Raw genomic sequence first — 144,179 nt, forward strand, 5'->3', positions numbered from 1 at the left:
CTCCTTCTTTGTTATCCATGACTCACTCTTCTATCAATAATCAGGGTCCTTCGCTCCAACTTTTCACTCCATCACACCAGCCCCAAACATGCTAAATCACTTTTCCATAACTGAAACATCTGCCAATTCTCCCTCTAACTTCTTTAAATGAAAATGTAGCCCCTTCTCCCTAAACCTGCAGATAGAACTAACTCCTCACTACTTACACTTAAACAATCTATGCTCTGTTGTTACTGGGAAGAGAAGAAGTTTGGGCAAAGAAGTCTCAACTAACAATTGTGTATCGGAGCAAGAAAAGATGTTCTATTGTAGTACTGAACTGGCCTGGTGAATGCAAGTCCCCACAGAAACATTCTTACAAATGACATTTCATCATGCTCTTTCAGGAAAACTAGAGGCTGAACGGGCATCTGTGGGCTTCCATGGGAAATTAACCACATTTGTTATGAGATGTATTAAGGTTTACCACCAATATAAAATACAAACTAATTCCTCAAAGGAGTGTAATCTAGGTTCCTAAATCAGGTCTTCTCTCCATTTGCATGTCTCCTGGGCGCCAAAAACCTAACTTTTGACCCACAAAACCTGCTCTTCTGCTCTTCCCTATTTAGTTAATAGCACACTTACCCAGGGATTGCCCAAACCTAGAAACCTGAGACAGCCTGGATGTCTCCTTGTCCTCACTGCCCACATCCATCTGGGCTCAAATCTTTCTAGTGCTTCTCCCAAATCCTCTCAGACCTCATTTGTTGCCACGACTTGAGTTCAGACCCACCTGCGTTCACTGAGACCATGGCAATGATTTCTTCACTTATTTCCTTCCTTTGGTTTCTTTCCATCCCCTTCCGATCTATCTTTCACACTGCCTCTCAAGTTTTCTTCTCAAGTCACAGATAGGATTATGATAGGCCCCTGTGCCAAGAGGAGTAGGGAGGTGGATTGTTATTTGTACTAAACCCAAGAGCCTGACTTCAGAAGAAAAGGGATTCTTGCCCATTCTGTCACACTTGAGCACCCAGACAGTATGACTAAGGTATCTGCTGACTGTAGATCTCCAGGAGTCTCAGATGTGAACCATTCAATAAGGCCCAAGAGTAGACGGCTCTGATGTATTCAGTCTTCTCACCTCAAGTGCCCTAAAACAAACAAAAAAAATCTACAGAGGAGCTAAAGGAATGTGAGAGAGGAGTCCACCTCATGGATTCATGTAGGGCCTCCTGTTACAGAAACAGTCTAGTAGCTTTCTTGTCTAATCTCTTATTTCTAAGGACCAGAGATAATTTTCCCATTAGTTATGGCATCTCTCCTCAATCTCAGTTTTTCTGAACTCTCCTGCTTTCACCACAATTCTAATTTGTTTCAACTTACTCCAGTTTGAATGGTTTTATTTGAAAGTAAATTGCTACATATATTCTACACATTCTTTTTATTAAAATATGTTAAAGTGATAATTTAGAGCGTCAATTTCAAGTTGAAGTTCCAGGATTTGGATTCAAATTCTGAAAAAAAAAATTTTTCCCTAAGAATACAAATTAATTCAGTAATAAATCTGTGTAAATTCCATATTTAGCACAGAGTGTTAAACTAATGGTGGGGTTACGATGGTAAGGAAAAAACAGACATGCTCCTTGTCTTCATGGAGTCTACAGTTGGGGGAATGATGTAGGCCTTCATAAAACAATCCAACAATGAATACATTCAAATATGAATTGCAATTGTGGCAAGTGTTCTGACTGGGAAATACCCTAAAACTAAAATACCAGTTCCACCCATAGAATCTACAACTGACCTTTGTACAATCCATGTTCCGTCATCCATCTATGCTTTAGAAACAATAATGCTAGAATTTGAATTAATTGGAAGTACACTTGCCCAAGTGCCCCTTTGGGAAGGGACAATGAACTGAAAGGCGAAGGGATCCACTAGGAGATATCCACTTGATAAGTGGTAGGTATCCAGGCAGAGGGAACAGCATCTGCAAAGGGGCTATGTTACGTAGCAGATGAACTTAGAGAGGCAGGTAAGCACTGCACTCTTCAGAGTTAAGAATTATTATCTTTCTTGTAAACGTAATTGAAGCCCTTGAAGACCTTTATAGGGAGGGAATGTGTGCTATTGGTTACAGTATAATCAAAGAAAGGGGGATTTATTCTGAATTCCATCTCTGACTCCTGAAGTGCCTAGTCAATACTTACACCACCTCCAGTTTTGTAGAGATAATTTAAAGAACAATGAGTCATAATTACTGAGTTCTTTGAACTCCTTGGATGAAAGATGCTTTACTGCCTATAAATGTAAAGCATTGTTATTATCAGACAGAAAGCTGTCTCCAGCCAAAAAGAGACCAGTGAAATGTAAAGTACACAAGACTCTATACACTTCTGTAATATAAAAGTTTATAATCTGGGTATAAATTAAATAGGTGTAGTGCTGAGTAAACCAAGTATCTTTGATCTCTAATGCCCAGAGTGCTATGCAAACATTAAATCATCTAGTCTCCAAATGCCCTATGGGTGTGCAGGTCACCAACATCAGGCGTTATGACTTTTTCGTTAAGCTTTCTTTATGAAGTTCACTACCAACTTTAGTAGAAAATCTCTGAAAGTGGGTTTGAGGAATGTAGCTCAGTGGTAGAGCACTTGCTTAGCATGCATGAAGTCCTGGGTTCAATCCTCAGTACCATAAAAAAATTTTTAAAAAATGAGGGTGAGGAACCTCATTTGAGAATTTTTTATAAGTAGAAGCCCTTCCTCAGGCTCATTTCTGATACAAACTGAGAAATGTACTTTGGTCAGCAGTGCCCTAGGATCCTGGCAAAAGCCAAATCAAATCCTCTTTCAAAGAGAATTTCAAACCTTCAAATAATGCACACAGATAAAGTTCCATAAACATGAGCTCACAATAAAAAGAATCATAAAACACACGAAAAGAGGAACAAGGATCTGTGTGAACAACAAAAAACAAAGTGAGACACTGAAAGCTTTCAGACGATCTAATTATTGTATGTAATATATGTAAAATATATATTTATATTAAAGTATGTTATATAGAAAGTACAGTTGCTGTGTTTTAAGAAGTAGAAGAGAAATTGGTAGTATGAGCAGAAAATAAGAAATCAATGGATATGAAAATAAGAATAAATATCTATGAAAATATAATTTCAATTAAAACCCATGCTATGGTTTGACTATGGACTACTTGTTCCTCCCAAGCATTCATGTGATTATAAAGTATTGACTCCTAGGGTGGCACTCTTGGAAGGCGATGGACTCCTTTAAGAAGTGGGGCCAGTGGGAGGTTCTTAGGTCCTGAGGGTGCTGCTTTTGGAAGGGAATACCAGTCTTCTGTAGTGAGCTATGGAGAGTGACTTGAGCAAGCAGCACTCGGAGAGGAAGAGAACTCCAAACTTTATTTTATACCAACAGGCCCAGAGGAAAACAAGAACTCCAATTCTGACCCCTGATCCATAATTTCTCACAATATGTATAGGTTATTTGACATCATCTGAGACCCATCCTATCATTGGGGCTTTTTCTTCTTAAAAAACCAAAAAAAAAAAATTCCTAATCTATGCGGCAGAAGGCCTTGTGCAGGGTTTCTAATATAAAGCATGCTTACAGATAGATAAGAAGAAAGCGCCCTTTTCGCAGGCATCTGTTACATTTCAAGAGGGAGTAGTCAGACTCCCAGGGCAGTTATTTACAATCCAAAATGTAGGGAACCATGGTTCATTAGGCTTCCTGGAGAAAGACTGAGAGAGGGGAACAGAACTGATCCCTTAACCAGGCATTAGTTTCTTACCATAATGTTTTTGTAATTTCATTTCATAGCTAGGTCTGCTTTTGCCATCACACTAAAAGTCTAAGCCTGTTCTAAAGTCCACCCAGAGTTCTTTGCTTTCTGGTTTGAGATGTAACTTCCTATCCCAGATATGTGCTCTTTCCATTGCTCCCCACCATACACCATGTTCCACAGGGCTCTCCTCAGAACCAAGCAGGTACTAATGACGTTGAACCTCCAAAACTGTGAACTCAATCTATCTCTATCTATCTATCTATCTATCTCTCTCTCTCTCTCTCTCTCTCTCTCTCTCTCTCTTCCCCCAAAGTAGGCTGTGTCAGGTATTTTCTTAAGTAATGAAAGCTAATACAACCCATAAAAAGTAGTGTATAGATTCAATATTCAGTACAATTTAAGGGCAAGGTTGTTAACTAGTAGATAAAACTGCAATTATTACCCAGAATTCAGCTCAGAATATAAAATACATGCAAAGTAAAAGAAAATAAGATATACTGAGAAGGTGTAACATATACCTAAGTGGCATCCCAGAGGATGAAATTAGAGAATATGGGAAAAGCAACATTCAACAAGAACTTGAATATTGAAATTTCTCCAGAATTCAGGGATAACACAGATACTTTTAGACCAACATAAGCAACACAGATCTTTTACTTTAAAGAGATTGTCTGTAAAGAGGTTTGGAAAGTACATACTTCTGAAAGAAGGAAAACGATCAAGAAGTGTTTTGAGATGACAATAAAACAGTGAAAAAAGACACATAGTAAAATCTAACTGAATGTTGACTATATGAAAAACATGACAATGTATTATTCACAAGGAAGACAGAAAACACATTAAATTATAATATAAATCAGGAGAGGAATATGAGATTCAGAAGAATGAAGATGCTTTTTAGACTTTAAAATTTTAAATATGCATGGGGACATTTCACTGCATTTGAGGGCAAATTTCTGTGGAGAGGTAAAGATTCTAACACATACATTCACCTCCACTTCTCATAAAAACTTCATTATAATTACAGTAAATACAGCTGGGGATATGGCTCAGTGGTTGAGTGCTTGCCTTGTAGGCATGCGGCTTCAGGTTTGATCCTCAACACTAAAAACAAAACTATAGTAAATGGAGTTTTCAAAAGACCTGTAGGCAAAGGACAAAGAAAACAGGACAAAAGATAATATCAAAATTTGGGACTAGGATGCAGAAAGATGATTATTTTCTGACTACATACTCAAGAAAACGGATTCTAAGCCAGCAGTAGTCAAAGTGAACATTCTAAGAGATTCAGAAATTGGTAGTATCAGGATATTTGAGAGTGGATGGAGATAAGGCTGAACAGAAGGAGATTGACTCACAGTTAATTTAAAAATAGTTTTAAACACCGAGATCTCATCTCTATCCCTTGTGCACTATGACTTAAGACTGGATGTTTATTCTGTGAAGTGAGAAAAAGAGAGATTAGGGGATAGGGATATAGCTCAATGGTAGAGTATTTACCTAGCACGTTCAATCTCCAGTGCCACAAAGAAAGTCTTCAGAGAAGGAGTCATCAAACCAGTCAGTTGGGGGAATACCCTATGGAATACATAGGGATTAAATAAAAGTTCATAAATGGGTACTTAAATTGATGCTCCCATCCTTTTCCAGTCTTCTTTCCAGAACACTGGACACCCTGTGTTTATAACTGTGTTTATACTTGAGGCTTGGAAATTAGCGGAGTTTTTTTTTAAAGCAATTACCAAGGGGTCCTCCTTCAAAAGACCTTATCTGAGGCCACATTGAAAATGTAATACCTACAAGCCCAGAATTTCCATATTTCTTTTTTTTTTATACACTATTTTAACTGTTTGACAGAAATCCATGAATTACCAGAAATCAGACGAAGAAAACTAGTATGAAATGACAAGAGACAGAGAGGGAAGCAATATGAAGAAATAGATTTATCTTTTTTCATTTTTTAAATTTTAATTTGTTATATAGGACAGCAGAATGCGTCACAATTCATATTACACACATAGAGCACAATTTTTATATCTCTGGTTATATACAAAGTAGAAGAAACAGATTTTTCTTGGATAAGATATATAAAATAAAAGCTCAATTTTGGTCTGTATAAATTTATCACTTTTGTGTATTCATTTTTGCAGTCTGTATTACAGGAATCTAAAAGACTTTTGGTCACTGGTTAAAGGTTAATTTGTAAATATTATATACATGGCATAAAACTAAAATTGTATATATTTACAAAATCATTGCTTAGGGGTAAATACTACCTTCTTGATGGATCAAGAATCACCTTTCTGTTGGTTTAGAGGCTATACAACATGGGGTACTTGGTACTTTACATAGCTTTTGGATGGTATTACCAATGTCCTTAGTAATGTAAATACTAGTAAAGTGAGAAACTTTGGTTCCTTATTAAAACAACACTATGGTTTCTCCCCAAAACATAAAAATCAACAGTGTCATGTGTGATAGAAAATTTCTGGGGATATATCAGTAAAGTGCTTGCCTTGCATGCACAAGGCCCTGGGTTCAATTCCCAGCACTACACACACACACACACACACACACACACACACACACACACAAAATAAATATATAAAAATTCTGACTTCAGAGTCAGAAGTGGGGACACATCCATGTAATTTCAGTGATTCAGCATTGGGCATGGATGGAGGGGAACTGAGACTAGAGGATCACAAGTTCAAGGCCAGCCTCAGCAAGTTGGCTAGACCTTCATCAAGTTAGCAAGAATTTGTCTCAAAGTAAGAAATAAAAAGGACTAGGGGGTGTAGTTCAGTGGTAAAGCGCCCTTGGATCTGGATTCACTCCCAGTACCTCCCCCCCAAAAAAAGTTTCTGACTCAATATGCCTTCATAGTCTAGGCTGGGGACAGGTGATAATTCTTTAATTCTTAAGTATAAATTAACCTTTGAATGTACTTATAGAATTTTAATTACCTGTGGTGTGGGTGTGTTCAGAGATCCATTACTGCTGACAAATTTGTATAAGGATGGATGTTTTATTAACCACAGAGTTATTTATGTCTCTCTAATTAGTACTGTCTTGATGGACCAGGAATCACCTTTCTGTTGGTTTAGAGGCTATACAACGTGGAGTGCTTGGTACTTTACTAAGAAAGGATAATTCATTTAATGATTGTGCACTATTTTCTAGCTTGGTTTAAGCACACAAAACAGTGAATAATTTGACTGTTCCAGGGTTAATGAGATAATCTCATTACAGCTTCCAGAAGACATATTTTCCAAGCTGACAACAGCACAAAACCTTTTTAAGGTGTCATTAATAGGTCTCACCTAACTGCATAATTTTAGCAACTATTTACATGAAATGTTAGTCACAATCCAAGAACTAAAGACAATTTCTTATAACTTCTTCAAAGAACAATACATCTCTAAAAGACAAAGTGTTGCTTTTATGATTACTTATATCAGAATGATACAACTGTAAAATTTTGCATTCAGCAAGAGGCAGAAAACAGTAAGTTTATAAAATTTACATTGTTAAGAAGTACATTCTCAAAAGATACATCAAATGTAATGATTTGCAATTGCATAAATACTTAAACATGATATTATATTAACATATAAAAATGTTTTAATATATGAAAATATGTAATTCAACAAACACTTGAGAACCTAAGATGCTCTGTGCTTCCATTTCAATTTCCAATTGAAATGAATAATATGCCTAATATGCCTTTTCTTGCTTTCTAGAAATATTTAGAGTAAGAGAAATGAGTAATAGATATGCAAATTCCTACCACAGAAGGAGGCAAAATGTGAGGATTACAAGAAAAAGTGCCAGGAAGAGAAGTAAAACGAAAATTCTTTTGGATAATTTCTAAGATTTATTCTAGTAAGTAGTTGAAATGACTCCTGAAGAGTGGGTTTGATTTCTTCTGGAGACCTAAGGTTAGCAACATTATGACAAATGTGTGCTTCTACGGAGCAGTGCATATTAAGGAAAGTTTTCAGAAAACTGTGGCGAGAAACAACTTTAATGCTTGATCTTTTCTATTCATAAAGTATAATGTGGTGTGTCAGCCTTCCACTACTATGACAAAATACCTGATTTAAACAGTTTTGCAGAGTTGTCAAGGCAGAGGTCAGGAGGGAGAGATGGCAATTTTAGTTTCAGAGTGTCAATTAAAGTGTCAGTTTGGAGTGGCAGCTTGTAGTGGACCTGTGTGTCACGGGAGGAAAGATTTATTTTGACTCAAAGTTTTAGAGGTTTCAGTCCATGGTTGCTTGGCCCCCATCATTTTAGCTTTTGGTGGTGTAGAATAAAATGATTGGGAGCAAAGGGCAAGGTGGCTGGTAGGCAAAGAGAGAGGGGAGAGGGAGAAGAAGAAGGAGGAGAGGACAAAGATGAAGAGAAGGAGAAGGAATAGAAGAAGAAGATGAAGAGAACGAGGAAGAAGTGAAGGAGGAGAGAGTGGGAGAGAGTAAGAGAGAAAGGACCAGGGAACAAAACATAACTATCATGAGCAAGCTATGCCATTAATGTAGACCAAACATGTTTTTGTCTTCCCACAATGTCAGGATATAATAACAATAGATTCACAAGTTATACCATTTTCAGTGGTTGTGATTTACTGAATACTTATGTATCACCTGATAGTCATAAATCAGGCAATGACAAATTCTTTTATTCCATTTCATTCTTAATTTCAGGTATCTGCAGCACTTAATTTACACATCATGCTTTACACAATCATATAAGAGCAAAGAAAGGGTTAACCCTTTCTGGTGTATGGTTAGGGAATGCTGTGTCAAGAGCACAGGTAGATATGAATGCAAAGAGTCAAGAGTGAAGGTAGGTGGTCAGATAAGGATTTTAAGAAACCAGTTTTGCAGAGTTGTCAAGGCAGAGGTCAGGAGGGAGGGATGGCAATTTTAGTTTCAGAGTGTCAATTTGAAGTGTCAGTTTGGAGTGGCAGCTTGTAGTGGACCTATGTGTTACCAGCAGGAGAGACTGGGCTGTGCGGAAGCCTGGAGGGACAGAACCAGGTCTCATTGCTGTGGCAATTGTCCTGAGCAAGTCGCATGATAAGTGACTAGAGGATGGAGTCAGGGTGCTGCCATGTCTAGTCTTGGGGGACTCCTGATTTTATGGGTCTTAAGTGAGGGGGTTACAACAGGTAAGGCTGATAAACTCCTGTGTTTCTGATGATTTAGAATCACTGTCCAGATGCTTCTCATTTAGTTTGATAGTTGACATGAATAAGTTATTTATTAATTTGTGCTTCATGGTTGTGGTAGGCAAATAGGCGTTGTTCACTTGGACAAGCAAGGTGTAGAGTCATTCTATCTTGAATTCATGGCAAACTAATGCTTTCACAAAACAGAATTGCTCAGAGTTAGGCACAGTTTGAAAGCTACTGTTCTACATCATGGGTAACTCAGAGCAGGGCCCAGTCTACTTTCCACAACACCCTTCAAAGTCCCCATTGATCTACTAGACCCCCACTTCCAGAGCCCCTCCCCTCCCCCATAGCACCACCTGCTGAGGAGGCAAGGCTTCAACGTGAGCATTTGAAGGACATTACAGATCCAAACTATAATATGTGATTAGTAAAAATTTGAATTTCAAATATTATATATCTGCAATTATTTCCAGTAGAAATCCTGTTTCCTCAGTTAATAGTAAGTCCCTGTTATTGATGTTCTCTCACATCTACACTTGGATTTATTTTAAGATAAGCCGGATTCCACTCAAATCATAGTAAACTCTAGTGTGAGGCTTAGGCATTGTAGAATACTTTTGAAAATTTCTACACATAATTTTATTGTGCACCCATGATTGCAACCCACTGGGATAAACTGAAGCTGAGCAATTTTGGTCTTCTAGATAACTAATTTATTTACTTTGCCGTTTCTCCTTTCTGATTCAATAAATAAAAAGAATGTTCCACTATTATTTTTATTAGCTTCCATTTACAGAGAATACTTAACTAGGTGCAGTGCCAGATAGGGCACGCCCATTTTTATGCATTAGCTCATTTAATGTTCCCTTCAATCCCCAGGTGGGTGCCACTTCTGGATAACTTGCCCACAAGGAGTGCAAGCTTCTTCTAACCATGGTGCAACACTGCAGCTTTTTTTCTACTTCACTTCTGATATGGGACCATTGTGCAATCCAGTCTCTCAGCAGTTATAAATAAACGTTATCTGGGAAAAGCAACCAAGAACAAGCCACAAAATAGCACAAGAACGAGTCCGTGGAGCACACTAGGAGGCGGGAGCGACACTGCAGGGTTGAGGAGACTTTGAAGATCCCTAATTCTCCAGATCCCCCTATACCCCACCCTACCTAAAGCCTTTACCTGCCCCCACTTAGTCCCACTTTTAAAGGTCCCTGTTGGCCAATTTCAGGGCTAGGATAACTATCCTACACATGCAATGAGGAAAAAACTGAGCGTTTCCCAAATCGTAGCCGCAGTTGATAGGTTCAGTCATTACTAGAGAAGGAAAAAAAGCCTTTTCTCGCGCCTTTTACATCAGCCCACCGAGTCAGTAAGAAGACAGTTAAGGCTTAGGGCTGCCCAGCTCGCTTTTTCGCAACACCTCGCGGAAGGTGGGACCGGCGGCTGGAGTCCTGCGCCCCTTACCACCCCGAGGGTGCCGGCGGACCGACAGGCCTGGGGAGAGGCAAGCAACCATTGTCCATCGCCGCGCCCCAAGGGAGGGCGTGACTGCAGTTTCAGCAGCCCGGCCCGATCCTAGGGCACAAACACCGATTTAACTGAGATGAAGGCTGGGTCCCCGGATTATGTTTGGGGGCGTGGGAGGAGGCTACCAGGCGACTCCCGACAGCCCGCAATGCAGTCGGAGGAGTACTGGACCTGAAGTGTCCCCCGTGCGGCGGCGCGCTGCACCCGGTTGCCATGGCAACCCCACGCGGTTGGTGCTGCAGGCACTTACTGTCCAGCTCCGACTGCTGCCGGAAGTGACGCTAGTTCACCTGCCGAGAGGGGGCGGGGAAGGCGGGGGTGCAGAGGTGCCGCCGCCGCCTGCCAGTCGGGAGCGCGCGAGGCGCCGAGAGACCCAGAACCGGAGCTAGAGCCGCCTACCTGCAGCCGCCGCCCACGGCCGGGCAGCCACCATGGCGCTTCTGCTGCGCTTCGTGCTCCTGTGCGGAGTCGCGGGTGAGTGGGCGCTGTTTGGTTTCCAGCACGCTCCCAGCCCGGGGGCGCTCGCTGCCCGCGGCCACCCGGGAACAATGGGTGTGGGGGAGGGGGCGAGATTTGGGGGTCGCTGCGGCACTGGCGGGTGGGCACAATTGCACCTGAGTGATTTTGCAATACCGAGCGCGCGAGCCGGGTGGGTGGGACGGCCCTGAAGGGAGCAGCTCCGGGGGAGTGGGGTGCCTGAGGTGCCATGGCAGGGCTGAGGACCGAGCGAGGTGGTGAGGGGTGGGCGCGGCGCACCGCGCGCGCCTGGTCTGTCTCCCAGAGCGTTCTCTGCCTCGGGTACTGCTTTGGGTTCTTTGCTCCTGCCTATTCCGGTGTTAACCCTGATCCAGCGTTACCCGATTTCCAAGCCTTGGGCGGCGAGTTTCAGGTGTCGAGTAGCCCAAGCCGGGAGGCTGAGTTACGAACGCCATTATTCAAAGGACACTGAGCTGTTCCAAGCCTCGAGTCTTCCAAGCTACCTCTAGGAAAGAGGCGCTGGACGAACACTAGCCTGGACATTCGTACTCTCCTAGAAGAGGCTGCTACCTAGAGGGGAAATTGGGAGTAGACCGTGGGAAATCAAACGTAGGTGCCTGCAAAAATGTGGTATCGATTTGTGCGGTCCTGGGCAAAGTGCAAGGGAAAATCTAATAACCTTGGTTTGAGTTTGTGATGAGTTGGTTCATGTTAAAGATAAGATATGGCAACTTGTACGGGGTAATTCCTAGAGGACTCGCCTAGTACATTTTTTGACTGCACCTTTTTTTTTTTTTTTTTTCTGGGAGGAGAAAAGGCATTTAAAATATGCGTGGACCATTAGACAGCGTAAATATTTTGACACTTGCAAAAACTGATCTGTTTCCACATGTCTGTTTTAACCACCTGATCTTAGCCCAAGCACTTGCGGCCTTTTGTAACTGAATGATTCTTTAAAAAATAAAATCCATAGGTGGGACTCTAAGAGGCGTACTTTATGTAGCCTACGGAAGAATTTTTTTTTTCTTTCAAAGTGCTCTGCAGCAATATCGGGTGGCCTTGTCTGCTGGGATGGCTCTCAGCTTCCTGTTGAAATGTTAATTTCATTGTTGGATGCCACAGCTGTGAGCATTACTCATGGGATCAACATTCTATTAACAAGTCTAATCTTCGATCTGAGTCTATAGCACTACCTCCCCCCCCTTTTTTTTTTTTAATACATATCAGTTAGGCTGGGCTGAAATTTCGAAAGAAATCTCCTGGGGGAAAAAATAAAAAGGTCAAATAACCAGTTTACTTTCCCACCTTTGTTTTGTCAAGGCCTAAACTGAAGTTAAAGTTGAGAACATAAGATTTGTGTTGTCAGGAAAAAAAAGAAAAAAAGTCCTAGACTGTATCTCCAGCAGAATATAAACCACCACGTAGAGATACCCCCACCCCCGCCCCGGGGGTGGGGGTGGGGGGGTCTTCAGGTAATTAGACTTAATTTTTTTTCCCCCAGAATACTTCACTTTGGTAGGCACAATCCCAGTTGAGGATTTATTAATACTATGTAGTCATTCTGTTCATGACGTACGTGTACATTAGGGTACAGTGAATAACTATATTATTAAAAGATAAACGTCTTCTGCCAAACAGGACAACTCTTTTCCCCCCAGTGTTGCGACTTAAGAAACAACTCAGAAACTGTGTAATTGATAAATGCTCAAGCATTTCTTCAGATATTTCAGACCACTGTAGAAATGCATTGCTGTGAACTCAAGTTCATTGTTAACATTATTGAATCCTATATTGGCAAAACAAGGCTTGCATATTAAAATTACAGTGCTATATGACAGCTACTCATCTAGATTTGTCTCTTGAGTTTTGTGGTATACTGTAGCTGGTGAGGGGACTCTCTGGTGCATTTTTTTTTTTTTTTTTTTTGCAAAGGTGCCTCTTTATTTTTTAATATCTTTATTTTTATTTATTTATTTCTTTAATGTGGTGCTGAGGATCGAACCCAGGGCCTCACGCATGGGAGGCAAGTGCACTCTACCTCTGAGCTACAACCCCAGCTCCTCTCTGGTGCATTTTTAAAAATTTTTTAATATTTAATATTTATTTTTCAGTTTTCGGCATATACAACATCTTTGTTTGTATGTGGTGCTGAGAATCGAACCTGGGCCGCACGCATGCCAGGCGAGCGCGCTACCGCTTGAGCCACATCCCCAGCCCTCTGGTGCATTTTTAAGGCCTGTGTGGCAGCAAGTCTGACTGTCATGAATAGTAGCAACAGTAGAGCAGCAGCGGCAGTAGCAATTGTAGTATTAAACCCTTGATTCAGCAGTTATTAAGTGCCAAACTCTTTTCCAAGGACTTTACATGCACTCAATCTATTAAATAACCCTTGAGGGTATTTCTTATAATTATTCCTGTTGTGTAAGCAGAGAAACTGAGGCATGGAATAGTTATGTAACTAAACTTGTCAGGGCATAAATTTGCATTCCAGTCTGTGCTCTTATCACTATGCTATTATGTGTCTGAAACAGCCACTTTTCTCTTTGGTTACCTCTAATTGAAATCCTAATTTCTGCCATTGGCCACCTGTCATTTATTAAGAACCTGTTGTTGGGTTGATTGGATACCAGTTATTAACGACTTTTCTTATTCACTTTTAAACTTCATGATCTTAGGTGAATACTTTCAGGCACTGTGAGTGCTCTAGGATATTCTCCAGAGCTTAGACTGGTGTTGGAAACTGTGGCCCATGCCTAAGGCATCATTATTAGACTTGGCTAAAGTAATAGGGTGATGCTGGTTTTCACAGCACCAATGAGTGGGAGCTAAAAAATGTTCAACCAATAGCTAAAAAATGTTAGCTATTTGATGGTGACCAGGCCACTATCCTCTCTTTGTGCTCCATTTGCTTTATGTGTCAAGAATGGAAATACTGCAGAAGGTGTTTGGGAGGTTTGGTCAAAGGATAAAATATTTCATGGAGATGGGAGGAATAAGTTCAAGAGATTTGTTGTTCAACATGCTGGTATAGTTAATTGCAACATATTATTTTTTTGAAAATTGCTGAGAGTAGATTGGAAGCACCACAAAAAATAAGTATGAGATAATGCACAAGTTAGCTACATCATAGTTATTCCCCAGAGCTTTATCTCTGACCTTACTGTTGTATCTTATGCCCCCCACTCCCCAGTTGTCATAGATAATAACTCATGTACCAAATGCACTTATCTCTTTGGAGCTTCATGACACCTATTTTGGTTCTTTTCAACCTTGTTAACCTGCCCTTAATTGCCTTCTGTAACAGGTCCTTTAAATGTCATCTTTCCTATGGTTTGGCCCATAACCCTCTTCTCAATTTCAATCTTAACCCTGGATGACCTTCTCTGTCATCACTGTAACCACCAAGTAGTTGCAACTATGTGAAAATATTTCCAGCCAAGTCTACTTTGACTTCTGGGCTACTATTTTCAACTAATAGTCAGTTTTTGAGGTACTTGAGTACCTTAGACTTTCCAAGTTTCCCAAAATGAATTCATCTGTTAATTGATTTATTAAATGATTCAGTCACCCAGCACTTTATGGTCTATTATGTACTAGGCCCTGTGCTAGGTGCCTCTAAAATAGTATATGGCATTGCAAATTGCATGTGGTGTGGTTTTCCAGGTAGATGGTAGTTTTTTTGCAGAGACATGAAGATGTGAAGGGTATGATGTATGTTGAGAGTTGAGAAGTTCAGTGTATATAAAGCATCTAAAGAACACTGCTCAGACATTTAATATGCATCTGAGTCATTCTTATGAGGAGGACTCGGGTGGGGCCTGGGATTTTTTTTATTTTAACAGGTTTCACGTGATGTCACTGCTGACCTCATTTCATGTGGGCAAAGAGCTAAAAGTTGTGCTTGAGAGCTCCATAGGAAATGATAGGTCAGTCACACTATGTCCCATACCCCTATGCACCAAGAAGCCTATGGAGGTAATGAAGAAATAAGATTATTCTCTTGAGTGGTAATACCATGCAGCAGTTCTGGAAGCAAGTAGAACCAATGGATCTAACACAGGAGTTCCTCTGGGATGATCTGGATGGACATAAGCAGTCCCTGTAGAAACACAGTCGAGCAAAGTTAGGCTTTCTTTTGATTTGGAAAGCTTGTCTGAGGAAGTAGAACTTGGTAGTTGCTTGAATGAGTGGCAAGAAAAAGCTGAAGAAAAGCAATCAGATTTCTGACTTGAGTGTATGGTAATGTCACTGACCTACAGGAGGAATACATAAAAGAGGAGCAGGTATTAGGGAGGGAGCAATGAACTTAGCATTTGAGGTGCCTGAGAATGTTGGAAGTTAAAAAAAAATAAATAAAACCAGTAGAAAGATTTAAACAAAGGACTGGATCTTAAAAGAGAGGCAATGATTGGTGTTGCAGAATTGAGAAATCCCTGCTGTTACGATTCACCTGTGTGAGGCTAACCCGGAAATGCAGGTAGGACTAGTAGATAAGGTGAAAATGAGGCAGGAGAAACACCAACCTCTAAGAAGTAGACACAAAATGAGGAATGTAGGAGCAAGAAGATAGGAGAACCAGAAGGTGACAGTGTCTTAGAGACTGATGGAGAAATGAGGGTGGTCTTACCATCTGGTGACTATTGAGAAATTCAGGAAGTTATTGATTCCACAGGAGGGACAGTTTTTGTACTGGTGAGAGCAAAAGCTGGATTTCAGTAGGTTGACTGCATATCAGGTTAATGGAAGATGTGCTGTACTTTGCACTTGCATGTAGTGTGATGGTGAGGCACCACCCATTGGCCTTAATCCCAGAGGGCAGTGCATACCCCAAGAAAGAAGGTGGAAGCTAGCTAATAAGGACTCTCTTAACTTTCCTCCTTTTAGACCTATAATCTTATTCACCTCATAATTTTCCCCTAGAACACTGTATTTCTCCTTCAGATTAGTTCCTGAACCCTTCAGCTTCTCAGTGATGTCATTCTCTCTCCTCTCTTAAATTTCCATCTCATCAACTTTCAGCAAGCTTATTTATTCCTCTTTATAGCCCTTCTCCTTTCAACACTGCTCATCCTTCCCCTGTCTTAACCAGGCTTCTTGAAGGAGTTGCCTGCATTTACTGACTCCATTATCTCCTTTCTTGTTGCTAATTCTTCCATTCTTTGAAATAGAATTTTCATCCCCTTTGCTGTAGACTGCAGTTTTCTAATGGGCACCTCATGCCTTCAGCCTCCTAAAACCCTCTCAGCACGAATAGGTCTGCTGAACACTTTCCCCTTTGACCTATTCTTCATCTTCTTTTATCGTTGTCCCTTTATAAATGCAGAGGCTCCTCAATTTATGGTTTCATTCACCATTTTTGTGCGGATAGTCTGCAGTCTATTTCTAGTTTCTGTCTCCCAGGCTTTACCCATAATATCAAACCACCTTCCTGGCATCTCTGCTTAGACTTATCATGGGCATCTCCAACTAAACCTGTTTACACATTATTCCCACTCACATTAAGTGGCTTTTTCAGCTACAAAAAATGCCCAGGCAGAAAAACAGGTCTTAGATTTGACTCTTCTTATACTCCCACCTGCTCCCATCCAATTTTGAAGACCCTTGTGTCCCTCCATCCACTACCTGTAATCCAGGTTAAACCACCATCTCTTGTTGAAGTATTTTCATAATTGGCCTCAGATCAAGTGAGCTCTTCCCTGCTCCAGGCATATCCTGTTACAGCAGCATGTCCTAGCACTTATCAAACATGCCTTTATTGTAATTGTTTTCTCTCTCCATATGCTACATTTCATTAGGTCTGGGACTGTTTACATTTTGTTTCCAGCATATGGCACAGTGATGTTCATTGAGTGTATGGGAAAAGGTGTGCTAGACAGGAATCTATGCTTGTGGCTTGGAAAGGATCTACAGGGGAAAGAACATTTGTAGATCAAGAATAGGTACATCTTGGAAGAGATGGGCAAGGCTGGGCTCTGTATCATGCACAGTCAGCTTTGTGTACATTGGCTTTGTCAGGGGTTCAGGAATGGAGTGAATGTGCATTTCAACGCCAGTCTCAAATTTTAATCTCCTGTTTGCAATCTGTTCTCTTCCCTCCCCTTCTCAGCATTTCTTCTTTCATACATAAGTCATTATTGGGTGAAAATTGATCCTTAAAGAAAATAATAGGGGCTGGGTGTTTTGGATTGGATTGATTTGGTGGCTAGCAAGTAGTAGATGTGAACTTTAAAGTAATTACTAAAGTTATACAGAAAGTAATTAAATATTATCTAACCAAAATGACCTTAGGGCTTTATCTGACTTTCATCTAACTTGTATTTTTTAAGTAAACAAATTTCATACTCTAGAATAATAACTGTTGGATTGGTTTGGATTTAGATTATTTTCTATGGATTGTGGTGCTACATAAGAGAAGAAAGTAAAGAGGAATAACCTTTTTGAGTTCTGGTTTCTTAACCTTTTCTACTTGATTTCTCCAGTGGGGTTGGAAGTAGAGATGGCAGTATGTGAGGGATATGCAAGAAGGTCACCTTGGCATGGGGAAGATCCATTCAAGAAGCTGGCACCCAGGTCATGGTTTGCGTTGGTAGTCTGTATAGGGCTCTGTTATTTGTATTGCTTTGTAAATGTTCAGAATTTAAACATGGAGGGTTTTTTTGGGTTTTGTTTTGTTTTTGCTTGATGTGGTACACAAACCGTAACCCCAGCAGCTTAGGAGGCTGAGGTAGGGGCATCACAAGTTCAGAGCCAGCATCAGCAATTTCGTGAGGCCCTAGGTAAGTTAATGAGACCCTGTCTGAAGACTGGAGATACATTTCCTCTCTCTCTCTCTCTCTCTCCTTCCTGATCACCTTGTGAGCCATTTCCCTCCATTACACTCTTCTACCATGAGGTTCTGCTTCACTTAGAGCCCTGAGGAATGGGGCTAGCCTTCTGTGGACTAAGACCTCTGAAATCATGAATCCTCAAAAAAACTTTTCCTCCTCTACGATTGTTCTTGTTGGGTTCTTTAGTCACAGCAGCATAAAAGCTGACTGAAACAAAATTGGTACCAAGTTGGGGTCATTGATGTTTCTAACCTGATGGTGGGGTTGAGAAGCTTTTTGAGCTTTTTGGAATTGGTGGTAGGAGTTTTGAGATGCTTAGCAATGAAAAAGCAGGAAATATTTTAGATTGTTGTAAGCAGAGCTTAATGGATGATTCCGATGGGCACTCAGAAGATAAGAATGCCAATTGGACTGTGGACATTGAAGAAAGGGCTCAAGAGGGTTCACTGGAGGACTCTGTTGGAATTTGGACTAGAGGCCATTCGCGTTATGTTCTGGCTGAGGGGTTGCCTGCATTATACCTGTGTCCTGGGACCTTCTGTGAGGCCGATTTTAAAAGCAATGGACTTCTTGAAAGAAATATCTAGGCAGCACAGAATTCAGGCAGTGGCATGAATATTGGCTGGAAGCTTTTAGCCAAATTTATTGTGATAACCAGGAGCAGAAAGCAGAGCAGAAAGATTTGAAAAAGACTTTAAAGGTGTGAGTAAAACTGGGGCTAAAGTAGTTGCATTTGTTAAAGACTGGTCTGTCACTAAAGAAATGCTAAAGACTTTGCCTGGAGATTATGAGAAAGATTGGCTTGAGGGGATCTCTGAAGCTAGCAAGATCACACCCATCTCAAGCTGGAGGGAGCAAGAGTGAAAATCCTCTTGAGAAGTGACCAGTGGGGAATCCTTCTTGCACTGAGGGCCTGGGGAGTTTTTTCAGAGTGCTCAGACACCTAGACACTCAGAGGCTGGTGCAGCCAGGGTCCCTGGAGGCTTGACTTCTGTTCAAGATGGTGGCAGACCTTGGCATCAACCACATAGTGCTGGTTCTGCTGGAATACAGGATGCCGGAGTTAGGAGGTCTTGGAGGCGTCTACCAAGATTTCAAAGGAAGGCCTGGGAGGCCAGACAAAGTGCAGCAGGATTGAAATCCCTGCAGGCAGCCCACTAGAGGGTGAAGCAGGGAGGTGTGAGGAGGAAGCCAAAGCTGCAGTGGAGACCCCCAAGATCAATGCCAGTAGTAATGTGGGACGTCATCCTAGGAAAGGTGCAGGAATTGATCAGAGAAAAGCCAATAGAAAGGCCACTTGGGCTGCAGCCAGCAAGGCAACAGGGGTTGAGCTACAGAAGCCCCTTTAACAGAACATGACCATGCCAGGTGCCGGATATGGAGCTACAGGACTTGTTTGCCCAGCTGGATTTCAGTCTTGCTTTGGTCCTATCACTTCTTTCTATACCCCTATTTTTTGGAATGGAAATATTTACTCTGTACTATTATATATTGTATACTTGTAAATTGCTTTCAATTTCATAGGCGCTCACAATGTAAGATTGCCTTGAATTTCAGAGAAGACTTTGGACTTGAACTTTGAGCAAATTCTTGGAACTTTTGAGACTGTGGAGACTCTTGGGAATGGACTAAATGTATTTTGCATTGTCAGATGAGTGTGAGCTTTTGGGGACCAGGGGTGGAATGTTATGGTTTGGATGTGAGGTGTCCCCAAAAACCTCATGTGCGAGACAATACGACAGGGTTCAGAAAGATAATGATTGGATTATTAGAGCCTTAAACAAATCAGTGAATTAATCACCTGGCGGGATTAATTTAGTGGTAACTGAAGGCAGGTGGGGTGTGGCTGGAGGAGGCGGGCATTGGGGGCATGGTTTTGGGTATGTATTTGTATCTGGCAAGTGGAGATCTTGCTCTCTGTTGCCTAATTGCCATTGTGAATCATCTCCCTCTGCCCCACTCTTATGCTAAGATGTCCTGCCTTACCTCGAGCCCCAAGGAATGGAGCCTGCTGCCTGAGGATTGAGACCTCTGAAACTGTGAGCCCCTCGATAAACCTTTCCTCCTCTACAGTTGTTCTGGTTGGGTCATTTAGTCACAGCAGCAAAAAGGCTGACTTTAAAAAGGGCTGGGGATGTGGCTCAGTGGTTAAATTATCCTGGGTTTAATCCCTTGTACTGCAAAAGAAAAAGTTAAGCATGTTTCTGTAATCAATGGCAAAATGGTAATGGAATAATATTTTAGCTCTTCTGTGAATTTCCATTTGTCTTTTTAAATACCCTTCTCCACCTCACAGCCTCACCCATTCTGATGTAGAATAAGGAATTAGGCAATTAAAGTCTTACAGGTAACTTAAGTCAGCAGTTTTTGCAGTTTAGTTGGCAGAGTGCTTATAGGAGAAAAAGACTGTTTCCTGCTCTGTGGGCAAAGTGAAGATAGGAGAAGAGAGGGAGATAATAACAACAGTCTGTTTTTAGGGTAGGTATGAAATCAGTGGCAGGGTTTGGTTTGTTGTTTGGTATTTGGTGAGAAGAAGGATTAACAGTTAAGTGAACAACATGTTTATATACTGAGCAAAGGCAAATTTCTTCGGAAACCATTAAATCATTTTGATGCCTTCAAAGGTAGTTTACAAATTGGATTGGGAATGATTTTTACTTCATTTACTTCTAAGAAATAAAAATATGTTTGAATTTCTCAAAGAAACAAAAAGTTGTGGTTACTTTTGTATCATCCTGTGGTATAGACATGTTTTCTACGTGAGCTTTACAGACTTATTCAAAGAAAGATGGTCAGTCTGCATAGACAAAGTTCTCTTGAGGAATCCCATGGGACATCCAGATACAGGGAACCACCTTTGTTGAGCCATGTCTTTGTTAAATCCAAAGTGTGACTATCACTGACCCACCTCGGTCTTTACAAGTAAGTGTCTTGAACTGTTGAATACCAGAACATTCTCAAATAGGATTTCTCTAATGGACTAGACAAAAACTTTTGACTTTGTGCCAGAGTAATTCTTCAGTAAGAATATAGAAGACTCTAACTTAAGTCATTTGTACAATATGAAATCTGATATTTCTAGAATGAACTGTTAAGTCTGGGCTCAGAAGTTAACATACCTTATTTATTTATTTTTTTAACATGATTTCACACACATCATGTTTGAATCCACTCAACAACCTCAGGGCAAGAACGACACAGTCTAATGTTCTTATTGAACATTCTGAAGCCAGGTTCTGAAGCCAAGACCTAAGTCCAACATGATGTGGCAATAGTGTAAAGCAACGTTGTCTAACCCAATTTATACAAAAGATATATATATTTACATAAGTAGTCAAATTAAAAACACTGAGCTGTTCCTGGTTTTCATGCTATCTTTGAAATCTGGTCAGTGTTTTACTTGGCTAAAACCGCTCATTTTATTGTTTGACAGCCCTCTTTACAGTGTTGGGCAGCTGCCTTAATGGTCAGCATTGGGCTAGAACTTGGAGCTTTACTTCTGTTTAGTCCTAGAATGTCTAACCTGAAAAGGCATGGGTGCACAGTGCCTTCAGAACAGCTTTGTCCGATGGAACATGCCTTTGGAATTGTTCTAGTGAGGGTTCTCTAAAATGATTATTCATGTCATATAGTATTTCCTTGTTGGCAGTGAGCTCAAAGTCTATCATTTCTTAGTTTCTTGTAATCATGAGAGAATTTGTTACATGCACACAAAATTATATCAGCTGTCCTTATCAATAGTTAGGAACATTCACGTTTTAAGTATAAGGCAGAAAAAAAAATAAGTCTGTGCACAGAAATCATATTTTTAACTTGACCATAGTGGGGAAAATGCATTTCTGTAGGGGTGCAAAATAAACAGGATAGAATGGCCCTCCTAATGGTTGCTGAGGAGATTTGAATTCACTATAGTATGTTAAAAAGGAATTTATACCAAGATTGAAGCAATGAATTGAGATATGCTCCCAGTGGGCATGATTTTCTTATTGTAAGTAACCATTTCTGTGTTGACTTCAGGCTTTTTTATAAGGAGACACATTATTTACTCATTTTACTATTTCTGAGGTTTCTTATTTTCTATGATTTATAAGATACTTATTTCATCTGAATGCATTTTTCCTTGGGGGCAGGGAGCGCAAAAAGTCACTTTTTCTCTTATGTTAATTAAAAAAGAAGAGAAGTAAGCTGAGGTTTTTATGAGCAAGGAAGCAAAGGAAGATTTCCTAAAATGGAGTGATACATATTCTATGAAGGTGATGAAAATATTCACCATGGCAACTGGTTTGCTTTACCCATAATGCAAAGCACCATATTTGCATTTCTCTTTTTTCTTTTTTGTGAGAGAATTCTGAAATTAGCATCTGTGTATGAGAGGCCAAGGGAGAGGTAATATTACTGTTTAGATTGAAATGAAGGACTAGGATAATTTGGATTGGAATTGAGAGTTGAATGCTTCCCTCAGATTTGTGTCTGCTCCGGGGAAATAGGGAAGGGGTGGATCTCCATTTCAGGAGATGCTTGTGGAAAATCTGTCTGCTTGTGTACTTTAACTCCCTCTCTGGCTTTCCATTAGGGTTTACATTTCCACTAGTCCTGCTTTCTAAGAAATACTAAATATTTCTCAGAAGCCACCTCAGTCCCTGTGGAAGTTCCAGGGTAAATATGTACTATAACACAAACATATAGCCAAGATGTTGTGATGGTGCCTCGGAAGACAGAATTAAGACACCATTCCAGTACTCTTGGCAAGCTTAAGTCCTGAGGCTGGAGTTTTTGCTCTCTTTATTCTAAGTTAATATAGTTTGCCTCCTTTGTCACAGAGAAAATAGAGCTTTGCAGGTATAAATTCCCTTAATTTCTTGAACCCCAATATGTGAACTTAATCATAACTGTACCAATCCTTAGGTCCTTCTCTTCCTCTAGTATTTTTCATTTATTTGGTTTTAGAGTGCTGGGGGTGGAGCCCAAGGGCATCTGAGCATGTTAGGCAAGCACCCTACCACTGAGCCATGCCCCCAGCCTCTTCCCTCCAGTCTTAATTAAAGGTGTCTTGTCTTTTAAGTTGTCCAGGCTGGTTTTGAACTTGTGATCCTTCTGTTGGTATTCATTTTACAGAAGAAAACACCTGGTCATAATGAGACTAGAAATTGCCGGTGGCCAAACGTTTAATTTGAATTTGAACTCGGATCTGACTTAGAAATCTATACTGTTTCTTTCTTTTAAGTTTCATTTATTTATTTGTTTTTGGTACCAGGGATTTAACCCAGGGGTACTTAACCACTGAGCAACCATCCCCAGCCCTTTTGTATATTTTATTAGAGACAGGGTCTCACTGAGTTGCTTAGGGCCTCGCAGTTGCTGAGGATAGCTTTGAACTCTCAATCCTCCTGCCTCAGCCTCCTGAGTTGTTGGGATTACAGGCATGCACAGCCAGTCAAACCCACACTCCTAATGGGCTGAACTGCTCTCATAATTCAGGATGCCAGTATTTAAGAAAAGTTCTCATTTGGGGGGAAGGGGACTCAGAGGGCTGTTAATGCCATTGAGATGTGTGGAGGGCAGGGGAAGAGACAGTGTCAGAAAGACTTCTTATTAGTTGACTGACTGATGGCCTAGAATTAGAACATATTTAGATCTGAAATATGTAGTTTAGCTTAAGACCCTTAATTTATGTTTGAGCCCTAGAGAAGCAGCTTGTCCAAAATGATTCAGAGCTTGTTTGTTTGTTTGTGATCGATTTGACAATAGATTTCTAGTCTGATATTTAGTTCTGTTAAGAAAAAAGAAAAGAAGAAAAGAATTATTACCCCAACTCTACCTAAATTGCTACCTAGAAATCTAGTATGGAAGAAAAATACTGTAAACTCTAGACCTTCCTCCACTCTGGTGATTGGAATGGGGTTTCTAATGGTATACTCATTGAGTGTTACAGTGATTTCAGAAATGAAATCTCTGTGGGGTGTTCACCGATTGACTCTTACACCCAGGATGAATGTGGCTGAGGAGTCATCTGCCTGGGTTTGTAATATTGTTCCATTAGTTCACTGTCTCTTTTTCCACCCCCTAAAATGGGAATAATACCAGTAGTACATCTTTCAGGGAGTCATTATGAGAATGGAAAGAAGTGTGAACAAGGTATTTTGAAAAATGCTTTACTATTTGTTGTTGAAGTGATGGTTTCCCCACTTTCATCTCAGCTTATTTCTAGTGCACTTGCTTTTTTATTTTCAATATTTTTATTTTTGGGTTTTAGGTGGACACAGAATCTCTATTTTACATTTATGTGGTTCCGAGGTTTGAATCCAGTCCCCCACTCATGCTAGACAAGCACTCCATCACTGAACCACAATCCTGGCCCCGTTGCACTTGCTTTTTGATTCTCATTGTGGATAGGGAGCCAGGAGTTGACATTTTTAAAAAGTACATAGAAAAGCAAAAACTATCCTTGTGGCATTTCACTCGTTGTTAGTAATTTATTTGTTAATTTTCTTAGTTCTGAGCACATATTAGTATTGTACATATGGGAATTAAACCACTAAAACTCCTAGACAGCAGAGGGCCTAATTTCTACCTACCCTTGTTTTCTTATCTCCCTTAAAAATATTTAGAGGCCACGTTGGAGTAGTTAATTATATTAACATGTTTAAAGTGTCTTTCTTTTTTATTAATAGAAATAGGAGCATTTGCCATTTAGGTAACTTTCACAAATATCTAATCCCAAAGCAAATTTGGTAAGGAGCAAGTTGACACAGATGGTTGAGGGGGAAAGGACATAGTACTGCTGTGCTTTTTTTGGCATAGGTTTGGAATGTCTGCAACTTGCCAACCTAGACATCTATAGTATTTGTAGTCAAACGCACACAAAATTGTCCTTGTCCTTATCAGTCCCTTAAAAATACTAGTTCCTGGTTTTTCTAATTTATTTCTTAAAGTTTCCCTGGTGAATCATTTTTCACTATTATGGTTTGATATTAAGGTTGATGAGTTCTGGGATCTGAACTCAGCAATATTACTGAATGTGTCCTCTCTAAAATAGTGACACTGATGACATGCTCTGACATGTCTCAAAAAGCTTAATATAACACATAAAACTTGACATTGAAGTCATTCTAACATCCTTTTGAAAAAAAATATGCAAGACTTTTGGAATGTGAATGTAAAGTTCTCTTATTATTATTTCTAGTTTTTTTTCCCTTTTGCTAGTATTTTTGGGATAACTAGATACTTTGCATAAATGTGAAAATTTTTTTCTTTGTGCTTCATTTTGTGTTAGAGATAGTTGAAAGAGAGTCACACAAATTTTCTTTATCTGTAGTTGTGCTTTTAGAATAACTTCATGCAAACGTTTTTCTTAACACATTTCTCCTGTTAAAAATAGCTATTGGTAAAAATAGTAAGTATTCTATTCCATGTATAGCAGGCAGCAGTGACCAGGATTGTTCAGCTCTTTCTGAGCCATACTTCATGACTGATTTCTTTTCTTTCCCTGCAAGGTCTGATGGTCCTCTCTGCCATCCCCATTCCTCTTTCAAATAGCTCCTTCACTTCACCTTCCCTTTGCTCTGAGTTCCTTCCCTCCATTTGCAATTTAGTTAGAAGTTTTATCCACTTGCATGGCCCACAGGCCCATTGAATGAGGCTTAGGACATGCCCCCTCGAGAGGTGAACTCGGCAATATTAACAATATTACCAAGACCTTGTTAAATATGTGCTTCCTGAGAGGTATATGAAACAATTACCTGTAATGGAGAAATTTGATAATGCAGAGGAGAAAGCAGTTAACACTGCTTTTGGGAACCAGGGAAACTTCAAAGAGGAGAAGACAAGTTAGATGTACTTTAGTGAATGGCTGGAGGTGCTCTTGATTGGAGAAGACAGAGCAAGGAAAAAATAGACCTTTCAGACCTAAAAGAGAGAGCATATACCAACATGGGTGTTCCACAACTATAGACTTAGTTATTTTTGTTCCCTTAATGCTTTCTCTGATTTATTCCCTCAAAGATTGGACCTAGACCAGGACATTTTTACTATTGTGCTAGAGAAGGGACTTAACTTATTCTTGTCTACTTTTAGTTGCATTTCATCTTGTTAATTTCCTCCCCACCATTTTGGAATATTTCATCTTTCATCTCTATAGTGTATCTTCTGTTTTTTTTTTTTATGAAGGTACTTAAGCTTTGCTTTCTCTTCCCTCAACATATTTCAAACATGTTATCTGCTTACCTCTAGACATTCAAAATTGTTTGGTTGCTGTTTTATTCTGTTGTAATAAGCACTTTGTCTTGATTGCTTAGCTCTCGAGACAGGTTATATAGCTGCTTATCTCAAAATTCATAGCCCCTTTCTGCACCCAGGTGAAAAGATGTCACCTGTCACTGCTTGAATTCTACATGATATACTCTTTAAAATCCTTGTACATAAGCCATCACTGTCCAGATTTCCCATTTAGTATCTTGATTAGATAGGTAAAAACATAGAAAATGTTTCCAAACATTCCTTTGTTTGTTTCCTTATGATAAAACAAAGAAAACTTTCATTCAGCAAGTATTTGGTGACTTCTAGCTGAGTACTTGAAATTTTTCTGTACCAAAGGAAAACAGTGATGATCAAGACCATCATGGTCTCTGATTTCAAAGTCAGACGTGAAATGGTCACTAGAGGTGGACAGAGTAAAGCAGTTTTTGGAGATCTCTATTTGTAATGGTGGCATTATCATTGGCCTGAGGAGTACATGGAACACCTAGTTCAGTCACATATGGCACAAGGGATGCTTTCTGAGAAAAGACTGAACTGAGGCTGTGGTGGTAGGAGTTATCCTCAAAGATAGGATGGAACAGAGGAGGTATCTTAAAAATGTGCACATGCACAGTGGGGAATGAAATGTAGCATATTGTGAGAGTGGGGGTAGGAAGAAACGAAGGGTGGAGAGTTTCAGATCACACAGGGCATTGGAGGAGAAGTCAAGTACCTGAAGCAGTGTGGAGCCATTGGAAGTTTTCAGACATGACAGTGACATCTCTTAAAAAACAAACATACAAAGCACTCTATAGAGAACACTTTGTAGTATGGAGCATAGGTTTGAACGAGAAGCAATGGATACAGGGAAGCCAATAGCAGGCTCTGTTGAGGCTGTGGGAGAGGTGATAGTGGGCTGCATGTGGATAAAAGTGGTTGGATTTGGAATATATTAAGAAGGCAGAATTAACAGGATGTAATATTTGGTAGAGTGAAAAAGGAAGTGAATGTTGCTGCCCCTTTAATTTTATTTCCAGGTTGATGCAAATCAATTGGTAATGCAGATGTTTCTTGTATCCATGATCTTACACAGGGCTTGATTGCCACTGGTGATGGTGGTAGGTCTCATCACCAAGATTGGGCATGAAGGAGATTCAGTGTTTTGCTGGGGGAACAAACTTGATGTCACTGGGCCCCTTTCCCCCAAGTCAGGCATGTGGGTTGAGTTCTGAAATTAACCTCATTTTCTTACACCATAAAGGGTCTTCCAGCCCATTTTTTTTAAGAGAGGGAGAGAGAATTTTTTAATATTTATTTTTCAGTTTTTGGCGGACACAATGTCTTTATTTTATTTTTATGTGGTGCTGGGGATCTAACCCAGCGCCCCGCGCATGCCAGGCGAGCGCGTTACCACTTGAGCCACATCCCCAGCCCCTTCTAGCCCATTTTTAAAACTGTTGGTGGTGTTGCACTTTGCTCATTCTAGATCCTTAGGGGATCTACAAAGATCACTCTTGCCTAATCAGTTTTTTTTCCTGCTTATGAATTTTCTTGCCTTGTTTTCTCATTTTTCTTATACCAGTGACTTTTTATTATCTGTTACGCCCCTTTTCTCCTTCTTATGGGTCTGGAATAAGTAACTGGTGTTATTCAACATTTACCCAGATTTCACATGAACAGTTCCTTGGTGTCGTTGTCTGTAATACCTATTTTATATATTTTGTAAAGACTAAATGAAAGTGTGGGGGGCCGAGGGCAGAAGTTAATTGGATAGACAAAGGGTAATAAAGGGAATGGGAATAGGAAAGATAGTAGAATGAGTCAGACATAACTTTTCTGTGTTCATGTATCAATACACAGACAGTGAAACTCCACATCATGTACAACCACAAGAATGGGATCCTAATTAGTATTTAAGTTATATTCCATGTATGTATAATATGTCAAAATATATGCGACTGTCATGTGTATCTTTAAAAAGCACAAATAAAAAAAGATTAAATGAAATAATAAATGTAAGGCTCCTTGATAGTGCCTACTTACAGATAAGCGGTAAATTTAAATTTTCATATACTCTATACCTTAATAATTATCAATTATTTTTACTTCCTTGCCTGGAAGGGTTATTTAAGGAATTCTCTCACAGTCATCTTTACTGGCTGTGGATTGATTTGACTATGGATTGATAAGTACATTTCCCCATTGTTTTGTGAATTTCCAATGTTTAAATCCTCTTGAGAATTTTTGTCCTGTTGAACAGTATACCTCTTTCAAGGAACTAATACACAAGGTAGTGTATATTAGGCTATTCAAGTGGCCATAACAAAATACCATACACTGGATGGTATTGGTTTTTGTAATAAAAAAAGTACGTAATTAAAAAATAAAAAACTTGGTTTTTATAATACTGGAGGCTGGGAAGACTAAGATCAAGATATGAGCAAGTTTGGTTTCTTTATTGTTTTTAAGCAGCTGCCTTCTCATTTTGGTCCTCTCCAGGTGGGGAAAGAGTTCTGGTGCCTTCTTTTCCACCAGTTCTGTCAGTACAGAGCTCCACCATTATAATTTCGTTTAACCTTAATCACTTGAAAACCATATATATATTTTTTTAATTTTAATTTTTTGTGGTACTGGGGATTGAACCCAGGAATGCTTTAACACTGAGCTATACCCCCACCCTTTTTAATTTTTTAGTTTGAGATAGGGTCTCACTAAATTCTTCAAACAGGCCTCTAACATGCAATTCTCCTGTGAAAGGCCATATCTTTAATTCAGTCATAAAGGGGATTGGGGCTTCCATATATGAATCTGGCATTCGGCCCATAACACAGTTCTCTCCCATAAGTATTTTTATTATATTAGTGTGTTTATTATCACACATTATTATATATTTAAGGCCATGTGGTTTTTTTTGTTTGTTTGTTTGAAAGATATAATTTAATTAGATGATTCATCTTGTTGTCAGGTGAATGGAAGTAAATCATAAGTGGCAGTGTTTTGTCTTACTTCCATTAATATGAAGGAAGTAGATTGTATGGCTTAAGCCAAAAGCCAATTTTTTTTTTTTTTAAAGAGAGAGTGAGAGAGGAGAGAGAGTGAGAGAGAATTTTTAATATTTATTTTTTAGTTCTCGGCGGACACAACATCTTTGTTGGTATGTGGTGCTGAGGATCGAACCCGGGCCGCACGCATGCCAGGCGAGCGCGCTACCGCTTGAGCCACATCCCCAGCCCCCAAAAGCCAAATTTTTGCTGGAAGAGAGGAGTTCTACCCTGATATAGTTATTCTAGGTTTTTATCACAGGGAGATGAGCTTGGATTATTTTTACCCTAACTTTCCTGCCTGTTATTTGAAATTTAGATTGTTTTTTTGTTTGTTTGTTTGTTTCAGAATATATCAGGAAATAAGACTGTGTTGGTAAATGATGTCCTCACTCATGTGAACTCTTCATCATGGGAGTTCAGTCCACAGTTGTCAAGTTGTGCTAAAACTGTCAACATTCCCCAGGCTTTCTGTTGATAGTGGGTTGTACTGATTGACTTTCCATGTTGCCACAGTTTCCAACAGAGTTGCCAAGGTTGCCTTTCTTCTTCTTCTTCATCATTATCATCATCATCATTGAGCCAAACACTGGGCTTTTTATTTTATTATTTTGAGATAGGATCTCACTAGAAAACTTTTCTGCTTTAGCCTTTCAAGTAGCTGAGATTACAGGACAATGCCATCATGCCTGACTTATTAAAATTTTTAAACACTGTGAGTTTTATATGAGAAATAAAGTATTACATGGTTTGAATTTATATTTCTTCAATTATGAATGTGGTTGCATATTCTCTCATTGTCTTTTTTAATATAAAATTTGTATAGCAGTTTTAGGTTTACAAAATTGTGTAGATAGTCTAGGGTATTCTCTTATAACCCCTTATAACCACCTCTACACATAGCCTCCCTCATTGACATTTCCTCTCAAGGGGTACATTTGTTAGAACTGATGAACCTGTATCCACACATTATTATCACCCATGGCCCATAGTTTACACTAAGGTTCACTCTTATTGCAGGTTCTTATAGATTTGGATGAATCATAATGACATGTAGCCACTGTTGCAGTGTCATATAGAAGAATTTTGTTGCCCTAAAAATCATTGACTCCACCTTTCATCCACTCTCCTCTCTAGCCCCTGTCAACCAGTGATCTTTTTACTGTGTCTATAAGTTTTGCCTTTTCTAGAATGTTGTATAGTTGTAATTGAACAGAATGTAGGATTTTCCCATTTTTTTTTTTTTTTTCACTTAGTAACATACACCTTAGGATTCTTCCATGTCGTCATGGCTAGATTATGCACTTTTTTGTTTGGTGTGCATTCCCACGAAAGTATACGTTTGAATTAGAAGGCACATGATGTTCATTTGTTCTGAAGGTAACTTTGATCATTTGGTTAAGGTGGTGATTATGTGAATTTCATGTTGTGAAGTTTTTACTTTTCTCTCTGTAAGATAAATATTTTGTGAGACATTGTGTAAAACATCCTTTTTCTGATACTCTTACACACTAATTTTCAGCATCTTGCTTGAAGCAGTTATAACTATGATTTTGCTAAATGGTGATTTTCTAATTGAAAGTGTTTATCATAGTCAGATTGTTGGTTTTCCTTCATAGGTTCCTTTTGTCTTTTTCTTTTCTACTTTTCTCAAAACGCTTAAAAATTCTCACATGAGATATATCACAAAGAGGTCTCTTTTTTAAGAAGCAACCACAAAATTTCCTGAAATTATAATTATTCCTAAAATTATAACCCATAATTGCCAAACTTACTTTGATTTTAAGGCTGGAAGGAAAAGATCCTTTAAATCATCTAGGTTAACAAGTAACTTAAACTTGGAAAATCAAGTTAAAGAAATCAAGGCTTGTCGTCTGTTCAGAATATTGCCTGCCTTTCAGAGGACTGGCTCCTTTCATTGTCCCAGGTTATACTCTGTTCTTAGTTTAGAAACCAAGCTTCTAAGGTCTTAGTAGGAGGTGACTTTAAGGGCTTAAAAATACTCTTTGATGGACTCATGTCACTTTGATGCTCAGATAGAAGTCAGACTAGACAGCAGAGTAGTTCTAGAGAGCCAAATGATTTGGTATTTTGAGATTTTTTAAAAAGCAAGTAGAAAACCAGTAGATGTTATTTTAACCATTGCCAATGTGGGATGTGGTTCACTTTGTTTATATACTCCAATATGAACCACTTATTAACTGGACTCTAAAATACACATAGCTTATGTATGTGCTACATATTTCATCACATTCTGAATGTGAGGTTGAATAATAATATAAGATTTGATAATTGATTTAGTTTTCAAGTCATGTTTGAACCTGCAAGTGGCTTGCAAATTAAATTATCACTGAATTTGCTGCACAAATAAAATTGGGCAGTATTTGGAAAGAAGCCTCAGAACACTACATGAGACCAAGTGTCTGCCCTTTGTCTCATACAACTAGTGACTGTTGGAAAAAAAAACTATGTGTCTGTGAGAAGAGACCTTTCATTGTTGCTAGGAAACCCAACTGTTTTGCACGATCTTGAGATTTCAATTCATTTTTAGTTCAACACAAGAGCAGTAGAATGTTTTAAACATTGAAAAAAAAAAAAAAAACCCTGACAATCATCTAAAAATCTGTTTACAATTTCATAAGCAGTATAGTTATCTCTCGATATCTGTGGGGGGTTTGGTCCAATGGACCCCTCACAGATTTTCAAACCCACACATGCTCATATTTCTTATATAAATGGCATAGTATTTCCATGTAACTGAAGCATGTCCTCTGGTAGACTCTAATCATCTCTGGATTACTTATAATAACTAATACACTGCAAATACTATGTAAATAGTTTTTAAACTGTTTCGGTGATAAGGATAAGAAAAAAGTCTGCACATATTCAGTATAGATGTAATTTTAAAAAAATATATATTTTCAATCCAAGAATAGTTGAATCTGTGGATGCAAAACCCACAGGTGGAGGGTCATCTATATATAAATAAAATTTCACAAAAAAGTAGAAATGGACATTTCCCTTTCTCAAAATCTCAGCTCTCAAAACTAATTGCTGTAATCAGTTCAGCCTATATTTTTACAGATTTGTATCCAGATACTGTTATAGTTTGGATCTGGAGTGTTCCCCGTAATTTCACAAATTGAAAGCTTTTTGGCTAGACTCTGTTGCTGTTTGGAAGTGGTAGAAATATTAGGAGGCAGAGCCTAGTGGAAGGAAGTTATGTAACTGGGGGCGTCCCCTTGAAGGGTATGTTGTGACCTTAGCTGCTTCCTCTCTTTTTCGCCACCATGAAGTCAGCAGCTTTGCTCTACCATGTGTTTCTCACCATGATGATTTGCCACACCACAGGCCCAAAGCAACCATGGAAAACCATAAGAATAAATCTTTCCTCCTTGTAAGTATTTATCTCAGGTATTTTATTACAGCAATGGGAAATTCACACATGCACATAATATTTTTTTAAGGTGGTTGTACAAAATAAAAGTATTTTCTCTACGTTAAACAAGAAAGAATGAAAGATAATGTCAAACTAGGTTGCATTTTATTCTGATGACTTTGTATAGTGTTAAGTACTGAGAGCATGAATTAGACTTTGAACGGTTATACATTTAGATGTCTAATTGATGTCATTTAAATTTTTTATTTGATTTCTATAAAATGAAAACTCCAAAAACATTGTGACCATGAAGTTTTAATTGTTATTTATAGTAATTTGGCATTCTCACTTATGTGTATTTTTCCCCTTCATATTTTTGGACTATGTCTTGATTCATTTTGAAAGGGAATTTTTATTCTGGAGTGTACTTATGGTATTCTTATCTTACTTGATACATATTAATACTAGACAAATGCAGACAGTAAATTCTAGTAGCTATTAAAAGGACTTTGAAGTAGCGGGAATTTCTTATGGTATATTAATGCTTTTAGAACACATTTTTAAAATTTATCAAACTTATATAATCTAGTTACCAGTTATTTTCCACTGAATGCAGGGAACCACCTTACTAGGTAGATGTATCCATGATTTCTCCCAGCCTTAATGGAGCTAATGATTTAATGGCAAACCAATTCCTAAGAAGACAAGGTAGGAAGATAATGGGAAGAAGATAAGCTCATCAACATCTAGGAGATGTGACAAAACCCTGGATGCAATCAAAGTCAACTTCACCATAAAATTGATAAATGTGGGGGAGGGGAGAAGAATCCAAGTAACCATATGCTAAGTGCCAAATAGGTGACCCAGATGTTGTAAAGTACTGTGAGCATTCATAGAAGGAAAGACAGAAAATCATTGTCAGGTGGAGAGTGACGAATGCCTAGAGAATATGGTAGGAATGGAGCTAAGTTTATTAGAAGTGATAAAAAGAATTAATTCAGAGGTTTAAATATTGGTTCAGAAACATTTGCAATTGCACACATAAGTATAAAGTAACATAATTTTAAATAAGATATGTGGGTATGAAGAGGAGACGAGTAATTTGGACTTTTGGTAGTGATTTGGTCTGAACCAGTGGGTTTGGATGGTGTATCATCAATCTTTGCTGTATAACAAACCCGCCCCATCTTAAGAGGCTTTACATGAAAGTCATGTATTCGTGATCTTGCACAATGCTTGGCGAGATTAGGCTGGAATTGGAAGTACTGGGCTCATGCGTGGGACCTGCAGATAGTGAACTGAACTGGGGCTGCGTGTTCTAGGGTGGCTACATTTGGGTGGGGGAAGCTGTTGGTCAGACTGCAGTTCTTTCCCATGTGGTTTGATACATAGTGGCTGGGGTCCGAGGAGGGGAAGATGAGCACAGAAATTGCTCTTGAGAACTGAAGTCTCAGTTCACACAGCACTCTGGCCACAATCTATTTATTGATTAAAGCAAGGTTAGACTCTTTATTTTATTTCATTTTGGTATTGAAAATTGAGCCCAGAGGCGCTTTACACTGAGCTATATCCCCAGCACTTTTTAGTTTTTATTTTGAGACAGGGTCTCAGTAAGTTATTTAGGACTTCAATAAGTTGCCCACACTGCCTCGAACTAGCAATGCCTCTGCCTTAGCCTCCCAAGTCACTGGGATTATAGGAGTGCACCTCCGTGCCCAGCAGATGTGTTTATTTTTATGGGTGGAAGCAGGGGGACAGGAAGGAAAGAGAGGCAGGGAACCATACATACCATCAGCTTATCCCTTAGGGCCTCTCCCAGCTCATCATCCAGCCATGAATGTCGGTGTCAGGCTACAAGGTGGTCCAAGTGGTAGTGCTACTTAATAACAGAAAATGGTGGAACTTTGGGTTCTGTACACATTAGATGCTTGAGTTTATACTTAAGAAGATGTTAGGTTATGACAAGGAACCATAGATGTGACAGTTCGTGCTGTGCATACTTTCATATTGTAAAGAGTAAAAAATACATGTTTTATATGATTTCATGGATAGACTAAATTTGTATTTCAAATCAAGTATCGCTTGCTCAAATGTTTGATCTTGTTTGAAGATAGGTATTGAGCACACCTGTTTTTAAGTGCAAATTGATATGAATTGAATTACTTTTCTTTTGTAAAACAGAACTGAATTTATTGAACTATTTTTCTCTTATAGATGAAAAACTAGAATAATTTTGTTTATAGTTTATTTCTACACTTTATGCATCTAAGATATACTAGTATTATAATAAACTATTACATACAGTAGTTATATATAATAATATATTACACATGTAACAAACTATCATATAGTTTATATAATAATTTATATATATACATATATATGTATATATATATATGTATATAAAATAAACTACTAGCAAGGAGGAGACTGTGAGATCTTGCCTAATTGCAAGTTAAGCCCTCTTTAACGAAGCTAACTGGAAAAACCTTTATGGTAATTTTTTTTGTAGCTTAGGATATCTTATTTTACATATTTTTCAAATGTTGCCATCTAGCATTGATTTTTCTCTTAATTAGGATGTAAATGGAATTTTTGTAGAATACAAATTTCAGAATACGTTATGGGATTTGAAGATGTCTTTTTAAATATGATTGGTAGCTTTTCTAGAAGGAAATAGTAAGGGGTGAACAGTACAAAATGTCTTAAAGATAATATTGAAGTTAATTATTTGGCAAATTAAAAAAAATTCAGTGATGGGTCATTTAATGATGGAGGTATGTTATGAGAAAATGCATTCTTAGTTGATTTTGTCATTGTATGAAGAGTGCATTTACATAAATCTGAAAGGTACAGTCCATTATGGACCCATGCTGTATGTTGTACCCACTGTTCCTAGGCTATAAACCTGTATAGCATAGTGCTGTGCTGAATACTGTAGGTAATTATAACAAAATGGTGTTTGTGTAGCTAAACATAGAATGGGTACAGTAAAAATACTTTAGGTAATGGGAATTTTTCAGCTGCATTATAATCTTATAGCTCCACTGTCAGATATGCAGCCCACCTGACTAAAATAGTTATGCAGTGCATAACTGTGTATAAATCAAGTGTTTCCTTTCATTTTGAATTGTCCTCATTGGAATTTCTTGCTTGTAAATATTTAAGCATTTAATAGAAACTGGATAATCAAGTTTAATAAAATTTTAGAATTAAATAACGCAGAAAATGTGTCAAAATTTATCAGCTTGTGCCTCATGAACAATGAGTTCTCAGTGCTTCACGGCAGTTTGGCAAACATGAATTAATGTAGCCTTGAACCTGGATGACATAACTGACCTTTCGGATACTCTGCCTAAATACATTTTAAACATCTGCTGGTGTGTAGAGACCCTCTGTTAGTAGAGACTTTGATTTTTACATAATGCTGCAAAGTTCACAGTGCTGTTTCAAGGAATTGTATGGTGTCAGATAATATTAATAGTGTCATTCCATTTTTCTGATGGCACTGCTGAATTTGAGCTCCATCCTTCTGGACCCAAACCGTGTCCTGTGTCCCTCACATCACTGTGCTCCCTTCAGTGGCTGCAAGGCCATATGTCAGAATCATCACAGATGCTCAGTTCTGTGTGTGTTTCTTTATACAGATTTCACCAGAAGTCTGAGTATCACCACTCCTGAACAGACGATTGAAAAAGCCAAAGGGGAAACTGCATATTTGCCATGCAAATTTACCCTTAGTCCAGAAGACCACGGACCACTGGATATTGAATGGCTGCTCTCCCCATCCGATAATCAGAAGGTGGATCAAGTGGTGAGTCTGATATGTGCTTATTTGCTACTGGATGTCTGTGCCTCTGTCTCCTGTGTCCATCACTGCTTATCACATAGATGAGGTGTAGGCAGCTGGGAAGAGAGCCCCCTAACTGCCCAAAAAACTGGGTGCAGATGAGGAAGGCGGTCACACTGGTGGATACTGAGGACTTCTGAAATGGAGTGGAATGGATAAGTGTCCTAAGATTACAGAAGGGGACAGTCACTAGATTTCTTTAAGAAGGCTTCAGAGAGGAAGAGGAACTTGTGAAAACTCTAGAGATTTAGGTTTGAGGCAGGGCATAGTGAGAGGTGCCTGGGGTAGGCAGACCACTGCTCTGATGGTGTGGGCAAGACAGGAGAGTGTGGGCTTCAGGGCTTCTGTCTGAGGCACACAGCACGTGGGAAGCCTGTGACAAGTGTGTGCAGAGACTAAAGCACAGCGTCACCTGAGCCTGGAGTGTCCTCATGGAAGGAAGACCCAGCTCTTCCTGGCTGAGTGACAGACACAGCCTTGTTCTCCACAGGAGTTGTGAGATGGGTGTGAAACTGGGTGCTCGGCCTTTAGTGTGTCCATTTCTGGGTTAAAAACCTAGCCTCAAACCTAAAACACAGTAAGATCTGACTAAAAGAAAAGTGGAAGGATTAGAGAGCGATTGCAAGAGAAGAGGCTTAATAATTTAAGAATTATTAAGAATTTCAGGTATGTATTATGTTAGCTGAATGTGTATCTCAGTTTATTTAAGCTAGTAGACAATGGTTACAGATGAGAATTTGGAGGATTGGGCTGGAGAAATTTTCATCCTTACTCCTGTGCAGTTACTTCAGTTAGCAGTTAGCATGAGCTGCATGCAAGGCAGGGTTTGATATGCTCTGTCCAGTCCTTCATGGCTGCCCATCTAGAATATATTCCGAGAAACTTGAGATGGCTGTGAAATAATCTGATGATACCACCTTTGTGTATATGCACTTCTGGTGGACCGAAATATTGTTATGTAGTTTGTGACTTTATATTGTTTAAGCCTTAAAACAATGCCCTGTCGTGTTGGTTTTTTTCCCCCTTTTTTCACCGTGCTGGGTTTGAACCCAGGGCCTCATGCATGAGCTCTGCCATGCAGCTACATCCCCAGCCCTAAAGTGAGAATTATTGTACATATGAAAAGGAGGAAAAAGGCCCGGAAATTTGAAGAAACCTGCGCAGAGTCACATAAGTGACCATAGATACGGTAGAGATTTTAATCTAGGTCTCTGTTATTCTCACACCTGCTCTTATTTCAAAAATCTATTGCACTGGCCTTTCCTGCCTCCCATATTACATAAACCTCTGTTTCTTCATATGTGCAACAGGGACAGATATACCTACCATTTCAAGGTTGTTTTGAGATACTGTATGCACAGGCATGTTGTGGGCTGATACACAAATGTCAGTTGTGTACTGTGCCACATCAAATAGTTCAGGCTTACATCTTAGCTGTGTTACCGGGTAGAAGTTGGTGTGTGCGAGCCACTAGCTCTCCTTAGGCTAATACATGAGGACATGTAAAATTGCCTGGTAAATAAATATTAATTCCTCACTTTGTGACCCCTTCTTGGGAAGATACTAAGGTAGTTTACAAGATAACTACCAGTGAGGACACATCTTGTTTGCCAGGCCCTTCTACTAAAGTGTGCATGTAGCAAAATGAGCTACTGAAAGTAGAATAGATTGAACTTTTTGGCCTTTCACAGCAAATAAGCCAGTAGTTTAATTCAAAGGATGCTAGAGCAGTCCATTTGTGGGATTCACAGTGTTGCTCCTGACAACTGGGTGTGGCAGGAGGATGGAGTGAATCAAGTAATCGTGTGTGTTTACAGCATGAGCCAGCTGGGGGCCATTCACCTGATTTTTATATTTACTTAGCAAACTGGTTTGAGTTCATCCTAGTTGCAGATACTTGGTGTATAAGTAAAAGATCTTTAAGGGATTAAGGATGGGATCATTGTGGAGGTGAAAATACAGAAAAGAATCCAAATTCCTCCATTCAAGAGGTTCCTAAAGAATAAACAAGGTATTTTTAAATGGCATTTATTCTGATTATACTGCCTATAATCAGCATCTCAGATTAAAAAAAAATTACTTGCAGGGTAGTTGTACTTGTTTTCTTGATTATTATTTGAGTTTGGCACTCACTGCTCTCTGGCCCTTGAGTCTCACGTGACCAAAAGAAGGAATTCATTAGTTCCTCCAAGTGATAATGTGAAAAATTATGAAATGTTTTAAACTAATTTTAGAGATTATTTGAGTTGGTTACCACAGTTTGCTTCTGAACCAAATTTAACACAGATTTTCTTTCTAAATCTAGCTTTTGGTGATTCCCGTTAAAACCTATAAGAGTGTTGCTCTGAAAATGCAACGTAATAGGAAATGGTCTTTGTTTTTAGTCACAGAAGATTCATTGCCAGGTCCTGTTAACCTGGGCCTACTAATCTCAGCCTTCTTTTGTGATTTTTGTATATTAGAGTCTAGAGCCCTCAAGTGCTTTTAACTATTAAGATTAAAAGCAGTTTTCTTTTTTTGTTAGATTCTACAGGTAAATTATGATAAATCTTTTGGGGAAGGGGCAGTATATGTTTGATTTGTACCCTAAACTGATGCACTGTAACCTTTGAGGCAGTGGAAAAATAGAGTACATAGGAAGGAACAAATTTGCACCCTTGTGCAGTTTCACTAAATCTCTTTCTTGCATAGGAGTATGTTATATAGTAATGTTGAGTCTGCTTTCCTCCATTTAAAATGGGAGCATGGGACTATATTCAAGGATCCCATTGCTCTCTTTCCATTTCCTCATTCTGTGATTTGGATGGCGGTTAAGTTTTGTCTTAATGCAGTGTTTTTCTTCTTTTTCTGTCCTTGGATCCTACAATGTCATAGTGTATGCAGAGATCCTTTAATGATTCAGGTGTTTGTCCCACTGTTTTTATTTTGGCTTTTTTTTTAGATTATTTTATATTCTGGAGACAAAATATATGATAACTACTATCAAGATCTGAAAGGACGAGTACATTTTACAAGTAGTGACCTCAAATCTGGTGATGCATCAATAAATGTAACAAATTTACAGTTGTCGGATATCGGCACATACCAGTGCAAAGTGAAGAAAGCTCCTGGTGTTGCAAATAAGAAATTTCTGCTGACAGTTCTTGGTAAGTTGCTTTATTTGTGTTAACGGGTCACTTAGTTTTAGAGTCAGTGGTTATAGTATTGTAGTCGCAGCATTTATGTGAGACAAAGCTTAAGTTTCATAGAGTAACAATTTTAAACATTTGAACTACTTCTCAAAGAACCTAAGACAGAAAACCCAGTATTGGTTTTTTTGGTTTGTTCATTTTTTTTTCTTTGTTTAGGATAAGGAAAATAAGAAGTGTCCCACTGACTTGTGAAATTCTTAAGAGTTTAAAAATAAGGGGCTGGGGATGTAGCTCAGTGGGAGATTACTTGCCTAGCACATGTGAGGCCCTGCGTTTGATCCTCAGTACTGCAAGTCAGTCAGTCGATCGATCAATCAATGGAAGTATCTTGTGGCCAGGAGCTAGAACTCTTCTATGGTTTGAATATGGTTAGTCCCATCAAAACTCACAGACTTAATTTCCTAGTGTAACAGTATGTGAGAGCTGAGTAGACCTTTAAGAGTTAATTAGGTCATGGAGGCTCCCCAGGTAGTCCCTGTGGTAGTGGATTAGTTCTCATGACAGTGGGTTGTTAAATGGGTCATCTTCATTTCCCTATTCCTTTTTTCCTCTGATGCCCATTTTCCTTCTGCCATGAGGCCTTCTGTAGAAGCCAAGCAGATACTGATGCCATACTCTTGAACTTTCAGAAATGTGTGTGCTAAATAAACCTCCTTTCTTTATAAATTATCCAGCCTCAAGTATTTTGTTGCAGCAACAGAAAACAGACTAAGACAAACTCTAAGCCAGGAGTTAAAGAGATCTAAGTTTTTTGCCTTGTCCTCATAGTTAAATAGAACCTGCACATTTCCTTAAGTTTTAATTATTAAGTCTGTCAGATCTCATTCAGTTCAAAGTCATTTCTGTGTGCTTTAAAGTTTTTACCTTTGTTATTCAAAGAATAAATGAGGTTTCTATGATGAATAATTGGAGAATAATGCAGTATGGTAGCAGGAGTACTGAATTAGAGCAGGGCCATTAAACATCAGGTAGTTTTTTGAACCCCCTGTATCAATGTCTTTCATCCTTCAGGTGGAGGAGTTAGACAGTTGCTAGAATGTCTTGAGGTTCGTTTGGTAAGGAGGTGAATGTAAGTTACTTTCTAAACTGTCCAAGACTCCAGATTCTGTGATAATGTATGTAAGCATTTTTAATCTCTTCAGATTGAGAAACTCTGAAATTTCAGATTATAGCGCATAAATAAACTTGTAAAATTTTGTTTACACAAAATGTATGATGGCTACCATGTAGAAAAATACAGCTGTCTGAGCCTGTCAGTCCTCCTGTTCTGTGACCTCTAATTTTGTTCTGGATGTCATTTGGATATCTACTTTTTGTAAGAAATGGTGACTGCTAGAATTGTTTAGCATACCCAGAAAATAAAAAATCAGGGAGTGTCTTCCCATGTCAAATGTTACCATATTCTTTTGTTTTAAAGATCTGGTTAGGGGGGCTGGGGTTGTGGCTCAGTGGTGGAGCACTTACCTAGCATGCATGAGGCACTGGGTTTGATTGTTGGCACCACATACTAATAAATAAAATAAAGGTCCATCAAAACTAAAAAATATTTAAAAAAAAAAAGATCTGGTTAGGGGTAGGATAGAGAAGTAAATAGTTGTGTTTGGGGCCAAACTCCTTTTGAACACCAGCTCTTTTCTTAAGAATGAGTATCAGAACAGGGATTGTCTTGGTCAGTAAGGTGGGCTTCTGCTGGCAGCCTCATTGAGTGGGCATCTAAGGGGTTCCTGGTAAAAAGGATTCTATACTAAATGGCACTAGTTAAAATGTTTCCTGTGGTATGAAAGCAGATGAACTGAACAAGAAACCCAAGGAAGGTCCGGGGTAACATTGGAAATCCTAGCTTTCTCGGTCTGTATTTTGTACACATGTAGTAACCTTATTTTTTTTCTTTTGTTTTTAAAATAAATGTGTAAGCAGGTGAATGTTTCTTTAGCCGTGGTCTGAACTCTTATCCTAGGCCTAGAGGTATCTGAGATTATAACTCTGACCACACCTTCTTTCACTGCTATTCTCTTGGAAACATGAAGGTGAATATGGTCTTTTAATTGGTTCACGATATACAAGCAGATCATACCTGGTTATGGAATCAGCATCTGATTCCTCAGAATGGATAAGTGAGAAGCACTAACTGTCCTGTTAGCTTTGTGGAGGATTATTATAGTCAAGTAACCTTTGAATTCAAATCATGGAGAGGGGGTAAATTGGGATATGAGGAGAGAGAAGGAAGTGGTAGCTGAAAGTAAGCAGGAATGACTAATGCTGTGATCTCATGAGGCTGTCACAGATCCAGAGAGGAACTTCTCATAACTCTTTCTTGCATGTTTTTAGATGAGTCATGACCTCTGCTGGGAGAAACCACAAGAATTGTTTTCTCTAGAAAGTAAGAACTAGAAGGAAGCTTAGCTGTTAGCTTTGCCTGAAAATTCTGCAGTGGACAAATGAAGTGTCCTGTAGTGACCCAGCTAAGTAGTAGTACATAGGAGCTCTCACTTGGTTTGCTGGTGGTGGCTCTGCCTATTAATCCTTTGATTCTGAAGGAATCGCCACCATGGCATTCACAGGGTGTAATGGTAGTTCATTCACTGAACCTGTATTCTGTGTGGCCATGAACCATGTGAATCATGACTTAGTTGACTGGATGTGAAGGGTGGCATGTTGCTATAACTTAACCGCATTACCAGAGCCTGCCCTGCTTTTTCAGATAGCCCCAAAATTCATAAGCTGAAATGGGTAATGATCACAGAGGTAAAGGTTGATATTGTGGTCTTATATCACTAATGCCTTCCCCTGGAGCTCTGGAAAGGTCTTTTGTGGAGACCTTTTTATATGAAGAGTTGTTTAAGAGTATAGTAAACATAACTGATGGTCTCCTAGATGTAAACGATAAACAATACCATGCTATCAACTCAGTGGCAGTAGCTTGTATAGTGGTTCAGTCAACTCTGACCATAAATGCCCTGGAGGATTTGCAAGCCATTGATACAGGCCAGGGCCTCCCTAACTCTTTTTAATTGAAATAATTTTTATTTAATAGAGATGTTGGGAAAATACTAGAGAGTTTCTGAGAATATAACCATCATCTAATTTCCCCCAATGTTAATATCTTACAAAATCCTTGCAATTGTCAAACTCAGAAATTAACATTGATATAATACTATTAACTAAAATACAGACTAATTTGAATTTCACAGTTTTTCACTAATGTCCTTTTTATACTAAGATGAAGTCTAGAATCCATGTTGCATTTATGACTCCTAATCTCCTCCAGTCATGTCAAGGGGTACATGATGTCGTATGTTATTGTTAATCATAATTTCTTGGTTTAGGTTTTATCTGATGTGTTTCTCCACCATAAAGTTGCTCTTTTTCTCTCTGATTAAAATATAAAATATATGTAGATAGATAGAGGATTCTATCTTAAGGATACTAAGATATATATATATCTTAAGGATACTATGACTGTGAATAAATATCCTGTTTCTCTTAATTTTTGCCCATTGAATTTAGTATGCATTGATGACTTTTGCCTAGAGTCTGGATATTTTTAAATCAAGCAGAAATGGCATTCTTAGAAGGATGACGTAAGATAAAAGTGTAATTTGTCCCATGAAGGGCTTTAGAATGTATTTCCTGAAGGCTACGGTGGCCACTAACATGGGAGGATGATTCAGTACCAGTGTAGAGCACAGCACTACTAGGTTGATGGGATGCTATGGCCAAGTGCAACTTGGTGGTCGCAGTGATCTTAGGGCCACACTGACAATCATGGAGACAAATGTTCCAAGAACAATGAACAGGTATTCTGGAAGCCTAGACCAGAGAAACACACAAAGGGCGAGACATTAACTGTGTTGCCTTTGTGGTTTTCTTTCTTCCCATGTCAGCACCGAGTGTCATGTGTGAAGAGGTAATTCTCCCTGTTGTGTAATGACTGGGAATTGGCATAAAAGAAGACTTTCTTCTCCATTGGAAAGGAGTTGGGCCACTCCTAAGTAAAGCTCAGAAACCACTGTTGATAAAATCTTTTTTTTTTTTTTTGATTCACTGTTTCAGAGACACTGAATATCCGAAACGGCCACTTTAAATAGCCACCTATTATTGGAAGTGTTGGTATATCAAAGAGGAAAGTTTACCATAGAAAAGATAAGGATTTGAGTTAGGGTTTTAATACTGTATTACCGCTAGCTGTTTGATATGCAAAACATTGCTTTAATATCTTATTTTCTGTTAGTATATTCTAATAAAGGATTCATTGATAGTTCAAAGAAATGGAACTTAAGAAAAATCAATAATGCAGTTAAGTACATCTGTGGATTCTTATTAATTAAAAAGTGTGAGTAGTGAAAGGGACATAAAAGGGAGAAATCAAATTTGCTAAGAGTAGTAAGAAATTTTGATCATGATTGACAACCTTATTTGAAGATACCCCACTGGCATGGTCCCATGCCTTGGGACCATGACATCCTGTTGTCTGCCTCTGGGAAATACTTTGGCATTTTTGTATAAAATTAAACATACACTCACCATATGACTCAAGCAGTTGCCAAGAAAAAGGAAAATATATGCCAATATTAGAGTGTTCAAGCAGTGGTGTTCGTAATAGTGCAAAACTATAAACCCCGTTCATCTTTCTTCATAGTAACGAAGGAATAAAAACGCTTCCAGGACTGTAAGAACGAAAGCCAACTTAGACTGAAAAAGAAAAAAAGCATTCCTAGCAGATATTGGGCTGGGAAGAAAAATTATGAAGTCAACTATAGAATTTACAAGAAACACAGTTTCTCTCAAGGTCATAGAGCAGCAGCAAAATATTGACTATAATTGTTTTTTTTAATGTTGTTCCCAGACTCCCTTTGCACTACACATCCCCCACTAGGGTGCTAATTACTGAAGGGTCCTACCCACTGATGGCACCCATTCCACATTTGGTTCCCACTTCTAATCACTCCTCAGAAACAGCTGATCAAGAGCTGCTGTTTTCCTGAGTCTCCTTAAAATCCACAGGATCCCCCCTGGCCAAGTAGCATTCCACAGAGCCTCCTAGTGCCTTCCTCTCTGGTCATTCTGATATTGACAGATGACACACTTGCTCCTGGTCAGTTTGGCCAATTAGACTTAAACAGTAACCCCCTAACTGGAAACCATGTTCATTAGCAGGTAAATGGAAGAGCTCATGTGCTATAGCCATTCATTGAGTCTAATCTGCAGTAACAAAGAATGGCTCCTGACATATCCAACAACATGGATCAGTCACAGAAACATGCTGAACAAAAGATGTAAGATAAAAAAGTACATACTGTAATGTTATTCTTCACTCATATGATTCTAGAAGAAGCAGAACTAATCTATAAGGATAGAAATCGAATTAGGGGATGCCTTGGGACCAGGGTATTGAATTGAGATTGACTACAGTCAGCATGAGAGAACTGTCTTTGGAGAGAATTGGACTGGGTATACAGTTGGTCCTTTGTATCTTCCACAGCCTCAGATTGTACAACTGTGGATTGAAAATATTTGAAGAAAATTTTGAAAGCATACAGGGTTTTTTTCTTGTCATTTTTCCTCAATTAATATATTATAACAACTATTTATTTAGATTGTATTAATATTATAAGTAACCTAGGGATGATTTAAGTCTGCAGGGGAAGGTTATATGCTAATACTATGCTATTTTATATAAGGCACTTGAGTCTTGCAGTATTTTGGTATCTACACTGGGTTCTGGAAGCAGTTTCTTCCACAGGTACCAAGTTATAGATGTATATAAAGTTTGCTAAATGTGCTAAACTCACATGACTAACACATGTTAATTTTATTATTTAAATATTATGCCTTAATGCAATTCAGCAGGAGGGCATGTAATGCCAGGGTGTTAATCCAGGTTTGGGGTAATGGGTTGGCAGCTACTTTAAAGAGTTACTTAGAGAGATACAGATGACAGCCTCTGATTTACCTTTATAACACTGCTCTCTCAATGGATCTGAGCTAATATAAATATAGACTGTTAAATGTCTCTGCTGCACTAAGTGAATTGTCCCTGTTATCAGCATTATTGATTATAAATCCCCTGATTGTCGGGTAACGGCACCAAGAGATGTGACTTGGCACATACTCCAAGAGGGCTACATTTCAAGCACGACGGAGAGTAGGTAAGGAGGGAAGTGGGAGCTTTCTAGAGTCTCAAGTGGCCCAGCCTGCATCATCCTTGCTTTTTTATCAAATGTGCCTCATGGAATGGAGGGCACCAAGCTGCGCCTGAGATGTTGCCCGACCTCCTCATGCAGTGGCTGCTTTCCCGAGCTTGTTATTACCTGTTTTGTGTTTGATAGAGCTGGATAAACTGTGCCGACAGCCTATTGTGATCTTTCATTCTTTTGTCAATTCTGAACCCAGGACCAACTGATAATGAGTCAGTGGTTGTACACCCCATGCTGTGTGCTTTAAGTCATGTTATCAAGATAATTTTCTTTCTCTTGTATAAAGTTGTAATTTTTTTTTTTTCTTTTAGTTAAGCCTTCAGGTACAAGATGTTTCATTGATGGATCAGAAGAAATTGGAAATGACTTTAAATTAAAATGTGAACCAAAAGAAGGTTCACTTCCACTGCGATATGAATGGCAAAAATTATCTGACTCCCAGAAAATGCCCACTTCATGGTTAGCAGGTACTGCTGATGATACAAACTGTACCATGTGCCACTGATTTGGACTTAAATCCAGTAGGGTTTGTATGAGTATTTACATACTAATTCCCTTTTCTGTCCAGAACAAATTTTCCATGGGAATTATTCAGTGCTTTATAATGACAGCCTAGTGTCATAAATGAAGAAATATTTCTGTAATGATTTTACTTTTTAGAATATTATAATTACTTACATTTGGTACATTTTATTTTTAATTGGTGGTAAATGTTCATGACCATGAATTATTTAGTGGCTAAAGTAAGTACAGCAAGAGTTGGATCTGGAGTGTTTTGCCTAGATTCATGTTGATGCTACAGTAAACCAGAAAGTTACAAATGGTCTAAATCTGATTGCTCATCCGTTTATTATAATTGACCTATTAGTTCAAACGGATTACCATGCTCTACCTTCTTCCTTTCCACCACACTCTGATCTCCAGTAGGTTTTCTCTACCCTTCTCTCTCTCTCTCTTTTTTTTTTCAAAATAGAGTCCAAACTGCGTGAATGATGCCTTCTGACTTTCATGTGTATGTTTTTCTTCCATCTAGGGCGATAAAATAGATCTTGCATATTTTCCTGCTGAATGAAAGAGCCATTGTGGAATAAGTTGTTTCTTTTTTTAATAATCAGATGTGACCCAAAATGGGATTGTCGCAGCTGCACAGTAGACCAGCACCCTTGCTTTAGCTGAGGCTCTGTGGATGAGGGATTGTGGGGACTTTTGCCTTGGCTGTAGGAATGTCAGGCATGCTTATTTGAATTCTAGAGATGTGCATGTGGCTTCAGGGCATTTTGTTTGCACCCAGCATTTTCTGTCTTCCTTTTAGTTGGATTGTCAAACTTGGTAGGGATTAACTTTATTAAAAAGGTCAGAGTGATACATACTGTAAACATGAGTTTGCTTGTGGGTAAGGGTGTAGCTCAGTGGTGGAGCTCTTGCCTAGGTCTGTGTTCCATCCCCAGCACAGCAAAGAAAAAGACTGTTTTTTTTTCTTCTTCTTCTCCCCCCCACCACTCTACCATAGAAATGACTTCACCTGTTATATCTGTAAAAAATGCCACTTCTGAGTACTCTGGGACATACAGCTGTACAGTCAAAAACAGAGTGGGCTCTGATAAGTGCCTGCTGCGCCTAGATGTTGTCCCTCGTAAGTATCTTTCTGTTTTGTTATTTTTTTACATTCTTCTTTAGTTGTCAGCAAGTGTGTATTGAGGGCATGGGGATGCTAACTTTGATCAGAACACAATTTGGCTGGGTTATTACCTTTTCTAGCCCATGGAGAGGGAAAGTACATTTTATTGATAAAACCTGCATCTTTTTAATGATGTTAAGAAGAGCTACATTCCCAGCCAAGCTTATTTTTTTATTTCGAGACAGTCTTGCCAAGTTGCGTGGATGGCCTTGAACTTGTGATCCTCCAGCCTCCAAAGTAGTTGAGATTACAGGTTTGCACCAGCATGCCCAGTTAGAACATTCTTATATGCCAACAAAGATAATTTTGAATATTATTTTAGTCTGGTTTTACCATTTTTATGCTGGAAATATACAGTTCAGAAGAAAAGTCTTCTAATAGATTTTTCCTGCTGGATCACAAATGGCTAAGTAGTTTGTCTCTTAAAAGTTAATATATGCAACAAAATCAATCAATTAGTGTGTGTGTGTGTGTGTGTATATATATATATATATATATATCCCATTTTCCACATCAATAGATTTTTTAAGTATTCTTATTAACATCTCATTCTAGCTTCAAATAGAGCTGGAACAATTGCAGGAGCTATCATAGGAATTTTGCTTGCACTCGTGCTCATTAGTCTCATCGTCTTTTGCTGTCGTAAAAAGCGCAGAGAAGAAAAATATGAAAAGGAAGTTCACCATGATATCAGGTAATTAAGTGAAAAGAGGGGCTGACAGATTTATATCACCTGTATCTCTGAAGAATTAGTTCTCTTAAGCATTTGCAGCATGCTATTTCTTTCTGAAAATTGAGTAAAAGTGTTGGCTCCTCCCATAACACATTTCAGAGCATTTACTTTGAATTTCAAATATACTGGCCCAACCATATTTCATTATTCTCTGCCCAGATTTTCTTGTATCCCATTTTGAGAACTACTGCAAAATATCAAGACTACCTTGCCTACCTTTTCACAATAAGATGGCAGGAATGAAGTTTTAAGAAATGGAGCAGATGTTGAAGTTTGACCTAATTATATCAAGTGATATGGATAGTTTGTTGAACTGTTGGTAGTATAATTTTATTTTTCTAACCATTAGATAACATATTGGATTCTAAAAACTTAAAAAATAATAATACAGGACATAATTTAACACCCTTAAAGTTGCATTTGGTAGGTGTGGGGTGGGGTTTGAGCACTTATACTTTTAAAGTACATTAAAAGTTACTCAGATATATGTCCTTTGCTGGTAGTTGGTATGAAAATTCTTAAGTCTCAATTCCCAGGTTTTACAGATTTAGATTTGCAAGGTTTTCAGCTAGACAATTTTAATAGCTAAAAGGTTTTTTCCCTCCCTTTCCTTTTTTTTAGGGGATAAAATTTATATCTGTGGTGTTAATACTTTTAGAAAGTATTATATCACTATAATTAGATTCTCTTTATCATAGATACTAGAATATGGAGCTATTCAAGATTTAATAAATAGAGCCTTATAAAAGCATACACATTTGTGTAGAAATCACATTTCATGTTGTGAAGTTATACACTCTTTAATCAATAAAGCGTATCAGTTAGGCTCAAATACACAGTTCATGACATTGTGCCTTGTTCTGTTTTTGTTTTGTTTTTTTTTCTGTGTGTGTGTGTGTGTGTGTCTGTGTGTGACACACAATTTTATATACTTTGTATTTAAATAGAGGCCCTTCCGCATGATTCATATCTTACACAACAGTAGATTTTTAAAAACTTGTTTATTTAACTTGCATTGCGGACTCTGCTTTCCAGGGAAGATGTGCCTCCTCCAAAGAGCCGAACATCTACTGCCAGAAGCTACATTGGCAGCAATCATTCATCCCTGGGATCTATGTCTCCTTCCAACATGGAAGGATATTCCAAGACTCAGTATAATCAAGTACCAAGCGAAGACTTTGAACGTGCTCCTCAGAGTCCGACTCTTCCACCTGCTAAGGTAGCTGCCCCTAATCTAAGTCGAATGGGAGCGGTTCCTGTGATGATTCCAGCACAGAGCAAGGACGGGTCTATAGTATAGAGCCTCTTACCTCTCTTCTTTGTTCTCAGTGTTTCTTTTCTTCTCTTGATATATTAAAACCTATTCTAGTCTAAATTTTGTTACCAGCCTCAAAAAAAAAAAAAAAAAAAAAAAAGTTAACCAGAAACTGTAAGAAATATGCTTCACAAAGTTTTGTTTGGTTATATTGAAACAATAAAGTTAATATAGTTAGTAAAGACAAATTCATCATCTGGAAAAGGTGGATTTTTTTAAAGTGGTTGATTTCAAAGGTATCTGAGTATTAATATATAAGCACTTTGAATATTAAATCACAGGTGAAGAAATTTGTAAACATACATGTATACTAGATTGATACTTGAATCATCTGAAAGTGGTAATTTATAATTTCTACCATTATTTTAAAGATGTTTGTCTCATTTATTTATGACTCAACAATGTCTCCCAAATTAGTAAAGAAATACCCATGGCAAAAATACTCATGTATGTTTATACTTGTTTTTCTAGCCTCTTTGAAAACACTAAAGATGTTTGGAATATCTCCAATAATGGAAAACACTACAGTATTTTAGAAATGACTAGTTTTACTGCTGAGCTATTCATAAGCCTTGGGTAGGAAATGATTTTTAATTGATAGACTGCTACAGGCAACAGGGCCATCATAACCTCTCTTGTATGCTCAAGAACAGAAGCATCAACAGATTCAGTTAGAACATTTGCTTCAGCTACATATAGAGTTAGTACCATTGGTCTGATAGTAGGGGCAGATTTTAAGTGTTGAATGGTCTGATGCCTTGAGGCCTATGGCCATCTGCATGTGGTGACCAGATAGATCCAGATGTATTTCACATTGTCCAACTAAACACTGGCTCTCCACTTTAGGTGATGTTTTTCTAATAAGATAATGTTGTAATTCATTTATTATTTGACAGTTATAAATGAAAATTCCCTAATTATTGATACTAAATTTTAAGTGGTGTTTCGTTTGTTTTGATGTATTTTTTGTTTGGGGATGGTGTTGCATATTATATATACTTACCTTCTTGAATGCAATTCCTGGAGGGTATTTTCATCATAGACTCAGAGATTCAATACATTTTACACAAATAAAGATCCTCCATCAATTCTGTACTGCAGACTTTGGAGAATGTACAGTTGCTGTTGTGTGGCCAAACATGTCATTGTGTAGTTTCAGCAAATCAAGTTGAGCTTTGAAAAAATTTGAGTCTTAAGTTTTGTGAAAGCAATTTATTCTTAAAAGAAAAGAAAATGGAGTAAAGGGAATACTCCTGCCTGCCAAATGTGTTCAATAATGTTTAAGTAGAAGAAAGTGGATTTATTGTATTTCCCTTAAGATTGTGAGGGAATGTGCATATAGTAGAATGAGCCAACAGTTTTATAGTATATAAGGTCTGTAATAAATTATTTCATTAGCTCTAAAGCCTTTTCCCTAGATTTTAGTAGGGAGTTGGTTTCTGTTAATCTCTTTGGGTGCTGTGGTGGTAAATGCTACATTATGAATTAATGTTGGCATGTATTCACAATTAGGAAGAGTGTTGTATACTTTTTAATAGTAAACTTAAGCTGAATGTCTGCATAATGGATTAGTGTACAGTTTTACATATTTGGAAACATTTTAAGTAGATTTTTAACCTTACATAAAGTTGCTTTTTATACTTGTGTTAACATCTTCATCTGTGCCTTTTTGGGTAATTTAATTTCTATTATGATCTGGTGCCTATGAGCTAGCTATCACCTACCTGAAAGGTGCTTAGAGGTGAAGGTACTGTTTCTGAAAACACATCACTGTGACACCTTTCTACCCTCATTCTTTGAATCTTGACTCTTCCTTTCTTTTCTTTTTCAAAGTAACTTAAATAATTGTATTCTTCATAAAAATTTAAAAACTTTAATATCCCCAATACTCTTTGACTGTGTTTCTGATTTTGAAACAGTAACTATTTTTGAATGCTAGCTGTTTGGCTTGTTTTTTAAAGATATTAGGAGACTAAAACAGATCACAGACTTTAATAACAAAAGATTTTTGGCCTGTCCTATTTCTGATTTTCAAATAGTGAAAATTATGCTATTAATCAAAGTAAAAATTATTATGGAGAGTATACCTGTGTAAGGTTTTCCTTATGTTAAACTCTGTATTGGATTTAACTGTAAGTAAATCAGAATCTCTTCCAAAAAGTAGTTTAGTTTAGATCCATAGCAACTGTAATCCAAAAAACAAGCTTGTGAAAAATCACTTGTGTAACCTGAACAAACCTTTCAGGTATGATTAGGTTTAGAGGACCCAGCTCAGTTTTAGGCTTGATATTTTCTTTATTTACTTTTATTGTAAATTTCACTTGATCTAAAGGTCAGATAGTACTAGTAATTTCCCAAATAATTCTCCCTGTTAAATTTTAATTGAACCAGATATCAATTATTTATTCTAGAATTACTACTCATGATGATCAAGTAGTTCAATAAAAAAAATTATTAGACTATTTCAACTAGAGCATAGTAATATCAGTCAAGGACAACACTGCATCTTCAAAGCAAAACTGTTTGATTCCACTTTATTCCTGAGAGACTTTAGTACCATCTTTTAAATAAGTTACATTGGATAATTTGAAGAGAAACGATATTGTGGATTAATATGGTTCTGTGTTTTGAATATGGAGTAGTTTATAGGTATTCTTATTATTATTGACCAGTGTTACTAATATTTTCCTTAGAAAGCCTACCCACCTAAAAAAAGGCTCATTGATTATATTTACCAGTTATTGTGGGCAAATTTTCTTTATATTTAAGCTGTCTGCCAAGGATTTGTTACAGTAGAAACACAGCCTGAGTGTATCATAGGGGGAAGTTAATTGAAAACTTAAAAATCCATATAGATTACAGATACAAAGAAATATCTGATTTCTGTTAGATAATTTTAAAAATTTTAGAATGGGTTGGAAATTTGGATCAAGTAAAGGGGCAAGTAAACATTTTGATTAAATATAAGAAAAACTCATTGCATGAACTTGGCTATCAAATTCTGTAATATGTGGCTTATTAAAATAACTTCTCAGTCTCTTTTTGTGTGTGTGCAGCATGTAAGTTTGAAGTTACATGTGAATGTTTATAGTTTTTTTCTAATTCTCATTTCAACAGTGTTTAGGGCTTTCAGATGCCTTATTCTAGTGTAAACAGGAAAAGTCCATATTTTTTGTGGTTAATGCTTTGGTGTGTCACATATGGAGTAGTTTGTAGAAAATGTTGGCACAATTTTAGATTTTCAGTGGCTTGTGACATATATTATATATATATATATGTATATATATATATCTTTATAACATTTCTGTGTTCACTAGTATAAATGTTCTGGGCAAGTTTTAATATTTCAAATGCCTTTGGATATTCCAGCAATAAAGGCAACATGTTCTGCAATAGGATTTCATACTTACTTGCCTGCTTCAATACTAAAATAGTCTATAACTGAGCACAAACTCCTTTCATAATTGTTATAGAAGCAGGGAAGAATGATAAATAAATTCTGTGAATTGTGGTTCTGTTTATTTCTCTTAAGGGAAGGCTGATCATTTATCTTATGGATATTAACATTGGTCTATTATTAATTAAAATCCAATTTTACAAAATACGTATCCTATTTTGTAATTTAAGAAGACATCGATTATAAGTTGGGTTTGGTTTTCATCATGGACTCTAAAGGTTCCATCAAAGAAGAGCGAGCTCTGTTTTCTGCCAGCTTGTTTTAACAACACAAGTATTAAGAGAACCACAATTCACTGATGCACTTATTCTTGTCCCTAACTGTGAATTTTAATGGTAAATACACTTGTACTACTGAGAACTATTTTGACACTTCACATTTGCAAAATAGAGCATTGGTAATATCAGTTGCAGATTTTGTATTTAAAATTTCTGGCTTACATATCCAATGGTGCAGATTTTGAAATTTGTAAGAACAAAACTTGTTTAAAAAACCAAGAACTTGCTCTTATAGTTTTGTGACCTTGTGTACTTTTGAAATAAAACCAAGAAAGCAGTTCTCTGCCTTGTGGTGTGGCTTTATTATGCCTTTTTCAAAATGTGTACTAAAGCTCCAATATGTTATTTTTTTTTTTCCTACTTTTCTACATGGAGGTTTCCTTTCCCCAGCCCCCATGTATCCTTTAAACAGGAAGAATAAAGATTGTAACAACCATGTATCAGTGAATATGTGTCAAATATACATATTTATTTTCTCACCCCTGTGTCTTTATATGATGGTATATATTTGAGATGGACCCTCCAAAGTTATGTCATTTCAGAATTTATAATATAAATTTAGTTTTTCAGCTGAATTAAAAATAAGCACACATTTTTGTATTAAATGCATAATTGAACAAAATCTCTTGGACTGGGTAATTTATAACAGAATTTTTTTTTTTCCATTTTTGAGATGGGATTTCACTGTGTAGCCCAAGCTGGTCTCAAACTTGTGGGCTCAAGTAATACTCCTGCCACAGTCTAGCTGGTGCTGGGACTACAGGCTTGTGCTGCGTTGCCTGACTGAAGAACAGAAATTTACTGGGATACATGATAAAGGAAGACATGCATAGATTAAGTGTCAGGTGGGGGCTTGGCTCACTCCTTCAAAAATGGCACCACTTCCTGTGTCCTCAGAAGGTTCAAGTCTCTTATGTAAGGATGTTAATTTAAAAGGGTGGAACCCTTGTGACTTGATTTTTCCCAAAGTCCTTATCTCTTAATACTATCACATTGAGTATTAAGATTTCAACATAAGAGTTTTAGGGATAACTAAAACATTCAGACCATAGCAACATCTCATTGTAGTTTAAATTAAGCTATTCTGATTGACTTTAAACACTGATTTCAGGACAACCCAGGATGGAATATTAATAATGCTTCTGTAAGAAGACATCTTCAGGAAGGCTTTGTTCATATGAGGTTTTCTCAGCCTCAGCACTACCAACATTTTTGGCTAGATAATTTTTTTGTTGTTGTAGGGAACTATTTGTAATGTAAATTATAGGATATTTAGCAGCACCTCAGGCTTCTACCCACTAGATGCTAGTAGCACCCTAGTTCCTACTCCTACAATTGTGGTAATGAAAAGTGTCCCCAAACATTGTCAAAATGTGCCCCCAGTGTAGGCAAATCACTTCCATTTGAGAGCCAGTGGCTTACACTAATGTGAAATTTTTCTACTCTGGGATTAAGAAATGAAAAGCACAGGACTTAGAAGTGTTTGAAAATTGCTTATTACTAGTTGCTTTACTTCAGTTTCTCAGTGTTTAAAACATAGATAAAAATATCTATAACACAAGGGTATTTACCAAACCACACGGGACATTAAAAAATTGTAAAGAGACAGAATTAGTGTAATAAGGAAAATTCTTTGTATTTATTCCTGATAGCTGAAATGTGAATGACAGAGACTTAAAAGAATCAAGATTATATAATAAAATATGCTAAGTGAAATTACTGAGTATAATTTAATTCCATTAATTTAGATCATAGTTAAAAGTCTCGTAGCTCTATACCAGATCATATTTCTGGTTCATTAAGTAACAAATAGCAAAGCTGATTAAATTGAGATGACATTGAATAAGAAGTAATTTGTCATTATAGTGTATGTCAGAGGCATACATAATTAAATGGAATTTTTAAGATGCAATCATGACAGCCATGAAAAGATAAGGAAACCAGTCCTTGAAACTAAGCTTCTCATGTATAAATCAAATGCACTTTAGTGTTAGATAATTTTTTAAATTATTTTTAAATTATATTTTTAAATTTTAAATTATTTTTTAAGTTATTAAAAATTTTAATTTTATTAATTATTTATGGGGGGAAAAGAGTTGCCGCCCTAAGGTAACCACAGAAAGAGAAGATATTATGTTCTTGATCATGGTTATTAAAAGAGGTTATTAAAAGAAGAATCTCTAAAGCTAATGAAAAGCTGAGAATTAAATATTCAGTCTAGGTAACCAAGGACTAAGTTCTTGATCAGTTTCTTCGTTATTGCTGAGCTATGAAAATTCTAACTGTAATGGTGAATGGGAGAGGTGAGAAAAATACAGGAAATTGTGGAGTTTGATGTCAGTTCCAAACAATGTATTAGAAGCTGTTATGATCTTGGCTTGTCCTCAGCCATTCTTCCCAGTCCTAGTGGATAGATTGTATTAAAAGGTAAATATGATCATATTAAAGACAAGATCATTTTAACATGACACAAAATGCTTCTCACAGTTCATTATGTTTCTCTATGGTTTATTTTCTCCATAGAACTGGGTGATAGTCGTACTCAATAGCTAAGGGGCTATAGTTTATTTCTGTGAACATGCAACTTCTTCAACCAGGCAGCATCCTTTTCTTTTTTTCTTGCCTACTGCATATTTGCCCTGCAACTTTTAAATTCAAACACTCTTTTGAGTCATTTTTCCTGATTCACACCTCTACTTCTTGAGCCCATAGCTAAAGCAGGGGAACTTCTGGGCCCTCTTCATTGCCAATGAAGTCTTCTATTTCACAAAAAGTCTTTGGCATTCTAATTGTTCCACATGCTTAATATACCTCTCAGGAGTCTGAAGGTGGTTTATGTACCTCAGCCCCCAATGCCTGACCATATGACTTGCAAATTGCATAGTTAATGTTGAATTGATATTTAATAAGGAAATGAACACTTAGGGATAGGCATTCATTTATTAAATTAAGTGTCATAGGGTCAGCAAAATGCCTGACCTGGTCTCTAAAAGGCGATTTCATGAGAAAAAAGGGTGAGTAAGTACACATAGGGGGAAAACGTTATACTTGGCTTAAAAGGTGAACTTGCCCACATATAGAATGGGGTGACCTGATTGAATAGGAGCTGTCACTAAAATAGGATTCATTACTACAAAATCTGGAGAAGTATCTTACAGATTTCTAAAGACTTCCTTAGATATTACAACTGAGTAGGTCTGGGGAGAAGTCAGTGATAACTCTTCTCTGCCAGATTATTTCAATATCTGCAACTTTGGGAACCTCTGACTGATCTAAGAAATTCAGATAACTGATTTCCAAGCTCAGTCACTAATGGCAAAATATTTTTTTCTTGCAAACATATCTGACTATATTTGTAGTATGTTTGAAGAAAAACACACTGTTGCCTAATTTTTGGTAGAGTAATATTTTTTGGTATCAGAAATTAGGGAAACCTGCTTAGATATCCTAAAACACCATTTCTTTGAAGATTTTTAGTTTTCAAAGACAACAGTATTGTATCAGTTATTTTCAAGTCTTTTAAAATGGCAAATTATATGAAATGACTGTTCATTTACAAGTCATTTCTATGTGTAATTGTATTAATTTGCTAGGGCTACCATAAGAAATTGCCACAAACTTTGTGGCTTAGATACAGAAATTGAGTGTGTCTTACAGTTCTGGAGGCTAGAAGTCCAAAATCAAGCAGGGTTGGTAACTTCCAAGGGACTGTGAGGGAAGGATCTATTGCTTGTAGATGGCTTGTTTCTTTTCACACTGTCTTCCTTCTATGAAAGTTGTCCAAATTTCCCCCCTTTTAAGGACACTAGTTGTGTTGGATTAGGACTCACCTTAATGACTTGATCTTAATCAGTTGTATCAGTAACAAATTTATTTTCAAATAAGATCATATTTTCAGTTACTGGGGAGATTAAAACTTCAATATGGGAACTTAGGATGGTGGGGACAATTCAACTCAACAGTAATTGAGTACAAATTATGAAGAGGGACTAAAAATAGTGAAAGTTGGTGTGGAACACATACCCAGAGGGTTTTCTGTTTGTTTAATTTTCAGTGATATAATAAAAATACCAACACCAGGGCTAGGGCTGGGACTCAGCAGTAGCGCACTTGCCTGGCATGTGTGAGGCACTGGGTTCGATTCTCAGCACCACATATAAATAAATAAAATAAAGGTCTATCAACAACTAAAAAAATATTTTTTAAAAAAATATCAACACCAGAAGTTACATCATGACCTTAAATTTTCTCCTTCTCACTCTAGGAGTATCCTGCTTATATTTCAAGTATGGATGACTATAATACACTTTTTAAACCTCGCATCTGCTTGTCAAGTGACAAAGGAGTAGTTGATGGTTATGAACTTCTTTTTATGAATCTTGCTGACACGGTGAAACTTATTCAGGGAAGGACAGCTTTCAAGAAGTTTTTAAAGTTATTCATAGGTTTTTAAAGTTATTCATAGGTTTAACTTTATAGATTTAAATATTTTTCTATAGTTTCTTAGTATTTCAAAAAGGTAATAATGCACAAAGTATAGAATGGAATGGAAGTTACCCTCCCCACTCATGTTTTCAGCTTCTGTTACCACTTGCCCTTCAAAAGGCATAACAAAATTGTTTTTTAAATTTAATTAATAGGTTATCTATTCACAACACAAATTCAAAAGTATGAATATATTGTGAAAAGTATGATCAATCATATTTTATCCTTCTGGGAATATTCTGTACACACACACACACACACACACACACGTTGTGTTTTTGAGTTTGTCCTGAACATTTATTAAATGTTAAAAATTTAATGTGAATGGATTGCTCATGAAGGATGAAGGGATATTAGGTTTTTGTTTGGAGCAATTGAGTAAGAGAATTGAGGTGGGAAAGATAGGATTAGTAAATTTTAAAGTAGAAAGAGTCCTGTTATAACCTTGCAACATGTAAAATGTTAGAATCTAGGGAAGATGATAGTTGGCAGGTGAATCACAGACTTGAACCAAAGAAATTAGAGCTATGATTCTTCTAATGTGTGAAAGTTAAACAAAGGAACATATTGAGTTTGAGGAGTTTATTAGAGTATGTAGGTGGAGACACTGGAGTGTATGATTTATACATATATGCATATGTATATATGATTTTTCCCATTAACATTATGTTAGCTTTTCATCACTGAGACCAAAATACCTGATGAGCAATGTAGAATAGGAAAGTTTATTTTGGGTTCATGATTTTAGAGTTTCAGTCCATGGTCAGCCAACCCCATTGTTCTGGATCTGAGGCAGAACATCATGGCAAATGGGTGTGAAAGAGGAAAGCTGCTCAGTTCATGGCATTAAAAAAAAAAAAAAATGAAGCAGAGAGAGAACCAGTAGCCAGGGATGAGATCTAATCTCCAAAGGGATACCTCCAGTGACCTGCAGCTTTCAGCCATGCCCAGTCTACTTGTAGTTACCACCCAATAGTCCCAACTATTAATCCTTGAAACAGATTAATCCACTGATAAGGTTATAACTTTCATCACTGCCTAAAAGCCTACCTCTGTATCTTGCTATGTTGGGGACCATGCTTTCAAAACATGCCAGATAATTAGACAAGCTACATATTTATTGATGCAATGATCTGTACACCACAATTGAAGGAACCTGGTAAGGAGAAAAGTGAAGTCTGGCTCTCTCTTTTTTTTTTTCTTTGCCCCACTCCTCCCCGTCCCAGTTATGGTAACACTTAACATGAAGTCACAGTAGTAACAACATTTTAAGTGTTCAATATACTATTGTTAATTATAGGAAGTGTTGTACAGCTGTTATCTAGAACTTAATTGTCTTTTATATATAACTGAAATATTTTACTTGTAGAATAACAACTCTTGATTTCTCCCTCTCCCCAGCTCTCAGCAACCATGATTTTACAATTTGTGTGTGTGACTTTTTTATATAATTGATACAAATGGTATTACACAATATTTGTCCTTCTGTGACTGATTTCTTAGAATAATGTCCTCCAGGTTTATTCATGTTGTCACATATGAAGGACATTTCTTTTTTTAAGGCCAAATAATGCTGCTTTGTATGCATATACTACATTTTCTTTATCCAATGTATTAACATTTTGATTGTTTCCACATCTTTGCTCTTGTGAGTAATTCTGCAGTGAACAAGGAGTGGAAATATCTCTTTGAGATTTTGATTTCATTTTCTTTTTGGAAAAATACCCAGAAGTGGGATTTCTGGATCATATGGTAGTTCTATTTTTACCTTTTTGAGGAACCTCCGATCTGTTTTCCTTAATGGCTACATCAATTTACATTTCCAAAAGTGTACAAGGGTTCCATTAATTTCCATATTTTTATCAACATTTATCTTTTGGGCTTTTTGTTTCTTTATTTTTAAAGGTGTTAGGTGAAAATTTATGGTTTTTAAATTATGGTTTAAAGTTAAAGACACAGGTTAAATCCATAAGAAGGATTAAATAATCAAGAATGAGTGTGTAGAGTGAGATGAGAACCCAAGTGAGTACCCAGGGCACAAGAAAACTGAAAAGAAACTATTTTGAGAATGATATCACTCATGACAGACAAGTTCCAGTGGAATGGTCCTGAGAATGCTGGTAAGATTTGGATCATAAATTCATTAGGCTTGGCCTATTCAGGGCATAGTACATTTTGCTGGCAAAGAGTAAGTGCTCGATAAAAGTGTATAAAGGCATGATTTGTTTCATTCCTTATATTTTATAAATAGTAACAAACTTTCCTATTCATTTTCTACTGTTTATGGAGAATTTGGAAGCATATGACTTTAGGAAGACATGAAGTGGCCATGGACCACTTTAGAAATTAGAACCCCACCGGGTTATACAAGCAAATAGATGACTATTTGACATATAAGTTCTCCTAGATGAAAGCTGATTAAAACTGTTGCTTCCAGGTTTATTTTCTTGAAACATTATGTGCACTCTCTTGCTCAAAAGCTTTTCTATCTAACTTCTAATTTAAAGTCCAAACCTTTGCTGGGTGCAGTGGTGTATACTTATACTCACAGCTATTTGAGAGGCTAAGGGAGGCCTGCAAGTTCAAGCCAGCCTGGACAACTTAGGGAGACCCTGCCTCAAAATTAAAAAAAAAAAAATTAAAAGGAGTGGAAACATAGCTCAGTGGTAGGGTGCTCCTGGGTTTAGTCCCTAGAGTCCAAACCTTATCCTGGCTTTTCACTTTTACAACTGACTCCACTCTCATACTTACTCTGCCCTAACACTTGCACATACCTGTGTTTGTTTATTTATTTTTCTTTAGAAAGAAATATGTCAGGCTGGGGATATGGCTCAAGCGGTAGTGTGCTCGCCTGGCATGCCCACGGCGCTGGGTTTGATCCTCAGCACCACATACAAATAAGGATGTTGTGTCCGCCGAAAACTAAAAAATAAATATTAAAAAAAAAAACTCTCTCCCTCTTTCTCTCTCTTTAAAAAAAAAGAAATATATCATTTTACATATATATAAAAATATCTTAAGATAAATGCCTGAAAGGAGAGGTAATAAGTACAGTATTTTGATTGTAAAAATACTCTCCTAAAGTGTGGTAGAAATTTATGGTCTCAGTGGATGAGAGTGCTTATCTCCAATCTTTATCAATATTCTACCCAAATTTCTGATCTTTCCTGATCTCAGGAGATAATGATTTTGTGGTCTAAAATTCTATGTATTTGTTCACTTGATCAATTTTTCCTTTGTCTGAACAATATTTCTATTTTGGAGAACTGGTTTGGTATCCTTTGTCCATTTTTCTTTTGTATGATTATTCTGCTAACTTGGAGGAGTTTTAATTTTTTCCCCCTCAGGTTGTTATTTCTACTTTGCTGTTTATGGTTTTGCCCTTTCTTGACCACACAATCCTAATTCTTCCCTAAATCCCACTACCGAAGAAGCTACCTCCATATTGTTCTGATTCAATCTGACTTCTCCCTCCTTGTACCCTCAAGGAAACTGAGGTTCTCAATTCTCTGAGCAGATGTCAGACTTCTCAAAGATGGAGACATCTTTACACCTAAATGTTCAATATATAATAGATTCTCAGTAAACTGTGTTGATAATTCTAACAGCTTTGTTCTATGTACTTATTATGTTACTGCCACATTATCCCCATCACATCGCAGTGTCTCTCATTTATTCATCGTTTTTTTTTTTCTCAAGCTGTAGGAGTTTTCACCTAAAACAATTTTATGGAATCAGTACTAAACTAATGAAGAAAATAAATTTTCTTACACCTAAAAAGAAGATGCATCTAGGTCACGTGTGTTAGGTCAGCTGTCATACACTATTCCAAGTTGAATGTTGGCTGCTGGCACTGTGCTCTTCTAATATTGCTAAGTAGGACATCTTTCCTCTCACATAGTCCTAGAACTGTCAACAATAAGAACATTTCTATGGAACAGTAGAATGACCCTACAATTCTGGGAGGACAGAGTGTGATACAGTTAAAACCAGTAAACTGAGTAAAAAACAGTAAACTATTTGAAAACTACTATCTCCCAACATTCACCAGTCTTTTAATCTGACTAGGAGGGGACATTTTATGTGTTCACACAACATCTACTTTGGTACCAAAGCAATATTTAAAATACAGTGTCTTCTCCAAAGTAACCACAGATGATTTGGTATGCTGACACAGTTTAAAATTCATTCGGCTCTGCAGAATTAAAGTAAGACTGTTTTAATGTTAAAATACTCAGATGTTAATGAAGAAATCCATTCCCATTTGCTCAAAGAAAATTGTTTTAAAAATTCAGCACTACCCCAATTATTTCATGAGAATCCTTTTTGGATCCTTTCTTTGAGAACAATTTACAGAAGCAACCAAAAAGACATTAAGATCTTGTCTCATCTGTTAAAAAACCCTGCAATGGATTCCAAGGAAATTAGGGCTGCTCATAGGTATAGCATTTCACCTAGATGTTAACTTGTTTGTTTTGTTTTTGCTGTGCTAGAAAGGGCTTCGTCATGCTACAAGTTGGAGTTTTTCAAGGCTTCCAATGAGAAATTCATATTCCTGGCTTTTGGGGGGTGGGGTGGGGATTGCGGTACTGGGATTGAACTCAGGGTACTTGACCACTGAGCCACATCACCAGACCTACTTTGTATTTTATTAAGAGACAGGGTCTCGCTGAGTTGCTGAAATGTCTCCCTTTTGCTGAGGCTGGCTTTGAACTCGCAATCCTCCTGCCTCAGCCTCCTGAGCTGCTGTGATTACACATGTGTGCCACCGCACCTGGCCTTATTCCTGGCTTTTTTGTTTTTTAAATGCAATCAACTTGGAAGGGAAAGGTTTATGCTTGCCTGTGACTTACAAAGGATTCAGTTAGAAGCAGTAAATATAAGTGTTAAGAGGTAGGGATCAGGAAATGTGGATCCTGGCTCAGCCATTGAGAAGATAAGGAACTAGCTGTTCATGAATATATATACGATAATGTGCCCAGCATAGCACTTGGCTGGTGTTTGCCATTAATATGTGGTGATTCTTATTAAAGATGAAGCTTTAGCTTTTATCTTACTTGTTTTGGTCTGTAATAGGGATGTGAAGATAATCTTCTAAGAGAATAGAGTACTGTGGCAGAGGTTAATGTACATGTTGTGTCATCCTTTCATTACCTTGGTCATTATCTTGCAGACTCTCAGATTTTGCCATGAAGGACTTGCAAATGTGAAAATTAAAATTCCTGCTCCCAAGATGACAAAGCTAGAGTAGGGAACAAATGCTTTGGAAAGAAAATGCTTACTTGATGAAAGATGGCATTTTAGAGGCAGGTTTGTTTTTCAAACAAGACACAGAGAAGTTGAAATCACTAAGAATGATATAGTAACAAAAACTACTATATAATACTGTTCTAGTTCAATATCATTTTATGAAAAAAAAAAAAAAACAAGATCCAGAAAAGTTTTGATTTCCCAAGGCCACATAGTTAGAAACAGAATCCGTGTCTCCTGATTTCTAGTCTACTATTTTCCTAGGAACCTTGAGTTCTTGGCACTAGTCCCTATGAAAACTGATAGGAAAGAGTGGAATAGTGTAAGGTTCCTTCATTCCTCTCACAGTTCCCCTTGCCAAAACCAGCCAGAGAGAAGGCTTTTGGAAGGCCAGCTGACCCTCATAACTGGTGCCTACTGTCCCCTATTTGAAACATGGTCATTGCTACCCTGGACACATCGAGTGTTAGGAACCCAACTCTTCTGATATCCGTGGTGGCCTCAGTGGGGTGTATATAACGAAAGTAACCTTTGTTTTGGTACCAGTTGCGTGTGATTGTTATACTTGTTATAATTACATAATATAAGTAAATAGTACATATCAACTATGCTAAATATGATGAAGACAACATATCTATGGAAAAATAAAATTCTGATTCTGGGAATGGGGCTGTCTATAGCTCAGTGGTAAGAGTGCTTTAAGGTCCTAGGTTTGGTTCCAGCACTGGGGGTGGGGGAACATGATTGTGCTGTTATATTGCCTTAAAAGTATATTAAATTTTCACTCTATCTAAAAGAAACCAAACTTCAAGTGAGGATCCATGTTATGGATGGAGATTACAGAAAAAAAACAGATAAACTTCTAACAATAGACCCTCCCCCCACCCCCCCTTTACTTGAAGTACTAGGCCTTGTACACATACTAGGCAAGCATTGTACTTCTAAGCTATATGCCTAGACCCAAAACATTCTTTACAGCAAGCCACTGATTTATGGTGGTCTGTCTTAGGACTTTTCAACTTTATGATGGTGCATCCTTTATGATGGTGTCATCATAAAGTGATAGGCAAAAAAAAAAAAAAAAACCCACAAAAATTGATAAGTGTTCAGCAGAAACTATATTTTGAATTAAAATGTTTTTCTGCCCCCTGGGCTAGCAATATGCAATATGATACCCTGGCAATGGAGGGCAGTGGCAGTGTGCTACAGCTGTTAGTCAGCCTTGGGGTCTCAAAATGATGCTTTATAATATACTATGTTGGTAAGCTATGGTGTTGAGTAGGTTCAGTATATCAAATGCCTTTTCAAAATCTTGATAATTTGAACTTATGATGGGTTCATCAGGATGTAACATGATCATAAGGAGCATCTGTAGAACAAAAATTGGTGACTAAAATTATATTGATGTGTTTAAACATTTAAAATATTTAAGGAATTTGTTGTATCTAATGGATCCCCATCTACATTTTTTTTTAATTGCCTGATTGTGTCAGGGAAGAGGGACTGTAGTGTAAACCTGCATGGCAAATCTTTGTCACATCCTGCATTTTAACTTATGTATGTTTTTCTCTAGATATGGTATTTTCAGCCAAATAATTTTTTTTAGTTAACAATATCAAATTTTAAAATACAATCTATCTTATGACTGGGCACTCACTTTTATCAGAGGGATTGAACCTAGGGGTGCTATATTACTGAGCTACATCCCCACCCTTTTATTCACCTTATGTCCTAAATATTTGTGCTTTTTTCCCCTAATGGCAGCTTTACTAATATGCCAGCCTAAACAGGTGTAGTTATTTTTAAAGATACAAAAAAATTGTAAACATCAGGAATACATTTATACACAGCAAGCAAAAGTTCAGCAATGCAGTCTATCAGAATTTTTATAGAAAGATTTGATTATCATAATGAAATTTTCTTAATCTCTTGCCATCTTTTTTTAATATTTATTTTTTAGTTGTAGTTGGACACAATACTTTATTTATTTTTATGTGGTGGCTGAGGATCGAACCCAGGGTCTCGCACGTGCTAGGTGAGCACTCTACTGCTGAGCCATAGCCCCAGCCCCTCTCTTACACTCTTTAGCAGAAAGAATTACAGGTTGCAATTAACCAGACAAAAGAAACATGAAATAGGTTTCACTTAGTAGTTTCTTTTTATTTTTTTGCAGTGCCAGGAATCAAACCCAGGGCCTTACACATGCTAGGCAAGTGCACTGAGCTACATCCTCAGCTACCCTTTCATTTTTGATCATTATATTTTATTACTACCTCTTCTCTAGAAGTGTTTGATGGATGATTTATATTGCTGCAAAACAATGTTTGCTTCCCATTGAATTTAATCAAACAATCACACTGGCTATTTTTTCTGTTGAATTTTACAGCTTTACATATTAATTTGACTCTAATAAATGTATTATACATATATTTTCTATGAGTAAATTGAAAAAAATTTGCAGTTGTTATGAGATCAACTTGTCCATTCATTTCTGGACCTTAAATGAATAATCCCCATTCACCCCAGATGGCATCTACTGAGATACTTGATGAAAAGACTTTTTCAAAAGAGATCTATAGCTTAGTGTCTACTGGTAAAGATTGACTAAATAAATTAAGGCACATATATATGAATACTATGAAAACTCAAATTTAAGAAAGAAATCAGTTATATAAAAATATTCCATATTTTCAAATTATGACCATAAAATTAATTTTTCATAGCATAACACACAGTGCAAGATCATATAGAAGTAAACGCTCCTTTGTTCTTTAAAATATTAATAGTAGCTACATTTTCTGAAGGGATGATAGGTAATTTTTACTTTTTTCCTTTGTGCTTCTGTGTATTTTTAAATAGAAAAAATAATAAAGAAACACTTATGATATATAATAACTACAACATCCTAAAACTATTGAAAACACAGTGCTTCAGAATATCACCACTAATGTTTTTCATATTGATGCTTTGAAGTTGGAAAACAATATCTGATGCCCTCTTGTGGTTTGTAATTTTTATGGGTAATTTTTCTTTTCATTGAAATCTGGTCTAAACCAAGAAAATACCAAAATAGTATCTATTTTATTGCTTTCTAAATGACAAAAATAATGATCATGCACTATCGTTAACAGTTTAAGTTGTAACCATTACTAACAATGAAAGAACTGTATTCACAACCCTCTACCTACCTTCTAAAAGCCAATGTCCTGAAATACCAATGCTGGGTTAGAGCATGAGGGGCAAGTTATTTGAATATTTAATTTCATCATCTGTAAATATTAATATACAAAGGTTTACCATAGAATGAAAAGCACTTAGCAGTACTTAATTCACTAGATAAAATGCTTTTTATTTGTATGTACACAAATGAACCATAATGGTAACATTAGCCTGTGATAAATGTAGGTGGATTCTATTACTATCCTTATCATACTCATTTTCACCCCTTCTGTAAACATAAAATTCATGCAGCATTTAATACTTACTGTACTGTAGTTTTACATTAATCATTTCATTCTACAATAAACTTATAACTATTATTACCCTCCTCTTTTGCACCTAGTTTCACCTCTCACATAAAATATTGTGGACATCTTTTCACTTCAGTAGACACAAAGCATTCTTTTATTGATTCATTCTCTTACATAGTATGAATGAGTTATAATCTTTTATTGTCACAAATGCTGCAATAAAACATTCTTTTTTAAAAATATTTTTTAGGGTCAGATGATGCCATTACTGTATGTTTTAGGCAAAATACTAATGAACGGAAACCGTTTACCATTGTACCATTGGATTAAAAAGTTAATCACAAATATATATATATTTTTTTAGTTGTAGATGGACACAATACCTTTATTTATTTATTTATTTTTATGTGGTGCTGAGGATCGACCTTAGTGCCTCACACAGGTGAGACGAGCGCTCTCTCAGCCTCAGCCCCAGCCCCAGCCCCATAAAACATTCTTGCATGCCAATTTTTGTATCTTTGTGAAAGTATTTCCATAGGCTACTCAGCGATATGTTGGGTTTGCATTTTCTAAAAATAAAATCCACTGAACTTGTATTAAGCATTTCAAAAAATGTCTTTGTCTTCTCTAGTTACATAGTAATAACGCTCATTATAAGAATCTAAAGATTAAAATGTACAAAGTAGAAAAATAAAATTATCTGCACTTGTCCCCTTTGCCCTGACTTGAGACATTATCTACTGTAAACTTGATATTTTTTCTTCTGATAGTATATAGACATTATTCTAGACATAGCATTTTCATTGCCCCACTTGCAATATTTTGTTCTAAGTCCTTATATATTGTTATATTCTCCTTTTTCCATGGCTACATGGTATTTTCCACAGTATTTCTGAATACATGTGCATATTTTATTTAATTGTTCTTATCTTGGTGGTTACTTATTTTTGCCATCCAAAAATTTTTTTTCAATAAACATATTTACCGGCCCCCTTATTTGAGTACTTCCATAGGCAAGTTTCTAGAAGTACAGTTGCTTGGTTAAAGCATGTACTTCCTTCAAAAAGTTTATATACCTTTAAATCTCCACTAACACTAAGAGAATACTTATTCACATATGCTCACCAGCAATGAGATTATTATTTTTCAATTAAATTTATTTTTAACTGATAGATTAAAAACATAGAAGTGTACATACTTGTGGGAAACCATGTAGTGTTCCAATACATGTACACAATGTATTATGTTTAAACAATGTGTATTATTTTTTGTGTGTGTGGTGCTGGGGATTGAACCCAGGACCTTGTGCATGCAAGGCAAACACTCCACTGAGTTATATCCCTAGCCCCAACAATGGGTATTCTTAAATGAGGGGTATTATTCTGATTACCAACTCTATTTTAACTTGTATTTAATTTCTAGTGAAGAGGATATATTTATTGGCCAGAACACTAAAATTATGTCCAGAAATAATATATTAAAACTTTAACATGGGTTGAAATAACTTTTAAGCTTGTAGGTTTATATTTTACAAATTTTTTATATTTTACACATAAAAACATGGTAATTTTTTTTTTTTTTTGCCATGCTATGGCTAAATTGATTGTGTTTCCAATTCATATGAAAGTCCTTTCTGTAGCTAGATAGTCCTTTTATTTTGTATCAGGTATTGAACCCAGAAATGCTTAACTACTGAACCACATCACCAACCTCCCTTAAAAAAAAAAAAATGAGACAGGATTTCACAAAGTTATAGTATTGCTAAGTTGCTAAAACTGGCTTTGAACTTGTGATCCTCCTGCCTCAGGCTCCCAAGTCACTGGGATTACAGGTGTCTGCCACTATGCCCAGCTAGATATTCCTTTCTTGAGAGTAGAAAGAAAGGAATTCAATACTTTTATTTGTGCTGATTGTGTGCTTTAGATATAAATCCCAAATCACTCTAATTGCAATGATGTATCTGCTACAAATTCTAATGCTTTTTCCTAAGGGTTAAGTGTGTTTCCTTTTTTTTTTGAGATGGGAGTCTTGCTGTTACCCAGGTTGATCTCAAACTCTCCCGCTCAAGTGATCTTTCCATCTCAGACTTCCAAGCAGCTAGGACTGTAGGCATGTGCCACAATGTCCAGCTGTGTTTCCATTTTGGGTCCTTATGTTATTTTAAAAATTACACATGAAAGAATCCTGGAAGATGGCCTAAAGCTATGAAATTGGGAAGGTAATGGTTTCTGCAATGATAAAGTGTACACATTTTAAACTGGAATTGCATGAGCCTTTCCCATTCCTTGTGCTTGTGTGACAACTTGCCAGAACAATATGTCAATACCATGCCATCTGTAATGTAGATATATTGTGTTTCCCTAAGAACTTCAGTGTTATTGTTTCACCCACTGGAATATAAGCAGGATGAAACTGCACAATGTTAAATCACAAAATACTTGATAACTTAAAAAAATAAGTTAAAGATTGATAAATTTGGATATTACAAAAATTACTAGATCTCTAGGAATTACTAGTTCCCTTGATGAATCATTTATAGAGTTGGCTTTCTTATTTCAATTCTTGTCCACTGGGCTATACTGCAATTTGATTTATGGTTTAAGTTAATAAAATTGTTATCAAGTTATTAGTTCCTTTCCAGAAATACCAGAGTATTTTGTAATAAGGAACTGTTATTAGTAATATGGGCACTTTTGTGTCTCATATTCTCATTCAATATAACCTTTGTATCAGTCCTTTTTTCATTTTTTTCCAAATATGATGAATCTTATTTTTTAATTTGTTCTAACTAGTTGTGCATGATAGTAGAATGCATTTTGATATTGTACACAAATGGAGCATAACTTCTCATTCCTCTGGATGAAATATTGATCTGATATTGAACATTCTCACAAGTTTCAAGAGTTGATAAATTTTGTAGATAATAAACAACATTGTGCCAAGGCAGGAGCACTGGCTTTTTAAAAAAAAACCAACTTGTTTCTAAATCAGGAATTGTTACTTAGCTTTCTATCATCTTTGGCATTTTTAACTTTTCTAGGAGGCCTTAGCTGAACTAGGAAAATAATGGTAGTTATTATGAGGATTGAACAAAATTTTGGCACATAGTAATAAAAGCAAGTTTACAGTTTACTATTGGTAAAATGAATAGAATGGCTACTCTGCCAGGTAAAATGTATGGGGTCCGTGTGTTTTTTCTTTTCTTAATCATCAAATAAGAAATTATCAAAACATGATGGCCTAGTAGAATTCAACATAAATGCTTTCTTTTAGCTTATAAATTATAGTTTACTGAAAAGGTAAATACTTTTAGATAAATATTATGCTAAAAAAAAGCAATAAATACTTTAGTATTAAGGCACTAGAACTTACCAAAAGAATTTGTACTTTTCAAACATCCATGTCCAATTTTAACCTTTAAAATTTAAGAGTTTTGAAGTTATGCCTACAAATATAAAACAGGGAATTAAAACAAATTATCTTCAGCATTCAGTCACAACCACTCCTGCTTGAAATAGCCTGAAAATATTTTAAAGCTGTAATTATGCAGCCATGTCTTCATTTAGAGCAGTCCTGGAATTGTGTGAAGGGGTTACAAACATGAACTCTAAGTCCTAATTTCCATTAAAAAGGGTTTTGGTACACTATTCTGTATAATTTAAAAAGAGGTGGGGAGACTGTCTGTGCAGTGGCACATACTTGTAATCCCACCTACTCCGGTGGGGGCTGAGGCAGGAGTGTATCAGAATCCAGGTCAGTCTGGGCAACTTAGTGAGATGGGATGAAGCACAGTGGTAGAGTGCTTCAATCCCTAGTACTGCAAATAAAAAACAGGGGTGGTGGAGGTGAGGAGGATGTCTGGTAAACTTTTATACCCCAGGTTTACTAGAATTAAGACCCAAAAGCTGAGAAAGTGATGATTTCTTTCATTATTAACAGACTAGAAAAGTTATATTGATGAAGGTTTTCTATATTATTTTGATTTTAATAAAATTTTAGAATAAGGTCAAAGATAGACAGTTAATAAAAGGCAAAATGTTCAACAGGTAGTGACCTAAGATGAAGTCAAACTCGGAATTAGCATTTTCTCTTTAAGAGGTTGTCATTTAGTTGTCTGCACCAATGAAGCAATTTAAAGTTTGTACTGATGTGGAAGAAATAGTATGGTTATAAGGTGTGTGTCAAAAAAAAAAAAAAAAAAAACCCTTTTATTCCTATACTGGCTATTATGCTTCCAATTTTCCCAAGGAACTTATACCTACAACATAAGCAGACTAATAAAATAAATTATACTGGCCAAATCTTGTAATAAAAATACTTGAAACTTTCCAACAATTGTCTACCAAAATCTCTCATTATCACCCTAAAACTCTGTAGGACCTAAAAGAAAATAGTGAGATAAATGACAGCTAAACTTGTTTTTTTATTTTAAAACTGTGATGCCAATTACTAGGAAAAAATTTCAGGGGGAAAAAATGTAGATATTATGGTTTAGAAATATAAGATGCTTATTGCTTAATAGAGAACAAAATTAAGACTAGAAAAGTCTCTACAGTTTGAAAATGTTTCTTCATAAAGTTAAATTCCGTCAAAACTGACTTCATATTTTCATAAAGTTTAGCTACACCTTTATGATTTTTGTCCTTTTCTGTATTCTATACTTAAACAAATTAAAAAAAAAAATGACAACAGGAATTTTTGGAATTGCTAAGGCCATCCAATGCGTGGCTTTCATAATTAGGTCAACTAATTTAATACTAAAAATTTAAAGATGGGGATGATGGGAAAAGTATCGCTGATCTTAGTTTTTAAAAACTTACTTTTGGAAAAAAATATCCAAACTCTTAATAGATGTGTCTCTTTTTTTCTTTTTGTAGTTCAAGTACACTTACAAGACTGATGGGATTACAGTGGTATAAATAGAAGGACTACTGAAGAATCTGAAGTACTGTAATATTTGACTTTATTTTAGACCTCTAGTAAAGACTTAAACATTAAAGTGTCCAAAAGAACATTTCTGCTTTATGTAAAGGTATAAGGCATGTAAGTCAAATGTCATCAAAATTACCACAGGTCAAATTCTTGGTTAGAAAAATCATATGTATAGTGACTGTGATAGTTAAAAGGTATTTTATTATATTTATTTTCAATTAGTTACCACTAACAAATTTTAGGCTTTTTATATGTCGATTTTGGCATGTGACCTTTGGGAGGGTATGGTTAATAAAAAGTTGACTTTTTAAAGGAAAACTTAAAATTCTTATTGTTTCTCTTTTTTTGCTAAATATTTAGTTAAAATACATTGAGGTAAAATGTTCCTTCTGCTTTTTCCTTTGTTTTTTAAGGCACAGAACAAAAACACACATTATCATGCCTCAAACTACTTTTTATTTGCAACTACATGATTTCACGCAATTTTTCTAAAGAATGACATAAAATAGATTTCCTTGTATATAAATAACTTACACACTCTCCATAAAGTAAATGCTTAAAGGTGCTAGAACAAATCGTCCACTCCTACAGTGTTTTGTATACAACAGAGTTGATGCACAATATATAAATACTCAAGTCCAATATTAAAAACTCAGGCACTTGACTAACTTTAATAAAGTTTCTCAAACTATATCAATATATCTAAAGTGCATATATATATATATATATATATTTTTTTTTTAAGAAAGATTATTCTCAATAACTTCTCTATAAAAATAAGTTTGATGGTTTTGGCCCATCTAACTTCACTACTGAGTATGAACTTTGAACTTTTAATGTGTAGTAAGATATATTCTATCTTACTCTCAACATGACACTCACAGAATCAAAAGAAGCTAATGAGGTGCTAACATATGAGGATTAATCCAGTGATTCCGGTCACAATGCATTCCAGGAGGAGGTACCCATGTCACTGGAATTGGGCGATATGGTTTATTTTTCCTTCCCTGATTTGGATAACCAAATGGAACAGGAGGAGGATAGTGACTCTGATGGCCATTCCCTCGGTACATTCCTGGTTTTTTCCTGGGCAAAGGGTGCCACACTGGGAGAGGTGGGAATATCAGTTCTGAAATCTGTAAAGAGAAAATACTGAGTTAATTCAAAGGAAAAAATCAGTCATGAGTTCAACAAAAAAACTACATGATTTTCCATATATCTCATTAAAGACAAAAATCACTCATCTATAACCCCAAAAGTAGATCTAAGTAGTATATGGTTAAGTCTAAATATGTTAAAATCCTCATCCATGATAGGTGATCAGTTTTCCCAAATGAAGAAATGAATAAACTCAAAACACATTTAAGACAACTTCAATCAGAAAAGATCAAAACATGAAACAAATCGAACCTTATATGAACATACAATGTTTTAGACCTGCAGCTTCCACAGCTAGCTAAGTAAGTAGTCATTTAGGGAGCTTCTAAACACAAAACATTCATATTTTAGCCTTTATCTACTGAACAATAATAAAATCTTAGGAATAGAGGCTAAGTATTTTGACAAAACTCTCCAGATCATTCTGTTGTAGCCAGTTTAGTGTTTGGGAACAAAAGTCTTAAATTGGCCCATAAGTCAGATAGACATCAACTTCACATTATTCAAAATGTTTCTATCAGAAGTTTTGGAACACCTCTGCTCAAAATGCTGCATGCTATACCAGAAGCAGTGGCATATTTCTGTAATTTTAGCAACTTGAGAGACAGGCAGGAGGATTCTAAGTTCGAGGCCAGCCTCAGCAACTTTAGCAAGGCTCTAAACTGAACAACTTAGCAAGATCCTCTCTCAAATAAAAAACAGAAAACACTGGTGATGTAGCTCACCTGGGTTAAATTCCCAATACCAAAAAAAAAAGCTACACCTTGTGAATTTCAGATTTCTCTTGATCTCTAATCTGACCAAGCATACATTTTAAAAAATATTTATATTCTGTATAGCATTATATTCATGATAGAATATAACGATAAAAATGATAGGGCTAGGGTTGTGGCTCAGAGGTAGAGCATTCGCCTAGCATGCGTGAGGCACTGGGTTCAATCCTCAGCACCACAAAAAGCAAAATAAAGACATCGTGTCCACCTATAACTAAAGAATAAATATAAAAAAAAAAAAAGATACAAAATGGTGGAGAGTGGGAAGTCCCTGTTCTTTATTGAACTAAGCTACCTAACTACCCTCCTCAGGAGCAACTGACCTAAGGGAGATTCTATGCATGTACCTATGAACGTATCCATACATTTTAAAACACACATACTATTCCTTTTTTTTTTTTTTTTGTACTTGGTTTTATAAACTGTTTTCATTTTTCTTGGTAAAATACTTAGGAGCAGAATTGTTGGCTTAAGAGGGCAGATGTATATTTACCTTCAAAAGATAATTTTTTTAAAGTGGTTGCATCATTTTATACTTCCATCAGCAATTTATGAATTCTAGTTGCTTTACATCTTTGCCAATATTTGGTGTGTCAGACTTTTTAATTTGGAAGAAGTAATGTTTCATTGTGGTTTTTCTTTGCATTTTCCTGATGACAAATAAGGTCAAGCACATTTTTATGTGCTTATTGGCCATTTATATACCTTCTTTGGTACAGTGTATATCCACAACTTCCTCTTATTTTTTTTTCCTTTTGGCAATACTGAACCAGGGTCACATTACCACTGAGCTAATATGTATGTATGTATATGCATATATACATACGTAAACACATACACACACACAATTTTGTCTCAGTGTATGGTTTGACCATTCATTTTCTTAATTCTTTTTTGTGTTTTCAGTACTGGGGATTGAACCTAAAGGCATTCCTCAGCCCTTTTTATTTTGAGACAGGGTCTTACTAGGTTGCTGAGGCCAGTCTAGAACTTGCTGCCCATCTCTTCAGTTGCTAGAATTATAGGTATGTGCCACTGTGTCCAGTTCTTCTTAGTAGTTTCTTTTGATGAGTGAAAAGATTTTTTTTTTAATTTTTTATTTTCTAGTTGTAGATGGACAAAATGCCTTTATTTTGTTATGTGGTGCTAAGAATCAAACTCAGTGCATCACAAGTGCTATGCAAGTGCTCTGCCTCTGAGCCATGCTTCAGTCCCAAGATTTTCAATTTATGAAGTCTGATTTTTTTCTTTTTGTGTTTTCTGTGATCCCTAGAAGAAATATTTGCCTCTATCAAGATAATGAAGGCACTTCTTTATGTTTTCTTCTAAAAGCATCAAAGATTTAGCTTTTATGTTTATGTTCCATCTGTAATTTTTGGTGTGTATGGCCTGGGCAGCATATCAATTTTTTTAATACAATTGTTTCAGTACCAGTCCCTGAAGACTTTTCTCAAATGAATTGCTTTATTACTTTTATATTTATGCTACAGGGGAGACCAATTGTACATATATGGGTTTATTCTTAACTTTCTATTTTGTTCCATTGATAAGGATGTGTTTCTTTAAACCATTAACACACAGTCTCAATGAATGTAGTAATAGCTTAGAGTTTCCCAATTTGATTCTGTTTTAAAATTTTGAATCATTTGTCACTTTCTAAAAAAAAGTTTTTAGGATTTTGAATAATACTGACAAATACTAAAAGCCAAGTCTCTAGGATCAATTTGGGCAGAACTGACATAATCTTCACTTCTTGATCTGTGGGGAGCTGACTCAAGGAATACCTTTCAAAAACACTCCAGTACAAAGACCACAAGCTAGGCATTTTTTTTGTCCTTATTTGATAAATCCCTTTAAAGCTTTTGGCAAGCCCAGATTTAGGATGAAGAAGGGGACAGAAAAAAACGATTACAGTGGCCCACTTGCCCTGGCTTTCTACACAAAGGCTTGTAACTGGAATGTTTCTCTGCTAGGACATGTTTTGTCCAAGGAGAAATGTTTTTCTGAAGAAGCATGTAAAAGCTTGACTTTCATGCCTTTCTATTGTCCTATTGTTCTTTCATGATGGAGGAAACTAAATGCATTTTAATTTTAAAAGAAATCCTAAAAATTAAGATTCTATTTACTTATAAAGAATAACCAGGGCTGGGGATGTGGCTCAAGCGGTAGCACGCTCGCCTTGCATGCGTGCCGCCCGGGTTCGATCCTCAGCACCACATACCAACAAAGATGTTGTGTCTGCCGAGAACTAAAAAATAAATATTAAAAAAATTCTCTCTCTCTCTCTCTCTCTCTCTCTCCTCTCTCTCACTCTCTCTTTAAAAAAATAAAAAATAAAAAATAACCAGAAATCAATTCACTTTGAGACTTAAATTCTTGCTTGAGTAATAAAATTGCTACACATCTGAATGCATTACAGGAAATTTAATAAAGGTAATTTACAGTACATAATGCATGATACAGAGAATAATGTCCAAAATATTTAAGGCAAAGGTTTAAAAATGATCCTGAAATGCAGATATATTTACTTATCTATATAGGAAATGTCTATGGAAGTATACCAAAACAAAACAACAAAAAAACCCTGGTGATGTCTCTGTGGAAAGGTACAGGACTGGCACCTAAAGAGGGAGGGTGGACACCTAATTATTTTACTCTTTTATATTGAAGTTTTATAAAGCAGGTGTGTGTTGACATATACACATATCCCTAGTATGATAACCTTCACAACTAATCTTCCTCTCAAACCTAGGAAGGATAATTCAGCAACATCTCCCTCCAAAAAGAAAGAAATCAAAAATAACTGTCACTGAAAAATTGTTCATTATATAACTATATGCTAAATTCAGAAGTTTTGTTTCTCATACTCAAAACTCCCATACTCTTATTCTTACTCATTAGATTTAAATTTTAATTTTAGTCCAACTCTAATCTATAACATGATACAATAAATGATGTCTGAGACAAATTAATAAAAACAGGCATATTAAAATATACTTAATTAGATATAAGTACATGTACAAAATAAAGCTCAATCCAAAAGATCTCCATATTTTTCTACTTTTAAAAACTTTCTTCTATTGAAGAATACTGTTGGCCAAACTTTTTTTAAAGTACATTAACTATTCTTTAATATAGATATAAGTAAGTGAAAGAGTCTCTAAATGTATGATGTATCATATGATTCTTTAACTATTAAAGCCATGAGGGAAACTTCGTTTTGGCGTAAGTAAAAAATTAACCAAAATATAATTTAGTGAAATTTCTCTTTAATAATGGAAATAGGAAGAACAAGAATAAACTTAAACCCAAAGATAAAATTGGAAATGTTCAAGAGTACAAAAAATGAGTGGCAATTTTTGAATAAAATATCAGGTATATTTTAACTTTTCTATTTTTTTTGGGGGGGGGGAGGGCACATATTCTGAAATATATTTACCCTAGTCATTGTTGGAAAAAGTGATGCAGAATGCCAATTTACATCTCAGAACCAGGTTCCCTGTATATGGGAAAGGCAAATAACTGAATATAAAGACAGAATACAAAGTCAGAAACCATGGGCAACACAGGCAGGAGTACCTGCAGAACACAAGCAATTCCTACTAATGTCTTTGATATGAGACTATTACCTGGTACACAGGGCTTGGGGCTGCAGTCACAGAATTGGGTTTCACTTCTACTTCCTTACTTGTGTCTTCATCTGAAGAGGAGGATCCTGAGTGATAATCAGATGTAACTTTATCAAGGGCCCTGGTAACTTTCTTGGAGATCTCATCCTTGTTCTCATCCTCATTTTCAAAGCTTGCAACAATGAATGCATTATTTTTCTCTCCATACCTAATAGTATATAAAAAATTAACAAACTTTAAATCACATCAACAAAGCAAGAAAATGTCCATAAAAACAATCATATTGATCTGGATATGCAATTATTCCAAAGAAACAAAGAAAGGAACCATCCCAGAACTGAATTTGACATATTTAATAACCTAACCCAGCTACATGCCAGCAAGAATGCCATAATTTTCTACTTCTGGAGTGATTCCATTTTCTTTCTTTCTCTACTGATTTAACAATGTTTAAAACATCACAAAAAGATTCATTGTTTTGACTACATTTTTGTATACATCAATGAAATTGCTTGTAAAGTAAAATTTTCCGATTTACTTCTGAATGACCACTGTAAAATATATCCTAGTAATTTAAGTCACAAATCAACTAAACATTTATTTTTACCATGGTTATACTTAAAAGGGGCCTGTTTCTTATGTTCACACTGACAAAAATTAGATTTCAGACAATTATCGATATTGAAAAAAAAAATTCTTCTTTGGGAAAATAAAGGGGTTTTGCTTGAATTACACTGCTTACTCATATATTTCAAGAACTACTCAGTTCTTAATTAAGAAAAAAAAAAAAAAAAAAAAAAACGGGCTGGGGATGTGGCTCAAGCGGTAGCGCGCTCGCCTGGCATGCGTGAGGCCCGGGTTCGATCCTCAGCACCACATACAAACAAAGATGTTGTGTCCGCCGAGAACTAAAAAATAAAATAAAAACAAAATAAAAATTATTAAAATAAATAAATAACATATGCCTTTTTATCCTTCCAAACATTTTTGAAAGCCTGCTATAGGAAAACTAATTATCAAAATATGAAGTGTTGGGTGTTGATTACTTTTAAAAAGAAAAATTCTGCAATGAGAAAAATGCATAAATTTTACTCAAAAAGGACAAAGGAAAAACCCACAAAGCTATTCAAATAGACTATACAATGTAAATACTGTGAAACAATTTCTAATCAGTGTTAGGACAAAAAAATTATTTTTTGAATAGTTCACATAATACATACTTTGAAGTTAGAAACACAAAGTGATTCAAGGCTTGAAAAAAGATTAAACAAGTAACTTCAAGTGGAAATGTTAAACTTGATAGACTTTAATAGACAAATAAGGTTTTACTGCTGTTATTTAATTACAAGATAACGCTTGTTTCAAATTATTTTTTAATCATGGCTATTTCTTTAAATAAGTGTGCTGTGTTCCATTTCTATAGGTTGAATAAAGATATCAGTGCTACCTAAATGTAATGTACAACACTTCTTTCCTCTTCTTTTTCTTTTCTTGTTTATCTCACAAATGGAGTTGTTATAGGTTGGTACAAAGAACACTGGACTAGTTTTTTGTTCTGGCTCTGCCACGAAGTAGCTCCATGACCCTCAGAGACAAGTCTCTTAATTTCTTCAGGCCTAACTTTCCTATATGCTGAATGAGGAAGCTGGAGTTGGCTGGATAAACTCAGATATCTTCAACTAGAAGTTCTTCTTATAAAAAGCCTAAGCAATTGGGTAAGTTCCTTACAACACAGAATGCATGTATTATATATTATTTCCAAGTTTATTTAACATGAGTGTTTAACAACAGAAACTTACCACTATGTCTTCTCCATGTTTTAAAGGCTCAATTTTGACACAATCAAAGCTTAATTCATGTTAATAACAGTAATATTAACAATGGTTAAGTATATCTTGTTTTGTCCATTAATGAACTCAAATTTCAAGCGAAAGAGAAAAGCAAGAAATCTGTGAAAAATCCTTTGTAGGAAAAAGGTAGCCATAACAACTGAAGAATCAGCTTTATAAATTCAGATTTCTTTGACATCAAATTAGGTTCTATATCTTTCCCTCTGTAGTATTTTGGTATGAGGGCTCATTCACAGTAAGGATAGCTACTGGCTATATTACTGTAACATTAGAATGTCCAGTTAATTCCTTAGGAGAATTAGTATTGGACAACCTCTAAACTTTCTAGTTTTCAATGCACTGCTAAAACAGGTTAATTTAGTCAATATGAAACAAATCAATAGTTATCTAACGTTCTTTATCAGAAAAAAAGAGACTGCACATATCGTGTAAAAAGTTATACAATATGTTGAATAGGTAATAAAGCTGCCAGCTAGTCTCAAGATTTTTCTCATCCTAAAAAAAATCTGTTATCTATGCTGTCTCCTCAAATATTTCACTAAATGATAACCTTTCTAACCATATGGTATTCTTTGTACTCATTCACCTTTTTATCCTGACAGAATAACTGAGGACTATGAAGAATGTTCTGAGTGCACCACTTCTTTTTTTTAATCTCAGTTTCTAGTATACCAATGAGTTAGTTAGCACATGCCTATAATCCCAGCATCTCCCGGAGGCTGAAGCAGGAAGATGGCGAGTTCAAAGTCAGCCTCAGCAAAAGTGAGGCACTAAAGAACTCAGTAAGAACCTGTTTCTAAATAAAATACAAAATAGATCTGGGGATGTAGCTCAGTGGTCAAGTGCCCCTGAGTTCAATCTTCGGTACCCACCCCCCCCCCAAAAGCACTTAGTGTTCTGGTATCTCTGATTAAGTATATTACATACTGGAGGTGAATTCTATTAGCAGTGGGAAGAAAAAAAATACATCATAGCCATTTTGGGGCAAATTTTAATTATGTATAAATTATTAGAAGATTAATGAATATGAAGACTTTTTAAAATAAAAAGATGAATACGTAGTGTTTTTCATCATCTGGTATTGTCAAATAAGGCAAATATCCACTGAAGTAAAATGTCCATATAACTAAAGCTTTTATCCTCAGGTTCCAAGACTTATTTTAAGCATTCAAAGTAAATATGTCCAAAATATTCATACAATTACCCAACTTCTTAAACATCCTTAGATATAAAAATTTTCCCTAACGATTTAGAATCATACTATTTAACTATGTGATAATATATTTGTGCTCAACTTTATAGCTTTTTAACTCTTATCTCTGTCAAGACTAGATAACAGTTTTTTGTAGTTTTATGACTACCATGAATAATTTTCTTTCAAATGCTATTAATTTTTTTTAATGGGCAGAGAAACTATACAACTAACTTAGAACTATGTGTTAAATAAGAGTTAACTATGGTAAACAAGAAAGTAAGCAATTCAATATGACAGTTTTTCTTGTAAACTGAAGTCTTCTGCAGGAGTCCAGTGATCATAGTCTCCAAAGTCAGACAACAGCCTAAGAGGATCTATCCTTAATTTGTCCCAGAATCTTAACATTCTCAGACCTAAACTTGTGATGGCTTACCCTTCCTTTTTCCTACCCGAAAAGAAGTGCTGGAGAATCTAAATCTCTATAAATCTCTACTTCCTCCATGAGGTTTCCAAAAGCAATAAGTTTATATCAACTGCTGGCTAATCAAGTAGTAATTTCCAGGTGTTCCTGATAAAATTTAGTGGAAGAATAACCATGTATTTTTAGCACTACATATCTTTACTCCCCCGCTCACTGCTGAAGCTGAGAAGCATAATTAGGTTTATAACCAAAGGAAACTCTACTACAATCAATACAGAGGCCGACAGAATTGTACCTTAAAACCAAAGAGAAACACCCTTCAGGTTTGGTCATAGGAAAATTCTTGTGGGGATTCCATGCCTCTGGTTCCTCCCAGAGGAACAGCATTTCTGCTTTGTCATCTAGTCAACCTCAAATCACCATTTCCCTGTCAGCTTGAGTTTTATCTTTTCTGACCACCCCCCCAGCACAGCCTCTAAATTTCTCCTTGGTGTCACCTATCACTGCACTTATGTATAATTTCTACTTTTTTTGTTTATTTGTTTTATAGTACTGGAGATTAAACCCAGGGACTTGTAGTCTACCACTGAGCTATATCCCCTTTTATTTTACGACAGGGTCTCATTAAGTTGTCCAGGCTACCCTCAAACTTGTGATTCTTCTTCCTCAGCCTCCAGAGTAGTAGTGATGTGGCATGGCTGTACTTGGCTACATAGATCCAACACAGCAAAGATCAGACTATGGTGTCAGGGCTTACCCTTTCTTCTTCCTTATTACACTATGAACTACCTAAAAGGTGAATGTTGCTTTTATTTTTTAAAATCCCACAACTAAAAGCATCTAGTCCATAATTTTTTTTTGAATAGAGTTCAAACAGATTTCACACCTAGCACTCATCTCTTACAATTCTGTGAGATAAGTTAAGTTCCATTATGAAAACAAAACCTTGAAAATATCCCTCAGTTACCTGCAAACCAAAATAGGGAAGGGAAATAAAAACAGAGACCAACCAAAAATTATTATCCAGTATTGTGTGGAATCAGCTTCTTTCCTAAATTGAAGGGAAAGTATACCGCCATGAAAGACAGCCAGGGCACCTTAGCAAGATCCTGTCTCAAAATAAAACTGAAAAAGAAAGAAAAAGAAAATAATATCTGGGGATGTCACACAGAACACTCCTGGGCTCAATCCCCATTACCACATGCAAAGTATTTCATAAAATAAATATTTGAGAAAACCAAACCACCAGTTTATAATCATAAATCTACGTAGGCAGGCCACTCATGAGAGAATTTGGTAAAATCAGTTTAGTTGTCAAAGTTTAGAACTCACCGACAGCACACCTCACATGGATCCACCCAGAGAGTGAGCTCCTTTGGCAAACCCAGGTCACTGTATAAGATGCAGCTGTTCTCACAGGCTTTTAGAACATCAGGATCAACTCTCTGAAACTTATTGACACGAATGCATCTACAATAAAGTGAAGTTATATTCATGGTCTAGGGTTTAGCTAAATCTTAATCGTAATCATACCAATCAACATTTGCCAAAGTACATAATAATAACAACAAAATCCCTGATGGAGAACAAAGGAGCATATTTTATCCTAAATAGATAATATATGTGAACTACAAACTAGGAGGTACATTTAGACTCCCTAGTCTGCTGAAAAGAAGGCACCTATATGAGCCCAGAGTAATCACTAGAACTGGCTCTACCTCAGTTTACCCAGAGACTATTTGACTGCACATGTACAGTTCATGTGCATGGAGTATGAAAGCTGCATGGAATTACTTAGAACTCTGAAAGCAAAATTTTTGTGTGCCAAGTTCCTAGATAACAAAATTTTCACAAGCTAGGAGGCAGCATCAAGACAACAAAATCTATAACTAACAAAATACCACAACCAGTGTTTCAAATGATATTTGAAAATTCTTGTGACATTTTAATGTGTCACGAACCTGTTTTTTTAATCTCAGATAATAATGTTGAGGACCCTTTGCCTTACCTGTAGCTGTTCTAAAAATATAAAATTAATCAAGGACATAGAATCATTCATATTACATACTTATGATTAAAATGATACTAAAATGTTATTGGTTTATTTCATATAACTTCTTTTTTAAAAAAAAAAATAAGTGACAACTAAAGCCTGTTATGGTTTTATCTAAGAAACAATATTTATTTATCTAAGAAACAATAAATACATCTACAATCAAGAGAACCTGAGTGTTAGCCCATATTTACTGGGTGATAAATCATTTACCCTCTCCCTCAAACCTTAAACTATAAATATGATGGCACAAAAACAATTAGTAATTGTGTCACAAGATACAAAAAATGAAAAAGTTCTCATTAGTAATAGCTAATAACAACTGTCTGAATGTTTACTATTCAATGGGCAATTTCTTAAATGCATTGATTATATTAATTCTTAATTCTCACAGTTATTACATGAGTTAAATATTATTTTCAACCTTATATGGAAACAGGAGGCAGAGAGTTTTAGTAACTTTCCAACATCATACAACTAGTAGCAATAGATCTAGATTTCAAATCTAGGCACCAGACACCAAAATTCATGTTATCTGACAATACCCAGGGTTGGGGACGTAACTCAGTGTTAGAATGCTTGCCTAGCACGTGTAAGGCCCTAGTTTCAAGCTCCAGTGCTGCAAAACAATAACGACAAAAAATACAATAATATGGGTATCTGATTCTCTGTACTTATCTTAATATCATTAACGATAGAATGTAAGAAGGTGCTTAATCCTTTATAGACAGATTCTAATGTTGTGTAAGGTTAATTCAAAAGCCCCAGCATCAAAAGCAGTTAAGGATAAGGAAACAGATGTTACCCATAATGAAGGTGATACAGGCTCTAAGCCTAAAAATTATATGTAAATATAGATGCTTAAGCAGGATTTTTCTTCAACAAATGTACACAAGTGTGTGTGAGTGTAGTTGTTACTGGATATTAAACCCAGTATCTCACACATGCAGGTGTTCTACCACTGAGCTATATCCCCTGCCCTTGAGACACAGTCTTCCTAAGTTGTCCAGGCTGCCCTTGAACTAGGAATCCTCTTTCCTTAGCCTCCTGAGAAGCCTGATTTACAGGCACATGCCACTACACCTGGAAAGTACCTTATATATTTTTATGCTCCTTGTTTACACACTGTGACTACTTCTCTTTAACTACTCTTGAAAAACAAGATTTTAAAAGTTGCATAAAAATAATCTACCACTCAATGTTGTCAGTTTAGTTCTTTCCAATTACAAAGTGTAAGAAACATCCATATTCATATATATTTGTCTGCATTTCTAATTATGCTTCCAGAATAGATTCTTAGACTTAATGCTTAAAAGGCATGAACATTTTTACAGTTCTTAATGTCAATTGCCCTTGGTAAGTATCTTATTAGTATATATTACAGAGAAAACATATTTAATGTATAAACATTTGGAAGAAAAAGAATGCTTCAACCTACTCTATAAATTGAAGAGATTTTAATAACTCTGGTTAATACTATATTTTCATATCTATAACATTAACAAATCACCATGAAGTCAAATGGTATTCTACCTCAAAGACTTCACTGAGTTTTAAAATGAGTCAATGATACTTCTGATCACTTGCCAATTTAATCCTGTTCAATTAATTTTTTCTCTAGTTTTCAGAATTAGTGGAAATAAAATCATACAATGTTTGACCTTTACTTGACAGTGTCACTTTTTGTTGTTGTTGTTGTTTTTGCTGTAATAATACAGTGTCTTGGCACTTCCAAAAGCCTTCATCAATTAGGTCCATATAAAAACTCAAAAGCTGTTCTATCAGAAATGTAGATGTGAAAAAGTCAGATGTGGTGATGCATGCCTGCAATTCCAGCTACTGGGGGATGCTGAGGCAGGAGGATCACAGGATCCAGGCCAGTCTCAGCAATTTAGCAAGACACTGTTTAAAAATAAAAGGGGTTAAGGATGCACGTCAAAGGTTAAGTACCCTGGATTCAATTTCCATCATAGGGAGTAAAGGGGAAGAAGAAAGAAAAGTACATGTGCAGAAAAAAAGGAACCCCCCAAAATGACCAAGCCTATGTTAACATCCACATTTCTACTTCAATCCAATAATCCACTACATTTTTTAATTTATTAAGAAACCTCTTTGGATATATGTGAAAGAGGAAATATTCTAATCTTTATTCCCTTGTCAATAGGACACTAGCTCTTGTCTTTCAGCAAATGAGAAATAAAGGAATTATATTTTAACCCCCTCCGAGATTCCCTGAATAGTCCTATACTTGCAACAGCTCAGTAAGAAAAGAACTTTTTACATAAAAACACAGAAGACTGATTTGCAGAATAAACTTTAGGGATAGCAATAGGCTCAAATAAAAGAATTTGCTGTGTTACAGTAGTCACAACTGTTCCACTTTTATTTTATATGGCCACATGTACAAATGGGGAAAGGTTTGACAGCTAAGTTTAGGAAGAGATTCTCAGACCCAGTTCTAAGGGGTCACATAAATATTAGGTAGTGAACATGCCAGGACACATTCTGTAGATGCCTGCTCTTCTTTACTTCAAACTTCAAATGTAACTTATCAACCAGAGTATAAAAGATAGTTCAAAGAAGAATTTTCTTCTTTCTCAGTGCCAAGTGGTAGGCAGAAAGCTCATGAGAATCTGGTAAGTTAGACTTGAGTTTAAATCCTAGACTCAAGGATTATTAGCCATGGATCATAGGTGAGTTATTTCATCTACAATATTGTTAACCCTGGCTTCTACCAAAAAGAACTATGCATAGCAGCCAAGCATAGTGGTGTATGTCCAAACTACTTGGGAGGCTGAGGCAGGAAGATGGTAAGTTCAAGGTCAGCCTGGGCAACTTAATGACATCCTGTGTCTCAATATAAAAAAATAAAAAGGGCCAGGATGTAGTTCTGTGGTAAAATGTCCCTGAGTTTAATCCCCCCAAACTGTATAGCATATAATTTACTTTTGGATATAAGAAGACTCAACTCTTACCATGCTTAATTATGAATGATTAGGAGTCCTCTAGAACTGTGAAAAACCCCAAGTACCTATGATACATAGAGAAATGTACTCAGTCATGAACCATTTTATAACCACAAGAGACTAAATCCTATGAGCCTACAGCATTGGCCGCCCAAGACTAGGCAGTAGGAGTCCATCAACAAATACTTATACTTTAAACTGACACCTCAGAAATTGTCTATATTTTGCAGATAAAATCGTTATAGGGATGTTTGGCACATCCTTCAATCCTCTGGCCTTGCACCTTTTCAGGAGTTGATTTGCCTCTAGTTCAATCCAACTGTCCAATGTAATCATTTACCTGTAAGCCTGTCCTTTTGATGGTTTTTCTGGATACCAGTGATTTTTATATTTTTCTTGAAGTATTAGAGTCAATTTCTCAGCAAATCTTTCAACTGCCTCTTTTTTCAACTTATCATGTTTCCGAACTAGCTTTGTGAAAAAGAAGACAACGGCAGCAATTTCATTCTTCATTTTTCCCTGCAAAGATAAAATAGATTTTTTTCAAATAAAACAAAATATAAAAACTGGAAGATAAAGCTCTGCAAAAAATCCTCCTTCAGCTTTTCTTCCTCCTTCCAATTTAATGCTGTATTTCATTGGCTCATATCTGAAGTAGGGAACAATCACTGATTTATGTTTATACAATAAAGAGCTTATTATAAAATACTATTTCAGAACTGTATCACTTAGCTTTGTGAAGAAGTAAAAAGAGCACACCAAATTGTTCCTGTTGACTGAAATGATATCAGATATTAAAGAGAACCACAATAATAAATGATATTATTATACAGATTTCACTAAACATGTCAGTAATTATTTCAGCTTTAAAACATGCAAGAAAGTCCATTTTAAAATTGAGTATTGAAGAGATATTTTAGAAGTTTATAGTTCCTAAAACTGTTATAAATAGTTATCATATTATCCAGTAATTCCACTTCTTAGCTATATGCCCAGGAGAAATGAAAACACATGTGTGTACAAAAACTTGTACAAAATATTTACAGAAGCATTATTCATAAAAGCCAAAAAGTAGAAACAACCCAAGTGTTCACCAACTAATGAATGCATAAATTATGTATATACATGCAGTAGAATATTATTTAGCAGTAAAAAGGAATGAAGTACCAATACATTCTATAACATGGATGAACCTTGAAAACATTATTCTAAGAGAAATCAGCCAGTCACAAAAGATCACATATCATATGATTCCACTCATATGAAATGTCCAAAATAGGCAAATCTATAGACAGTGGTCTAGGGGCAGGACAGAAGGGGAACAGGAGTGATGCTAATAAGTTTAAAGTTACTTAGGGTGATAAGAATATTCCAAAACTGGGTATGATAATGGTTATACAATTGTGAATATACAAAAACCCCTGAACTATGTATTTTAAATGGGTAAGTTGTATGGTATGTAAATTATATCTCAATAAAACTGTTATACATAAAAATTTCAGCATTGACTTTCTATAAGTACTCTTTCAGGAATAGATATAAAGTTCTTTAAAAGATAAGACAAAAAAAATAGTGGCTCCTACAAAATGTATTTAAAAGAGTAGAAATTCAGGGTTGCTCATAGAAGAGCTAAAAGAAATAATTAGAGATGTAGCTGCATTTTGAAGAAAAGACTCTTTTAAAATGGCAGATCTGATTTATCACTGATTAATCCATAAAGACAAAAATCTTGTCTTGGGATTGTTTTGATATATATTCTGTTTACTGGATGAGTTCATTCCTTTGGCTGCTGTAAGTATCTTAGAGTTATTTGGATGCTGCATTTACTAAGCAACACCACCTTTTTGGGAGACTCTGCTATGTTTAGTATAAAACCCGACTAACTTAGCAAAGAGTTTGTTCCTACACATTTAAAAAACAAAGCTGATTCTGTTAGCTTTCTTTCTTTTCTCAACCTGCTCTTTTAAGTCTCTCTTCATAATGTGATTCTTTTGCTCTATGTATAAATTCAAACATGGGAACTTACCGTGAAATAAATTCTATATAGTTTGAGAAGTGTGGTGGCAGTTATGTGCTTTCTGATCCTGGAACACACCTGAATTTTTTCCCTAGGGCCCTAGAATGTCAATTCAGCTTCAATTGCTAGGTACCAGGACCTGGGCACAGCTACTTACATAACTACTTCAGTGGACTGCAACTGCTATCGAACTCCCTCCTGAAAAATGTAAGCCATTTCCACTTTATAAAGCTACATTTATACTCTGCCACTTTATGATGGAAAAGAAACCTACTGCAATTTAATACACCGTTTGGGAAGAAACTTGCTGAAGGAACTATAGTAACTTCTATCCCACCAAAGAAAACAAGGAACCACACTAAAGAAATGGACTGAATTCCCTTACATCATTGTCCTCATTCATTAAACTTGCCAACTATGTGATACATATCAGAATTTGGTGATTTACTCTTGTTTGCTTAGTTTCATATAAAAAATAAAAAGGAAGAAGGAAAGGAAAGAACCACTTAGTGGCTGCTTTTGATTGTAACACAAGATGAGTCATATGGACTTTATTTATTTTTCTGTTTGAAGCAATGGTGACTGGAATAGCTAAAAAGCTAACCCACCCCCAGCCGTATTCTAGGATTCCCAAAGAGTAAAAGAGGGAGAGTTATAAAGTCAGAGAGAGAACAAACAGAAGCAAGAAGGGCCAGTAAGACCATAGACATTTCGAGTAAGTGGCCACAACCCTTCCAACCCCCGTCAGAGCAAAGAGCTCCCATTTTAAATATCGCACGGTGACGTCATCCTGGGACGTCGTCACCGCCGCGGCGGCTCCTCAAGTTCTACTTTTGTTCCAGTCTCCTCAGCTCCTGGCTGCGTGGATAAAACCAAAGGAAAACCAAGCCCGGCCTTCGAGGAGTTCATAAGTTCGTAGTTTCCCCTCCCTTGTAACGAAGAGCTAATCGCATCCGTTTCCAGAAACAAATTTCTCTAGATAGACGTCCCAAGGTTGAGGGAGCGGAAGGCTGGCCACGGGGATGCGGAGTCCGTGACCGGCCTCGGCGGCGTCACTAGGCGGGATCCCGACCATGAGGTGGGGGAAAACTTCAAGGGACAAGAGTTGGACTTTCTGAAGCCATCAGAACCAGCTGCTAAGCACTCCCGCTGGGGATTTAAGAGGGCTGGGCCGAGAGCCACCAAACATCTCCACCCGCTCTTGAGGACGACCTGCAAGCCGGTCGGACTTCTGGAATCCTGGTTTTCCCCCAAGTTCAGGGGGACGGCCCCCGGGCCCCAATTCCTGGCCTCCCCACAGCATCCTCGCTAGGGCGGGCTGTCTCCGGTTGGCGGCCAGCACCCGGGGCCCTGGGTTCGAAGACCCGGCTTCCTTGAGGAGCGACCCTCCGACAGCAAGCCGGGCCCCCGGGCCGCGGAAACGCCACCGACGCGAAAGGGGCTGGCAGAGGGTGGGAAGGCGCAGGGCAGTCGCCCACCCCAAGGCGGAAGGTAACGCGCGGTGGAAACGTGGCACGAGCCTCGAGGCGGCGTCTCCTCGCTCTGGGGCCCGCCGGGGTCCCGCGGAAACCCCCGCGAGCCGTCCCCGCGGAACCCAGCCCTTCCCAGAGCCGAGCTGGAGTCCGTGCACCCGGGTTCGAACCCGCACCCTTCCCCTTCCCCCCGCTCCCCGCCCGCCAGCGAGCCTTCGACGTGGCCGCAGGAGCGCTCGGACCACCCTCTCCCGTTGCCCTCGGCCCCGCCATCACCGCCTCCCCCAGTTTGGGTCTCCTCACCGCCGCGGCGCCGCTTCTCTGGGGCTGCAGATTTAGCGGCCGTGACCGTGTCCGGGCGGGAAACCGAGGGCGCCGGCTCAGCGGCCCGCGCTGGGCGACAGGGAGCGCTGCGAGCCTCGTCCGGCGCGTGCGGCTCCCGCGTCGTCGGGCCGCCGAGCGCGCGCTGAGGGGACCGGCTGGCTGACGAGCGGGCGGGCAGGCGGCGAGCGCGCGTACGAGCGAGCGCGGTCCCGAGGAGGCGCGCGGGGGTCTAGAGGCCCGGAAGAGGGGAGGGGCGATGACCCGGGAAAGGGTTGGCGCCGCGCGGGACCAACTCGCGCGCCTAGAGGGAGGAGCAAGGGGCGGGGCTTCAGTAAGGGCCCGCCCCCCGAGTCCTGGACCTTGCCGCGCTGGTCTTGGCGCTTCTGTGACCCTGCCGGGAGCTGGGCACAGAATCTGGGTGTGGGTGGCGATTCCCACCGCGCCGCGGACTTCCCTTCTGAACATCTGTACCGAGACCGCGCCGAGGACCGAACGGACCCCAGTCTGGCCTCCATACCTGCCGAGGTGCCTTCGGGGGTCGGGCGGGTCACATCCCTTGGTTCTCGGGATGCTGCTTCCCGCTCTGGTCACTCGTTTCTACTCTGCGTCCTCCCGTGATAGTTTTAGATTCTGTTCTCAGGACCCAGGGCTTTTCCGAACACAGGAATGGCAACTTCACGTTTATGGACTGGTCCCCATCCTTCTTGCTGAAGTAATTTCAGGAGCATTAACTGTGCAGCTCCTCTGCTATATTTGAGGTAGTTAGAACTCCTATTCCGACTCTTCCATGGTGGCGCCCTGGGACTGCCTCCTGTTGACAGTTGTGTCCCTATCTTGCCCTGATTAGCGTTTTGTCCAAAATAGAGGTTCCAAGGATGTTGGCTGAATGAAGCCTTGAGTCCAGGCTTTCTGTTTCTGAAACATTTCTGCTCAAGGACTTGCCACATACAAAGCTCAATTTTTGAACAAAAGGAAATATGGAAAAAAGGAACATCAACTTTGTGAAGAAAGGATAGAATATCTCCCCATCTTTTCATATTGAATTGGCATCACACCGAGGTATTAGTTTTGTGAAAGCACTTTATATCAATAGGGTCAGAAAAGTACTTAAAAAAAATTGAAAGAGGGCTATAAACATATGTTACTCAAGAACTGATTGTTAAATTTATATATTGACCAGGTGTTTTACTGCCCACTAGGCTTGGGAGCATGTGTTTAGTCCAGTTTTATGAATATTTAAAATTTTTATTGCTGATGTTGGTGATTATAGTTTATTAGCAATTCAAGCTTTTTTTAAACCAATAATAAATATACAACCCCCAAATCAGTACAATAACTTCATTCGTTTAAAAAAATTTATAAAAAATTTTTTTTATACTGTTCTAGAGCTAGGGTTACCTACTTCTCAATTTAAAATTATGCCTTGGACTCTTCTAGAAGATGTGAGGGTGTTTTCATTTTAAATTCATGTTCATCAGATTGAGGTTATTTTACTGATACAGATTTTTTTTTTCTCTGACTGGTACTGGGAATTAAACCTAGGGCTTTAAACTGCCCAGATTGGTCTCAGCCTCTCTAATAGCTGGAATCACAGGTGTGTGCTACTGGGCTTCACTTCAAAATAACTTCTAAAACATTTTCATAGCTGAACATGTGAAACAGATAATAGTACATACTAAACATTATATACTAAACACTTTCTTTTCACTCTCATCCACTTGTCTCCCAAATAGTAGCTGTCTTTTAGAACTTCCCCAATTCTTCTTTGGTCCTATCTGTGTGCTTCAGATCTTTCTCCTCAGCCAAAAGCACAAAATCAAATAAAATCTAGCAAGACAAACTCTCTACTTCAGGGAATGAAAGGGAGGAGCTGCTATGGTGTAATATTTGTGTCCCTTCTAAATTCATGAAAACTAAAATCCTCAATATAGATGGGGGTCTTTGGAAAATGATTAGATCAGGAAAGTAGAGCCTCATGAATAGAATTAGTGCCCTTATAAGAAGATACACAAGAAAGATGATCAGTTTCTCTGCTCTTTGCCAGAGGACCCAAGGAGCAGACTGCAAACCAGGAAGCATACCTGTACCAGATACTGGGAACTGTTGGCACCTTGATCTTGAACTTCCAAGTTAGTCTCCAGAATTGTGAGAAAGAAAATATATATATATTTTTTTTTTTTTGGTGGGGATGCCAGAGATTGAACTCCGGGACACTCAACCACTGAGCCATCCCCAGCCCTATTTTTTATTTTATTTAAAGACAGGGTCTCACTGAGTTGCTTAATGCCTTGCTTTTGCTGAGGCTGGCTTTTAATTTATGATCCTCCTGCCTCAGTCTCCTGAGCTGCTAGGCTTACAGGCATGTGCAAATATGCCTGGTGAGAAAGACATTTCTATGTTTTAAACCACTCAGTCTATGGTTTTCTGTTATGGAAACCTGGACTAAGACAGAAATAGCTAATATAATTAATTACATTTTGGTATGTTTCTCTTTAATAGCTAACTTTAAGTGTTCACTACTGTTTTCTGTTAATAGGTATAGTTTGCTTCTGTCTATGTGGTTTCTTTTGAAAATGAGCCACCATGATAGAGCTGAGGCTTTATCATCACATACATCCTGTGATTGTTTCGCAGAGAACAGAGTCATAATCAACAACATCTGTAAATAACTTTCAAAATTTTATTTTCAGTAAATAACTGTATAACTTTAAAATCTGTTGTTCCTTTGAACTCAGAGAAGTTCAGCATTGCAAATAAAAAGTCTCAAGTATCATATTCTCAATACACAGAATCTGAATACAAAACTGTCACTTTAAAGACCAAGCCAAAAAAAAAAAAATACGAAAAGAGAAAAAGCCCCTTCACTTTTATACTGGACATAGAAAGTTCTGTTACTGTATGTAACATCAGGGTAAAAGGTATAGCCATTGGGGGTCATTGGAAGTCAAGCAAGTGGAATCTAAGACTTTTAATTCTAAAAACACTTCAATACATTTTGCATCAGTCAGCTGTTTTAGTAAGCTTTTTCATTGTTGTGACTAAAGGACCTGACCAGCACAATTATAGAGGAGGAAGAGTTTATTTGAGGGTCCACAGTTTCAGCAGAGGTCTTAGTCCATAGAAGGCCAGCTCCATTCCTTGGGGCTTGAAGTGAGGCTGGCGGTGTGGTAGAGGGAAACAGCTCACATGAGATAAGGAAGCAGAGAAATAGAGACTCCTCTTGCCTGTTACAAATATATACCCAAAGCCACGCCTCAAATTCCACCTCCTCCAGCCATATCCTACCATTTCAGTTACCATTGTTAATCCCTATCAGGGAATTAAATCACTGATTGGGTTAAGACTCATACAACTCAATCATTTCTCCTCTGAACCTTCTTGCATTGTCTCACATGTGAGTTTTGGGGGGATACCTCACATCCAAACCATAACATTCCGCCCCTGGCCCCCAAGAACTCACAACCATATCACAATTCAAAATACAGTTTTTCTATTTCTAAGAGTACCCATAGTCAACAGTTTGGAGATTGTTCAAAGTTCAAGTCCAAAGTCTCTGAAGCTCAAGGTGATCTCATATTGTGAGCTCCTATAAAAGTAAAAGCAATGGTACAGAATGGGGCTGGGGCTGGGGCTGAGTGGATGAGCACCCACCTCACATGTGTGAGGCACTGGGTTCGATCCTCAGCACCACATACAAAAATAAATAAAACACAGATATTATGTCCATCTACAACTAAAAAAAAAAAAAGTCTTTTTTTTAAATATATATAATGGTACAGAGTAAATGTTTCCATTCACAAAATTAGGGGCATAGAGAGAAGGGATAGGACTAAAGCAAGACCAAAATCCAGCTGGGCAAACAAGTCCTGTAGCTCCACATCCAGAATCTGGGCACTGACATCTTAATGTTCCCTCCAAAGGGCATTTGTAGCTCCACCCCTGTAGCCTTGTTGGTTGTAGTCCAAGTGCTGCAGTCTGGCTGGGCACAAATCACCTAGCCACCACAAAGCACTTGTATGTTCAGACAGGAAACTTTATTGCCCGAACTCCCCCAGCACTCCACGCACACTCCCCAGGAACTCTCTCAGCTCAGCTCTCCACCTGGCTCTGCCCCAACTCTCTGGGACCCCGTGAGAACTCCACGGGAACTCCACGGGAACTCCAAAGTAGCGGGCACCTGAGGCAGCAAGAGCCGCCCTATTGCCGGACTGTAAAGGTCTATATACTATTGAATACACAGCTTAACATACTCATCATCATCTCAATGGCTCCCTGGCTTCACCTCTCAACCACTCCCTTCTGGCAAAATGCCATGCAACATCCCACTCGGCTGTGGCCCTCAACATCCAAATGGTATTTCTGTTGGCTTGTCTCAGCTCGATTCCTGCAGCTTTCCTGGGACTATGTGCCATGTTACTGGCATTTCTTAATCTTGGGGGTCTCCACTGCTGCTTCGACTTCCTTCTCACATCTCCACATTTTTGGCTTCACAGGGGGTGCCTGTAAGGACTCCTAACCTGCTGCACTTTGCCTGGCCTCCCAGGCCTTCCTTTGAGGTCTTGGTGGAAAGCTCCATGAACCTCTAACTCCAGCATCCTGCATTCCTGCAGAACCAGCATCACGTGGTTGATGCCAAGATGGGCTGCCATCTCAAGCAGTAGCCCAGCCTCCAGGGACCCTTGCTGAAGCAGCCTCTGAGTGTTTGGGTGGCTGAGCATATTGAAAAAACTCCTCAGGCCCCTTTGGACAAGAAGGGTATCCCACTGGTCTCTTAAGAGAATTTTCGTCTTTACTCCCTTAAGCTTGAGATGAGTGTGGTCTTGCCAGCTCCTGAGATGCCCTCAAACCATCTTTTTTTTATTGTCTCTGGGCAAAGTCTTTAGCATTTCTTTAGTGGCAGTAATGTCTTTAACTACAACTTCCTTAGCCCAGTTTTATTCCAGCCTTTCAAGTTTTCATTTTTTTCAAATAGTTCTGCTCTGCTTTCTGCTCTTGAATATCACAATAAATTTGGCCAAAAGCCACCAGCCAATATCTGTGCAACCTCCTGAATGCTATGATGGCTAGACATTTCTTCTGCCAGATTAAGAAGTCCATTGGTTTTAATATCAGCTTCACAGAAAGTCTCAGGACACTGGCAAAATGAAGACAACTTCTCAGCCAGAACGTAACAAATGGCCTGTACTCCAAATTCCAATAGTTTCCTCCTTTTCTGAACCCTCTTGAGTCCTGTCCTCACTGTCCACAGAGCTCCCACCAGAATCGGCTATTAAGCTCTGTGTAGAACAGTCTAAAGCATCTCAAAATTCTTCCCAACAATTCCAAAACGCTGAAAAATCTTCTGAATCACATGGTCAACTTAGGCTTAGCAATGACCCCACTTCTCGGTACCAATTCCTCTCACAGCAGCAAAAAAAAAAAGCTGACTAAAACAGTCAGCTATCCCTCACTATAATGAAATACCTGAAATAATTAACTTATAAAGAGAAAAGGATTATTTTGGCTAACAGATTTGAAGGTTCCAGTCCAAGATCAGGTGTACCCATTACTTTAGCCTTCTGTTAGATGTGCTAGATGGCAGTGGTGAGGAACAGGTGGTAGAGCAGGGTCTACCATGAGGTGCTGCTTACTTCATGGCTAGGAAGCAAAAGAGAAAGAAGAGATCAAGGTCCCACAATCCGCTTCAAGGGTATGCCCCCAATGAACTAAAGACTTTCTTCTAGATCCCACCTCCTAAAGGTTCTACCACTTTCCAATAATGCCACCAAGACCAAGCCTTTAAAGCAAGAATGTTTGAGATATATTCAACCTCCAAATGGCAGCAAAATTTATTGAAAACTTTCCAGAACTTAGCCATTTACCTGAATTAAACTACTTCTATTTTTTTAACTTCTCAAATATCCATAAGCTGGCAATGATAAGCATAAAGAAAATGTGTAATCTTCATTACTTTCTCTATTACATTATTTCAGAAAGCTAATTTCTGAAAGTCACAGAACAAACTCTTTATGAATGAAGTGATACAAACTGGACATACCAACCTTCTATTTGGGGGTTACGTTCACTTTGAAATTCTCCTTTTTGCCCCAACCAGACCCTGAACATAGCCTCTCTTTTTCAGAAAAGAATAGTTGGAGCAAATCTCTCAGTTCTTTATTTGTAAAGTTAAGTTTTTGTATGAACTAGGTTAAGATAAAACTTACATGTGCTAGACACTCTAGACTTAGTTAGAACTTTATATTGGAAGCCCCTGATGTAAAATTTCACTGCTTGGCAGGGAGAGATACCAGAGTTGTTGGATTCCTTTGACAATATTCTCCCTCCTTCCCTCTCTTCCTTCCTTCCTTCCTTTCTTTCTCTCTCCCCTCCCCATATCTACACAGAGAGAAGGGAGGGATTTATTTTAAGTAACTGGCTTGTGTGATGGGGGGAGTTGGTAAACCTAAAATCCATAAGGACAGCAGGCTGAAAACTCAAACAAGAGTTGAAATTATAGTCCAAGCCAAAAATCTATAGGTAGGATATCTATGTTATGGTCTTGAGGCAGAATTCCTTCTTCTCTGGATAAAAACACAACTCAGTTTTTGCTTTTAAGGCTTTTAACTGATAGAGGTCCAGTCACATCATTGAGGGCAATATTCTTTACTTAAAGCCAACTGATTATAAATGTTAATAACATCTACAAAAATACCTTTCACACCAACACATTAGACTAGTATTTGATCAAACAACTGGGCACTATAGCTTTGCAAGTTTACACATAAAATCAACTATCACAACAACATTTATTCCATAGTATTTCCTTAAAGTCTTGTTTTCATTAAGAAAATAATACCTAGCATGGTAGCACACACCTGTAATTCCAGTGACTTGGGAGGCTGAGGCAGGAGGATTTACAAGTTCAAGGCCAGCCTAAGCAACTTAATGAGACCCTGTCTCAAAATAAAAAGAGGTAGCAGGAAAAAAAAAAAAAGAAATTCCCTCATTTTATTTTTCTTTGCTCTTTTCAGTCAGTTATGTGGTAGTGAGGATAGGTGGGGAATGAGAGAGGGAGGATTTGATGCCTGTTTTCAGACTGTCTTCTATATAACCATATCAAACGACCATATCAAATATTGGTGTTAAAGCATTAAGGACAGTGCATCCATTATGATCAAAAGCAGATATGTTGGTATCTATTTGAAGATAGAGACATGGTGCTATGATTTGAATGTGTCCCCTCCAAAATTCAAGTGTTACTGATGTGATAGTATTAAGAGGTGGGCCCTTTAGAGGTCATTAGGACAGGAGAGCTCCTCCTTTGTGAATGGGATTAGTATTAAAAAAGGCCTTGATGGAGGGAGTTTGTCTCCTTTGTCCTTTTATTTTCCTCTAAGTGTGAGTACAGCATTTTTCCCCTCCAGAGGATGCAGCAGTAAAGTGCCAGCTTGGAGGAAGAGAACAACCTTCACTAGACACAATCCCGCTGGCCTTAATCTTGAACTTCACAGCCTTCAGAATTGTAAGAAATAAATTTCTGTTATTTATAAATTACCCAGTTTTTGGTATTGTGTCAAGCAGTACAAATGGATTAAGATGCATAGGAACAATCTGTCTTAAAGTTTATTACAAATTATGGACCACATAAAGATATAAAAGCAACAGTGGTGTAAGTGGATATGACCGGGCTCCCAACTGAAAGGAAGTTTTATAGACTTATGAAGGCATCCTTGCAAACCTTCCTCACAAGTTTTTCAATGCAACAGGTAGAGGGGGAGAGGCCATAAAAGTAAGAAAATTGCTTCCAAGGCAGAGTCATTCCTTTAATGCAGGCAACATCAGTTGCACCACAGAGATGGCTAGAATTAATCAAATTTACACAGCAAGTCCTGACACTTGATGGCCTAATTAGAGTGATTATGGGTAAGCTTTAAAAATCTGCTTTGTCAGCAGATGATCCAATAAGATGATACTCTAAAGAGCATCATCCTACCAAACCCTGATCTAGTTAGTTGTAGTTTAAAACATGGACTGAACTTAGGACATTAATAATTGTTTGTGATATGGTTGGCAAAAATATTTTATAATGGTGCTTATAGGAGTGATTTAGAAGATGATTGAGGTAGGTCAGGTTTTTCTTTTCCTTGCAGGAAGGTTTTTATTAACTTTTTTAAAAAGTGTGTGTGTGTGTGTGTGTGTGTGTGTGTGTGTTATAGACACTTTATTCCTGGGGATAATTAAAAGGCAGAGAATTTATAACAGAGAGCTCCTCCCCGCCTCCAGTGGTTTTATATATATATATATATATATATATATATATATATATATATATATATTAATCTGAAGTGCTCAAAAATCTTTATTTTTTTTCTTTTTTTCAGGAGAAAAGTTACTAACTTTGACCTATATTCTTAGCCACAACTGAAACACGATGGTGACATCATGTTTGGAAGAAAATGGAACAAAGCTGTTGGGTTGGTAATTTGCTATTTTGTTTTGCTTTTGTGTTTAACTGCACTGAATCCTCATGGTGCTGGGGAACTTTAATGAAAGAATAATATTTCTTTCCAGATGTTCAGCATAAATGTTATATAAAAAGGATCACAATTCTAAGACTTTAAATCATCTTAGAGCGACAGCAATTTGGGAATATGAGTCATTTGTCGTTTAATATGAGTGTGGAGCTTCTGCTAATTTCATTGGGCTTTTTCAACTATATAATCTGTTTAATTTGGAAGAACTAAAATCAAGTGATGACTCTTTATATTGTTGTCAGTAATGGTATGGTTTTTATTCAATTTTATTACCTTTAAGGCAGTAGATACATAGCTAAATGTCTTAAAAATATTTTGGTTTGTGGGATTCTCCATATATTTGTATTTAGAAGTCAGAAAAAAATTATAGTCTAGGAAAGACTTCCAAAAAGAGGTAAACCAAGAGGTACCAATCTTCTCTTTTTATATTCATTTCTTCCACGTTTGAATCAATCATTTCATGGCTTTGTTTTATGTGTGGAGGGAGGGGTACTAGAGATTGAACCCAGGGGCACTCTACCACAGAATTATACCCCAGGCCTTTTTATTTTTTATTTTGAACTAGGGTCTAGCTAAGGTGTGCAGGCTGGCCTCAAACTTGCTATCCTTCTGCCTTAGCTTCCTGAGTAGCTGGCATTATAGGTGTATGCCACCACACATGCTACCTCATGGCTTTGAAAAACGTCTATGAGAAAGTACTCCTGCATGAATAGTTTCAGCTTCAGACAATCCTCAGAACTCCACACTGTACCTAGCAGTTTAGTGAACATCTCCTATTCCAAGATGAGTCCATGTTTGTCCCTGTCCCACAAATTCCACTAAACTTGCTCCTCCTTCACTATTTGCCTTCTCAGTATGACTCTTATCTATGGCTTAGGCTAGAGATTTGAGTCAATAGTGACTCCTCTCTTTCCCCACCACCCCATAAGCCTTCCATGAACAAATCTCTTGACTTGTCTTTTGGTTTTCAACTCTTTTGACTCTCTTTAATAGCAATCTTATATAGTGCAACCTAATATAATCTGAAGCTGATCATTCCCATCTTCATTATGGTTTCTCTAGCTATTGCTTGACCTATATCCAGCATCTGTTTAGCTGGATTCTATACAGGGTAGTTCGTAACTATCCTTCTATAAGTCTGATCCTGTCTTGCCTCTGCTCCAAAGCCCTGTTGACTCCCCATTTTCACCCATTGTAAAGACAAAGACTTTACATGGTCTACAAGACCCTATGGTAGCTGCTTCCTCATTTGCTCTCTTTTTCCAACTCATGCTCCTACCTCTCTCACCTCAGCTTCTACCATATTCCTCTCATATCTTTATGGTCTTTATTAGTTTGCTGTTGCTGGCATAACAAATGATCATAGATTGCCACGCACTTAGCAGCTTAAAACAATATCTGGATTGGTCAGCTGTTTTCTCTGGTTGTTGGAAGAATCCAGTGTCTTGAGTTGGTACAACTGAGAATCCTATTTCCTTGCTGGCTGTCAGAGTGTCTAGGGGATACTCTTAACCTATTAGAGGATTCTCTCTGGTCCTTTCCTATAGGACATTATGTATCAGAGCCAGTAACTGTGTGGTATCCTTCTCATATTTGGAATATCTAATTTCTCCTGACACTGAACTTTTCTGCTGTATCCAGAGACTGTTCTCTGCTTTTAAGTTCTTGTGATTAGATGGGATCCATCTGGATTATCTAAAATTAAAATTCTGAAACATAAATTCTATCTGCAAAGTTCTTTTGCCATGTAATATAATAATGGGTTCTGGATTGTAATATAACCATGGGTTCCAAGAATTAGGACATTACTAATGTTTGAATATGGCTTGAGTATGTCCCCTCACTCAATTAATCCCCATAGTGAGATGGAAAGAGGGTGTAAACTTAGTTCAGATGTAGTGTTTATAGATGGGCCTTTGGGTAGAGATGAGGATGAAGTTATTGGAGTGAAGCCCCATGGTTGAATACTGGTGACTTTATAAGAAGAGGGAGAGAGAGAAGAATACATACATGTGTTCTCCATGTTTCTTGCTATGTAGTGGCCTGCACTGCTTCTAGACTCTGCAAGCAAGCAGGCCATCCTTATATGTGGAATCTTGAAATTCCAGAACTGAGCTAAATAAACTTATTTACTTTATAATGTTACTCAGCATCAGGTATTTTGTTATAGTAATGCAGAATGGACTAATACGGGCATGAACATCTTTGGGGAACAATGATTCTGTGTCTTATGCATCCTCTTGGCCAAGCAGGTTTATATCTCAGGCCCTTATGCTTGGGTTCCTGTTATCTTAATATTCTTCCCCTTGAGAATTACACAACTCATTCCATCATTCCCTTCAGGTTTCTGCTCAGGTATCCCCAGATCCTATCAGCTTCTCTGACCAGCCTTTAGAGGAAACATTCCTGTTACTGTTTTTTTACCTTCCATTTTTTCTTTGTTTCACCACAACCTGATATAGAACACATTTGCTTACTTGTATATTGCCGCAGTCTTGGCTGGGCACAAGATCACGAGCCACTCACAGCTTTGTAGATTCAAACAGCAATTCTTTATTCCCGAACTCACACTGGCCTCTACACACGTTCGGGGGAAATCCTAGTTCTGCTGCCGCCCAATTCACCTACTCCACGAGGCTTTTTTCCCAAAAAATACTTTCTGAATCTCCTGAGAACTCAACGGGAGCTCAGGCAGCAGGAAGGCCCTATTTCCAGCAGCAATAATCTTCAACCTCCAACTTCCCTAAAAACCATATTGTCTTAAACTGGGAACGCCTTAAACTTGTCTTAAACCAGGAACGCCCTAAACCCAAGGACCAGGATACTTCCTCAAACCTGATCAGCTCTAAACCCGGATCCGCCCTGGTCCTTGAGCAAGGTCACCTTACATGCAATGTCAACAGCGAAATTCCAAGGCAAGTCCATTAAACATGGGGTACGCTGGCAAGGAAATTTCGATGCATCATTCCTACTTGGCAATGGCCCTCAGCAGTATATTATCTGTCTCCTTTTACTTTTACTTATTCCCTTGAGAGAAGAATTTGATTTATTCACTGTTGGATATCCACTATCTAAGGCAATTCCTGATAAGTAGTAAAGTGTTCAATAAGTATTTGGGTTTTGGAGTACTGGGGATTGAGCCAGGGGTGTTTTACTACTGAGCTACATTGTCAGCCATATTTACCTCTTATTTTTAAATGGAGACTAACTAGGTTACTGAGGGTTCTGGTAACTTCCTGAGGCTGGCCCCAAACTTGTAATCTTCCAGTCTCAGCCTCCGAAGTCACTGCAATTAAGGCAGGTTCCACCATGCTTGGCCGATAAGTATTTGTTACATGAATGTAAATCACCAAAAAAGCTGCAAAGGCTTCATTGATTAATCATATCTGAGAAAAATTAGTCAACTAACTCGGAATTGACCTCAAAGAAATACTTTTAAAATATCTTTTAAAAAAATTTTTTTGTAGTTGTAGGTAGACAGCATACCTTTATTTTATTTGTTTATTTTTTATGTGGTGCTGAGGATCGAACCCAGTGCCTCACACGTGCAAGACAGGCCCTCTGCCACTAAGCTATAGTCCCATCCCCTAAAATATCTTATTCATAAGAAAATCATTAGTTTGTCAAACACCTTGTCAAAATCATTAGTAATAACTTCTTTCATCATCTCCTGATCTGTCAATGAAAACTTGCAACTTGGCATTATCGTCCTTGGTACACCTAAATACTCAAAATCTTCATCTCTTCCTCACTAAATGCTGGCAATATGTTTAATAATCTGTGCTAAAATCTTGAAAAAGCTCAAGAACAAGTCTGTAGTTTTCAGAGTTCACCCTTTTAATTCTTTCAAAATAAGGACATGTCACACTGTCCAGTTCTTGCTATTTGTCTTATTTTAAATATTTCCTCAGAGATTATTGACAGTAAACCCTAAATCTATGAATGACTTTAAAGCTAGAGAGATATTAATTAGTCCACTCAAAGTTACCACTCCTCCTTTTTCTTTAACTGCCCTCAGTATGTGTTGTTGTTTTCTTGATCAGGGTTGCTTTCTTTGGATTAAAGACTGAAGCTTTTGTTTTCAGCTGCACTGAGCAGGGATCTGAACAGTCTCTGAACTTAGCTAAACAGCCCCTTGTGAAGTACCAGCTCATTCTGACATTCAGCCTTTTCTTAGTAGGAGTTTTAGCTGATATCTTTTACATTTGTAACTGATCTATCAGGAAGCATCTGATACAGTCTCTTCAATTTTCTAAGCACCCCCCCCCCATTTTCTTTCCTCCTGTGTATTGTTTTTGTTAATACAGTTACCCATCCCTCATGAGTCATTTTCTATTTTAGGTCTTTGTCAATACAAGTGTACCTATCTCTTAGAATTAAAACAGATTTAAAAGAAAAAAAATTTTTGAGCCTATGCTAAGTATAAGCAAAAAAAAAAAAAAGTGTGCTATACACAAGTGAAGCAGTTTTTCCTTAAAGTGTGGTTCCCAGATCACTTGACTTAGAATCATGGAGCAGGGAAGATGGTCCTTATTACAATATAGATTACAAATTACTGAATCAGAATTGGAAGAGGAAAATTGACTTAGGATTCAGCATTTTTCAGCAAATGTCTCAGGTTTTACTCTTCAGAGTTTGAGAACTTTATCTGTCAAGGATCTGCTTTGCATAAATTCCTGCTATTAAGAAGCTAATATTGTATTTAGTATGACAAGGTATAAAATGTGTATACATATACATATATACATACACACCCACACATATATAGTGGGGGTACCCACATCTCAAATGAATGGCATAGACAATGTACTTGAGTCAGCAAATTCAGGTGTTAGGGATGAGGTAGTGAAAGTTAAGGTTAGATTCAGAGAGCAGATGCTTCACTCAAGAACTGTTGAATTAAGGACAAAAGTTGTCCTAAAAAGTAACCATAACATTTTTTAATTGAAAAAGAACTTGAGATTATTTTTTCTTTCCCCATTGTGTCATGCAGATAAAGAAATTGAATTCCAAAAGGGTTGATTGACAGTTACTCCATGTCACAGAACATGACGATATTGAAAAAAGTGAGAATCAAATTTTCATAATTCCAGACTTAGTGATTCCTCTACTGGTCCCTGAGATAATTTGGATTGGCTAAGAGTAAGGGAAGAATGTGTTTTACAAACTGGAGTAAATTCAGTTCAGTGTATATCAAAGACAAATGCATTAATCAACATTATAAGAAGGTCAGAGGATTTGATTGAGAGATTGATAATAGATAAGCCCGAAGAGGCAGAGTGGGATTAAATTGTGAGCAACTTGAATACCAGGGTAAAGGGTATAGATAGTGGAGAGATGCTGAAAATTTGGGGACAACAGAAAACCGATATATGAGGAATATTAACCTATAATTGCTAATGGGAAAGTTGAGAAGAGTAAGAGGCCAGAGTCTGGGAGACATGTGAGAGGAACCAGTTTCATGATCCATAAAGAGAAAATTAAGACTCAGATTGATAAAAGGATGGATATGTAAAGAAATTTAAAAGTTTAGATCAATAAAGCATATAATATAGATTAATTCTAATCTAGTCTAGTAGTAGTAGTTTCCTTATTTTAGTTGACTAACTTTCTAGTTGCATTTTTTTTTTAAAAAGAGAGACAGAAGAGAGAGAGAATTTTTTTAATATTTATTTTTCAGTTTTCAGTGGAACATCTTTATTTTATTTTTATGTGGTGCTGAGGATCGAACCCAGCGCCCTGCACATGCCACATCCTCAGCCCAACTAGTTTCATTTTTAAAAAAGCAAGGGATTTACTTTTTCTCGTATAATGCAGAACCCAAATTTTCTTTTCCCTACAGTCCAACTTTTACTTTAATATAACTATAATCAGATTTAAGTCTTAAACATAGGAGACTATAAAAGTACTGTATTAAAATACCAAATAATTCACTAGACCTTTAAAAGAAGCACCTACTTTTTTTCAGGTATGTACCAAGTTCTGGGACCTCAGAAATGCATAAGGTATGATTTCTGTTTTCATCAGTTCTCCAGAGAAAGAGAACAAATAAGATATATATAAAAGGATTTATTTCAAAGAATTGGCCCATGCAATGATAGAGTCTGGCAGGTCCCAAGATCTGTAGGATGAGTCAGGTAGCTGGAGATCCAAGAGAACCAATAGAATAGTTCTTGACTGAGGATGAGGAGAGCCCAGGGTGTATATCTAATCCAATCGCTGGCAAGCTTAAGACCTAGGAAGCACTCTGGTTGGAGTTTGAGTACTGGAAAAGCCAATATCCCAGTTTGAAGGCAATAAAAAAGGATTCTCTTTCACTTGGAGGAAAGACAGCATTTTCGTTTTATTCAGGCCTTTCACTGATTAGATTAATCCCACCTACATCACAAAGGGCAATCTACTTAACAATTAACCATTTAAATGTTAATCTTATTCAAAAGCATACTTACAGGAACACCTAGAATAATATTTGACTGAATATCTGAGTGTCCACATGAGTAGACACTAATTTAACCATCTTCAAGGTGCTTAAAATTTACTTGAGGAAAGTGTACAGTAAAATAATAATAATAGTACATAATTTTAGTGCTGAAAAACCCAAACTCCTGAGACCAAGAGGTCTCTGAACCTCTATTAAACCATTACAGATGCTAACCATAAAAACAAAAGACAAACACTGGAAAAGCCAATGTTTCTGTCCTGGGACAAGTTCTCATAACTATCAGCAGTGTCTACAGGATCTATCAAGCAGAATACTTCTAAATGAAAATTTTGAACAGGAAGGAACAAACTATTTACATTGAATCTGGTCTGGTCTGGCTATTAACAAGAAGGGCAGGGTTATCTGAAGTGGGAAGGCTTTTGAGATGGGAGGGCGTCTATAAGTTGAAGCAATCATTGTTTCTGAATTGATTGGGCTAGCAAGCAATATGCAATGGCAGCTAGGGAATCACCATAGGACTTTTTTTTTTTTTTTTTTTTTTTTTTTTTTTTTTGCACAGTGGATTAAATCCAGGGTGCTTTAGCATTGAGCTACATCTCCAGTTCTTTTTATTTTTATTTTGAGACAGGGTCTTGTCAAGTTGCTGAGGCTGGCTGGACTTACAATCTTCCTTCCTCAGCCTTTCAAGTAGCTGGGATTTTAGGAGTGTGCCACACCACACCTGGCTTCAGCAGAGGATTTTAGTTAAAGTTTGAACATACATTCAAAAATGTAAAATTATCTTTGTTCTTTAGGTCTGTAGCATGTTGTTATGGTTGGATATGAGGTGTCCCCCAAGAGCTCATGTGTGAGACAATGCAAGAGGATTCAGAGGAGAAATGATTGGGTTGTAGCCTTAACCTAATCAGTGAAGTAGTCCCTGATGGGATTAATTTGGTGGGGGCTGGAGGCAGGTGGGGTGTGGCTGGAGGAAGTGGTTCATTTGGGCCGTAGCTATGGGACATATATTTTGTATCTGGAGTTGGGAGTCTTTCTCTCTCTACCTTCTGATAGTCAAGTGAGCTGCTTTCCTGCATTATACTCTTCCACCATGATGTTGTGCCTCACCTCCAGCCTTCAGGAATGGAGTCTGCTGTCTATGGATTGAGACCTCTGAAACTGTGAGCCCTTAGATAAACTTTTCCTCCTCTACAATATGCTGGTCAGGTCTTTTAGTCACAGCAGTGAAAAAGCTAAGATGTATATTGCTGATTAACTTAGCCTATCTTTATTTCCTTCCATACGCCAGCCCTTTTGTAATTAAATTTAGGACTTAGATCTAAGAATGATTCTCTTGTCAGTTGCTCCAATGCAGTTATTTTTTTTAATTCTATGGAAATGCAGAAGAAGAATGATAAATTTTGCCTGTAGATAAAGGGGAAATCAATGAAAATTACAGGAAAAATAGTATTTGTTTAGGGAAACACCTGTATGAGCCATTTTGTTTATGGATATCAGTCTCTGACAATTGCCAGAATAACCCAGGATTTCTAAATTGTCTGGATGCGAAATAAGTGGGCATTAGAATAAAATGGTCTGTAGGTTAGGTTGTGAAATGAATGGGCCAATTCTTGAATGGAGAAGACTCTAATACAATTTTCTGAGATTCAGGATTTATCAAGAGTCCTAAAACAGGAATATGTACTTTTTATTTTTAAATTTTAAAATAATATGAAATGAAAAATTTAAACATGCACAAAAAGAGGGAACACAATGAAGTCCCCATATCCATCAAAATTTGGTAGTTACCAAGATTGTGCCACACTTGCTTAATCTCTTTTTCTTTCTTTTCTAAATATTTGAAAACAATGTTCAGAAATCCTGAAATTTACTTCTATGTACTTTAAAATGTGTCTATAAAAAATATGAACTTTTTAAACAACATAATTTAATGCCATTTTTATACCTACCGAAATTAATAGCAATTGAGTATGGTTTGAGGTATGTGGAAATTAAAAGCTTCATAGGACAATTTTGTGGTTGTTAATGGAAGCCAAGAGGGCACATAAAGTGTTCTGTAGGAGTCAAGTTGTGAATATTGAGAAGCACTGTACCTGTGTAGGATGCTGTTTTGCTCCAATTGATGAACAGAAGGAAAGCAGTTTGCATTATCATTTCTTTATCTGAAGATTCAAAACTTTAATGATGCTTCATTGTTCAGTTTGTTTAGAAAAGATTTTTTTCATATTACCCAATATAAATCATTATGAGTTAAAATTAATAGCAATTCCTTGATATCATTTTGTTATTTGCAGCTATTCATTCCTAAATATTAAATGTCCTGGGGCCTGTCCACAGTACTTGCCTAGCATCTTAAAAATGTCCCTAGTTGCCTCAAGATTTTCATTATGACATTTGGTTGATTAAGTGATAATACAAACAAAGTTCACACATTATATTAGAATATTCTGCTTTCATGTCCTTTTAATGTAGAAAAGACTTCCTTCTTTCCATTTTTTGCTTCGCATCTTTCACTTTATTAAAGGGACTGGGTTTGTTGTTCTTAAAAATTCCAATGTTTTGAGTTAGCTCTAGTATTTGTTTTCAAGTTATTTTTTTCTATTATTCTGAAGTGTGAGTCTTTATATACTTTTAGTAAATTCTGCTCCCTACTCAGTTTTGAATCAGAGGATTTGATGAGTACAAAAGAATTAAGGAGATACTTTCCAGCACAGCGGTTGATTATAGCAAAGAGAAAGGAACTAGTTCATTTTGACTTTGATATATAAGGCATAGATCAAGAAGACAAAGGAAGCAGGAATGGAGAGGAAGAAAATATACCATATCTCCCTGGCTACCTGATGCTTATTAAAGGAAGTGAACCAAATTTGAAAAAATGTGGTGAAGGGATGCAGGAAATTTTCCCTTTGCTCACTGAAGGTTTGTTAAAATGAACTGACAATAGACTGATTAACAGGAGGAAAGTCACACAGATTTATCAATGTACATGAAAGCATTCCAAGAAGGTGATTACTCGTGACCAAATGGGATTCAGGAATTTCTATGCCCCTTTTAAGATTTTATTTATTATTTGTTCTTATTAGTTATATATGATGGTAGAATGTATTTTGACATGTACATATATGGAGAATAACTTCCCATTCTTCATGATGTGGAATTACCTCGGTCCTGTATTCATATATGCATATAGGAAAGTAATGTCCTTTTTCATAATGGGAGGGAGAGTGGGGAACATAGGCAATTTTAAGGTATAAATGATTTTCAGGGGACTTAAATGGGCCTACAATAAAATACTTTGTAAATGATTCTCTCAAAGTTGAATGGACTGAAGAAAATAAATAACTTGTGACAAAGTTTGTCTAGGAGTGGTAACAGTCTTCATTCTTCCTTCCTGTGATATGAGTTTAATCTTTCTTGGTTTATGGAATCTTAGGGAGGGGATCAAAGGCAATTGTGTGCTTTTGGGGCAGATCTGGTCTTTAGGTTGAAAGATAATTTTAGAGAATAGTTCTTCTCTGTGCTTGGGGTAGAAGGAGAAATAAGAGAAGGCTAGAGAAAAACTTGATTCAAGGCAGTCTTTCGATTTCTTTTTAATTCAGAGGTCTCAGCATGTTAAACTTACTTCAGGGTTTTATACTCTCTAAGATAGTCATAGAAGGATTGACTCCTTATTAAGAGGATTATGGAAATCTGAATGCTAAAATGCATTAAATCCACTAAATAGATTATTGATACATTGACTTTGTAGGTCCTTTAGCCTAAACATAGAATTTGTGCATCTTTCTTGAGGAAGAAATAGATTATGATACTTATTGTAGAATCATGTAGAATTCCAGGGCAAATAGTATAGTTTTGTACAATATAGTTTTATGCTTTGTTGCTTTTATGGTGTTAGACCATAAAATAAAACAAAGCAGTTGAACTGAAAATATCTTGCTCTTACTCATTTTCATTGCCCCACTGCTTTTCATGCTCTTTTGCTTTTTGTTGGCCAGCACACTAGTTCATTTTAAGCCAGGTATTTCAAAGTGTCAAATAAAAGTACTGCTGCAATCAGGCAGTGCTGCCTTTGTTTTTACTTAAGTGTGAGATAACACTCACAGCTGTCAATTTATATTCTTTTTGCATGAAAACTTTTTTTGTGAATTCCTAGTATACTAAAACAGTGCCAGAATGCCCTTTGAAAATTTACAGTAGTCAGGGCAGATTTCAGCAACACTGCAAGTATAACAAGTATTTCTCCTTAACAAAACCTATTGCAAGCACATGATAGTATTAATAATTTAAGCTTTTAATATTCCCCTTGATATCATTTTCATATTTTACATTTCTCCACAAGTTGTCACTTCATACTTTTTTCCATATTACTGCCATCTAAGACAGATTGGGAGTTCAAGACATTTGTTTGTTCTGCTTAGTCACCCCAAGTGCGGAAGACTAGATACCACTTGATTACAGTGACAATGAAGGAAGACAAAGCATTTCACACTATTTACAAAATTTAAGAGACTTCAACAGAAAGCAGAAAACATGTTTGAGAATTTGGGTATGCATAACTTATTTATTTATTTCCAGTTTTAGTACCACAAAGTAAAAGATTCACAGTAAACCATTTGAGATCTAAAAGATTTTACAGTCTTATAGCTAAGGATGAAGCCCGAATGGAAATGTCTGTGAAACACAAACTTTAAGGGTTCAGAGGGAAACTTATGGGGATACAATATGAGTTAAATTTCTACTAGGAAAGATCAAGGATGGGAAGAAGTATTTAAAAGAACAGATAAGGATAGCGCTCAGAATAACAGTGGTGTATTGATATAGAGACCCAGTTTATCTGTTTGGACGAGCTGATCAAAGTTTACAAAGGGCAACATTTATGATACACAAACTATGCTGTTCAGTCAGGTGGTCATTAATTTGTATATGTCTTAGATCAAAGCATAAAGGGAATAGACTTGGATCAAAGCATGAATCTATTGGTTTGAAGGACAGAGTTAAAATTCTAGCTAGAGCTAGGGTCGTGATGCTCTTGAGGATGCTAACGTAATTGGATAACATGGAATTTTCTTTATATGTTGCTTATACCTCAAAATGGCCACACACACACACACACACACACACACACACGTAAAAAATTAGTAGATCATTTGGACCAATGTGTGCTTTGGAATAACACAAGAGGAAAGAAAATCTCTTAATGTCATAAATCCAAGAGTATAATCTTTTTTTTTTTAAAGAGAGAGAGAGAGAGAGAGACAGAGAGGGAGAGAGAATTTTAATATTTATTTATTTTTTTAGTTCTCGGCGGACACAACATCTTTGTTTGTATGTGGTGCTGAGGATCGAACCCTGGCCGCACGCATGCCAGGCGAGCGCGCTACCGCTTGAGCCACATCCCCAGCCCCCAAGAGTATAATCTTCAGAGGAGAGATTCCATCTCTTTCTATCTCTTTTTATTTTTATTTATTTATTAGTTTATTTATTTATTTGCAGCACTGGGATTGAACCCAGGGTCTCACATGGGCAAGCACTCTTCTCTTCCACTAATCCATACTCCAGCCCGATTTTTTCATAAAGAATGGAGGATATTTTCCCTGGGATTTGTCTTGGCTGAATAAAGTAAAGTTACCTCATTCTTTATAGCTAAAGAACAAAGTACTTTTTTGTGAAATTTTGTTCATGTTATTTATAATTTTGAATTTTGGCTTTCTGCACAGAAAAGAGGTAGCTTAAACAGGGCTCTTTTTGGATTAAGATTGTTACGAGCCTGTTGTTTCTTCCAATAAGAAAAGAATTAGACTAACAAAATTCTGGAAAGGAGTTTTTCAACTGCAGCTAGAAAAAGGGCAATTAGTGGACTTGAACTTGTCATTTTGGTTTATATAACTGACCATTTATTTAGTTTATGTAACAAATCTTCCAATATTCTTGACTGCTTTGGAAATCATTAGAGAGAAATAATGATGGTATTTCATGTAGGTTATGTAGCAGAGACTACAGTTTGGAAGGCTGTGGGAAGAAGAAAAGCAGAAGTATTCGTAACTGGTAGTTGATACATGTTGCTAAATCCCTTCTTCACTAGTCCCTGATGGTGAAAAGGAAGACCATTTTAGACCCTTTGATTCCTTGGATGCAAATAAAATAATCTCATGGTAATATTCTCTAATAAACATATGTAAATTATGAGAAGTTGGAGTCTATAGAGAAGAAATGAATGAAAGTTGTTTCAAAATGTAGCAATACTGAAATATTAATAAATAAAATCTTGGCAAAAATATAAAAACAACCCTTCAATAACCCCTTTTTGAGGGTTGAGGTTGTGACTCATGGTAGAGTGCTATCCTAACATACATGAAGCACTGGGTTTGATCCTTAGTACCACATAAAGATAAAATAATAAAGATATGTGTCCATCTAAAACTAAAAAATAAATATTTTTTAAAAGTCCTTTTTGAAAATCAATGAGGCTAACATGTGGAGGGATGAAGTTACATACCCTAAATTAACTAGCTGGCTAGTGACAAATTCAGAACTTAGCTTTATATCAGCAGATTCTCAATTCAGTGTATTTTCTGAAGCTTCTAAAACTTAATGAGTTAGTTACAGTTTGCTCTATTAAAGCATATGTATTAACATCATATACTTATAAAACATGTATAATAGAAAATATTTACTTTTATTTCTTAGTAAATTTACTACTATTTGTTACCACATGAATTAATTAATGTAGTGGTACTTAATTAATTGATTTTTAATTTTATTTGAAGACAGGGTCTTGCTAAGTTACCCAGTCTGACTTCGAACTTGCAATCCTCCTGCCTCAGCCTCTCAAATATTTGAGATTACAGACAAGAGCCACCATGCCTAGCTATTAATTCATTTATTAAATTAGGGAATTTTCCCTTGTCTATAATAAATGTCAGCAGCAAGTAATCTCATCCATCCCATTTCATTCTCACCTGGTCTTCAAAGGGTCAACTCACTCAGGCATTTCTCATCTCTTAAAATTTTCCTATTTACTTTAAAACTATTTAACATTTACAAGGTTTTTGAGCTCAAAATTTACTTTAATAATATGTTGGTTTTCTTAAAGATATTCCTGGCCTTTTATCCACTAATTCTACTCCTAGAAGTTACTTCCAAGTAAATATTTTTTATGCATATTTTTTAGTTGTAGATGAACACATAGTATCTTTATTTATTTTTATGTGGTGAGGATCGAACTCAGTGCTTCACACATGCGAGGCAAGTGCTTCACCACTGGGCTACAACCTCAGCCCCCCCCCCAAAAAAAAAAATTAACACACACATATACTGCTTTCTGCTTTTTTTTTTTCCTTATTTGTTCTGTCTATGCTAAGTCTTTTGTGCTTTCATATATATTTTAAAATCAGCTTGCCACCTCTACAAAGTAACCTGCTGTGATTTTTATTAGAAGATCTTAAATCTACAGATAGATTTGGAAAGAAATGACATTGTAACAACATCTGCTCTTCCAATTTGGGAAAGTGGCATATCTCTTTGTGTACTTATTAGGTCTTTTTAAATTTTTTCTCAGCTAATTTTGTAGTTTTCAGTGTATTGGTCTCAAACTTCTTTGGTCAAATTTATCTTTAAGACTTTTTTTTTTTTTGATATCAGAGATTGAACCCATTGATTCTCTTAGTTTTTATTTTGAGACAGGGTCCCATTAAATTGCCCAGCTTGGCCTCAAACTTGGAATCTTCCTGTTCCAGTCTTCTGAGTCACTGGGAAGATATGTATGTGCCACCGTGCCTGGCTTCCTCCCTTTTATTCTACTTCTCTACTTGAGCTAGGACATTTCATCTCATCTGCTTTGGGACTGGGATTTTTCACCATAAGCTCCCTTTCAGGCCTTCTGACAGACTGAATTTTACCCCTGACTTTCCTTGTGTCTCCAGCTTGCAGACAGTATATTGAGGGACTTCACAGCCTTTATAATCCTTTGAGCCACTTCCTTTTGATAAATCTCTTTCTTTCATGTGTCTGTTTCACTGAAGAACCCTGATTAATATACCCCTGCCTTGTTCCCTGTCTTGGGAGGATTGGGTTGTATACATTATATTTGGTTACATACATGCTTATTGGATTTTCATATATGCTTCTTCTTGGGTTAAGGGAGTTTACCTCTATTTCTATTTTTCTGAGGTAATATGCAAACTGCAAAATAGTTGTCAGGTTGGTATGATTATGAGTAATTAAAGTATTGTATTCTAATTCTTCAGTTTTGAAATACACATATATATATATAATGATGATGATGATGATGATGATGTTTTTGTTGAGGATTAAACTTAGGGCCTTTCACATGCTGGGCAAGCAATTTATCATTAAGCTATATCCCTACCCTCCGTATATTACAAGTTAATAAAATTTCATCTATAATAATGGCTGAGTCAGTCAGAACTCTTCTTGCTTCTGATAGAAAGTTCTGTCCCCATTGATTAAAATAAAAAGGAGGCTTATTTGATCATATAACTGAAAGTCAGCTACTGAGACATGGGTGCTACCATTAAGGCTGTTTCTCTCAGGCTTTCTGCTCTTCTCCATTTCTCTGGGACTGTTCTTATCTTCTCCTTTTATGATGGCTACAGCAGCTTCAGATCTTACATATTCTCAGCCTCAAGGCCACCAGAAAAGAGCATCTGCCTCTGTCCTCAAAAGTTTCAGAAAGTTTTGCTACATTTCCTTTCATTTGGGACACTTGCCTATCCTGATGTGAATTGCCTGGCTTGGAAACTATGAATAGTTGATTGACTGAATACTGTGTCCATTGTGCCTCCAGAAATCAAGATGTGTTGCCCATGTCCCACGCAGGCGGCGGAATCAGGGTTACTCCCGTGTGAATTGGGCTGGCAACGAAAAGACCATACAATTACAAAATACTTTTTTCAGGGGACAGGGACAGCTCTGTGACCTCAGGGGTCAGCTCCACGCTGAGGCAGCGCTGGAAACAGCAAGAAAGAAGGAGCACAACCCTGAGCCCCTATATTTACTAGGAGAAAGAGGTTTGCTAGAAAATTCCACCCAAATAAGGCAAGGGGGAGGTATTACAACAAAAAGGGGGGTATAGCCCAGTCCCATTGGCTGACGCCCAATACCAGAGCTGCACTTCCTTGCAGAGTGAAGGTACAGCGCGAACCATGTGCTTTGCACTGTGTGAGATGTCAGTTCCACACCCCATTACTCAAGGCTAAGGGGGTGTACTTAGCTTCTGTTCAGGGTACCTGACAGAGGTGGGTCTAGAGCCAACAAAATCACATGGTCTGAGAGTTACTGGGGTACTGTTTCAATGGAAAATTGGGATAGACTGGATTATGGTAGCCAGAATTGATAACGGTCGCTTATACGAGTACTTTTTTAGAATACATGTTTAAGACACTGCATATTTCCTCACTTATTCCCCCTCAAAACAACCACTAACACAGGGACTTTTATTTTCCCTATTTTACAAGTGGAAACTGAGGTTCAGAAGTGTTACAAAGCCCCAAACTCATTCATCCAGGTTGTTCGACTTCAAAGGCCAAGCAATCAAAATGCCAATGCAAATGCCTTTTGATTAAGCCACTGTCAAAATAATATATGATCTAATTACAGTAAAGAAATAAAATAACACTACAGTCAAACCTAGCAAGAAAAATCTTTTGTAAAATATATTTAAAGGTGACATATTTCGATTATAGAAATTGTCTTCAGTGTTTTTCTTTTAAATTGTATTTTTCAAAATAGACTATTTTCAGAGCAAAACCTCTTTATCAACATCCCACACCAGAGTGATGTTTATTATTAATGATGAACCTACATTGACACATCATTGTCAACCAGAATCTCTAGGAGCTTTTTTCTTTTCTCTTTTTTTGTGGTTACAGATGGAACCCAAGGTCACTCTTCCACTAAGCTAAATATCCAGCCCATTTTCTTCTTTTATTTTAAGACAGGGTCCTGCAAAATGGCTCAAGCTGGCCTCAAACTTGTGATCCTCCTAACTCACCTCTCAAGTCACTGAGATTATAGGCATGTAGCACCACACCTGACCAGAATATGTAGTTTATATTAGGGTTCACTCTTGGTGTTGTACATTCTCTGAATTTTGAAAAATGGATTCTGACATGTATTCATCATCATAGTATCATGCAGAATATTTTAACCTCTAAAAGTCCTCTGTGCTCTTCTTGTTCATCTTTTCTTACCCCCAGAATCTGGCAACTATTGATCTTTTTATTTTCTCCATAGTTGTAGTTATTTTTAAATTATAAGTGCAGAATAAAACAAAAAATTAAGCAAGTACAAATACTATCCTAAGACTTGGGGAAAAAAAAATAAGCCTGCTTAGGTTTGTTTTCCTAAACAGGCTATGAAAAGAGATAATAAAGTTATTGAAGCAAACTACATTTCTGGGTTAAAGGCAAAGCTAAAGGACAGTGGGCTGGGGTTGTGGCTCAGCGGTAGAGCGTTCACCTAGCATGCGTGAGGCCCTAGGTTTGATCCTCAGCACCACATAAAAGTAAATAAAGCTGGGCTGGGGATGTGGCCCAAGCAGTAGTCGGCTTGCCTGGCATGCCAGGGTGCTGGGTTCTATCCTCAGCACCACATAAAAATAAAGATGTTGTGTCCACCGAAAACTAAAAAATAAATATTAAAAAATTCTCTCTCTCTTTAAAAAAAAGTAAAGTAAAGGTATTGTGTACAACTAAAAAATAATAAACATTAATAAAAACAACTAAAGGACAGTTAGTTATTGTTTAATAGTTATATTTATTAAATGTTTATTGACTGATTTCCTTTACCTACTATCCCAAAAGGATAAGTTAGCTTTTTAAATAATGTATTAAATGGAATAATTTCTTTATGTGTCTGAGATCACTGGTAGATTGTAAATTTCTTGAGGGGAGTCTTGTCTATAACCTGGTGCCTAGACTTAATATGGTTAATATGATTGTAAGCCTTGTTCAATGCTCCAGAGAGAACACAGGGATCAGTGAAAATGTCTTGGCTCTTATGCAGATTATTGTATCTAATAGGGGACATGTCAGTATCAGTTATGCCAGATCTAAGAAGGCAAGAATAAATGCTAAAAAAAAAAAAAGTATATCATTAACATTGAATTCTGCTCAATGACTTCTCAGTGAGTTAAAAAAGAAAGGGGGTTATGTTTCTTACATAATAAGAAGCACATAGGAAAGAAATCTGGATTGATATAGATCTCCAGGGAGATTCCAGTGAGTCTTCAAGGATACTAAATCCTTCTCATTTAAACTCTACTTACTTTGGAACCATGACTCACTATGTAATTTGTTATGTCTGGTGCAAAATGAAAATGCGGACCCTTGTTTAACTATTTTAAGAATTCCAAGATGGCACCAGGCATATAATACTAGCAACTCAGCAAGCCAAGGTAGGAGGTTCACAAGTTCAAAGCCAGCCTGGGAAACTTAGTAAGACCCTGTCTCAGAAAAGAGCTGGGGATATAGCTTAGTGGTAGAGCACCCCTGGACTCCATCCCTCGTGCCGAAGGAAGGAAGGAAGGAAGGAAGGAAGGAAGGAAGGAAGGAAGGAGAAGAAAGGAAGGAAGGAAGGAAGGAAGGAAGGAAGGAAGAAATTTCAAGATGGTGATGACAAAGCATTAAACCACAATGTGGGGCCTTGTGTGACTGCATGGGTTGCACACATGAAGCTGGACCTTTATCTTCATTGTTGCAAGATGGCTCCAGACATTCCATTTCTAAGCAGTAGGATGAGAAAGGTGAAGGCAAAAGGCATATTAACTAAGTCCATTTATTTTTGTTAGGAATAAAATGCTTTTCTAGGAAGCCCTAACCAGGACATATGCATTTATATTTCATTAGCCTGAAATGAATCATATGCCAATTCCTTTTTCCAAATTATCAGGGGAAGGAGGTTTTGTAACTGAATGTTTTACTGCTCAAATGGAAGTTGGAATTTAGACAGAAAGTGAGAAAGACTATTAGGTACACAAATAGCAGACATGATATTAATACTGGTAGTTACTGTTTATCTAATACTATGCAACGAATCACCCCAAAATCTAGTGACTTAAAACAATTACAACATTTAATTTGCTCATAAGTTGGAAGTTTGGCTGAAATCAGCACTCTGATCTTCTCTGCCTCAACTGTGGTAGTTCAAGGCAGAAGGTTAGAATCATTTGAAGTCTTACTCAATTGTTTAGAAGCTGATTTGGGCTATTCACTGGTATTTCTGCTTGGAAAAGTGGCTGGAATGCCTCCATTGCCTCTTCCATATTGCTGTTTGTCTTTGACACATAATGGGGGCTAAGTTGCCTTTTATGACTTAGCCTGGAAGTCACATGATATCATTAGTGCTGTAGTCATTGCCCCAATTTAATTCACTGGGAGGGACCTAGACCCCATGAATTGATAGTAGAATGCCAACATCATATCATAAAAAGAGCATTTGGCTGAACTATGTTGGTGCTATCATCTTTGGAAGATGGAAGGCCATTATTTTCTGACCTGCCAATATGCTGATGTCTGAACACAGTTATTTAATTTCTTTTTGTTGTCCTTGTGATGTTAGGGGGATCAAACCTGGGGTCTTGAACATGCGAGACAAGCACTCTACCACTGAGCTACATCTCTAGCCCTAGTTATTTCATTTCTACAAACATTAACCCTCTTTCCTTTCTTCTTTCTCTTCTCTGCTCTTCTCTTTTTCTTTTTTGTCAGAGCATTCTTTTAAAAATAAAATTTTTACCTCATTGTTTGCCTGCTTAAAATGTTTAAATACTTGCCATTTTAATACAAATTCAGTCAAATCTTTTTGCCATGCTTCATGAGATGCCTAGTTTCTCTTTCCAATTTCACCTAATTTTTTTCTACCATTCACTTCCTATGCTTCTGTCATGACAATTCTGTAAACATGTTAGCTTTATTATTATTATTATCCTAGCCTTTTTTACATTAAGTACATGCTTACTTTTTTTTTTTTTTTTTTTTTTTTTTTGAATACCAGGGATTGAACTCAAGGGCACTCAATCACTGAGTCACATCTCCAGCACTATTTTATATTTTATTTAGAGACAGGATCTCACTAAGATGTTTAATGCTTTGCTTTTGGTGAGGCTGCTTTGAACTCCGCAATCGTTCTGCCTCAGCCTCCAGAGCTGCTGGGATTACAGGCATGCACCACAGTTCTTGGTGCTTGTATATGTTTTTTACTCCTGCTGGGACATTCTTCCCCAGTGTATTGGATGGGCCAAACTCTGTTTAGCATTCTTTATTTCTCAGAGGGCGTTTAAATAGGTGATCAGCCAAGATATCATATATTAACATTGATTTTTACTCAGTTATTTGCTCATTCTCCCTCTGAAAAGAAGCTTCACAGCTGCAGAAACCTCATCATTTTGGCCACTACTGTAGATCTGCTACTATTGTGCTTGGCATTTCATCATAAGATGATGAGCTAAGTACTATTACCATTCCCATTTTACTGATAGGAACTGAAGCCCATAGCTCATAAATGGCACAGCCAGGCCTGAAACTGAGGAACGGGGACTCAAAGCAATACTCTTTTCTTGTAAGAGAAAAGAGGCATTCAGTAGGCCTGTTGTAGCTGATCAGGAAAGGGCTTCATAGAGGCAAGGTCATTTAAGCAGGACCTTGAATGATGGGTACAGTTTTATCACATAATGATGGGGAAAAGGATATCGTAGGTGGTGGGAACAGTGTGAACAAGAGCAGAGTTGGTACATTCTGGGGATGATGAGTAATTGTGGAATAGGATGTGGAGGAGTTAAAACTGGAAAGGCAGGTTGCTTTATTCTGTAGGTAATTAGAAGACATTAATTTTTTTTGTTGTTGTTTTGTTAACAGGAGACTCTTATCTCATTTTGGAATAGAAAGCTATACAGGAGAAGTGTAAGGAGTCAGTTATGAATTTTGAACATATCATAAAAATACTCAGAGTCCCATTTTCCTTATTTTTAAAATGATGCAAATATCACCATAGCCATAGTTTTTTTGTGAGTGTTAAGTAAGATGATCTATATGAAAATACTTTGAAAGCTAGAAAACACTATATAAATATTAGCCAGGATTTTCAACATAGACTGTTCTTCATGTTCTGGGATAGGGAAAATGTAGAAGGAAGCAAGCAGGCAGGCAGGCAACCAGGGAGTTGATAAAGGGCAGAGAGCCAGGTAAAAAGGAGCCAAAGTCTAAAAAGAGGATATGATTGTAAGAGACTTGTGGAAGAAAGACTGTCTCGCCTGCCACACCCAATGCTGGGGATCAAACCCAGGACTTCACACATGCTAGGAAGTCCCTTTACTGCTAAGCTACATCCTGGCCTCCAAAGGCAAGTTTACATGGAATTGTATTTAAAAAGTTCTTGGAATGAGTATCTGGCTCATATCTCATATGTGATTATATGTCTATATCTGGATTATATATATATATATATATATATATATATATATATATATACACACACACACACACACACACACATATATATGTATATATGTCTATGTCTGTATATCTATATTTATCTATTATCTATCTAACATACCTGTTTGTTCATTTATGTTTGTTAAGTAATAAAAATGCAAAAGACATTTAAAGATAGAACCAATTAAGATTATATGCTTGAGTTGGGCATGATGGTGCATATAATTCCAGCTGCTCTGGAGGCTGAGGCAGGAGGATTGAAAGTTTGAGGCCATCCCCAGCAACTTAGTAAGATCTCTGAAAAGGAAAAAAAAAAAAAAAAAAAAAAAAAAAGGACTGGGTATGTAGTGGTACAGTGCCCCTGGGCTCAACTCCCAGTACCACAATGAAAAAAAAAAAAAACAAGATTATATGCTTTATCAAATGCAGGTTAATTGCAGAGAAGAATCAAAATTAATTTAAAATATAACCCAGAGGTCCTTAGAGTGTGTTCATTAATGAGATAGGAAAGAAAGAACAGTTTTTAGAAGATGTCAAGACCTCCTTTGAATGTACACATTGTCCATTAAAAATATAGCATGTGGGCACTGTGGTGCTTGCTTGTAATCCCAGGCAATTCATTAGACTGAGGCAGGAAAATCATAAATTTGAGGTCACCCTGGTAACTTCATGAGACCCTGTCTCAAAATAAAAAAATTAAAAGGCTGGGGATGTAGCTTAATGGTAGAGCACTCCTTGGTTCAATCCCCAGTATTGGAAAAGCAAAAACAACAAAACCACAAAATAGATGTTCAAAACTTCTTGAAAATGGGGACATAGTGTACAAGATCGAATTAGTTTATGGTTAGAGGAATAGATTCTGGGATTTTTGCTTAGAATGCTTAGTTGGAGATTGGACAGAACCATCTGGGATAAGGAGAAGGTAGAGAAGGATAGAGACAGAAGGTGTTAAAGAATATAGCCAAAGGCAGACTCTTAGAGTAATGCTTCTCAAGCTTTATGCATATTGCAATCTCCTGAGCATGTTATTAAAATGCAGATTCACTAGGTCTGGGGTGGAGCTGGAGATGCTGGACTTATAAAATGATTTCCTGGTTCCTACTTCATCCATGGCCACACTGAGTGGCAAGGTCCTCCAACATGGGATAACTAAAGTAGAAAATTCAGAAGAGAGAAGTGGGGAGGTGGGGGAAATAGGAAGGGAGAGGGAAAAATAATTAACAAAGCAACATAATGAAGAGAGTGAGCTTCTTAGTACATGTCAATGAATAAGGCTGTTGATTTTGGCAAATTAGCTGAAATGTAAAAATTAGAGAATAGTTTAAGTAGATAGAAGATAGAAGTCAAATTATAGGTAGTAGGAAGAAAAATTCATCAGTAATTGTCAACCATCTGGTAGAAAAATTCAGCAGAGAACAGAAGATGTGTGATAGTTCATAGTTTAACAGGGTGGTAATTTTAAGGCAAGAATTGTTTTAAGAGTAGAAAGACTCCCAAGTTCATAGGCAAAGAGAGAAGAAGCAGTAGAGAAGAAATGACTGGAGGAAGAAGAGAGGAGGACAGACAGAACACACACAAGAGAACAAAAATGAAGGGTTAAATCCAAAAACAAACAAAAATTAGACTTGGAAAGAGGATAAGGAATTTCAGAAATGAGTTCAAGCAGAGAATATGCTAGGAAATAAAATTAATTTCAAATGGTTAAGTCTGCTGAGGTTGAAATACAGAGCTAAGGCAAGGTGATTGAAGGAGCACAGAAAAGATTTGTAGCAGTCTTTCTGGTTGACATGACAAGGAGTGAAGATGGGTAAAATAAGGATGACCACACAAAATGAGGACACTCTGAGGTTAGGTGAAATGAATACATAGTAATACCATTAAGTGATTTTCTTTTTCTTTTTTTTTTAAAGAGAGAGAGAGAATTTTTTAAATATTTATTTTTTAGTTTTCGGCCGACACAACATCCTTGTTTGTATGTGTGAGGATCGAACCCGGGCCACATGCATGCCAGGCGAGTGCGCTACCGCTTGAGCCACATCCCCAGCCCCAATTAAGTGATTTTCTTAAACCATGCACAGCTTACAAATGTCTATTTTTATATAGGTGTTGGAAAATGAACACATGGGTACATGTGCTGGTCATATTCTGTTGTCTTTGCTACCTTAAGGTTGAGTAAAGAGCCAGGTAAAACCAGAGGAGAAGGCACAATCATCAAGTCAAAGCAACAATACAGAAAAATGAGCACCAGATTAAGGCTCCGATCCTGCCTCACTGTTTAGATGATCAACTTAAGATAATATTATTTCTTCATCTTTGTAACCAAATTATTGAATTAAATCAATTTGTAATATTGGCTAAACATGGAATTGCTTGGGAAGTTAAAAGAACATTGTTATAGTGCAATTAAATCAGATTGGGAGATTCGACCTGGATGTTTGTTATTTTTAAAAGCATGCCTTGTGCTATATAATAAGCAGCTAAGGTTGAAAACCACTATGGCAGATGATCTCTAAAGTTTCTTTTTCAATCTAGTCTTTTTAAGATTGAAAGTAAGATAATGGTAAAAGCCTAGAAGCAAAGCAGTCCACTCATTCTGCTATAATAATATTCCAAGTTAGTGCAGTGGCTAACTGTAATTCCAGCGGCTCAGAAGGCTAAGGCAAGAGGATCCCAAATTAAAAGCCAGCCTCAGCAAAAGTGAGGCACTAAGTAACTCAGTGAGACCCTGTCTCTAAATAAAATACAAAATATGGCTAGGGATGTGGCTCAGTGGTTGAGTGCCCCTGAGTTCAATCCCCTGTACCCCTTGGAAGCCGGGAAGTTCAACAGTAAGTGCTGACAGATTTACTATCTGGTGAGGGCCCACTTCCTGATTCACAGATGGCTTTTTGTTGTGTATTCATATGGTAGAAGGGGCAAAGTAGCTCTCTGGATCCCCTTTATAAGGATATCAGTCCTATTCATTGAAAGATCATGACCTAAAGATTCCACCTCTATCACACTGGGGATTTGGTGATGGTGGATGGGTGTTAAATCATTTGCAGTGAGTGATAATGAATGTTAAAAAAATAAGTCAGGACATGAAATTTCAAATTGATGGTGAATTTAGGGTAAAGACACCCCATGTAGGTGGCAAACACTACTTAGGATTGAATTTGTGACAGCACAGAAACAATTTTTTTACCTTCTGTTAGGAACACTGTGCAGGGTCTGTGAAATAAATGCCAGTCAGAACAGTCAGTAGCACCTGGGTTCTAGCCAGTGTTAATCTTAGCATTTACAGACTGGGCCACTGACTAACACCATTGGTCACCTGGAGCCTGAGCCCAAGCTGACACTCAAAAAAACCCCACAGAATCTTATTTACTCTTAATTCTTCTTATTTCTCTAATAGCTGTCACCCACAGGTCTAGAATGTAGGCTCCTCAGACATCCCTCTTTTTCTTTTTTCTCCATTCTGCTCTATGTTTTCTTTCTCTGAGTCATTTTCTTATTGCTTCCCACTGTTGACCTCTCTCACAACCCTTTCGCATGCTCTCAGGAAATCTCATTCTATTTTCTATAATAGCCTTAATCTGTTTGCAGAACTTCTATGTTCTTATCTTAATGGAAATTTGACTTTTCCTTGACATCATCACTCCACAGGCAGTTTTTGCTAAAGAAATTGGCATTCTTTTTTCATATCTATCTCTAGGTAATTTAGACCATCATTGGCACTTCCAAAACTTGACTCTCCAATCACATCCCAAAAGCCTTCTTCCTTTGAGTGGTAGGGCACACAAATCTAACACACACTACCCTGCCTCAGTGAATGTGGTCATCTACACCATGACCGAGAACTGTGGCAAGTGGTTCCTCATTAAAATAATATAAAATGAAGCCACGAGCAGTGTTGCATGTCTGTTATCCCCTACAACCTGGTGTTACCACTGTCTACAGCTCCTTGCTTCCCTGAATGCTTAAGTATAACACCAGAGAAACACACAGAGGCAAGTGTAGAGTAGAAAGTGGAGTGCTTGGGCTGGGGATGTGGCTCAAGCCGTAGCGCGCTCAGCACCACATACCAACAAAGAAAGATGTTGTGTCCGCCGAGAACTAAAAAATAAATATTAAAAATTCTCTTCTCTCTCCTCTCTCACTCTCTCTTTAATAAAAAAAAAAAAAAAAAAAAGAAAGAAAGTGGAGTGCTTTATCTAAGGAGAGCAGAAAAGACTTCCTCCTGGAGGAGGAGGAAGAAGGGGACCAGAAAGGTGGAATCTGTGGAAAGGGAAGGTCTTCCCTTTGTTATATCTCAGGTCTTCTTTTAATCCTCCCACATTCCAGTCCTTTGTTTCCCTCTGTCCTGCAGGGATAGAATGTAGGTGAGAAGGCCAAAAGGTGGGAGATGGGTGGACTGATGGGGCACTGATAAGAGGAGTAATCTGGGCAGGCAGGGCCTGGGTGGTTTGATTAGCACCTCCAGGTTTGCTGAGAGCTACTTCATTAACATTTCTTTAGGATGGGTTCCTGGCCTTGGGTACCTTAACATTTCAATTCCCCAGGTGTTGTTCTGGTTTCCTGGACTCCTTTCTCAGTATGGTCTCCATTTTCTTTATGTACTGGATATTAGACTCGATTTACCTAACTAACTTCAAAGCTGGCTTCATTGGTAAGCTGAAGCAAGAAGCCTGCAAGTTCAAGGTCAGCCTCTGCAATTTAATGAGACCCCATTTCAATAAAAAAATAAAAAATGGCTGAGAATCTGAAGATGTAGTTCAGTGTTAGAACATTCCTGGTTCACTCCCTGCTAGTGCACACATACACATAAAAATTCAATGTTACATTTTACAACTGTGCTTGTATAAAGATAAATATATTGATATATATTAAATCTTTTTCTGATCTCAGTGTTTATTCTTTTTATTTAAAAAAAAAATGAGAACATTTCTGTGGGTATCACGAGCTTTGTAGACCATAGGCTCTGATACTCTTGAGTCTGAAGAGTCAACTAGCTCTGCTCCTAGGCAATAGTTCACTACTTTATCCACTTTATTGATAACACCTTCTGCTCTCTTGGCCCTTTTTCCGAGCATACCTGCACTGCCAGCCTTCAACTCTAGATAAATCCATTGCACTCTACATAGAAAAGTTATAAAGGTACTGATACTTTCACAGATGCTCTCCATATAGTTTAGCAATTTTCTACCTATCCCCCGTCAATGATCTGTTTCATTGCTCATATTAACTATTCCAAATAATTTAGAATTTGCCTCCATTAAGAGAAAATAAAATATGAGCTTTCTTTATTCCCTTCTGTAATGCCAGATTCGGTGGGACCCCAATAGACTTCCAGGAGCCGAATCCGACAAGTCTTTATTGCAAGCTCGAGCCTGGACTCACAACTGTTTCCCATGCAGTGGTCCCGAGGAGTGAGCCCTGGTCCTTTGTTCAGTGAGATTTTATAGGTTTTTGGGGATACTCTCTGTGTCATAACAACACACAGTAAATCATTTCACACCGTGGGAAAATCAAACAACTCTTAACATTGATTAGCACATTCACTGGCGAGAACAAGTTGGGTAGGAGTGATTTGTTTGAACTAATTGGTTTAAGCCATGAGGGGTGTACACGCACTAAAGGACAAGGTTTCCCAACCAAAACTATTGGGGGGTCATCTGGCATCCAAGGTATTTTCCCTGTCTCATGCTGATTGGTGGTTGCTAGGGGGTTGCTATGGATCCTCACCTAGCCTAACTGAGTCTGGGACATCTGGCGCTACAGATCTCTCTTGTTATTTGCAGACAAACAACTCAGCAGGGTGGCTATCTGCCTAGGAGTGCTCTGTGGGTTTTTCCAAGGACAAGGGTCACGCCCCCTCCCTCTGGACAGGCCTTGAGGTAGAAGCTGTTTTAAAAAAATGGAGTCACATCAGTTTCTCACTTCCTTCTGTGTTCTGATAAGGCTTCACAGGTAACAAAATACCCCAAGATTTAGTAACAAAAATTATTTTAATCTCAAGATACTGTAGGTTGAAAGTATACAGCTGGGCATTTATCACTTTCAATCTCTCAGTAATGCAGACTGATTTATAGATAGTCAACTTGGCCTGTAGATAAAAATTTGACTGGGCTTAATGATGTCTCTCCAGCATGGCTGGCAACTGACGCTAGTTGTAAGCTATAAAATGGGTTTGGGCTGTTGTTCAGAGTACTTACATGGGGAACTGGGGATGTAGCTCTCTATGGCTTGGGCTGCTAATAGCATGGTGGCTGGGTCTCAAAGGTAGCATCCCAAGAGCAAGCAAGGATTCTAAGACATTCAGATCTTAAGTCATGGATACCCAAGAACATCTGTTCTACTGTATTTTATTGTTTAGGCAAGTAACCAAAAACAGACTGTATTCAAGGGTTGGAGAATAAGACTCTACTTCTTGGTGGAGAAATGCTTGCTCACATTATTAAAAAGCATATGGTTTGGAAAATTCAATACGCTACATGCTAACACCAAATGCGTTGCCACCATGTCCATTCTTTACTTTTTTTCATTCCATCTTGGAGGAATTTTTTTCCCCATTCATGATTGATCTTTCAAAAGCTTGCTCTTAGCCTTGCTCACCTCTTCAAGGACTTCATTTTATCAAATCTCCTCTTGCATGCTCAGTCTTCTCCTACTCAGTGTTTTCTTCTTAATATCCTCACCTCCCCCTTAAGGATAAACATTTATTTTTGCCTCTATGGTCCACTCCATGTAACTAACTCATATTTTCCTTTCAATATATATAGTCATGATTTTTTAAATTTGGATTTATCCTTATTGATTTCTTTTTTCTTACTTCCCATTCACTGCTCATTTACTAGATACTGCATATGGTTCATTATCTTTATTACCATATTGAAACTCTCCTTTTGGTCACTAAAGACTTCTTAGTTGTTTAATCTAATAGGAAATTTGCAACTTTTATCTTGACATTTTTAATTTTAACTTTAAATATTATTAAAGATATTCATCACTCCTGTTCTTGATTCTGTTCATAGGCTTTTATGAGTCCTTTTTTCTGTATGACTTCTTGGCACAATGTAGACAGGGAATCTCAGAGGAAGAAGGTAAAGAACAGGACAGTCTATGATTTTAATATAGTTTGTGTCCCTGGAGGGTCCATTGTGATTAAACCTTTGTTCCTTGGGTGGCACTGTTGGGAGGTAGAAGAACTCTGGGAGGTGGGTCCTCTAACAAGTCAATAAGAGCATGATGAATTTCTTGTGCAACCCCTTAGTAGTTCCTGGTGACTCCTTTGGTTATTGTCACTAAAAGGTAGTTATATAAGGAGCAAAGCTAGTCCTACTCCACCCCCCACCTTTTTTTCTGTTCTTGGTTTGAGATGTGACTGCTTACTCTGACCAGAACTCCTACCATTGTTACCTCACTATGCCCTTGAGCTTCCAAAGCTGTGAGATAAATAAACATTTAATCTTTACAAAGTTAACTGCCTCCCATATTTCACTGTAGTAAATCAGAGGTGATTAATACAATATGTACTTGTATTAACTGTAACAAGTTACCACAAATTTGGCTTAGGCCAACAGAAACTTGTTCTCTCACAGTACTAGAGGTCAAAAATCAAATGTCAGTACCAGTGGATGGAAATAAAAGTGTCAAAGGGCTGTGTTCTCTTTAGTAGTTCTGAGGAAGAATCTGTTCCTTGTCACTTCCAGCAGCTGATAGCTGCCAGTTTTCCTGGGCTTGTGACCACATCACTGCAAACTTTTTTTTAAATATTCTTTTTAGTTGTAGATGGGCACAACTAGGGCTAGGATATGTGGTGCTGAGGATAGAACCTAGTGCTTCACACATATGAGGCAAGCACTCTATCACTGAGCTACAACTCCAGCTCCATTACATCTCTCCAGTTTTTAAGGCCAGAATCTTCAAATCTCTTTCTGTTCTTTTTTCATATTGCTAACTCTGTGTGTACTGAATCTCCTTTTCCTTTTTCTTATGAGAATATATGTGACAGCATTTTGGGCTACCCAGATAATCCAGGACAATCTCCTCAGCTCAAGATCCTTAATTTAATCAAATATACAAAGACTCTTTTCAAACAATGTGACACATAAAGGCTTCAGGGATTGAGACATAGCTATATTTTGGAGAACTATTTTCAGCCTCATAATGAAGAAGGAAAACTGACCTGGAAATTCAAAACTTGACTCAGAGTCAAGGATAATTAACTGAGTTGGGCCTAACTAATGCAAACAAATAGTATGAATCTCAAATGAGCAGTATAAACACATGGAGGATGATTTTTATTTTTTTTTGGCTGGAGACTGTATAGTCTGGAAGAATAAAATGATAATTCTTTTGTGTGTGTGTGTGTGTGTGTGTCTGTGTGTGTGTGTCTGTGTGTGTGTGTGTCTGTGTGTGTGTGAGTGATGCCGGAGATTGAACCCAGGGTCTTGTGCATGCTAGGCAAGCACTCTACCAACTAAGTTATATCCTAGCCCTAAAGTGACAATTATTTTGCAGTTTTAGGAAGAATAGAAGGAGGTGAGTGTCATTGGAATGGGATGCAAGGGAAGGAATCAGAAGAAAGCTGAATTTCAGTTAAGAAGATAGAAGTAGGATTAGATGAAACCCTACCTTAATATAATAGTTATGATACCATAAAATCTTGCTAGCATATAGAAAGACCATTATAAATCAATCTGAAATATGATATATTTCAAATGAATAGTGATAGCAAAATCCATTTACCATAGTTTCCAAGTTACTGTCCTGGAATAGATACTATATAGTTAATGTATAATTGATTAATTGGGCTTGATTTGGGAAGACTACTAAAATTTCAAACAATAATGTCTGGCTATGCATTTCTTCAACCATCTTAGCTGAATGGAATTAATTAAATTATTGATCTAATGAACATAGTGATCTTTAGGACTTGTAGTCTGACCTCCCACAGCTGGCGAACAGTTGTCCTTGGAGACTGATTTGAGCACTGACCTGTCATGAGAAGCATACTTGCCTGTATAACCAAGTAGTCATTCAAATCCACAGCTCCTTAAATCTAATTTATACACTGTTTCCTTCTTCTTTATTTATTATCTGAGATGGTAAGAATTTAAAAATCAGTCAATTCTTAATCTCAGTAAATCATATTTCAAATTATCATGAATTTGCTTTAAAATATAGAGAAAGATTTTAGTGTTGGACATAATAGACTGAAATTAAAAAAGAATAAAGTAAAAAAAAATGCACCATAATTGCTCCTGAAGCAGAGGCTATTGATTTCTTCTCCATTATCTCATCAAACATAAAGTGAAGGGAGAAAAATAAAAGTTCAAAGGGACCTGCTACTCAGGTAACAGGCAGAAGCTTGAAGTGAAAATTTCTGCCTCATTAAAAACATATAAAGGAAGCAGCTTGTCTTCATGTAGGAATCATTATTCTCAGTTTGAGTTCATCCTCTGGAGTTTTCACCTTTTCAGAGGTTCATTCTGTGCTATTTCTAAGAAGTACTTCTTTAATGGGAAGGATTTATGTTAAGTTGGTTCGGGGGACGTAGACAATTGTGGAGCCTTTTTAATGGACTACAAAAGACTGTCGAGTAATTAAATAGATTTCTTTTCCCTTAGACTGTTCCATGGTTTTAAAAACACTCTGCTGAGCATGTAAAATCAATTTCCATTACTGGCCTTGACCTTTGCAGTTTTATAAACATGTTTTTCCCTGGGTTTGGAATGTGGTTCAAAGGCAATAATAGAAGTCTAGAGGATGAGGAAAGTTCTTTTAATAAAAGTTACTTCTTTTATAGTGAAAATCTTTTTTTCTCACAGTATTCATTCAACTGTATGATATAAATATAATTATATATACATATATATGTATACATATATACTTCTCTTTGTTTATAGTGTTTATGTATACATATATTCACATTGGAATAGATAAATATGTGTTGTTACTTATAATTGGCAAATCATAATTGTATACATTTATGGGGAACCATGTGATGTTTTTGTACATATATATGTGGAATGAATAAATCTAGCTAATTAACATACCCATATTCACTTACTTGTCATTTTTTGTGGTGAGACATTTGAAAATTACTAATTTGAAATACACATTATTTGTTACTGAGTGTAGTTACTCTGCTATGTTGATAGATCTCAAAGCTTATTCCTCCTAACTGTAACTCTGTTGCCCTTTGGCCAACAACTCTCCTGTCCCCTTCCCCCTCCAAATATGTGTATTTATACTTTTTTTTTTTTCTCTGCAGTTCAGATTTGTACTTTGTTTTCACTGCTAAATGGTATTTTTCCCCTTCCCATTCCAAGAAAGTAGCCAAGCCATTGTGTTCTTTTGCCCCAGGGGCTTTGGATTGCTGAGTGGAAACCTAATGTTGCCAGAGGAGGACTTCATTCCACTTTTGTTTTGTTTTGTTTTGTATCTTTAGAGCCCTGGTGGTATTATACCATATCACCCAGAGTGCAAGAGAAGATAAGATCTTTTGGGAGGTGCTGGGAGGCTGAGACAGACTTAACCTCATGTAGCAATTCCTTGAGACAAAGAGAAGGAAGAGAGTTTGGATGGTTTCCAAGAGGGTAGTAAACATCCTTCTGTTAATCCCCAGTTGGGTGGATTGATACAGGATGCTAGGAAAAAGGACTCTAGCAATGGTGGTCTTGGGAACTGCCATGATGAAGACCCTTGTCCAAGCCTATCAAAATTACAACTTCCATCAGGGACAGATCTTATGGCCCTGGATAATGAGCATAACAGTGGGGACCAGTGGGGCCTCACTCCTTCCTTTCAATATTTTGGGCTGCAGAAAACATCATCATTCCCAACCTTTGCTTCACCTGGAAGTGGGAGCATAGGAGGGAAGTCCAGAAATGATTGAAATGGAATTTCCTGCCAGCGGATTATTACACTCAGCAGCTTAATTTGATTTAAATAAAATAAAGAAAAGTGATATTTCTACACAGGGCTATGATAAATTTTCAGTGCTTCCCCCCCCCCGCCCACTTTTTAATTCTTTCCGAAATGGTAGCTATTAAACTCACTTACAGAGTTGTTTTAACATTAAACTAGATTACTCAAAGTGACTATATCACGATGCTATATGTTCAATAAATTGTTACCAGGAAATCAGTATGTGTACATACTGTTGCAAAAATGGAATAAGGTACTAGATTTAAAAATGCACAAAACATCTAGTTCTCAAGAATTTTATGTTATAATTGGAGTCACAAATTAAGTATGTAGAACTATCTGGAAAGACTGGTTCAAATCTCTTAGCAAGAAACACAGGTAGGTGAATCATGACAGCAGACAATTAGATGGAAGAATTTGGAAGCAGGAGTCATGAGTGGGACAGAAATCCTATGGGAAGCTTAGAAGAGAGATGGCAACAGGAGAGGTGAGAGGAATTTGTGTATGCTGCTATCATTGGAAAATTTTCTGTGAGAGACAAATAAGTGTTCATATAACACCTGGACAGCAGGTTTTGATTTTCTTCATGGTGCCTTTTTACCATTCAATTTTTTTTTAAATTAAAATTTAGTGCATAAAGTTTAAAGAATAAAATAACAGAATGTGTCAAACAAACCATAGTTACTCTCATCCATTTCTCTTTACCCAGAATCAACCATTTTAACTTTGAATTTTTTTTTTCTCTTAGGAATAGGACCTTCATGTTTCCAAATAATGTGCTAATGTTCTCATTCTTTTTGAGGGAAGGAGGAGTACTGGGGATTGAACCCAGAGCTCTTGCATGCTCAGTAAGTACTCTCATGCTGAGCTACACCCTTAGCCCATGTTTCCATTCTTTTTTTTTTTTTTTTTAAGAGAGAGAGAGAGAGAGAGAGAGAGAGAGAGAGAATTTTAATATTTATTTTTTAGTTATCGGCGGACACAACATCTTTGTATGTGGTGCTGAGGATCGAACCCACGCCGCACGCATACCAGGCGAGCACACTACCGCTTGAGCCACATCCCCAGCCCCCATGTTTTCATTCTTGATCTTTTTTTCTTCTTCCTTTCTTCTTCTTTATTCTTTCCTTTCTCTTTCCCTTCCCTTTCCTTTCCTTTCCTTCCCTTCCCCCTTTTCTTTCCTTTCCTTTTTTTCTTTTGTAGTGGCACTGCCTTTCTCCACAGAAAAGTCTTAACTGGGCTTGTCCAGAAATCTTCACCGTGGCTGATTTTAGGACTGTCAGCAAAAGAATTCAATGTAGATAAACTTCCTATTTTTATGTTGCTCTGTTTCATTTGGTCACTGGCTGGGAAGAAATCTGCATTCCAGGTGCTGGACACCCCCTTACTAGTTTTTCAAACATGTATCCAGTATAGCAGTTTGTAGAAATGTGTAAACAAGGCCTCTGGCCTTGAGCTGGAGCTTCACAAAGATGTTTACATTTCTAAGATAAGAGAAGTTACCAATTGGGCTCCAGCTGGCAGGGGGGAGGAAAGAAAGGGAAGAAGAAGCTCTCCCCTTCTCAGGTGTTGTCCTTGAAGGGTTAACTTGCCCAGAACATCGAAAGAAAAAGCTGCTTTTATGTGAACTTCTAAAGACTGTGAACTTCTGAGCCCCTCCCCTTACGTGCTGGGTATAAAATTCTGAAACTACCTGAACTTGGGGTTCAGGGAATTGATTGATTACTACAAAAGCTGTGCCCTCTGAACATGGCTACAGCCAAATAAAACTATTTCCTGCTGTCTTGGGTGCCTTGCCTGTCAGTCCCTACAACACTTTCACTAGGGAATGAACCCAGTGATGCTCTATCACTGAGCTGCATCTCCATCCTTTTATTTCATTTTGAGACAGGGTCTGGCTAAGTTGCCAGGATGGCCTTGAACTTAAAATCCTCTTGCCTCAGCCTTCCAAGTAGCTGATTACAGACATCTACCACCATGCCTAGCTTTGATTTTTTTTTTTGTTTTGTTTTAGACATTGTCTATTATTATTTATTTCCCATTTTGGAATATGATACTTTTAACTCTATTTCTCATACATACACCACACCTCTACTCCATCCCATGAATTCCTTCTTTTGCTCTTCATCTTTCCAGTGTAATTATATAATACTTTGATATAAAGCAAAATTATTGTATTATTATGGTAACGAAGATTCTAAACACAGCTATACTGTATAGAATACAATAATTTATGCAAGTTCATTATCTTCCCATTCACAAACTATGTTTTTTTGGATTATATAATTGGCCTTTGGTTTTGGGGGATTAGCTTACTTCACTTGGCATGGTATTCTCCAACTCCATCTATTTACCTGCAAATGCCATATTTTATTCTCTTTTAATGCTGTGTAATATTCCATTCATCTTTAGAAGGGCATCTAGGTTGGTTCCATAGTTTGGCTATTGTGAATTGTGTTGCTATAAACATTGTTGTGGTTGTGTCACTGTAGTATACTGTTTTTAAGTCCTTTGGGTATAGATCGAGGAGTAGAATAGCTGGGTCAAATGGGGGCTCCATTCCAAATTTTTAAACAAATCTCCACCATACTAATTTCCAGATTGGTTGCACAATTTGCAGTCCCATCAGCAATGTTTGAGTGTGCCTTTTCCCCTGCATCCTTGCCAACACTTATTGTTGCTTGTATTCTTGATAACTGCCATTCTGACTGGAGTTGTTTTGATTTGTGTTTCTCTAATTAGTAGAAATATTGAATATTTTTTCATATATGTGTTGATTGATTGTAGAAGAAGAAGTTTCTGTTCAGTTCCTTAGCCCATTTATTGATTGGGTTTGTTGGTTTTTTTTGGTGTTAAGTTTTTTGAGTTCTTTATATATCCTGGAGATTAGTGTTCTGATGTGCATGTGGTAAAAATTTGCTCCCATTCCATAGGCTCTTTCTTCACCTCATTTATTGAATCTTTTTCTGAGAAGAAGCTTTTTAGTTTGAATCCATCCCATTTATTGATTCTTGATTTTATTTATTGAACTTTAGGTGTCTTGTTAAGGAAGTCAGGGCCTAATCCGACATGATGAAGATTTGTGCTAAAAGTTCTACTTAGTGAGACAGAATTAAGATAATGTGTCTTCTTAAAATTAACTTTTAAGAAAAATTGAATAGGCCTCCTGTAACAGGATAGAATTTGTTTTTTTTTTATTTATTTATTTTTATTTATTTATTTATTTATTTTTTATTGGTTGTTCACAACATTACAAAGCTCTTGACATATCATACTTCATACATTAGACTGAAGTGGGTTATGAACCCCCAATTTTACCCCAAATGCAGATTGCAGAGTCACATCGGTTACACATCCACAATTTTACATAATGCCCTATTGGTAATTGTTGTATTCTGCTACCTTTCCTAGCCCCTACTATCCCCCCTCCCCTCCCCTCCCAACTTCTCTCTCTACCCCATCTACTGTAATTCATTTCTCTCCTTGTTTATTTTCCCATTCCCCTCACAACCTCTTATATGTAATTTTGTATAGCAATGAGGGTCTCCCTTTATTTCCATGCAATTTTCCTCTTCTCTCCCTTTCCCTCCCATCTCATGTCACTGATTAATGTTACTCTTTTCTTCCTACTCTTCCTCCCTGCTCTGTTCATAGTTGCTCTCATTATATCAAAGAAGACATTTGGTATTTGTTTTTTAGGGATTGGCTAGCTTCACTAAGCATAATCTGCTCTAGTGCCATCCATTTCCCTGAAAATTCTATGATTTTGTCATTTTTTATTGCTGCATAGTACTCCATTGTGTATAGATGCCACATTTTTTTTATCCATTCGTCTATTGAAGGGCATCTGGGTTGGTTCCACAGTCTAGCTATTGTGAATTGTGCTGCTATGAACATCGATGTGGCAGTATCCCTGTAGCATGCTCTTTTAAGGTCTTCAGGGAATAGTCCAAGAAGGGCAATAGCAGGGTCAAATGGTGGTTCCATTCCCATCTTTCCCATGAATCTCCAAACTGCTTTCCAAATTGGCCGCACCAATTTGCAGTCCCACCAGCAATGTACAAGTGTACCCTTTTCTCCACATCCTTGCCAGCACTTGTTGTTGTTTGACTTCATAGTGGCTGCCAATCTTACTGGAGTGAGATGGTATCTTAGGGTGGTTTTGATTTGCATTTCTCTGACTGCTAGAGATGGTGAGCATTTTTTCATGTACTTATTGATTGATTGTATATCCTCCTCTGAGAAGTGTCTGTTCAGGTCCTTGGCCCATTTGTTGATTGGGTTATTTGTTATCTTATTGTCTAATTTTTTGAGTTCTTTGTATACTCTGGATATTAGGGCTCTATCTGAAGTGTGAGGAGTAAAGATTTGTTCCCAGGATGTAGGCTCCCTATTTACCTCTCTTATTGTTTCTCTTGCTGAGAAAAAACTTTTAAGTTTAATTAAGTCCCATTTGTTGATTCTTGTTGTTAACTCTTGTGCTATGGGTGTCCTATTAAGGAATTTGGAGCCCGACCCCACAATCTGTAGATCGGATCCAACTTTTTCTTCTATCAGACGCAGAGTCTCTGGTTTGATATCAAGTTCCTTGATCCATTTTGAGTTAACTTTTGTGCATGGCGAGAGAAAGGGGTTCAGTTTCATTTTGTTGCATATGGATTTCCAGTTTTCCCAACACCATTTGTTGAAGATGCTATCCTTCCTCCATTGCATGCTTTTAGCCCCTTTATCAAATATAAGATAGTTGTAGCTTTGTGGATCAGTCTCTGTGTCCTCTATTCTAAACCATTGGTCCACCCGCCTGTTTTGGTACCAGTACCATGCTGTTTTTGTCACTATTGCTTTGTAATATAGTTTGAAATCTGGTATCGCTATACCGCCTGATTCACACTTCCTGTTTAGAATTGCTTTTGCTATTCTGGGTCTTTTATTTTTCCATATGAATTTCATGATTGCTTTGTCAATTTCTACAAGATATGCCGTTGGGATTTTGATTGGCATTGCATTAAACCTATAGGGAACTTTTGGTAATATCGCCATTTTGATGATGTTAGTTCTGCCTATCCATGAACAGGGTATGTTTTTCCATCTTCTAAGATCTTCATCAACTTCTCTCTTTAGGGTTCTGTAGTTTTCATTATATAAATCTTTCACCTCTTTTGTTAGGTTAATTCCCAAGTATTTTATTTTTTTTGAGGATATCGTGAATGGAGTGTTTTTCCTCATTTCCGTTTCAGAAGTTTTGTCGCTGATATACAGAAATGCCTTTGATTTATGCGTGTTGATTTTATATCCTGCCACTTTGCTGAATTCATTTATTAGTTCTAGTAGTTTCTTTGTAGACCCTTTTGGGTCTTCTAGGTATAGAATCATGTCATCTGCAAATAGTGATAATTTAAGTTCTTCTTTTCCAATTTTTATGCCTTTAATTTCTTTCGTCTGTCTAATTGCTCTGGCCAGTGTTTCGAGAACTATATTGAATAGAAGTGGAGATAGAGGGCATCCCTGTCTTGTTCCGGATTTTACAGGGAATGCCTTCAACTTTTGTCCATTCAGAATGATGCTAGCCTGAGGCTTAGCATAGATAGCTTTTACAATGTCAAGGTAAGTCAAAGGGATGCTGTACTTTGTCAAATGCTTTCTCTGCATCTATCGAGATGATCATATGGTTCTTATCTTTAAGTCTATTGATGTGGTGAATAACATTTATTGATTTCCGTATGTTGAACCATCCTTGCATCCCAGGGATGAATCCTACTTGGTCATGGTGCACAATTTTTTTTTTTTTTTTTACATTTTTTTTATTGGTTGTTCACAACATTACAAAGCTCTTGACATATTATATTTCATACATTAGATTGACATGGGTTATGAACTCCCAATTTTACCCCAAATGCAGATTGCAAAATCACGTCAGTTACACATCCACAATTTTACATAATGCCATATTAGTGACTGTTGTATTCTGCTACCTTTCCTATCCCCTACTATCCCCCCTCCCCTCCCCTCCCATCTTCTCTCTCTACCCCATCTACTGTAATTCATTTCTCTCTTTGTTTATTTTCCCATTCCCCTCACAACCTCTTATATGTAATTTTGTTTAGCAATGAGTGTCTCCCTTCATTTCCATGCAATTTCCCTTTTCTCTCCCTTTCCCTCCCATCTCAAGTCTCTGTTTAATGTTACTCTTTTCTTCCTACTCTTCCTCCCTGCTCTGTTCATACTTGCTCTCATTATATCAAAGAAGACATTTGGTATCTGTTTTTTAGGGTTTGGCTAGCTTCACTAAGCATAATCTGCTCTAATGCCATCCATTTCCCTGAAAATTCTATGATTTTGTCATTTTTTATTGCTGCATAGTACTCCATTGTGTATAGATGCCACATTTTTTTTATCCATTCGTCTATTGAAGGGCATCTGGGTTGGTTCCACAGTCTAGCTATTGTGAATTGTGCTGCTATGAACATCGATGTGGCAGTATCCCTGTAGCATGCTCTTTTAAGGTCTTCAGGGAATAGTCCAAGAAGGGCAATAGCAGGGTCAAATGGTGGTTCCATTCCCATCTTTCCCATGAATCTCCAAACTGCTTTCCAAATTGGCCGCACCAATTTGCAGTCCCACCAGCAATGTACAAGTGTACCCTTTTCTCCACATCCTCGCCAGCACTTGTTGTTGTTTGAATTCATAGTGGCTGCCAATCTTACTGGAGTGAGATGGTATCTTAGGGTGGTTTTGATTTGCATTTCTCTGACTGCTAGAGATGGAGAGCATTTTTTCATGTACTTGTTGATTGATTGTATATCCTCCTCTGAGAAGTGTCTGTTCAGGTCCTTGGCCCATTTGTTGATTGGGTTATTTGTTATCTTATTGTCTAGTTTTTTGAGTTCTTTGTATACTCTGGATATTAGGGCTCTATCTGAAGTGTAAGGCGTAAAAATTAGTTCCCAGGATGTAGGCTCCCTATTTACCTCTCTTATTGTTTCTTTTGCTGAAAAAAAACTTTTAAGTTTAATTAAGTCCCATTTGTTGATTCTAGTTGTTAACTCTTGTGCTATGGGTGTCCTATTAAGGAATTTGGAGCCCGACCCCACAATCTGTAGATCGGAGCCAACTTTATCTTCTATCAGACGCAGAGTTTCTGATTTGATATCAAGCTCCTTGATCCATTTTGAGTTAACTTTTGTGCATGGCGAGAGAAAGGGATTCAGTTTCATTTTGTTGCATATGGATTTCCAGTTTTCCCAACACCATTTGTTGAAGATGCTATCCTTCCTCCATTGCATGCTTATAGCCCCTTTATCAAATATAAGATAGTTGTAGCTTTGTGGATCAGTCTCTGTGTCCTCTATTTTATACCATTGGTCCACCCGCCTGTTTTGGTACCAGTACCATGCTGTTTTTGTCACTATTGCTCTGTAATATAGTTTGAAATCTGGTATCGCTATACCGCCTGATTCACTCTTTCTGCTTAGAATTGCTTTTGCTATTCTGGGTCTTTTATTTTTCCATATGAATTTCATGATTGCTTTATCTATTTCTACAAGAAATGCCGTTGGGATTTTGATTGGCATTGCATTAAATCTATAGAGAACTTTTGGTAATATCGCCATTTTGATGATGTTTGTTCTGCCTATCCATGAACAGGGTATATTTTTCCATCTTCTAAGATCTTCTTCTACTTCTCTCTTTAGGGTTCTGTAGTTTTCATTGTATAAATCTTTCACCTCTTTTGTTAGGTTGATTCCCAAGTATCTTATTTTTTTTGAGGATATTGTGAATGGAGTGTTTTTCCTCATTTCCATTTCAGAAGTTTTGTTGCTGATATACAGAAATGCCTTTGATTTATGCGTGTTGATTTTATATCCTGCCACTTTGCTGAATTCATTTATTAGTTCTAGTAGTTTCTTTGTAGACCCTTTTGGGTCTTCTAGGTATAGAATCATGTCATCTGCAAATAGTGATAATTTAAGTTCTTCTTTTCCAATTTTTATGCCTTTAATTTCTTTCGTCTGTCTAATTGCTCTGGCCAGTGTTTCGAGAACTATATTGAATAGAAGTGGAGATAGAGGGCATCCCTGTCTTGTTCCGGATTTTAGAGGGAATGCCTTCAACTTTTGTCCATTCAGAATGATGCTAGCCTGAGGCTTAGCATAGATAGCTTTTACAATGTCAAGGTAAGTTCCTGTTATCCCTAGTTTTTCTAATGTTTTGAACATAAAGACATGCTGTACTTTGTCGAATGCTTTCTCTGCATCTATCAAGATGATCATATGGTTCTTATCTTTAAGTCTATTGATGTGGTGAATAACATTTATTGATTTCCGTATGTTGAACCATCCTTGCATCCCAGGGATGAATCCTACTTGATCATGGTGCACTATTTTTTTGATGTGTTTTTGTATTCGATTCGCCAGAATTTTATTGAGGATTTTTGCATCTAGGTTCATTAGAGATATTGGTCTGTAGTTTTCTTTCTTTGAGGTGTCTTTGTCTGCTTTCGGGATCAGGGTGATGTTGGCCTCATAGAATGAATTTGGAAGAGCTCCCTATTTTTCTATTTCCTGAAATAACTTGAATAGTATTGGTATTAATTCTTCTTTAAAGGTTTTGTAAAACTCCGCTGTATACCCATCCGGTCCTGGGCTTTTCTTGGTTGGTAGTCTTTTGATGGCTTCTTCAATTTCATCCATTGATATTGGTCTGTTCAAATTGTGTGTATCCTCCTGACTCAGTCTGGAAAATCATATGACTTAAGAAATTTATCGATGTCTTCACTATCTTCTATTTTGTTGGAATATAGGTTTTCAAAATAATTTCTAATTGTCTTCTGTATTTCTGTAGCATCTGTTGTGATATTGCCTTTTTCATCCCCTATGTTAGTAATTTGAGTTCTCTCTCTTCTTCTCTTCGTTAGCATGGCTAAAGGTCTGTCGATCTTATTTATTTTTTCGAAGAACCAACTTTTAGTTTTGTTAATTTTTTCAATAGTTTCTTTTGTTTCAATTTCATTGATTTCCGCTCTGATTTTAATTATTTCTTGCCTTCTGCTACATTTGCTGTTGTTTTGCTCTTCCTTTTCTAGGGCTTTGAGATGAAGTGTGAGCTCATTTATTTGTTGGTTTTTTCTTTTTTTGAGGAATGACCACCAGGCGATGAATTTTCCTCTTAAAACTGCTTTCATTGTGTCCCATAGATTCCGATATGTTGTGTCTGTATTTTCATTTATCTCTAAGAATTTTTTAATTTCCTCCTTTATGTCTTCTGTAACCCATTGATCATTCAGTAACATATTGTTCATTTTCCATGTGATGTAGGATTTTTCCTTCCTTCTTTTATCATTGATTTCCAGTTTCATTCCATTATGATCAGATAAAATGCATGGTATTATCTCCACCCCTTTATATTTACTGAGGGTTGCCCTATGGCATAATATATGGTCTATTTTTGAGAAGGATCCATGTGCTGCTGAGAAAAAAGTATATCCATTTGATGATGGTTGATATATTCTATATATGTCAGTTAAGTCTAGGTTGTTGATTGTGATATTGAGTTCTATAGTTTCTTTATTCAATTTTTGTTTGGAGGATCTGTCCAATGGTGAAAGAGGTATGTTGAAGTCACCCATAATTATTGTGTTGTGGTCTATTTGATTCTTGAACTTGAGGAGAGTTTGTTTTATGAATGTCGCAGCACCATTGTTTGGTGCATAAATATTAATAATTGTTATGTCTTGTTGGTGAATGGTTCCTTTTAACAGTATATAATGACCTTCTTTATCCCTTTTGATTAACTTAGTCTTGAAGTCGATTTTGTTCGATATGAGGATGGCCACTCCTGCTTGCTTACGAGAACTGTGTGCGTGGTATATTTTTTCCCATCCTTTCACCTTCAGCCTGTGTATGTCTTTTCCAATCAGATGTGTCTCCTGGAGGCAGCATATTGTTGGATTTGTTTTTTTTAATCCATGATACCAGCCTATGTCGCTTTATTGGAAAGTTTAGACCATTAACATTCAGAGTTACTATTGATATATGGTTTGAACTTCCATCCATGTTTGAATGTTTATCCTTTTTTTTTTTTTTAAATATTTAGTTTGTTTCTCCGTGATTATCTTTCCCCTCGCCCTCTGTCTTTACTGAGGCACTTCCCACTGCTGGTTTTGGTTATTGTTTTTCATTTCTTCCTCGTGTAGTGTTTTGCTCAAAATGCTTTGCAATGCAGGTTTTCTGGCTGCAAATTCTTTTAACTTTTGTTTATCATGAAAGATCTTTATTTCGTTGTCATACCTGAAGCTTAATTTTGCTGGATACAGAATTCTTGGTTGGCATCCATTGTCTTTCAGTGTTTGAAATACATTGTTCCATGACCTTCTTGCTTTCAGTGTTTGTGATGAAAAGTCCGTTGTTATCCGTATTGGTTTACCCCTAAATGTAATCTGTCTCTTTTCTCTTGTAGCTTTTAATATTTTCTCTTTGTTCTGTATATTGGATATCTTCATAACAATGTGTCTTGGCGTTGGTCTACTGTGATTTTGTGTGCTCGGTGTCCTGTATGCATCTTCAATTTGTATATCTGTTTCCTTTTTTATTTCTGGAATGTTTTCTGTAATTATTTCATTCAGCAGGTTTCTCATTCCCTTGGTTTGAATCTCTGTACCTTCTTCTATCCCGATGACTCGTAAGTTTGGTTTCTTCATGTTATCGCATAACTCTTGGATGTTTTTCTCGTGATTTTTTACCAGCCTTTCTGAGTTGGCTAGACTCTTTTCAAGATGGTATATTTTGTCTTCATGATCTGACGTTCTGGTTTCTACTTGTTCCACTCTGTTAGTGATACTCTCAATTGAGTTTTTAATTTTGTTTATCGTTTCCTTCATTTCTAGAATTATTGTTTGATTATTTTTTATAATCTCTATCTCCTTATAAAGATGCTTAACTTCTTCTTTTAGCTGTTTATGTAACTCATTCTCAATGTGTTCTTTCGCTGCTTGAATTTGCTGTCTTGTATCCTCTTTGAGGTTCCATTCCATCTGTCTAAGGTGTTCCTTGAGGTCTTTATATGACCATTTTTCTGATGACTCTAGGTCCTCCTGAATATTTAGGCTGTCCTGCATTGTTTGTACTCCTTTTCTTCCTTGTTTCTTGAAGCTGCTCATGTTTCTTCTTGTTCTGATTGACTGCTGGGTTACTGTTTATTCCTATAAATTTATTTGATGCTAGGAAGGAAAGGTATTAGAAGGGAAGGGAAGAAGTCACTAAGGAGAATGAGAGTAGGCAGGTAGAATTCAAGGAAGGGGGGATAATAAAAATGAAAAGACAAAAGAAGAAAGAAATAGGAACTAAAAAAGAACAAAAATTTAAAAAAATATTAATAATAATTAAAAAAAATTAAAATTAAGATTAGAAGAGAAAGAAGAAAAAAAAAGAGAAAAGAAAGAAAAAACAAGATAGAAAAATGAAGATGAAAGAAAAACCCCAATTAAAAAAAAAAAAAAAAACAACAACAACAACAATAAAAAAGACTAATAAATGCCGTCTTAGAGTTTGATTAACTTCTCTTCCACTAGGTGGCACTGTGCCCACCAGGTCAAGTCTTTCCCGTCAGTACGCGGGAACCAATCACTGTGCAGTAGCTCCTCCCAGACTGGGCGAGTCTCCAATCCTGAGTGCCTAGGGCCTCCTCTTGTGTCCAATCACTTCCACTTTTCCTCTAGCCAGGCCCCTCTCACCACAATACTGGCTACAGGCCATGTCTGCTGCTCCCGGGAGCCCTGTTTTCATGAACGACTGGGCTCACTCCTCCAGATTGCCATTCCCTCAGACCCTAAGCTTGTAGAGCTTGGTGCTGAGAATCCTCAGCGAATTTTGCTTGCCCTCCGGTAGCCACACCCCCGTAGCTGGTGCAAGAGACCTCAGCAGTCAGCCCTGGCGGGAGCGGCAGTCCCACACCACCTCTGACTCCCTCGGGCTGGCTGTAGCACTCTCGGGAGAGCTGGGAGGGGCTCTTAAGGTTTCCCTGATGCGTGGAGAGGGAAAGCCAGGAGACCACACACCTGCTGCAGCAGGCTTCAAAGAAGTTATCTCCTCCGCCGCAGTCCTGCCACGCCAGCCCTCCGCCACAGTGGTGTCCTCCGCAAACGGCTACAGTTCGCCTCACCCTGCCGGGCGACCAACGCCACGGGCGGGTCCCCACTGTCTCCCAAGCCCTGCCTGGACCCTGCGGCCACTATCCACGAAGGCCCGGCAGGCATCCACCTCCGTAGGATGAGAAGGGCTGACCAGCCGCCTCAGCCGGATAGCTTAATGCTGAGTTGCAGCTGTCTGTCTCAGCTTTTCAGACGCGGCGGTGCAGAGCGCGGAACACGGAGGGGCTTACTCACTTCCCGCCGCCATCTTCCTCTTCTCGCTATTTCGGGATGATGGCGGGGTGCTCCAGGATAGAATTTGTACCCATTCAAATATAAGGTGAATTTTTATTACTAAGAAAAAAATTGGAAAACCTACACCTTTTATTCAGACACATACAACTAGTTGTTTAAAATGATTGGATTGGACCCTTATAACTGAAGATATTTTGTAAAACCCTGAAATAAAGCAATTGTTTTATGAAATAATTTTTTGGGAAAATACCATCTTATATTCAAATCTGGTTGAAATATAAAGCATGGGTATAATTTAAACACCCAATTATTGTTATAGTATTTTTCCTCCTCTTCTTTCACTTAAGAGGGTGGTCAGTAATGACTAAGACTGAATTTTCCTGGAGTAAATATTCTGATTAGTGATGATGTACAGAGATAAAGTGTCACTTATTATATCTATGTTTATGAAATTGGGCATAAGCTCAATATATACATAAAAAGGAACATATGAAGCAAGGTACAGTGCACACACCTGTAATCTCAGCTACTTGGGAGGTGGGAAGATCTCAAATTTGGGACAACCTCTGCAACTTATTGAGCCCCTGTCACAAAATAAAAAATAAAAAGGACTGGCGATATAACTCAATGGTAGAGTGCCCTGGGTTTAGTACTGGGTAGTGTGTGTGAGAGGGAGGAGTTTATGACAAGGGAGATCAGCAGAGTCATAGGGAGACTAAGCCATTTTAACTTTATACAACAATAGTTTTTAAACTTGCATTTTAGTTTGGACATTTTATGAACTTGGATGACTTATTTCTGCTCCCTGCATCCTAACTTTGAACCAACTCTTCCTGCAAAACAAAGATGGTGATTCATCTTGTATCCATCACAGATAAACCCAGTGAAGGATCATGTTTAGAACTTTCAAAGTTCTTATTTTCCATAATATTTTTGATAATATTGTGGAAAATAATTATTCATAACTTATTGGTTTTGATTGTATGTCCTTCATCTATTAAAATGGGCCTCTTCTTGTTGAATTTGTCTTCTGCTTTTATTAAATCTATATATAAGTTCTGTGTAAATCTTAGCAGTTTGCAAATCACACTTGTGTTTATTTTTCTGTTTAATGCTTGAAGTTATGCTTCACTCTCATTGTTCTTCCTTTTCACTGAGTTTGCCCCACCTAGAATTTGTACAGCAAGATCTTCTACCTAATTATATAGTGCCATTTTGCTGCTGCTTTCTTCAGACAGTCCTACCACCCCACCACCTCCTCCTCACCAACATTTAACTAAATTTTGATGGTTTAGAAGACAAAAGTCATGCATTGTACATTTTTGTAACCCCCATAGTGCTTGCTTGCAGAGGTATTCAGATAAGACTCTGGGAACAAGAGACACAACTATAATATGTGCCACCACTTATCTTGTACCTCCTCACTCTCAAGCACCGTGTAGGCACTTTACATACTATTTCTCATCCTTATGTAAATCCTGAAAGGGAATTGATATTTTTACTTCATTTTCCAGTTGAATCTAAAACAAAACAGAGAAGGCAAATAACTTGCATGTAGTTATTAAGTATCTGAGTCAGGACTTGAAGCCAGGTTGAATCCAGGATCTGAATACATGCTCTTTCTACCACCACGTACCAGCTCCCTTCATTCTCAGAGCTCACCTACAGTCTGCATATTATGGAAATATACAAGCTCTCAATTGCAGCATTGTTTAGTTTTTATTTAGATCTGTAATTTGGACTACTAACCTGTATGGAATCCCAGTCCTATCCTAATGATTTTCAGGGTTAGCTCTGTCCTTTTGAGAATTAGGGGACCAGCTTTCTGAACAAAAGTACTTGTCTCTTGAGGGCCACTGGAGCTGGGAAGAGCCTGGAAGGGTAAGATATCATTGATTAACAGCCTGGTCCTGAAATCCAGGAACCCCTTCTAACAATGGCAAGATTATTATACACACAAAGTTTATAACTCATCCTTTACTTCCTTCTCTGTGTTTCATCACTCCTACATTTTAAAAACAACAATCTCTCTATGATACAATAGTGGGCAAGTATGCTGAATTTTCAAGTGATAACTTAGTGCCAGAGATATCTTATTTGTCATGGAAAGATGTAAATTCTTGGGTCTATATAGATTCCAGTGGCTTTCAGAGAGACAGAGCATGCTGCCTTCCTTAAGAAAGGCCACCAATGAGAGTGATTTCTGGTGATGCAATGCCGATATTTTAGTACCATTCTGGAGAAGGGAAGAGGTGGGGTTTCTCTGGAGCCAGATGAACTCATAATTAGTTCTCACCCAGGCTGCTTAAGCAATTATGGTGAAACCAAAT

The 144,179-nt window shown here is 37.3% G+C and overlaps 2 protein-coding genes across 6 annotated transcripts; one reads left to right on the forward strand and one right to left on the reverse strand.

Annotated features, from left to right (window-relative positions):
* Window positions 1–10,810: 10,810 nt before the first annotated feature.
* On the forward strand, window positions 10,811–71,553 carry CXADR (CXADR cell adhesion molecule). 4 transcript variants are annotated; one of them, XM_081302183.1, is made up of 8 exons: window positions 10,811–10,972; window positions 36,105–36,271; window positions 39,249–39,453; window positions 46,007–46,162; window positions 47,206–47,328; window positions 47,929–48,067; window positions 49,142–49,325; window positions 71,239–71,553. In XM_081302183.1, the coding sequence occupies exons 1-8, from the start codon at window positions 10,930–10,932 to the stop codon at window positions 71,278–71,280; spliced, it is 1,059 nt and encodes a 352-aa protein (XP_081158309.1). In that variant the 5' UTR covers window positions 10,811–10,929; the 3' UTR covers window positions 71,281–71,553. The 4 variants fall into 4 exon arrangements, with proteins under 4 accessions (XP_081158309.1, XP_081158308.1, XP_081158310.1 ...); XM_081302182.1 differs by lacking the exon at window positions 71,239–71,553 and having other exon boundaries at window positions 49,142–53,417; XM_081302184.1 differs by lacking the exons at window positions 47,206–47,328; window positions 47,929–48,067; window positions 71,239–71,553 and having other exon boundaries at window positions 49,142–53,417.
* A 140-nt stretch (window positions 71,554–71,693) lies between these two features.
* Window positions 71,694–89,400, reverse strand: BTG3 (BTG anti-proliferation factor 3). Of its 2 annotated transcripts, XM_081302186.1 has the most exons (5): window positions 89,131–89,395; window positions 85,679–85,857; window positions 81,652–81,789; window positions 76,854–77,061; window positions 71,694–72,429 (listed from the first exon to the last, which is right to left on the reverse strand). In XM_081302186.1, exons 2-5 carry the CDS (start codon window positions 85,849–85,851, stop codon window positions 72,190–72,192), a joined length of 759 nt encoding a protein of 252 aa, XP_081158312.1. In that variant the 5' UTR covers window positions 85,852–85,857; window positions 89,131–89,395; the 3' UTR covers window positions 71,694–72,189. The 2 variants fall into 2 exon arrangements, with proteins under 2 accessions (XP_081158312.1, XP_081158313.1); XM_081302187.1 differs by lacking the exon at window positions 81,652–81,789 and having other exon boundaries at window positions 89,131–89,400.
* Window positions 89,401–144,179: the final 54,779 nt, after the last annotated feature.

Source organism: Spermophilus citellus (genome assembly GCF_964194105.1).
Source record: "Spermophilus citellus genome assembly, chromosome: 7".
In the NCBI taxonomy this organism is placed as follows: domain Eukaryota; kingdom Metazoa; phylum Chordata; class Mammalia; order Rodentia; family Sciuridae; genus Spermophilus; species Spermophilus citellus.

What these genes read in the sequence shown, in the direction of transcription:
- BTG3 (XM_081302186.1), bottom strand. Translation starts at nt 85,851, where the DNA reads ATGAAGAATGAAATTGCTGCCGTTGTCTTCTTTTTCACAAAGCTAGTT. An exon ending in TCAAAAGGACAGGCTTACAG is followed by an intron (nt 81,790 to 85,678) that starts GTAAATGATTAC and finishes ACTTTATTGTAG; the next exon opens with ATGCATTCGTGTCAATAAGT. An exon ending in CCATGTGAGGTGTGCTGTCG is followed by an intron (nt 77,062 to 81,651) that starts GTGAGTTCTAAA and finishes ATATACTATTAG; the next exon opens with GTATGGAGAGAAAAATAATG.
- CXADR (XM_081302182.1), top strand. Translation starts at nt 10,930, where the DNA reads ATGGCGCTTCTGCTGCGCTTCGTGCTCCTGTGCGGAGTCGCGG. An exon ending in ATTTCTGCTGACAGTTCTTG is followed by an intron (nt 39,454 to 46,006) that starts GTAAGTTGCTTT and finishes TTTTTCTTTTAG; the next exon opens with TTAAGCCTTCAGGTACAAGA. An exon ending in GCCCACTTCATGGTTAGCAG is followed by an intron (nt 46,163 to 47,205) that starts GTACTGCTGATG and finishes ACTCTACCATAG; the next exon opens with AAATGACTTCACCTGTTATA.